Source organism: Pipistrellus kuhlii, unplaced genomic scaffold (genome assembly GCF_014108245.1).
Source record: "Pipistrellus kuhlii isolate mPipKuh1 unplaced genomic scaffold, mPipKuh1.p scaffold_m20_p_8, whole genome shotgun sequence".
Lineage (NCBI taxonomy): Eukaryota > Metazoa > Chordata > Mammalia > Chiroptera > Vespertilionidae > Pipistrellus > Pipistrellus kuhlii.
The window spans coordinates 3,885,843-4,008,147 of record NW_023425584.1 but is presented as its reverse complement, the minus strand read 5'-3'; the positions used below and the strand labels follow the sequence as shown (position 1 = coordinate 4,008,147).

At 56.8% G+C, this 122,305-nt stretch overlaps 1 protein-coding gene across 2 annotated transcripts; it reads right to left on the bottom strand.

The window, feature by feature from the left end:
• Positions 1-18,106: 18,106 nt before the first annotated feature.
• Positions 18,107-89,934, bottom strand: SH3PXD2B (SH3 and PX domains 2B). 2 transcript variants are annotated; one of them, XM_036424728.2, is made up of 14 exons: positions 89,743-89,934; positions 69,516-69,596; positions 59,114-59,189; positions 53,758-53,834; positions 47,725-47,816; positions 47,275-47,300; positions 40,849-40,983; positions 37,618-37,722; positions 36,091-36,174; positions 33,523-33,640; positions 29,939-30,165; positions 27,348-27,397; positions 26,318-26,443; positions 18,107-23,906 (listed from the first exon to the last, which is right to left on the bottom strand). In XM_036424728.2, the coding sequence occupies exons 1-14, from the start codon at positions 89,815-89,817 to the stop codon at positions 22,347-22,349; spliced, it is 2,832 nt and encodes a 943-aa protein (XP_036280621.1). In that variant the 5' UTR covers positions 89,818-89,934; the 3' UTR covers positions 18,107-22,346. The 2 variants fall into 2 exon arrangements, with proteins under 2 accessions (XP_036280621.1, XP_036280622.1); XM_036424729.2 differs by lacking the exon at positions 36,091-36,174 and having other exon boundaries at positions 89,743-89,932.
• Positions 89,935-122,305: the final 32,371 nt, after the last annotated feature.

The window sequence follows — 122,305 nt, the reverse complement described above, 5'->3', positions numbered from 1 at the left end:
GGAGGGAGAGGGGCTCCGAGCGAGGGGAAGGCGGAGGGGAGGGGAGGGGAGGGGAGGGGAGGGTCGGCCTGGGCGCAGGGGCAGGGGAGGAGGAAGGAGGGAGGAGAGGAGGGGGTAGGGGAGACGCCAAGAAGAAAAGGAAGGAGGGAGAGGGAGCAGGAACGGGGGAAGAGTGAGAAAGTGAGGTCCGGCTCCCCCTCGGGAGCCAGCTCTCCCCGGCGGGGGCCCCACAAGTCCTGGAAGACTCGCGGGCCGGCCGGGCGGCTGCTGTAACGGGCAGAGGGGGATCCCGGCCGAAGGTGGAGGCGCCAGCACCACATGAGTTTGTGCAGAACTCGGTGGGCTGGCACCCCGAGTCCGGGCTTTCCCCGCCTGCCCCGCCCTCGTGCCCCCTAAACCGCCGCGCCCAGGATTAGCAGAGGCGGTCACTGCGGCTGCAAACCGAACTGGGGATTTACCCGCCGGGCGGGGCCGCAGGGAGAGATAAGACTTGACAGTAGTTCCAGGGCCGTGGGTTCCTCTCACTTGCACGAGATTGATTATTCATACACAATGCCCCTTTCTCCTGCCTTTCGGAATCTTAAAAATTGTGTGTGGAACAGCGTAAAGTGTAAATACATAAAATACACTCCTTTTTCTCAACTAGAATTTGGTACATGGACCACGCCCCACATTCTTGGCAGCTGCCAATCCAATCCAAGCCAAATGGTTAATGGTCCCTGTGATGCTGCCTTACAATTGTTATCCTGCTCCGGCCTTTCTAAAGCTCATTTCGGCTTGAGAGCCGTTTTCACTACCTGCTCCACTTCCATGTCAGACTTTCTTCTTTCAACACCCTAGGTCACTGTTTGCTTAGCAGTAAACAAAATTTTAAGTGAAATGCCCAAGGAGGAGCCTCTCCGCAGTTTGGAATTTGCATTTAAATATATTTTCATACACTGCTGGTAAGAGTGTAAATTGGTTCCATCTTTTTGCAAAGCAATGTGGCAATGAGGTTCAAGAACCTTTATAAATGCTCACACCCTTTGACTTGGGATTATTTCATACATGGGAATCTATCTCACAGAAATAATCCAAAGGCAGACAGAGATTTTGGTCCTTCTATTCATTTGATGATCAGATAAAAATGAAGGCTCAGCAAACAAACCCATATACTTAAAGCACAGAAATATCTTGTGAGATAAAGCTCTGCTAGCCCTGGCTGGTTTGACTCGATGGATAGAACGTCGGCCTGCGACTGAAGGATCACAGGTTTGATTCCGGCCAAGGGCACATACCTGGGTTGCTGGCTTGATCCCTAGCGGGAGGGGGGGGGGGGGCGGACATGCAGGAGGCAGCCAATCAATGATTCTCTCTCATCGTTGATGCTTCTCTCTCTCCTTCTCCCTTCCTCTCTAAAATCAATAAAATATATATTTTAAAAAGTCTGCTATCTGAAATCCATCCCGATGAATTAGTGTTGCCCTGGATAGTCATGAACAGTCAGCAGAGCTTACATGCGGCTGTTTCTCTGAGTGTGCACAGGTTGCTCTGACATGCGGGCACTATGTCACACAGCCTTCTATCTTATTCTCAGCTGAGTGTTCCTGTGGGCAGACATCACTTCCCCGAGGAGAGAAGCTGCATGCTGAATATCTTCAAAGGGATTGCTTTGTCCTGATTTTTGCTCTAGAAATTGCTGAATCCAAGACTTCTGGGATCCTATTGAACAGATGGTGGCACCCAAGTGATGAGTGCTTTCTGATGAGCACCGTGGAGTTGGCGGTAGGGAAAGGGAGCTATCTCACTGAGATTCGCAGTCATGGATGTTCTCAGCTGTTAGCCAAGAGCAAGGACACAAACTCTGGCATCTACAATAGTTCCTAGCTCGGACTGTCTTCCATCCTGGACTAGCTATATGACCTTAAATTCCCACGCTGCTATTTCTCCTAAGAAATCCAGCCATAACTGATCCAAACTCTGTGGGGGCTCTTTAAGTCGAACTTCACTTATCTAAACTTCTGGTGAGGCCGAATCCGCTTAGAACCTTCCAAGAAAGTGCCTTCTTGGTGTGTGTGCACTTTTCTGTTACTATTTATGACATCTTTATTGAGACACTAGGGGCCCAGTGCACAAATTGGTGCACCTTAAAAGCCACTGTGGGCTGCGAGGCTGTGGTGGGCACAGGGGCTGGTCTGGGCCCATCCTCCATGCCCCTGCCTGGCTCCTCCTATCACAGATGCAGTCCTGTCTGCCAGCAGCCCTACTCCCTCTGCCACCACTTCCATGCACTGACTGCTCAGGCCCCACTCACACTGCTGACGGCACCAGCCCCAATTGCTCCATGCTGTCAGCGGGGGCAAGCAGCAGCTGCCAGCCCTGATGTCCCAGAGGGCTTCTCTACCTCCCCCTCCCCCTGAGGGGCCATCGGGGCTGGCAGCAGGTGGAAGCGCCGGGCGGACCATGGCACGTGGGAGCAAAGAATTTTCAGTAACAACCCGATGACAGTGACCAACGCCCTGCCTTGGTCTGGTGCCCCTGCTCACCTGCTCCACCATCCCACCACGGCCAACATCCGCCATGTTCCATGCTCTGCCACCTGCTGCTGACACCCACCATGTACGCGCTCCCTGGTGGTCAACGCACATCATAGCAACCAGATGTTGGGTTGTTCTGCTGTTTGGTCTATTTGCATATTAGCCTTTTATTATATAGGATCAGTTATGTGCCATATATCTCACACCAATCGAAACCGGTTTGGCTCAATGGATAGAGCACAGCCTGCAGACTGAAGGGTCCCGGGTTTGATTCCGGTCAAGGGCATGTACATTCTCTCTCATCGATGTTTCTAACTCTCTATCCCTCTCCCTTCCTCTCTGTAAAAAAAAATCATTGAAATATATTTTAAAAAAAATAAAGTGTATACGTTGATGGTTTTTAGTATATGCACAATCTGTCATTTTCAGAACATTTCATCACCCCAAAAAGAAATCCCACACCTTTTAGCAGTCACTCCCCACTTCCTACCAACACCCAGCCCAGCCCTAATCTATTTTTTGTCTCTACAGATTTGCCTATTCTGGACATTTTGTCTAAGCAGAATCCTTTGTGACTGGTTATAATGTTTACAGCATAATGTTTTAAAGGTTCAAACATTTGCAGCATCTATCAGTCCTTCATCCTTTTCATAGCTGAATAACATTCCACTGTGTAACTAGACTATATTTTTTTTTATCCATTCATCAGTTGATGGGCATTTGGGTGGTTTCTACCTTTTCACTATTGTGTATAGTGCTGTTTTGTTTGAACACCTGCTTCCAATGCTTTTGGTAGTAGGAATGATGGGTCATACGGTAATTCAATGTTTAATTTATGGAAAAACCACCAAACTGTTTTCCACAGGAGCTATATCACTTTACCTTTCCATTAGCAATGTCTGAGGGTTCCAATTTCTCCATATTTTCTTTTTTTTTTCTCTCTCCCTCTGTATTTTTTTAAAACACTTGGTATTTTCTGAATTGTTAGTTATTGTTACTATGGCCACCTTATTGAATATGCAGGGGTACTTCACTGTGGTGCTGATTTGCATTTCCTAGTGACTAATGTGGTTGAGCCTCTTTACATGTGCTTGTTGGTCTTTTGCATATCTTCTTTGGGGAAATGTCTATTTAAGTCCCTTTGCTCATTTTTAATTGGCTTTTTTTTTGTTTGTTTTATTGTAAGAGTTAGATGTAAGTCTCTTTATTGTCTAATATATCTAATAAAGGACATTATAGATGTTCTTTATTAGACTGAGGAATTTCTCTCTTTCCTAGTTTATTGAGTTGTTTAAAAAAAAAAAAAATCAAGGATGGGCCGAAACCGGTTTGGCTCAGTGGACAGAGCGTCGGTCTGCAGACTGAAGGGTCCCAGGTTCAATTCCAGTCAAAGGCATGTACCTTGGTTGTGGACATATCCTTAGGAGGGGGTGCGCAGGAGGCAGCTCATTGATGTTTCTCTCTCATTGATGTTTCTAGCTATCTCTCTCCCTTCTTCTCTGTAAAAAATCAATTAAAAAATATTTTTAAAAAAATCAAGAATGGATTTGGATTTTGCCAATGCTTTTTTGCATCAGTAAGATGAAGTGTTCTGAAAAATGACTGATTGTGCATATACTAAGGTGATATGGCCTTTTCATTTTAGTTTGTTATTATGATGAATTACACTGATGGATTTTCAAATATTAAACTAATCTTGAATTCCTTGGATAAATCTGACTTGACCATGTTTGTCCTTTTTAAAACACTGTTGCATTCAATTTGCCAAAAATTTGTTCAGAATTTTTGCATCTAAATTTATGACGAATGTTTGTCTATAGTTGTTTTTCTTTAAAGTTCTTTCTTTAGTTTTGATATTTCAATTTCATGGAAGGGAAAGGAACTCTGAAGTATAGACGGTGGCTGACTAAGAAGCAGCATCCCAGGGCTGAGAAGGTACACTAAGGGAGAGGTCCGTCTAGCAGGGGTCCTCAAACTTTTTAAAGTGGGGGCCAGATCACGGTCCCTCAGAGAGCTAGAGGGCCAGACTATATGAACTACTAATTCCTACTGTAACACCTCGGCTGCGCTCACTGCCCAAAAAACCTGGCGGGCCGGATCAGACTCCTCTGCGGGCCGCATGTGGCCCGCGGGCCGTAGTTTGAAGACGCCTGGGACTCTAGAGCAAGCACGTCAAACTTGGGGCCCTCAGACCACATTCGGCCCACAACGAATATTTTTGTGGCCCAGCCAATATAATGGTGTGTAAGAAACATTTTTATAAAAATTTCGTAACTTAATTTTTACAATATCCTGTTATACATAATTATTAATAAAAAACTACAGCGTTCGCAAATGACTGACTACTATAATTGCATTGCATTCATTTCCCTTACGCACAGGTGCACCATTTCTCTCCACTAATACCAGCAGCGAATATCTTAGCAGCCAGTTGCCACGTCATTAGTCTTGTACTGACTTGGTGTGTGCAACAAGAAATATTTTGCTTTCAGAGAATAAGGATAATAGGTTTATTTGCATTACGGTTATTATTTTGTGCAGTTATTCAGTGTCTGGTAAGTGAATGTTCAAGTAAAAATATTGTTATTAAAATGTTCTATTATTTTATGCTAATGATGACTCATTTATGTCAGCCCTTTATCAGCACGTCTCTATTGTACAAACCTACGTTTCTATAAAAATAGAGGTTTTGGGGTTTTTTTGCGACCCACATACACCTAAACCTTTTTATTCGGCTCGTGTTAGCCTCTGAGTTTGACATGCCTGCTCTAGGGTGAAGAGCCAGACCTCCTCAAAGAGGACATGGCCCTGCTTTGGTGAACAGTAGCAAGAGACATCAATGAAATTACTGGAAATCCATCCTGTAGGGTGCTGGGAAGATATCATAGGCGGTATTGCACCAGAGCTTTATGCTATAAAACTACCTGAGGGGCTTTTGTGTCTTGCAGGAGCCTGCTGCTGGAGCAGCCCTGCATCCTGAAGCTGCTACAGAAGAGATGCTGTCTGCACTGCAGAAGCTGGGCAATGGACAGGCTGCACACGCCCCAGGAGCCTGGCCCTGGAGAAGCTACCCATGCTGTGGGAGCCTACTGAGCCAGTAAATGGGAATTCCTAGGGCAGCGTCTCTCCAGTGCCCTCTACTGTCAAAGCTAAACATTGTGCCAACTGGCAAAGGCACAATATTTAAAGGGCCCATGTCCATTTTCACAGAGCAGGCAATGAAGAGTGGGTTTGGATCTGAAGGAAGTGCCAGAGTGGGAAACTCATCATTTGTCAACCATAGTAGTTGCTACGGACTGAATGTTTAAGCCCCTCCCCCCATTCATATATTGAAACCCTGATGTGATAGTGCTTGGAGGCGGTGCGGTTGGGAGGTAATTGGGTCATGGAAGTGGAGCTACCATGACGTTATTAGTGCCCTTTTAAAAGGAAGAGAGCCTGTCTTTTCTCCCTCCCTCTCTCTCTCTCTCTCTCTCTCTCTCTCTCTTCTGTAAGAATACAAAGAGAGAAGGTTTTTGTTGTTGTTGTTGTTGTTTTTTTTTTTTACCAGAACATGACCATGCTGGCACCCTGATCTCAGATTTCCAGCCTCCTGAAATATGAGAAATAAATGTTTGCTGTTTAAACCACGCAGTCTATGACATTCTGTTATAGCAGCCTAATCTAATACATTAGCAAAGGTTGGTTCAGGCAAAAATCCCCAACGAATGTGAAATATATGAAGGAATTCTGATGAAGCACGAATGGATATTTGCATTATCTTAAACTATCACCCCACAGACATCACAAGCAGAAAACAGTGATAACACAAGAAAAAGTGCACAATACCTTGATCAAACGACCAAGCGGACATTGTTTGACTCCAAATGGGATTCCTTGAGAATGACAACGCTTCTTCTGTAGAACTCTGACTAGAGAGGAATGGAAGCATGAGTAAATGTCAGTCAAATACAAATGGAGGACATACAATCATAAAGAGAGAGGCTACATTAAAAAAACAAAAAAAAAAACACGGAGCGGCCAGGCCCGGAGCAGCAGCAGCCAGGTCCAGAGCAACTAGGTCGGGAGCGGCAGTGACCAGACCCGGAGCAGCTGGTTGTGGAACGAACCAGAGCAACAGAGGCCAGGCCTGGAGCAGCCAGGCCCGAAACAGCTCGCTTCTCGCCTGCCCCTGCCCCACGGCGGCCTCTCAGACATGGCTGGAAACTTCTGTGGGAACTTGAGGGTCTGCTGAATCAAGTGATGAAGGCTTAGATCTAGATGTGTTGAGTTAGTATAGGGCTGGGGTGTTGATCTGTGAGTGCCTTGGGTGGGGCCTGGATGAGGCTGGTTGACCTATTTGGAAATGTCTTTTGTGTGAAATGTATCATTGGGCATGTGGTGGTATTATTGATATGAGAAAATGCTAAGTAACTGATTTACTATCTGAAAAGGGATTTACTATCGGGGAAAGGGAGGGAGGAAGAGACTGAACATAAACTGCACCTATAAATGAGGACAATGGGGGATGGGGAGGGGGCGGAGGGTGGGGTGGGAACCTGGTGGAGGGGGGAAGAAATGAGGAACCTTTGTAACAATATGAGCAATAAAGATTGATTTAAACACACACACACACACACACACATAAATGTCATTAAAGCCAAAGAACAGCTGAGAAACTGCTCCAGATTACAGGAGACCAAAGAGACATGATTCTATAAAGGACATTATTGGACCAATTGATAAAATTGGAATGTGAGTGGTAGAGTAGATAAAATTATCAATGTCCAATTTCCTGCAGTGAAAAATTGCTCTGTGATTATGAAAGAGAACATTTTTATGCTCAGGTAAAACACAGTGGTGGAATTAGGGGCAAAAAGATACAATACAGCCCGGGCCTGGTGCTCAGTTGCCAGAGTGTTGTCCCATGCACCAAAAGTTTTTGAGGTCAATTCTTGATCAGGTGGTGGGTTCCATCCTCAGATGGAGGCAACCGATTGATGGTTCTCTTCCACATCAATGTTTCTCTCTTCTTTCTTTCCTCTCTCTAAAAATCAAAGGAACATATTCTCAGGTGAGGATTAAAAAAAAAAAAGATACAGTACGGTACACATAACTTACTTTCAAATGTTTCAGGAAAAATTACACATAAAGAGGGCTAATGATAAAGTGGGGAAAAATGTTAACAATAGGTACATCCACATAAAGGTACTCTTTGGCCTGCTCTTGCAACTTTCTGCAGGTTTGAAAATCAACCTATCTAATAAAGAGAGAATATGCTAATTGACCCTCATACTGTTACAAAGATGGCAGCACCCACAGCTACCCTGTTTTCCGAAAATAAGACAGTGTCTTATATTAATTTTTGCTCCCAAAGATGCGCTAGGTCTTATTTTCAGGGGATGTCTTATTTTTTCCATGAAAAGAATACAGTACACATTTATTGTTAAATGAAAATAAAGGAAATTTATTATCTGTATACGGTACGGTAGTACTGTAGTTGTCAACACAAACCAGACAAACTGTGAATCCTACAGTATCAAGAATTTACTCATTTATTCAATGACAATCATGTCATCATCTTCTGGAACATCATCCTAACAATCCAATTCCTGATTTCCTGGTGAATTTCTTGTGACTCCATTTCTTTCAGAATCAGTGGACCAAATCTCTCATGTTTAGCCTAGTGGGGCCTTATTTTCAGGGGATGCCTTATATTTCACTCAGAAGGAAACCTGTAAGTAGGTCTTATTTTCGGAGGATGTCTTATTTTCAGGGAAAGACGGTAATAAGGAGGGAATATGCCAATTGACTGCCCCACCCTCAGAGATGGTGGCGCCCACAGCCACAAAATGGCAGTGCCCACAGCCAATAAGAAGGGAATATGCTAATTAACTGCCATGCCCTCTAAGATGGCGGCACCCGCAGCCACAGATGGCGGCACTCAGTCCCCTTAGCCCTGTCAGGTGCCTGCCTCTGGAGTCCTCCAGTCCTCTCAGCCCCCCCAGCTTCCCAGGGCCGGCCCAAGGTGCAGGCAAGCCTCAAATGTCTGCTGCCCAGCCACCCAGGGCTGCCCAAGGCTCAGGTAACAGGGCCGGCCGAGGCTTGCGCTGCCGGCAGTGGCAGCAGCAGAGTTGTGATGGGACCTTGCCTTCCCCGGATCACTGGGTCACCTCCCATCCCTGAGGGCTCCCGGACTGTGAGAGGGGGCAGGGCAAGCTGAGGGACCCCCCTTTCCAAGTGCATGAATTTTTATGCACTGGGCCTCTAGTTTCCAAATAATTGGTGGTTCCCCCTGTGTCTTTGGGTCAGCTGGCATACTGATACAGTTGGGATCAACTCAACTTCACTCCTGGCTGAGGGCTGAGTCAAGGGTTGCTTCAGATGTTTCTCATTCTCCTCCGAGCAATATGCTAAACAGGGTACATTCTTTTCATGCCTAAGGCGGTGGTGCAAGAAGACAGCCAACTGCACCAACACAGGTTGAGCCCTCTGCGTGCATCATGATTCAGTCCCTATGGTTCCGATGGAGCCTGCTCCAACCCCTCCCTATTCCAGGTGCTCCTGATAGCCAGACTTGAGCCAATCAGTGTAATTCCAAACACATGAAGGGTTTAGGATGTGTATGTGACCAATCACTGTCAGATTCAGGCCCCCTCTTTTTTTCCTCTTTTTATTATTATTTAAATATATATACATATATATACATATATATACATATATATACATATATATATATAATTATTTATTTTTTTTTTACAGAGAGGAAGCGAGAGGGATATAGAGTTAGAAACATTGATGAGAGAGAATCATTGATCAGCTGCCTCTTGCACATCCCCTACTGGGGATGTGCCTGCAACCAAAGTACATGCCCTTGACCGGAATCGAACCTGGGACCTTTCAGTCCTCAGGCCGAAGCTCTATCCACTGAGCCAAACCGATTTCGGCTTTCCTTTTTTAGAAGAAAGTATCTTGTTTTATTTTTTTTCTGAACATGAATTGGAGGGGGGTGTTGTAAATTTGGAGTTTTGAGAGCCCTCCAGGAAGGGGAAAAATGGGGGCCACTTTGCAAAAGGAGAGAGCCTGCCCAAAGGGGAAGTCAACACGGAGGGAGATAGAGCTGAGAAAGAGGAAACAACCAAGTCCTGAGCATCATCTGAGCTGGATCCAGCGACGCCTGAATCTGCCCCTGGAAATTTTTAGTTCCCTAAATCAGTGCATTTCCGTTTGAATCCCTGTACGCCTGTCCGAGTTGAGTTCCTCTTGCTTGCGGGGGTAGGAAGCAGGTGTTACTTCATGTTGTCTCCCAAGAGCCGGTAGAACCATGCGTGGCGCATGCGCTGGGGACCCGTGGGCCGGGCGAGAGGGCGCAGGCTCACGCCCCGCAGGGTAGGCCTGCCCGCAGGGCCGGGAGCAGCGGGGACCCGCCGGGCACCGAGTCCAGAGCTCCAAGGGTGCAGGCAGTGCGGACCGCCGGCCCCTCACTCCTCGCCCACCCAGCTGAAATGAACAGTCCTCCAGCGGGAGAGGGGGAGTGATGTAATACTTTCAACAATAAAGATTTCAAAAAACCAAACATACCTTCCTTCGCCAGGAAGACGGAGCCAGAACAGCTCCCTCTGCAGGTACGTGAGCCAGAGGGCCGCGGCTTGGTGAGTCCCGGAAACGCCTCCCCACCCCAAACTGCACCCCGAGAGGACTGCGCCCACAGGGGTGACCGCCCGCAACACCTCGGGGCAGAGAAGAGCTCCTCTCCCCCAAAATGTCCGGCGAGGCTCCCGAGGCGGCGCCTCATTGGCTGGCTCTGAGCCAATGGGAGCCAGTGGCCTGGGCTGTGCTGATTGGCCAGGCCTGGATCATGTGCCTATCGCCCGCAGCCAATGAGCGAAGCCCATGCCTTTCAAATCACCAGGACGGAGACGAAGGGAGGATGGGTGCCCGGAGGAAAAGGAAGAAAGGGAGGTGGGTTACCGGCCGCTGCAACTCACAATGTCCACTCCCCTCAAGCGTGATGACTGGGCCCGGCTGGCGTGGCCCAGAGGTTGAACTTCCACCTAAGAACCGGGAGGTTCCGGGTCAGAGCACATGCTCAGGTTGCGGGCTTGATCCCCACGAGGAGGCGTGCAGGATGCTGCAGATCCCTGTTGTCATCATTGATGTTTCTCTCTCCCTCTCCCTTCTTCTCTGAAATCAATTATATATGTATAATATATATTTTATTGATTTTTTTTTTTCCTCACAGAGAGGGATAGAGAGCCAGAAACATTGATCAGCTGCCTCCTGCACACCCCCTACTGGGGATGTGCCCGCAACCAAGGTATATGCCCCTGACCAGAATCGAACCTGGGACCCTTCAGTCCGCAGGCCGACATTCCATCCACTGAGCCAAACCTATCAGGGCAATAAAAACATATTAAAAAAACAAACAAACAACCATGATAATCTGTGTGTGTGATTATATCAATAACAACAACAAAATAATGATAGTTACCAACAATGGAGTGTTTACTAGGTGCCAGCACTGTGCTAATGACTCTACACCTATCAGCTCATGTAATCCTTACACCAGCCCTGCGCGGCAGGTGCTATTCTTCTCACTTTATTGGTGGGAATTTCGTTCTGTCTAAACTCAAATTAATTACCATACTACATTGTCTCACATTACACTGGAATATTTGTTTGATTTTTTTTTTTCTGCCTCCCGCTACCCTAACTGGGTGGGCGCATTCAGGCAGCTGACACTGAGCACTATAATAATGCACCCCACCCCCATCTTTACCACATACTCAACGAGACAGAAAAGGAACAGATCCCATCCCTTGCTCACAGGGGTGCCAGCCTGATGGGAAGACAGACACATAAACACAGGATTACTGTGCGATGTGGTGTTAAGAATTCTTGCTTTTGTTTCCTTCCACACAAAGGCTGTAAGCAGTCTTACTGTAATTCAGTAGTGTCATGAAAAGAGGCTCAAAGAGTGGTAGGCAGTTAGACAGCGTGAGCGTAGCAAGGACGACAGGCCAGGTATGGAAGGTCACCAGCGTGGAAAGCCCTGGTTACCTAGCAATGGGCAAAACTGGGCTGGAACATTGCCTCCAGGGTGACCTTCCCTCCCCTAGCATATCCCTGGTCATGCGACCTTTCCCCTGAATGGTCATGTGGTTCAGACCCTCCCTGACCTGTCCTCCCCTGTCATGTTGCTAGTCATGCAGGTTATACGCCCTTAAAGGGGAAGTGAACATGGGGACCCAGTAGAACATAGCCCTTAAGCATTAAGCCCCCAGGACATGAGGTTCTGACCAGAATCAAATACATCTAGGCCCTAATTGTTTCAGCTGTAAGTCCAGAAAAACTCTAACTCTCTCTCTCTCTCTCTCTCTCTCTCTCTCTCTCTCTCTCTCTCTCTTTTTTCTTTCTCTGCTCTCCTCTCTTCTCCTTTCCTCCTCTCACCCCCCTCTTTCTCTCTGCCTGCCTCTTGCCTTTCTAAATAAACTGCTCTTATAGTTTGAGTCTGGGCTCTGAATTCTTTCTTAGCCAGAACTCAAGTACTGAGGTTGCTGAACAGAGGTCCAGGCTGACTCCACCCGTCTAATGCCTGATGCTGTTATCACTGCCAACAAAAGAATTTTAATTAAAATCAAAATTATTTCTAGCATTATTACAGCATTATTAGATCCTGAAAAGGGTAATCAAACGGGGTGGTTCTGTTCAGATTTCATTTGCAGTTATGAAAATGCGCTGCTTCCCAGTGCCCAGAGTGCCGTCATTACCCTTTCACATTCTCCCACCACGGCTAGTCTGTGCTTGGCTTCAATTGTCTCGTGCCCCTTGACCTAACAAAAGCATTCAAATTAATCCAGCGTGGGAAAGGCGATTTGGGTGGTATTTCCACATTCATGAAATGACATCAAATTACAGCGTACAGTTAGAACCATTTTTTCGTACTGCAATTCTTTTCCTTTTAGAACTATAAAATCCCAGTTTGGTGTTAGCTTGTCTTTGACACGTCCTTAACACATGATAATCTTCTATTAACAGAGAGAGAGAGAGAGAGAGAGAGAGAGAGAGAGAGAGAGAAATCAAAGTCATAACTTTCTATAGGTAACTATCCAATAACTGGACCTTGCTGACCACCATTTCACTTCCACTCATTACTTTCAGAGCTGCCCACTAATAATGGAAAACTACACAGCTTTTCAATGTATTGTCATGATAGAATGCCTCCCTTCAAAGAACTATATTTAACTTGTGAGTTAGTCAATTTATTTATTTATTTTTAAATATGTTTATTGATTTCAGAGAGGAAGGGAGAGGGAGAGAGAGATAGAAACATCCATGATAAGAGAGAATCATTAATCAGCTGCCTCCTGCATGTCCCACTCTGGGGATCAAGCCTGCAACCCGGACATGTGTGACCTCCTGGCTCTTAAGTGGACGCTCAACCACTGAGCCACCCTGGCTGGGCCGAGTTAATCAACTTAAAGTAAAATAGGAGGTAAATGCTGAAGCAGGTGGGATGTGGACATGGCAACATTTGTGAGGTGCTACTCAAACAGCTTGGGCTTAGGAAACACTGCCCTCACCGTGAGAGTTCCCGATTTCGGGCCTTTCAGAAAGCTTTTCCTGATCCTCACCCCGAGGCGAGTTTCCCTCCCAACATCTTGTGTAGCTGCTCTTTTAGGATTCTCCCGTTTCCTGCGGTTGTTTGTAGGTCAGCCTTTGTGGCTAGACCCGTGGTCGGCAAACTGCGGCTCTCGAGCCACATGCAGCTCTTTGGCCCCTTGAGTGTGGTTCTTCCACAAAACACCACGACCTGAGAGAGATAGAAACATCAAGTCTATTTTGAAGAAGTGGCATTAGAAGAAGTTTAAGTTTAAAAAATGTGGCTCTCCAAAGAAATGTCAATCGTTGTCCTGTTGATATTTGGCTCTGTGGACTAATGAGTTTGCCGACCACTGGGCTAGATGATACTTCTCTTAGTCATATCTCCCTCCATCTTCCGCTCCCAGCACCACGCCTGGCCGGAGCAGCCCCAGGATTCCACTGGCCGTTCCTTGCTCTCACGCAGGAAGATGGTGTCAGGATGTCCATACGGGCTCTAGACTCAGTCATCTTGTGCCAAGGCAGTTCTGTCCCTTGGAAGTGCGTCTGTCATGGGTCTGCTGGGGGCCACAGGGATGCCTGTGCAGGCACCTCAGCCAGGGCATGTTGCGCTCATAACTGACGTGAGCGGCTAGTGTGTGTTCTTTGCCGATGTTACGGACCCGCTGTTGGAGGTGATGGTCGGACTTTGGCTCTGCAGGGAGCATACTGCCCCTCCAGGCTGGAGGAGGGCAAGTAGTCTGAAGGGATGCCAGCTCTCCCTTCTCCCTGCCACCAAAGCCACTTGCCAGCCTACCATAGGGCAGCTGTCTTTCAACCCACACAGAAGGGCCGTGGAATATCCAGCTTTCGATGATGGACTATCCAGTTATTGCTGGACTATCCAGCTTTCGATGATGAGTGATAAGCACAGAGGTGGGAACCCTTATCCTTTTCCCTGAACTTGGGCCTGTGAGTGGGTGAGGAGAGGCAGGGCATGGCAACAGCACCTGCACGTCACTTGGTCTTACAGGAGTCCCAGGTCCTGAGGCCACATGTTGGAGGTGCACCTGTGGGCATTCAGGTGTTCCCTTTCTACCCCCACCCCTCACCCCCAAACTGGTACTCCTTAGCTGAAAAATTAACAAGTTGTTTTCTTTTTTAAAATATTTTTTATTGATTTCAGAGAGGAAGGGCGAGGGAGAGAGAGATAGAAACATCAATTAGGAGAGAGAATCATTGATCGGCTGCCTCCTGCATGCACATGCCCCACCCTGGGAATGGAGCCCACAACCCGGGGAAAAGGCCGGGACTGGAGAATCGAACCGTGACCTCCTGGTTCACAGGTCAACACTCCAGCACTGAACCAAGCCAGCTAGGCCCACATTGTTTTCTTAAGGTAATTAAATAGAGGTAACTAGCTCAAACCGGTTTGGCTCAGTGGATAGAGCGTCGGCGTGCGGACTGAGAGGTGCCAGGTTCGATTTTGGTCAAGGGCATGTTATGTTGGTTGTGGGCACATCCCTGGTAGGAGGTGTGCAGGACTCTCATCGATGTTTCTAGCTTTCTATCCCTCTCCCTTCCTCTCGGTAAAAAAAAAAAAATCAATAAAATATATTAAAAAAATAATAAAAAAAAAAAAAGCATTTGCTTTGAGAAGCAGTAAGCACTGGCATGGAGTGTCCTGACTCCTAGGGTCACTCTAAGCTCCTCCCCCCTCCATGGGGCATCTGGTTTGGACCGAAATTAAGACCTTCACGGAAGGTCTAAAGGTCTAAAGCTCCTTGCTGATGAGTCACATAGCTTCTCAAACTTGACCTTCTTAAGTTCCCTCAGAAGCCTGGGCCTGGGGCCTGGGGCTGACCCCGAGCTGCCCAGTGAAACCATTTCTTCAAAGTCTGCAGTTTTCTCTTAAAAGTGCAGGCAAGCTTTATATTCTATTGCACAACGCATCCCTGTTTAGTATAAACATGTGTCAAATAATTTGTTGGTCAACTTGCTTCAATCTTGACTCCCAATTGCCTCCCTCCCCCACTGACGAATGTTGGGGTAGACAAGCAGTTCCAGAAGCGGCTCTGGGTATCTCTCAGCGCACAGCTGCTGTGTGCTGCCCCCAGGAGCCAGCCCCGGCGTGGACCTGAGTCACCAGGTGATCCCGGCACTGCTGAGTGCCTTCCAGAACAAACCCAGAGCTTCTGTGCACCCTCTTCCACACGCCCAGGCTGCTGACGGGAAGCGGAGAGGCTGGTGGCAAAGAGACTTTCCAAGTGAGAATGTCTGTCTGCTCAGCCCCAGGGCCTGGCCCCGTGCAGAGTTGGGTTATGATGAAACAGAGAAACAGTGTTTCTTAACTCGGGTATAAAACGTCTCTGTGGGAACATTTACACTCTGCATTTCCATTTTGGTGATATTTTTAAAAAAGAGGAATAGGCATATGAATGCCAACCTCCACCAACCACTGCGTTCTATAAACACCGGAGCCCCGGGCTGGTACTCCCAGTATCACGGGCTGATGAGAAGAGAACCAAGTTTGACTTACCACATGTTATGGGCTGAATGTCTGTGTCCCTTCAACATTCATATGTTGAAATCGAATCCCCGATGTGATATGTGAAGGCAAGGCTCTCAGGAGGTGAGTAGGCCGTGCGGGTGGGGCCCTGATAGGTGAGAATGGTGCTCTTCTGAGAAGAGGCCAGAGAGCCAATTTGGTCTCTTCCCACCACGTGAAGATACAACAAGAAGTGAGCAGTTGCCGAAACTGGTGTGGCTCAGTGGATAGAGCGTCAGCCTGTGGACAGAAAGGTCCCAGGTTCGATTCCGGTCAAGGGCATGTACCTTGGTTGAGAGCACATCCCCAGTTTGGGGTGTGCAGGAGGCAGCCGCTTGATGATTCTCTCTCATCGATGTTTCTAACTCTCTATCCCTCTCCTTCTCTGTAAAAAATCAATAAAATATATTTTTTAAAAAAGAAGAGAGCAGTTTGCAACCCACAAGAGTGCCCTCCCCAAAACCCGTGAGTTCTCTGAAGCAGTGTATTTGACCACAGTAAAAAACAAAAACAAAAACAAAAACAAAAAACATGAAAGCAGCTTAGCAAGTCCATGTTCACATCAGCAAAGACAGGACCTGGCTCTCCAGTCTCCTCCAAGGACACCCAGTGGCTGCTGCCTACTTCCCACCGTGCCCACGTGCCCTCTCAGGCACCTGACCCTCCGCAGAGGGACCTCCCGATGCCCTCCACGCGATCCCGAGACCCACCCAGGGAGAAGAGCACAGCTCCTGCCAAAGGAAGACCGAGCGTTGGCCGGGCTACTCGGCGGAAGATCCTAAGACACACCGGCCAAGTCACAGTCCTCAGATGCTCGCTCGATGGGGCCTGGACTCAGCTGACCTCCGTGACGCTCTGAGTAATGATGAAATTCTGGGATCTACGACGGCATTTCCCGAAGCACGCTCTGTGGGATGCGCCTCGGCGTTGGGTGGAGAAAAAGAACTTCGTGGTCAGATGCCATCAGGAAACACGGGATCAGCGCAGGGTAACCGGGTTCGCGATGGCAGCTTCTCAGGGCCTTTCACAGGCGGCGTGTGACTCGGGTCCCCGAGGAGGAGGCTTGGAAGATGCTCGCACGGTGGTTGCCAAGTGGATCTGGCCACACGATGCTGTGCCATGATCATGTGAGGGGCCGATGTTCCATAAACGCGCGGTGGAAAAACTTGCATTTAGAGGAAAGTAATAAAATAGGCGATGAAGCTGCCCTGGGCCGGGGTGGGGGGGTGGGGGTGGGAAACTGCTGCCCCAGGGCCTCACCCCGCCAGCCGCCTGTTTTCGTACAGAGCTAAGAATGGTTTTTACAGGCTAAATGGCTGCCTTTTGAGCAGTTATGTAAGTCCTTGCATAACATTCTGGTTTTGCCTCGTGGCTCCCAAAGCCCAAAATATTTACTATTTGACTCTTTAAGCAGTTTGCCAACGCCTGCACTGGGCAGCGAGAGCGTTTGGAGAATATTAATTCCGCGTGTGAGGCACACATGACTTCCAGGCCTCCTCCCAGCTCCGTGGGAAAGGCTTTCTGGCCCCCGTCTTACAGATGGGGATGCGAAGCCTCACACCGAGCTCTGTCTGACCCAGCACCCATCACCGTTCCTTGGTCAGCGGTTTACAAAGCGGGGTCCGTGGGCCCAAGGCAGACGCATTTAAGACTGGCCACTGAAGCACAGTGGAAAATTAGATCTTTTCATTATAAGTTTTTTAGCTTATCCTTTAGACACTCTTAGTTTTGTTTAATTATTTTATTATAATGAATCAGCTGAAATGAGCCTAGTCAGCAGCCAACAGACAATGGGGAAATCCATTCGGATTTCTCCGGGTCAGGCCAATAGCAAGTAGACTTCCAAGTTCATGTGCAGCTGTCCATTCGAAGTATAGGGTCCTGTGATGCTGTGAACACTAGTATTAAAGCTGGATTGCCCTGAGTGGGGAGAGTTACAGCTGGAATTAGGGGGAGGGACTGGCTAAGGGTTGTAGCTCAGAGAGAATTCAAGGTAGAGCTGATGTGAACATGGACTTGCTAAGCTGCTTTCTTGTTTTTTTGTGTGTTTTTTTTACTGTGGTCAAATAATCAATATAATATATTAAATAATAATAATAATAATAATAATAATAATAATAAAAAAGCTCAGGCAATACCCTCCACCTCCCAGGAGCAGATGGCCTGGGCAGTCCCTGCAGATCCCCCAGTCTGCCCCACACGCACCTGCCTGGCAGGCAACAGGAGGAGCTTGACTCCCTGGCCATGCCACGTGCTCCAGTGTGGGCGGAGCTACCATGTGGGAGACACAGTTCCTCTTTGGTTCTCTGACAACGTTGTTGGCAGAATCAAGGTGCACAGGGCCCAGAGAGAGAGGTCAGCCCTGTTCCCGGGCAATGCCCACACAGCAACGCTCACATCCGCTGCCGTTCTCGGACCTCAAACCCGCAGGCCAGAAACTGTGCACCCGCTCCGCAGCCCAATAAGTCACAGACACGGCATCTTCACAAGGACGCTTGAAACCAGTCAAGCACTATTTATTTTATTTAAAAAAATGGGAAAGAAAAAAGTCTAATGGTAAGTATACAGTCTATACATGCTACAGCTAATGGTTCACCACCACCCCCCTCACATTATATATCCTCACGTATTTTTTCTGTGTTAAAAAGGAAACAAAAAGCGCCACCAGAATGTGTCCATCTGCCGAAGGGGACAGGAGAGGGGAGTGTCCAGGGACCGCCAGCATCGTCCTGGGAGTGGACACGCCGAAGCCCGCCGCTCCTGGAGGGACGCAGGGATGGCCCGCCGACGTGACGGCTTCCCGATGTGGGACACGTGTCTGTGGCTGAGGTGACCACTGCTCCTCACCACCCCCGGACGTGGAGGGGGCGCCATGAGCAGTGAGATGGGCACAGAGGCATGGGCGGGCATATAGAGGGGGACTGTAGGGACACCCCCTGTGGCCTCAGAATTGCTTATTGCTCTCACAAGCCTGGCGGGGCACCTCGAGTCTACAGAAGACCCCAAAAGTGCTGGCTGTGGCCCTGGGTCTGGCTTCCTCCAGGAAAGAGATCGAGCCCCCTGGTCCCTGGCGGGAACTAGGGGGCCTCCTCCGGAGGTCAGGGCAGAAATGGAGAGGAGGATAGAATGTGGAAGCGCAGGGCAGCGCCAGAAACAGGCCTCGCCCCACAGAGCCGGATGGTCGGATGGTCAGGGCGGTGGGAAGGGTCCTCGGCAGGTGGTCTGCATGGGCGGTGGCGCCTCCTGAGCAATTCCTCCAGGCCAGTGGAGGGCGCCCTGCACCCTCAGGCCTCCTCCGCATGAGCCAATGGCCACTCGTTCGGGCCAGCACTTGACACTAGGTCATCTTTGGTCTATGGTAGCGGCCGGCATACTGTGGCTCGCGAGTTGCGGTTTGCCACTCTGTTGACGAATGAGTTTGCCGACCACTGGCCTATGGCATGGCATGGCTGCTTGCAGCAGAAGCCCTGAAGGATGGCCCGTGGATGGCTAAGGCTGTGATGCGCCCACTGTCACAGTCCCGAGACAAGGGCAGGACCTCCCAGGAGCAGGGGGACCCGATGGGTGGAGACCTGGCACAGCGGAAGGATGAAGGCCGAGCCCCGGACCTGCTCTTTCTTGATGTCCAGTTCCGCTCTGTGAGGGCGGGAGCTCCCCGTGCCGGTCGGTACCTGGTACGGGCCAAGGCCTTCCAGACCCGGGGAGAGCCGCACCTGCCCTTTAATGTGGCCTTTGCTCTCTTCTTCCTCCCGGGAATGAATCCCTTGTGGGCTCAGGGATATTTAAGGCCGAGAACGCAGCCTGAGAAACCACGGGGGTTGGGGTCACAAAGGCTGAAGCTGGAGGGGGCCTCGGATTCTGTAGAAGCGGTTCTGGCCCTCCCCATGCCTCTACCGGGGACAAGGACATACCCCCACCAAACGGCAAAGAGGCTCCGAGCGGAAAAATGTCAGCAAAGGCCCGTTTCATCTTGTGGTAACCCTAAAACTTGGATTTTCCAAAGATGGTGGTGGCACCCCGAGCTGCAGTTTTACCCAAAGATGCGAGATGAAATGCAGGAAGCAAGCAGGGGAGCAGAGGAGCACTGGCCTGTAATCATGGGGCAGGTGGAGGAGAGACTCAAAGCCACAGGGAGGGTCCCCGCCTCCCGGGGGCGGAGGTCCCGGGCGTGGGAGACAAACCCCGGATCCCAGGCTCAGCGCGGTCACTGCTGCTATTTGCATGGAGACAGGAATGTGGCCTCACCCCCTGAACCTGGATTTTCTCACTGCAGACCGGGGCTGACCTCACGCACCTCCCAGGGCTGTCTCGAGGACCATGCTAAGGGGTGTGTGTGTGTGTGTGTGCGTGAGTGAGCCCCGGTGGCCTGCCGGAGCTTGGGTGGGGGCTGTTGCTACAGCCCGAGGCCGATCCCCGATCCCCATGGCGGGAACTCCAGGCGAGTTCTGCATTGGCTCTGCCAATTGCTCACAGAAGAGAGGCCACAGTCCTGGAGGGTGTGAACATAAGTCCACAGTCAAGGTCAGCGAGGGAGAGCCACTGCCACCAAGGCCCCCCTTCCAGATGCAGAGGGAGGGGTCTCAGGACTCAAGTGCATCTTGAGGAAAGAGCAGTGAACAAGAGGAATGTGGCTTTAGGGCCTTCAGTTCCCATCGGAACAACAACAACAACAACAATAAAGGCAGGTTCTTTCACTTGCAGAAAATCATTCTGCCCAGAGAAAGAACACGTCCCTGCCCGCCCGGCTGATCCCCGGAGGAGGGTATGAGGTCAAAGACAAGCACCTTCAGTGGAGTCAGCAAACGGAGGGCGAAGCTCCTCCAGCCGGGCAGGGGCCGCGCCGGCCTGGCGGCCCCGCGCCTGGCGCGGTAGGAACTCAGGCAGAGCCTGGAAAGTTCCATGAAAGTGAACCAGGACAAAAAACACAAAAATTTAAGAGTTCTGTCTTGAAATGTAGTCAAACCCTGCGTAACAGCCTCATCACAGGGGAGTGAACCGAAGTGGATCAAACACGCAGGACAACATGCTATGGGGCCTCCTCCCACGGTGGGGACCAGGAAGAGGGGGTGGCCCTCTTCCAGCCTTCTCCCTTCTCCCCCCTCCCCTAGGGGCCAGGGGGCGAGCAGGGGCAGCGGGGAGCACCTCCGGGCCCCGCCCCCTGGTTTGCGGGGATGGGACTTACAGGCGGGCTGAAGGGAAGAGAGGGTCTGGGGTCTGAGGAGGCTCCTCCTGCAGACACAGCCAGAGCCGGGGGGGGGGGGGGGGGCTTTGGCACTGCAGGTGGGCAGCGAGCACCCCCAGGGAAGCCGGCTTTGTGGTCCCAGAGGCCTGGCAGCCAATGAACACCGACTCGGAGCCTCTGGGGCAGGACAGGGCCAGTCCTCTCCTGCAGGGGGGTGGGGAGGAGGCTGCCCCCTCACCCTCAGGCGGCCCGGCCCACAGGCAGCTCTGGGCCAGGAGCCCGAAACCCCGGGTCCTGGTTCTAGTCCCGTATGTGGCCGTGACTCCACGTGAGCCACACCATCAACGTGGGTGGGAGGGCTGCCTGGGTTCCTCCCGGTGAGACAGTCAGGGGGCGTCGGCGGGGGAGGGAGGGGAGGGAACCAGGAGAGCCAGAGAGGAGCGGGCAGCAGCAGCAGGAGGACAGGAGGCGCTGCCTGGCCCTCGGGCCCCTGACCCCTGCGGGGGCCCCTGCTTGCTATGCTCAGCCTGACGGAGAACCAGCGGCTGGTCTCGGAGCCACCAGGGGCCCTCCGGGCTGGCATGTGAGGCCACCCCAGCCAGCTCCATCTGCTCCCTACGCTCTCTCCCTCCGGGGCCCCAGCACCCAAGGCTCTCCCTCCCCTTCCTAGCCCCCGAGTTCCCTCCTCTGTAAAATGGTCATCATATCACCAGAGAGGGTTGCTGTGCGGGTTAAACACGAACGCGGAGTGCCAAGTACCGTTTGGCACCGACTCGCTACTCGGCAGAGGGGCGCTCGGCACGGAGCACGGCTGTCCACGGTCCTCCTCGTTCAGACACACACGGAGATCCTCGCTCTGAGTGGACAGGCGCGGGGTGCCCCGGGCGGGGACTGTCCGGAGGCTGGCACCTGCTCCAGGCTGGACCCGCCCCTGCAGGACGGACCAGGCTCCCGGGACAGAAGCTGGGAGGCGGCGGCCCGCGCGGACCCCCAGGCCCACGCACTCGGGGGGCAGCTGAGAGGCCCGGGGGCCGGAGGCCTCGGACAGAAGGACACCCCCCGGGATCGGGCACTGTGCCCCCCTCTACGGAGCAAAGTCCTTCCTGGTACCGGGCGTTTGGGAAACGGGGTGAGAAAGTCACCGGCCTTTTGGACGTGGAGCGAGCTGCCACGGGCTGGACGGCTGCCCGGGTCTGCCCTTCGCTGCGCGGGATCCACACACCGGGAGTCCTTCCGCGGGTTCTCCACGTGGCGGGTTCGGGTCCCGGAGGCCTGGGGGGTCACGGTCCCGCTGCCGGGCGGGCAGGGAAGCGGGGTGGCGACGCCACCGGCCTTAAGGCAGGGGTGCGAGTGGAGAGAAAGCCAGGGCGGGGCCGAGGCGCCTCCGGGGCCGTCTCCACCCACGGGAGGGAAGGCACCACAGCCCCCCGGAGCCTGCCTGCCTGCCTCGAAGCCGCGGAGGACGATAAATTAAGAGGCGTATTAAATACGTGGGTGGGCCCGGCGGGGGCTCGGGGCCTCCGCCCCGGGAGGCGGGGGGCTAGGGCTTCTTGCGGAGATAGTTGGAGGGGATCCAGCCTTCCCAGGCGGGCGCCCCGCCGAGGACCTGGCAGAACCACCAGCCGCTGCTGCTCCTCTCCCGCACCTCGAACACCGTCCCCTCCTGGAAGCTGCTGGCGTCCTCGTCCCCTTCGAAGCTGGCCACGGCCACGTACAGGTCCCTCGGGCTGTCGGCGCCGGGGAGGGGGGCGGCCGCCGCCTTCTCCCTGCTCTCCCCCATCAGCCTGCCCGCCCCCCGCGGGCCCGGCCCGCCTCTCCCCCGGGGGTCTTCGGGGCCCCCCGAGGAGTTGGCCAGGAAAGGCTTGGCTTTGGGAGGGACCAGCAGGGCCCGGCCCGGGGCAGGGGGCGCCCTGCCTTCGCCGGCCTCGCGCTGCTGCGGCCCCGCGGGCTCCGGGAGGGGCCGGGGGGAGGCGGAGGCTTTCTTGGGGGGCGGCGGTCTGCGGGGCGGGATCACGGGTCTCTGCTGGGGAGCCTCCTGGGGGGCCTCTCGGAGAGGCACGGGCACACTCTTGGGCGCGGCGTCCGCGGCCTTGGCCGGCTTCGGAGGGGGCCTGCAGGGGACCTCCCTGGGGCCGAGCCCGTCCTGTTTGCCCGTCCCGTCCGGAGCGCGACCGGGCCCCTCCCCGGGGAGGAAGCCGCGGCTGGGGCCGGCGTCCTGGCCGCCAGCAGCCTGGGGGCCGCTCTCCCCGTCCGGCGGGGGCTTCTCGGGGGGCTTGGCGGGCCGCAGCTTGCTCCTGAGGTTGCAGATGTCCAGCTGCTCTTCGCCCGGAGGCGCCTCGACCCGGGGGGAGGAGGCTGGCTTGGGCCTCACCTGAGGCTTGGCCTTCAGGAAGGGGTTCTGGGGGGCGGCCTCCGGCTTCTCCTCCGGGGGCTCGGCCTTGGGTTTGGAGATGGGCCGGAGGTTGGGCTTCTTCACCTCCTTGGCCAGCACTTTGTGGCCGCACTCCAGCCCCATCTCGTTTCTCAGCTGGAACACCTTGCTCTTGTCAGGCTTGGGCTCCGGCTTCTTGCCGTCCCGGGCCGGGGGGCTGTGTTTGGCCGGAACCATGGGCAGAAGCACGCCGGGGGGCTTGGGCGAGGAGCCCCGCAGCTGCTCCAGCCGCTGCCGCTCGCGCTCCTGCAGCTCCCCTTCCGACTTGATGATGGACTCCTTCCGGGGAGGGAGGCTGGGCTTCTCCTCCGGGGCGAGGTCGGCGATCTCCTCGTAGCCCGTGCCGGGCACGTCGGGGGGCGCCCTCCTCAGGCCCTCCTTCCCGCCCTTCCAGTCTTTGGGCCTCGGCACCCCGGGGTCCGCGGCCCCGAGCGGGAGCGGGGCGTCGGGCAGGGGCCGAGAGGGGCCCCCGGCCTCCCCGCCCGCGCCGCCCTCCATCGCCGCCTCCCCCAGCCGCAGCTGCGCCATCTCGTTGGGCAAGGGCGCCAGGAAGTTGGGCCTCGAGGCGCTGCTGGTCTTCTTGTACTTGTCGATGAAGGTCGCCGGGGCCCATCCTTCCTTGTCTTCGATCTGGATGTACCACCAGCCACTCAGGTTCTTCTCGATCACCTGGGCGGGGGGTGGGGGGGGGAGAGGAAAGCACTTAGTAGGTGTGATTCCAGAGCCGGGGGAACAGAGGGTGTCGGAGACCCACGTGCACCCGAGTCCCGGAAGCCGGGATGGGCACCCAGCAGGTCCCCGGACAACGTCTACGTGGACAGCAGCCTCTGAGACTATCCTGTGTCAGCAACGTCGGCCGTGCAGGCGGGCTCCGGTCTAACTCTGGATTCCCCCGGAAGCAGGCCCTGACACACGGACACGGGCACAGGCAGGTGGTTTGGGCGATGGCTTCAGGAGGTCACGGGTGAGGGGACAGGGAGCGTGAGGGCCTGTTATGAGCAGGTTTTGCTCTGGGCAACTGGGCTTCATCCACCAGGGACCCTCCGAGAGACCATGCAGAATCAGACCTCCCCACAGGGGGTGTGGGGGTGGGGGGGGCAGTCACCCCGGGACGCACAGTCCTGTCCCCCAGAGGCTTGCTCCCCTCTCTCCGGGGGGTGCCCTCAGGTAACCTGGGGGGTAGGAAGCCGTCAGCTGCGGGGACCTGGATGCAGCTACAAGTCAACTCGGGTGGCTGGGATGCAGGACGGGCCCTCCCGTGGTGTCTGCAACAATTCTGAAGTTCAAGGGGAAAGGCATAGGCCGCCCAAAGCAGCCCTGGCCGCTGCTCCTTTGGCTGAGCACAGACGGAGTGGCTGACGGGTGCTCACGGCCATGCTGCATGAGACATGTGTATCCTTAAAGGTGGGCACCTCACCCTGCTCAAGTGTACACACAGGGGAGCTGATGATGATGGAGGCGAAACTCACTGTCATCTCACCGCCTTCCCCCTCTGGGACACACACGCACTGAGGGGAAGGCTGGGTGGGTTCCCCCTCCGTATGTAAGATCTTATGTTACCTGTTGTTTAAACTAGCAGTCGCCAACTTCCGGACCTCACGGACCACCAGGGGTCCGCGGACCGGCGGTTTAAACCACCCATACTGGTCTTCTGTGAGGGCAGCCCACGCCAATGAATACCCGGTTCTCTGGCAGGCTCTGTGCCTGCCATCTGACTCGTGCTCACAACTGCCCCATGACATGGGGGTTATGATCCCATTTCACAGATGCAGCACTGAGCCTCAGGAGAGCTGAGGACTCTTGAGGCGGGAGTGCAGGTGGGCTCAGAGCCTGAGGCTTTCCCGCTCTCTGGCCCTGTCCCGGAAAGGGGAGGAGCCGTGCCAGGGTAATAAAATGCGGGCACAGTTCAGCTGCTGCACGCTGCGCCCAGCTCGGAGAGGGGGCAGAGGCTGGGCTCCGGGGCCTGCAGTCCCAGGTTCTGGTTCTGGCTTCACCACTTACTGCCCAGATGGCCCTGCACAAACCACATTGCCGAGGTTCCACACCAAAGGGACAGTGGTAAGAACAGTGACACCCGCTGTGGGTTTTCACGTTGGCCACAGGAGCTCACGCACACAGCAGGTGGCTGGTGCGGGAAGGCAGACGTTGCCTCTTATTAAGCTACAGCAGGGATTACCGAGAGAGCAGGGCACGTGGCAGGCATCTGCCTAAGTCCCATTGGACGCTCTCCAGAAAGGGCGCCGATACACGGGAGCCCTTCACCTGAGGGCGACTGGCATCCCTCCAACACTTGGCAGCTATGGTAACAATTAAAGACGACTCTGGGCATGCAAGCCATGGTGGGTGCACCCGTGAATTCAACCATCGTGCGTACTAAGAGTAATCAAAATGAAATACATCGGGGAGGACTTGCCAAGCTTACACTCTGTACAAAGTACTGTTGTGAAAGCGCTAAACATTTGTGTTCTTAATGATGACTTGTGGGAGTTTTCACTTACTAGAGAGAAGCTCAGAGCTGTTACGAGTAAAAGCAAATTCAAAATCAAAAGAGCAAGGAGGAAAGAAAAGGAGCCTGATCTTCAAAACCAGAGACACCTAGGTTCAAATCCCAGCTTCACTACTTACTCGCTATGGAACATGAGCAATGTACCTAGCCTCTCTTTGTCTCAGGTACATCTGTGAAATGGGCTGAAGATACTGACTCCTCTCGGAACTCCTGTGAAGACTTGTATGCAACAGACCTGGCACAGAGAGGTGCCTACATCATCATCATTACACACGTTAGGAAGACACGTAGACCAGGCAAGGAGGCAGGAGCGCCTGGTCGCGCCACTGCTAACACAATGTGGTTCTACCCATGAGTTCTGAAGGCTAATGCGATACTGAAACGAACTGGGAAGCAAAATGAAAGAAGAGGAAAACAGAAGATGCAGAATTTACCATAAGGAAAAAAAAAAAAAAAAGACTTGGTTAAGCCAAAAACTTTATATAATGTTTATACAATGTTATTAACCGATGTTACTACAATAACTTAGGAAAAAAAAAAAAAGAATCAAGGGTAGGACACCAGGTTCGCTCACCTCGACCTTGAGGCCCGCCTGGAAGCTGATGCCATCGGGGATGGTTGTCTGGAACTCGGCGATGGTGTAATACTCCTCCTCCACCTGGGGTGGGATGGGGGGCTTGGGCAGGTTGAGACCCCGAGGCTGGAATGATGAAACACAGGGCTAAGTCCCATGAAGCTCATTACCACGGCGCCGGGGGAGGGGAGATGCTGTGTGTGTGTGTGTGTGTGTGTGTGTGTGTGTGTACTCGCACTAAGGGACTCGGGCACACGATCATCCTCAAGGGGCGCTGGTGGACCCATGGACCAAACAAAGAAGATCACTCTGATCATCGTCTCCTAGATGGGTCACTGGCCCTTCGGCCTGAGAACGCAGAGATGAAACATTGGCCAACAGTCATGAAAATGTGAGGCAAGACAATATTCCCTGAACTGCAGAGGCAGCGAAGGCGGTGGAAAGAACATCTTGGGTGAGAATCTATTCCCGATTCTGTGTGTGACGGGGGACAAACCACACCCCTTCTGGAGCCTCAGTCTCCTCTCCTGTGGAATGGGCTTAATACCAGGGTCAGCCTGGTGGGGCCACTGCAACCACTCCACACGGGAATGGAGTGGAGCACCCAGTGCACTGCATGGCATGCAGCAGGTGCTCACTAAGTGGCAGGCGTGAAAAAAAGGGGGCTCATTTTTCAACGTATTGGTAAGAAAGATACACAAAGAATTTAAAAAAATGTATGCAAGTCAAATATCAGAATGGCACCACAAACGATATTTGTATCTCATCGCAGTTCCGGTCTTGAGTGACCCTGTTTGAGGAGACAGATAAGACAAAGGGAGGTGGGCCCAGAAAGCAGAGGGCACAGCCTGAGGCCTGCCACAAAGCCACGGGCAACCTGTCTTTCCACCCGTCAGTGGCACGTGCCACCTGCCAGCCTGCTTCTCCAGGCCGCGGTGTGCCCGGGAAGAAGGCATCTTGGGAGAGGGCGAGGTACGTTTGAGGGGCTGGTGTCACACACACTCACTCCCCAGAAGCAGGGGCTACTTACTATGGTCATATCCCGGCGAGGAGGGGGTCTCTGCCTCATCTTGGGTGATCCTATAGAAAGAGGAGAGCGTGTGTCACACACGTGCGGAATTCTGCAGATAAAACTCCTGAAGGGGACACCGGGGAGGCCTGTTCCGACCTACACAAGGTGGGGCAGAACGGCCTGCACAGGCGTTAGGAGCCGTGTGACCCTTCCCATGGGAAGAGCTGGATTCGGAAGGGGCTCAGGACACAGCCTGTGCTGGAACGCTGGAAAGCTTTAGAGGAAGGGCAAACGTGGAGGCTTTATATGTTACTGATTTTTTACAGAGAGGAAGGGAGAGGGATAGAGAGTTAGAAACATCAATGAGAGAGAAACATCGATCAGCTGCCTCCCTCACACTCCCTAGTAGGTATGTGTCCGCAAACCAAGGTACATGCCCTTGACTGGAATTGAACCTGGGACCCTTGAGTCCACAGGCCGACGCTCTAACCACTGGGCCAAACCGGTTAGGGCTAGAGCAAACCTACTTCAAACATGTAAACAGAACCAAACCAACGTGGGCTGACGACTTGAGGAATTTTTACTCTGGAGGTGGGGTTGCCCTCCCTCAGGGCCTCAGGGTCAGGAAGAGGGTGACTGGCTAAAGGCAGGCTATGAGAAAGGCACCTCGTGCGTTGCCAGAGCTGGGTTAGCACGGGTCTGCGCAGAGGCGTAGTTTGGTGGTTGGGTTGTGGAGATGACTGCTCATCTCTTAAATAACTATCTCCCCTCTGCCTTCTATTATAATACATAGCAAGCAGGTTAGCCAGACACTTAGGTGACTGTATAAAGACTACATTTCCCAGACTCCCTTGCAGCTAGGTATTGCCATGGGACTAAGTTCTGGTCAATAGAATGTGAGAGAACGGGAATGGGGCAGCTTCTGAGTCAAGCCTGCCGCTTCTCTCTGCCTCCTTTTCACTGGTTGGACTAGTGGTGAACCATCCTAGGCTAGAGGGATGAGGGCACCACACGATAGGTGCAGTGTGATAAGATTCTTGGCTGCACGCAGTTGTTATAGCAGCCCGTGACATGTATCTGAACTTTTTAAGAAATAAACACCCGCTAAAAAAAAAAATAGAATAAAAAATATTAAAAAAAAAAGAAACGTCTAAATTATTCAAGCCACCGTTGTTACAGGGTGTATGCTGGTGATGGTGGTGGGGGGCGTCTTTGTTTAAGCACCTGAACCAATCGCAACACGAGGTTTCCGGTTTCCATTTGCTCCCCTAGGCTCATGGGGACCCTCCTGTGCTCTTGGCCACGGAAGAACAGAATCACAGATACCAGGTGCTGGGCAGACCCCTGCCACGGCTCGCCAGTGCTTTCTCCGAGCGGGGGGGGCAGAGAAGGTGGAACTCAGGAAGCTCTTGGACTAAAGGAGCCTCTATACACAGCTGGAGCAGCCCAGCCAGGGACAAGTGACTTCACTCCTCCAACTAGCTTCTGCTCTGGACACCCGGACAGAGCTCCGGGCGTGCAGATGGGGGCCTTGGGATGTGGCCGTCAGGAATGAGGCCTGCCCTCGGGCGTGCTGGGGATATTAAGCCGTAAACTATACAAGGGGGGGCCTCGGAGAGCAAGATGGATAAAGAAATGTTGGCGTGAACCTAACTTAAAAGGGTCAGCTGTTTCTTCCTCTAGCTCAGAAATGGGCCAGTGGAGGGAGCACGGGTGCAGAGCCAGGTGGGCCTGGGTTCAAGGCCCAGCCCCACCGTTGACTAGCTGGGGGAGCCTTGGACAAACCACTTCATTTCTCTGTTTTCAAATCTGAAAAATAAAAGTTAGTGCCCGGCTGGCGTGGCTCAGTGGTTGAGCATCCGTTGACCCATGAACCAGGAGGTCACGGTTCAATTCCCGGTCAGGGCGTAGACCCAGGTTGCAGGCTCGATTCTCAGTGGGTCGGGGCGGGGGGGGACATGCAAGATGAAATCAATCAGTAATTCTCTCATGCTTCTCTTTCTCTCCCCTCTCCCTTCTTCTCTCTGCAATCAATAAGAATATATTTAAAGAATTACTTAAAAATTAAAGTAGGAAGTCCCTCAGAGGTGGTTATGTGGAGTCCATGAGAATGATGGTAAGATCCCGGCACAGCCGAAACCAGTTTGGCTCAGTGGATAGAGCATCGGCCTGCGGACTGAAAGGTCCCGGGTTCGATTCCGGTCAAGGGCATGTACCTTGGTTGCGGGCATATCCCCAGTGGGGGGTGTGCAGGAGGCAGCTGGTTGATGTTCCTCTCTCATTGTTTCTAGCTCTCTATCCCTCTCCCTTCCTCTCTGTAAAAAATATATATTAAAAAAGAAAAGAAAAAGATCCCGGGCGCACAGTAGGGGCTGGAGAAACAAGGTCTCGATCGCGGTGAGACCGTGAGAAAACAGGATCTGGAGTAGGGAAGCGGTGTTTCTCCACTCGGGCTCTGCGCCTTGCTGGCGGAATGACCTGGAACAAGCTACCTGGGGTTTCTGAGCCCCCACTTTCTTATCTGCAGGAGGAGGGGAGTGCCCGAGGAGCAGAGCCCAGAACCTCGCCCCCCAGCCCCTCAGCCTCCGGACCCGGCGGCTGTCACTCACTCTGCTTGGCGTCGCCGTCAGGCAGCGGGCGGCCTTCGAAGCGGCCGTCCCTCTGGCTGCTGAGCGGCTCCCTCTCCCTGCCCGCCGCGTTCGGCGGCCGGGAAACCCCATCCAGGTCCAGGAGGCCTGTGTGGGCGGGAGAGCCGGGGCCCGGCTTCAGGGAGAAGGGCTCCCCGCTGCTCTTCTTCAGGTACGAGGCTGGGGCCCAGCCCTCTTTGCCCTGGTACCTGGGAGGAGGAGGAGGAGGAGGATGCTGGTCAGGTCGTTCTGCCAGGCCCACAGGGAGAAGCCACACGCCTGCTGTGAACCACATTTCCGGGCCCAGATGGCGGGAGCAAGGGTTACAAGGGCCCAGGGCCGGAGGCTGGCACGCTGCCTGCCGCCTCCTGGCAAAGCCACAGCCCTCAGAGCTCGGCAGGCAAGGCCGTTCCGACGTGGTCTCTGCGTGCCTCCCAGCCTCGGCTCTCACACAGCCCCCATGTCCCACCCACCCTGCTCAGCCTGCAGCCTCCCAAACGCGCTTTCAACCCCTGTGCCCCCCGTTCTTGGAGACCCTCTGCCCGCAAAGCCCCTTCCCCCGCCCCTCCCTGCTTCTCCTTCCCAGCTCTGCTTACACCACGTCCTCTCCGAGCCTTCCCCGGGCCTCACGGAGAGCAAAGCCCTCCCTCCACAGCGCCCAGTGGCCTGCACAGGCCACGACTCCACTGCCTGTGACACGGCTGCCCTCGCTCTGCCTCCCAGGTGGAACGCGAGCTCTGGGCAGGCCAGGCTGGCTGCATCTCTGTGTGCGCAGGGCCTCAGTGCCAGTGAGGCGAATCCGTAAAAGGGAAAACTGCCAATGGGCTTGGCACGGGGACGTGGCCTCCGCTAACATGCCTGTCCCCTCACAGCCATCGCCGCAGGGACAGCAATAACGGTAACGGTAACGGTAACGGGCACCGGGAGGGCCCCTGCTGCCCCGGGCTCTGTGCTTTGGAGCGGCCGATGGATCTCATCCATCCGAGGCCGGGAGGTGGCCGACGGGCTCTCAGCCCTAGGCGGCTGGCACCGTGCTGGGCCCCTAACCTCCATGCTCTGCTGCCTCTTCCCTGGCAGCTCCTCCAGCCCCGGGCACAGGGTGGGCGAGCTCTGTTCCCGCTGGTTACACACGCATTCCTGCATTCCGACGGGGATGGGGGATGAGGCAGGTGGGGGCTGGTTCCTGGTCAGCTGGTTCCTGGTCACCAGGCTGACACCGGACCGTGGAGTGATGGAGACCCTGACGGCCCAGCTCACTGAGTTCTCTTTAGAACAGCGGTCGGCAAACTCATGAGTCAGCAGAGCCAAATATCAACAGCACGGTTGACATTTCTCTGGAGAGCCAAAAACCGACTTTTGCGCCTGATTTCAGTCGCACCGTACGTGTGGTATTTTGTGGAAGAGCCACACTCAAGGGGCCAAAGAGCCGCACGTGGTTCGCGAGCCGCGGTTTGCTGACCACGGCTTTAGAATCCCGTAATTCTCCGCGTGGAACTCAGTTTAATGGCAGACCAGTGGGGTTGGTCTGCATCACGGGCGTCCTAGAGCCGCACACACGGCTGGTGACGGTCACCTGTGCCCGGCTCTTCTGAACAACCATGTTCAGTGACATCGCGCGGGGCGCGTGAGATTGACCGTGGTGGGAGTGTTTATACCACGGACGTTAGCACGCAACTCAAGAGCATTTTCTCCTTGGAGAGCCGATGGTTAAACGCCTACCTGCGTGCGCTGGTCTGGTCAGCGGAAATTAGGGGCCCGCCCCTTTGGGGGAATGGACACACCTAACTGACCAGCAATGATAGGGGATAGGGCCACGTATCTTATTAAGAATTACTGGAATCTTCCCTCTCTCTCCCAATTTTATTTTTTGGGGAGACAACCAAATTTTTGGTGGCCTAAAAAGAAAAAAAGAATTACTGTAAAAAAAATTACAAGTAAGGCCCTAGCCAGTTTGTCTCAGTGGACAAAGTGTCAGTGCACAGACTGAAGGGTCCCAGGTTCGATTCCGGTCAAGGGCAAGTATCACTGACATCTAACAAGGACCCTGGAAGGCAGGTTCCGTGGCCCTGCCCGAGTGCATGCAGGAGGCAACCAACTGACGCGTCTCTCTCACATGGATGTTTCTCTCGGTCTCTCCCTCCCCCTTCCAATCTCTCTAAAACATGGAGGAAAAAATATACTCGGGTGAGGATTAACAACAACAACAACAACATTACTGAGCAAACTAAGTAGAACCGTGTTACAGTGAAAAAAGGTCCTTTATAACTGAAAGCACGTTTATTTATAAGGAGATAGAAATCTGAAGAGTCTGGTGTCCGCCAATTCTAAAATACCTGCCCTTTGCGCAGGAATCAGCCTTGTCTGGGCTGGGAAATGTCAGCTGCATACCACCCGCAGCCCCAGCGGGAGGCAGCGTGTGCAGAGGCGCGTGGGCTCTGGGTGAGGGAGGCACGGGATCAAATCCTGACTGTCCCTGTCAAGCTTTGGTGGAACCTTCAGATGGCCGCAGCCCTGGCTGGCATGACGCTGCAGCCTCAGGAGGGACCCGGAGCCATCTACATGTCATCCTGAATTCCAGAGCCACCAGGTTCCAGGATGATGTGTCGTGCGATAAGATGGCATATACGCTCAAGATGTTATGCACCGCCGTCATGCTCCTCCACAGACCCCAATTCTGGGGTTCCCCTCCCTCAGGAAGCCCTGTTTGGTGCTCCCCGCTCTCCGTGTGTCTCTCCAGCACCCTGCGGGCCACCCTGGCCGGGGTCTATGGATGCCCCTGCTCCTGAGCCTGCCGGTGAGAAGCAGTGTGGTTATCCCAGCCAAGTCCCCAACGCCCAGTTCGGCGCTCGGCGTGTGTCTGTGGAATGAACGGAGTGCCACACACTCAGCTCCCCGTGAGTAGCCCTAATGTCCAGCCTCACAGCACAGCAGATGCTGGGTCCCGGGGACCCCAGGCTTCCTCTCTCGCCCACATTTCCTGTGGCCACAGCCTGGTTACTAGGGTGAGCTAGGAGGGGGTTCCCAGGACTCATTGCTAAACCTGGGGAAGGAACCAGGCAGACCAGCACGAGCTGGCCCGCTCTCCCTGCTCATGGGTTCTGACGTGACCACACCGACGAAGGCGCTGGGACGAAGCGTTTAAAATGCTTCTCCCCTCTCCCTGGACCCCTGCCCCCAGACTCAGAGACGAGGGCAAACGATGGGCTCTGTCCGTGTGGGGTTATGCGCCATACTGGCCGCAGGGCGGGGCTGCGGTGGGAAAGCCCACACACGGCGGCCCAGCCCCCAGTTCCTTGTGGAGAGGAACATCTGGAGGTGGGGGCCAGTCTTGCTCAACAGGGTGATAGCCACCTGCGGTTCGTTGTGTTTGGAGACGGTTTTTGCTTAGGATGGGTTTTTAGAGAAGTATCTGAGGCGGGAGGGAAGCCAGACAGCGCGGAGGAGAAACACCCTCTCAGGGCTCGGGCCCAAACCTCGCCCCCTCCGCCCAGGCTTCCGGACCTCGGTGCGGCCGGAGCCCACCCGACGGAAGCCCACCCAGCCAGCCGGCTGGCAGCTGCGGGTACCTGATCTTCCACCAGCCTTCCAGGTTTTTCTGAATGACCTCCACCACGGCCCCTCGCTCCAGGTTCATCTCATCCTGGTCGCGCGCCGTGTACGGGTAGATGACCGAGTACTTCTCTTCTGCAGAGACAAAGGGGCGATGGGGTAAAGTCAAGGACCGTGAGCGGTCCTTGCCCATCAGAGGGACAGATCTCCCCCAGAGGCGACTGTGCGCACCCGCAGGCCCTCACGTAGCCCCCCACGACCCTGTACATGCAGCAACAGGACGCAGGGCCCAGGCCCCCATCCCTCAGCGTCACACGTTCCTCTCGCCGTCTTCAGGTCTGTGCTTCAAGGTCACCTTCCGTGACCTCGCCTCATGCAATGCTCAGTCCCACCGCATTCTCTTCCTTCTTACCCAGGTTCGTTTCTCTCCCCCCTCCCCACCCCAATACAAGGAATTCCATCCTAACACACCATAAACTTATGCTTCCTCGTGTTTTGGGTCTGTCTGCCCTGCTGGTATAGGAATGCCCTTGGAGGCAGTGATCCGTGTGTCTGTCTCGCTCATTCCTCTGTCTGCAACGCCGAGTCTGACACGAGGAATACCGAGTAACTGGTGAGTGAGCGGACGGTCCCGGGGGCCCGGCGGGCGCCACCTGCTCACGTCACAGGGGGACAAACGGCCTGCGCCCCTCCGCAGCCCTCACCGCGGAGGGTCAGGGGTCAAGCTGCTCTGGCAGCTCCTGATCTCAGGCCGAGGTCGCTACCAGGCAGACGGCTGGTCATTTTCATGACGAGCCTGGGAACGGATCTTCATTTTCCAGGATGTTCAGCCTGTGGAACCGACCATGCCTGAAGTTCCATTTCACTTTTTAAATGAATATCTTTATTAAGATAGAATTGGCAGCGAACACTATCAACTTCAGGTGTGCATCATGATGATCAGATCTGTACCCATGGACGTACGCATCTCGCAAAATGACTGCCTGCTTCAATTTTCATTACTATGACGGGGGCGCCTTCCGCCCCACTCTCTGGTCTCCCTTCCCGCTCCCTCCTGGGGCACCACCTGCCTCCGGCCTCCTCCGAGAGCTGCCTCCAGCCCGCCCCTCCCACCTCTGCTGCAAAGGTGGCTGTTGTCACACTCCAGGCCAGGGGTCCTCAAACTTTTTAAAGTGGGGGCCAGATCACGGTCCCTCAGAGAGCTGGAGGGCCAGACTATATGAACTACTAATTCCTACTGTAACACCTCGGCTGCGCTCACTGCCCAAAAAACCTGGCGGGCCGGATCAGACTCCTCTGTGGGCCGCATGTGGCCCGCGGGCCGTAGTTTGAAGACGCCTGCTCCAGGCCCTCTAGAGAGAACAGCTTCCTCCCCAGCCTGCGGGCTGCGGCTGCTGAGCCAGGCGACAGCTGAGCGCCAGGGGAACCGGGGGAGAGGGCTTTCCGGTCTTGGTTACATCCCGGCCCCTGGGGAGCGGCGAGCCAGCTGTGGGCTGGTGGGCTGGTTAGCATGTGGGCGCTGACTCTGCCTGTGGGAAAACACTGGGGCCTGCCCAGCTGGTGCAGAGGGAGGCGGGAGACACCCAGGGCGTTTATTTATTTATTGATCTGGCCCACTGACCTGCTCCGCGGGGCTGAGCTGACTCGGGTTGCACATATCCTGTGCACAGCAGCGTCAGCTGCTCCCCTCCTCCAGGCAGCTGCGGGCGGGGGGTGGGGTAACTCAACCCTGTCTGTGCACAGACATCCTGCTTGGTGGGGCCCCAGACTCAGTGCAGTTAGTCCTACGGGCCCTGGACTCCAGGGGCCAGTACCCCAAGTGAGCTGGATCACACAGGGTTTCTCCAGCACCCAGAGCCTCGGGGCCCTAACAAAGCTTAAGGCAGACCTTCCAGACTGAACGGTGGCGCCTAATGGCACCGCGTCTTGCCCACCTACCCATCCAACTCCACCCACAGGGTGTGGGCAAGGCTAACCTCACCACCTCCTGGAGGGAGAGGGGTGAGTGTGACCCTGGCCTGGCATCCCTCCGACCACCGCCCCCCAACCACCGTGATGGATACAGGATGGTGTGGGACCCCCATGGGCAGCTGGAACTTCCTGGGATTTGTGTTGAAGGAGAAGCACCGTCTGCAGTGGGTGTCCCTGGAGGGGCTTGGAACTAAGCTCGCCGTGAGACAACGGTTCCAGCAAGGCAGAGAGTAGAGCAGAGGCGGCGAGAGTGAGGCTCAGCCCCTGGATCCAGCCATGCCTGAAGCTAGCCCTACCCTGGGCGTTTCTGCGATGAGTGGATACACTTTCCTTTTTGTTCACGCCAGTGTGACGTGCGTTTCTTTTCCTTGCCCTCAACTGTGCCCGAGGAAAGGAACAGGCCACCGGCTCAGCCCCCAGACATCGTTTCTTAACCCCAGGCTCCCTCCTCCCAAACCTACATGCCAACACACACACACACACACACACACACGGCACAGACACGACCCCGTTCTCACATGCAGCAGGCACAGGCTGCCCAGAGCAGGAGGCGCATGCAGACGCGAGGGCCCGGCTCCCAGCCCCGACCGGGAAGAAGACTCCGCGGTGACCACCTTGCCGCCAGCTGATGGCATACAAGTCCCCCAGGGTCCGGCGGCGGCCCAGGGGCCGGGGCAGAGACCAGTACCTCCAGGAGCCTGGCCGGGCAGCATGTGGGGGTGAAGGGCAGAAGGCAGAGGTGAGAAGAAGGCACTCCCAGCAGAAAGGGCACCAAGGGCACCAGCGCACCTTCCTGGCGAAGAGCACTTATTTCTGAGTCGACGCCAAGCCCATGGGTCGCCCGAGGCCCAAGGTCCTGAGCATTACCCCTAACGCTGAGTGAAGAGGCACCTGCCAGACATAATCCTATCCTGGCATGACGACGAGGCCCTCTGAGAGGCCCTATGGCAGAGGGGAGAAAAGGTACAAACCCCGGGAAGCAGTGGTCTCCCCCCCCCCCCACTTTCCAGCTGGGTGGCCCCAGGCGGGCTTTCCACCCCTCCGAGCCTGTTTTCTCACCTGTGACATGGGGGTGACGCCCAGCCCCTTGCAGAGGCGTGCGGCGTGGCGGTCACGAACTGTTTGGGGGAGCTGAGTTTCCAGGCGGGGGTCCCCCTGCCCGCTGGTTCCGCAGTGTTCCCAGGCTAGCCTGGTCCCTACTGCCTCTCGGGTCCACAAACAGGGCAAGCCGACAGACGTCTGAATTTTCCTCTGAGGCCGTGGGCGTTATGAAACCAATCGCAAAGCCCTGTGTGACTCTTGCTGCTGACCTCTGAGCACAGAGAGATGCGGCTCCCTCTCACCCTGGGTTCTGACACGTATCTATTTACCAGGCTTTGCGCTTTCTCAAAAGCCGTCACCCAAAGCCCCACGCGCTGGGCGCTCAGGCCAGGCGCGGCTGTGTGATCCCTGGCCCTCGCGTTGAATTACGGGTGGAGGTTCTGTGTCAAGGGCTCTGCAGGTGGATCTCATTGAATAACAAAAAGGAGAACCTCATGGCGCAGACGTCACGCCCACTTTCGGAAAAGGCGGCAGAGGTCACGTCGCTGGCTCAGGTCCACTCGGTCAGCAAGCGGGCAGTGGAGGTTTGAGCTCCCGCCTGCCTGGCCCTCCCACCCTCTGTTTACCGGCTAAGACACCGCATCCTCTTGTTTTTTGGGGGGAAGGGAGTCAGGAGGCCTCAGTGCTTCTGACACGGCAGGAGCCACGCTTTGGGACACCCGTGGGGAAGTTCTCGGGGAAATGGAGGCGTGTGTGGGGGTGAGTGAAGGGGGTGAGCCCCAGTCCTGACGCTCAGGATTTTATACTGACGCTCAGTCAGGGCTGTTCTGCCAGCAGAGAAAGCAGAGCCCTCGGCTGATGGCTTCAGACGGCCTGCGAACGAGTAGAAGCAGCCCCAGGACCTTGGCCACCAGATTCATTCCAGGGAGGAAACCAGGGCGCAGATCCCAAAGGCCCCCCATCAACCCCGACCCCATGCCCGGCTTCACGCCTCCTCTGAGGCAGACGTGAAGAAGGTTCTGGGGGCGACGCCCCCTCCCCCCATGGTGACGACCAGCACGGGGCTCCCCGGCTGGGGCGAGGCTGGGGCTCCCGCTTACCGTCCTCCGGCTCCAGGGAGAACTCGTCCTGCCCGCCGTCCTGCCCTTCGAGGCAGGTGGCGGGCACCCAGCCCTGCTCTTCGGCGGTGCTGACGAACCACCAACCTGGGGAGACAGCGCAGGCGGTGTTAGCGGGTCAGCGTGAGGTCTGGGTGTCGGAGAAGGATGGCACATTCAGGCACTGAGAGCGTCACACTCAGGCTAGGCTCACGGGCCCCTCCTATTGGTGGGACACAGCCAGCCGTCCCACTGACGGCTGCGGAGGGGACAGGGAGGGCAAGGGCGTCCCGAAGGGCGAGAGCCATTCACTAAGGTGCACCCGGTACGAATCACTGTACTTGCACCGTCCTTTAGCATCTCCACGTGATCGACCTCACGCACAGAGGAGGAAACCGAGGCCCGGAGGGGCAGACAGGCTTGTCCCAGTTCTCCCGGCGACGGCAGGGCTGCGATGGGCTGCGGGCTGTGTGATGCCCAAGCCTCTGCCCTCGTCATGCACCGGCTGAGCATCCGTCCGGGTCAAGGTCAAGCCGGCTGCAGGGTACCTGTTTGAGAGGCCTCACCCAGACCCAGGCCCCCCCCCCTCTTCAGAGAAAAGTCTCAGGAAGCTTGTGCAAGGCAGAATAATGACCCACCAGAGATAACCCAGAGTCCCCGGAACCTGTGACCACATGAAAGGTGGCAGACGGGATTGAGGTTGCTAATCAGACGACGTTCCAACAGGGAGATGACCCTGGATTAGCTGGCAGCCCACGTCATCGCCAGGGTTGGGAACGATGGAAGAGGGAGGCAGAGAGGCAGGGGGCGCTGTGGCTACGGAAGACGCACCACACTGCTGGCTTGGCGGATGGAGGAAGGGCTGCCATTCTGTCTCTCTCTCTCTCTCTCTCTCTCTCTCTTTCTCACACACACACACACACACACACTCACACACACTCACACACACTCTCACACACACACACTCACATTCACACACTCACACAGACACACACACACACTCACACACACACTCTCACACACACACACACACACACACTCTCTCACACACACTCACACACACAAACACTCTCACACACACACACACACTCACACACATTCACACACTCAGACACACACACACTCACACACACACACACACACTCTCACACATTCACACTCTCACACACACTCTCACACACACTCACATTCACACACACACACACTCACATTCACACACTCACATTCACACACACACACACATGCACACCTTTCTTTGCGCTTCACTTTACTGCACTTTGCAGACAGCACATTTTTTTTTTTTTACAAATTGAAGGTGAAGACCCTCCACCAGCAAAAATGTCGCTTGCTGGCTGAAGGCTCGGGATGGTTAGCATTTTTTTTTTAGCAACAGACTATTTCTGACTTGAGGCATGTGCGGTTTTAAGCCCTAGTGTTATCTATTGGCTATAGTATAGTGTAAACATGACTTTCCTGGGGCGTGGGAAACCAATTTGTGTGATCGCTTTACTGTAACATTTGAGGTATTTACTGCGGCGGTGTAGAAGCAGACACGCAGTACCGCGAAGGCGTGACCTTAGGCACACACACATACATGTGTGCTGTGTGCATACAACGATCAAGAAGAATTCATACCAACATGATAGAAGGGCGATCTGGGGTGGGGAAAAGGACTGGGGCTGAAGCTGGTGGGAAAAACAGACTTCCCCTTCATCAGGAATGCTTCCAGGGGAATGTATCTGTGTGTATGTGGATAAGTAATAACTCTTAAAAAAAAAATATATATATATATATTTTAATATATATATATATATACATTTTTTATTGATTTTTTACAGAGAGGAGGAGAGAGGGATAGAGAGCTAGAAACGTCGAGAGAGAAACATCGACCAGCTGCCTCTTGCACACCCCTTACCGGGGATGTGCCCGCAACCAATGTACATGCCCTTGACCGGAATCGAACCTGGGACCTTTCAGTCCGCAGACCGATGCTCTACCACTGAGCCAAACCGGTTTCGGCAATAAGTAATAACTCTTACTTGAAGATTTCACTATCTGCCTCCCCCCGCCCCCCGCTGCCCTGTGGACACACCAGGCTGGTCTCCCACCCCGTCCTGGCTCCCACGCTCCTCCTGCCACGCATTTGCTCTGACTTCACTCGGCAGGCAGCCCGGGGGAGCGGGTGCGCCCTCCTCCGTCCCCAGGAGCACCCGCCACACCAACGATCGGCATGAACTCATTCCCGGGGATCGGAAAGCCACGTGGCCTGTGGCCAGCTGGCACAGGACAGGAATCCCAGCCCCGGGTCCTGCTGGGAGACTGAGGGAGAGAGACCGAGTCACCGGGAGTCTTGCCCCTTCGGCTGTGAGGCAGGGGCAGCCATCGCCGGACTGAGTTACTGAGACCTTTCAGTCGGCTATCCCGATCTCACGCGAATGGGAATGGAATCCACGTGCTGCTGGAAACAGAACCTTTCCCTCATTTTTTGGACTTTTAACGGGCCATCGGGGTATCGCAGAGGCCGGCCTGCTATGGGTATTATGGCCAATGTCACATTTTAGTCACAACAGAGCCAGCAGACTTGGCTCACTGTTTCCTAGAGGGGATCCACTGGGCCTCTGCTCTCCGCTCTTTGCCGTTAGCTGTGCCAATGGCTGCTTTGTGGCTACGGAAGGCAAAAGGGAAGGAAGCTCACTCTTTTAAGTACCTACTGTGTGCCCAGCATATATGATCTCAACTCCCCATATGCTATCTCATTCCCCCTTTGCTTTACAGATGAGAGAAGCAGCCACTGGACTGCTGTGAAGTCCAGACTTCAGACAAAGGCCCAGGCCAAGGGTCTTGATCGTACCCCGTCTGTCCCGGTCCTGGCCAGGGAACATGACCCGTGGTCGCCGCGGAGGGCAGGTGCGCTGGGGAGACAGCGGTATGCCCGGTCCATACCAGAGCCCCCAGCTGATGGGACTCCCTAGTCATGAAATCACCAGGGCAAATTCTCAGTGGAACGCTAGATTCTGTGTCTCCAGGTGCTCTGAAGCCAGGAGGAATGTTCGTGAAAGTGAACCTCAAAACGCATGGGTAACACCTGACCCAAGCAGGAGATCTGAGCGCTGGGACCCAACAGGGGTCAAACGGGCCGGCCTGACTGGCGACAGCCTCTGCGCGTCCCCGTGTTCCTGACCGAGGGGCCTGGGGAGGGGGGTGGGCGGGGAAAGGGGTGGTCAGGGTGCCCACCTGACTCGTTCTTCTCGATGATGTCCACCACCTGCCCCACGCTGAGGCTGATCTCCGAGCTCTCCTGCTTCTGGTAGTCCGCCACCACCACGTACTGCTCCAGGACCATGGGGTCCGCCGAGGTCTGGTCGCTCCCTGTGGATGTAAAACCCCATCAGATGCCACAGCTGGCCCCCGCCCGGTGTACAGGAGCAGGAGCTGGGAGGAGGGGAGGCCAGGAGAGCGTTCTACACAGAGGGAGGAGCTGTTAGAGGACTCGCCTCAGCCATTCATTCTCCCATTCATTTGCTCACTCGACCACCACAATTTACCATGTGCCCGTCCTGTGCAGGCCCTGTGCCGGGCATGGGAGGATCAGAGCAAGATCTGGTACTTTCCCTGAAGAAGCAGACAGCCTACGGGGAACGTTCATTCACTCATCTCTACCCATTCAGCATCAGCCACGATTCACCCATCCGTCATCCATCCAACCAAACGTGTATCCATCTATCATCCGTCACTCATTTTCCCAATCATTCACCAACCATGAAGTTGTGAATTAAGCCACCCAAACTTACTCATCTATTAATTCATGGGGTCACCAATGAGATTCGAGACACTCTTATTAGGTGCTGATTGGGGGTGCTAGAGTGGACGAAACAGACAGGACTCCGAGAATTCTTGAACCTAGTCTAGTTGGGGTGAGAGACACATTTTCAGTGCGTGGGATCCATAAGCATGTAGGAAAATAGTATTCATTTTGGATACATGCTTTTGTGGAAACACAGGATAAACAAGATAGGGAGTGCTACGTTAATGGGATGGATGGTCAGCAGACCTCCCCGGGAAGTGACATAAAGCAGAGACCCGAGGCCAGGAGCCAGGAGGACAATGGGGAGGGAACGGGGCAGGCCGGCTGTGTCTGTGACGGGGGGAGGCCTGGAGCCTTCCAGGGCCGGGAGGGAGGCCAGGGTGCCTGAGGCCCAGAAGGGAGGACTTCAAACACTTTTTTTTTTTTTTAACCCCTAAAGAACCAAGAAAGGGACTTAAGAAGAGAGTAACACTCTGATCTTTAAAAAGATCACTCTGGCTGCCTCATGGAGAATGGGCTAGAGGCTGGCAAGGAAGAAAGCAGACCAGCTCTTGCCAGTTTTGCTCAGTGGTTAGAGCACCAGCCTATGGACTGAAGGGTCCCAGGTTCAATTCCGGTCAAGGGTACCTATCTTGGTTGTAGGTTTGATCCCCGGCCCTAACCAGGGCTATGTGTGGGAGGCAACCAATCGACGTGTCTCTCTCTCTCTCTCTCACCTTCCCTTCTACTCTCTCTAAAAACCAATGGAAAAATATCCTTGAGTGAGGCTTAACAAAACAAAACAAAAAAACAGGAAAAGCAAAAGAAGCAGGAGAACCAGATGGAGGTCACGAAGCTGTTAGGCCAGAGCTTTGTTCCAGGGCAGAGTGAGGGGTGGAGGGGGGAGGGGAGGAGGGGCCCTAGGAGAGGCCACTTCCCAGGCCGCAGTGTCCAGTGTGGGCGGTGAGCTGGGCGGCCCTGGGTCAGATCTCAGACGATCTGATAGATAAACGGAAAGAGACCACAGACCACGTGTGGTGTGAAAGGTCAGACGAGTCCAGACGGGCCCCAGAGCAGGGGACCGCACGTCTGGAGCAGCAGGCTGGCCGCGGTGGGAGGGCCGTGTGACATCTGTGGCCACCGGGCCCTCGTGCCCTGCACATTCTGATCCAAGACAGTACCTCCTCTTGTCTCCATAAACAACAGGAACATCCCGGAACCCCGCAGTCTGTCCCAACACTCCCGTGGCGGGGGCGGGGGCGGCTCACACCGAGCCCGTTTCCTGCTCCTCTCCCCGACTCTCTCGGGTGGCGTCCAGTGGGTCGCTTGCAATGGGCCGCGGTGGGAGCACTGCTACCGCGGAGCTGGCACATGCTACAAAGCCGGGTGACCACCAGAAGCTGCCTGTGAGGTCGCTCCCAGCACGCCCTGCACTCCGGCCCGGGCGTCCAGAGCAGCACAGAAGCGCTCTGTTAGAGCCGGCCACTGCGGGTTCTTCATGTGGAAAACCGGAGCAGAGCGTGCTAGCCCGGTGAAGGGTCACCGCTATCCTTCCTCCAGGCGCGGGAGAAAACGTCCCACGAGATCTCGCTCACCTTCACATTCCCAGGGGACCTAGAGTACCGTCAGGCACACAGTAGGTGCTTAATAAACGTTCTATATAATAAAAGCCTAATATGCAAATTGTCCCCTCCACCAGGTGTTCGACTGCTCACTGTGACGAGTGCTGACCACCAGGGGGCGGCGCGGAACATGGCGGGCATAGGTGATGAGGCACTGGCAGCAGGCGGCAGTGGAGGTGCTGGCGGCCCCAATGGGCTTCTGGGTGAGCTGGGCCGCAGCCGCCAGGACCGCACAGGAGCCAGTCTGCAAGGCTGTCCAGGAGAGAGCGTGCTGCCTGCCCAGCTTGTGTGTGGCACTGCTGGGCGGCCCATGGCATCTGGCCGCACTCACTGCATCTCCGTGTGGGGACTCGGGCACCATGACTCAGGCGGAGGGGGGCGGCCCAGAGGTCAGCTGGGACCTGCCCTCCCATGCCATTCGCTCACGCTTTAATCACCGGCCAGGCCTAGGGACCGCACTGTGCACGAATTTCATGCACTGGGCCTCTAGTGGAATGCATAACCATGGTCGTCTTGTTCTCTCAGCACTTAGCACAGATACATTCAATGGACATTTGTGAAGTGAATGAACAAAGGGCAAATGGAAACTTCTAGAAACTCTCCATTCTGCACCAACTCTCCTAACCAGGCTGCCAACGGGATCTGGGATAACTACAAGCAGTGACAAAATCAGGGAATTATGGGACTCGCTGTGAACAAGAGTCGTTCCCTGTTAAGGAGTGGTTCAGAAGAGGGTGCGTGGGGTTGCTTTTTCTACACCAGCTCTTCCAGAGCTGCTGCCTGCATTTCACCCACCGTGCTCAGTGCTCAGCGCTCAGCGTATCAAAGCCAGGCACACCAGGGTTTGACATACCAGCTTCTCAAACTAGGCTCCCGGCCATTTAGGTGTTATGCAGAGACACCTGCTGGTGGACTGTGATACTGCAGCCAAGCTCTATAACGCACAGTAAGGGCAATACCTAGACATTAAAGTGGACATAGAAGGAAAAGGCGAGCAGAAAGGAGGAGATCCCACAGAGGACGGGTGATTTCATCATCCAGGAAATGCTATAAAATATTCTCAAGAAGCAAGTGCCTAACCCCCAGAATTTTCTAGTTGGCCATGTTTTGTTTTGTTTTTAAATACATTTTTATTGATTTCAGAGAGGAGGAGAGAGATAGAAACATCAATAATGATAGAGAATCATCAATTGGCTGCCGCCTGCACGTCCCATACTGGGGATTGAGCCTGCAACCCAGGCATATACCCTGATCGGGAATTGAACCGTGGTCTCCTGGTTCATAGGTTGACACTCAACCACTGAGCCACACTGGCTATGTTTTTTGATTCAAGATGACATGTTTTGAAATTTAAAAATAACTGCTATGGATAAAAGTGGACTCTTCTCCCTGCTCCACCCCCAAAGCCATCTGGTGAAGGTCTAACCACTAAGTGATGGTCCTAATTTCTTGATAACCAAAAAATTAGATTAAATGTGGTCATGAGGATGAAACCCTCAAGCGGGGGTCGGTGCCCTTGTAAGAAGGCCAGGGAGAGTGCTCTCCGTCTCTACATGTGAGGACACGGCGAGAAGGCAGCAGGCTGCACGCCGGGAAGAGGCCTCTCTCCAGACCCCAACCATCCCCTCCACCTCTGAGAGAGAGCAAGCGTCTGCTCTCTAAGCGGCCCCAGCAAACCAATACAATGAGCAATAAATAGCAAAGCAGACTATTCTTTCCAGATCTACCACATAACACTGCCAGTCTTGCTCCGCGTCAGTAAGTGAGAGAATACCTCAATAAGAAGAGGGTAGAGTCCCAGCTGGTCTGGCTCAATGGATAGTGTTGGCCCGGGGACTGAAGGATCCTGGGTTCCATTCTGGTCAAGGCCATGCACCTCAGCTGCAGGCTCGATCCCCAGCCCTGGTCAGGCTCATTGGGACACAACCAATGGATATGTCTCTCTCATATCACTATTTCTCTCTCTCTGTCTTTCCCCCTCCCTACCACTCTCTCTAAAAATCAATGGGTGAGGATTAACCAAAAAAAAAATAAAAATAAAAATAAGATAAATAAGAAGAGGGTAGGAAAATCAGGAAGAAAGATGCTCCTTAGATAATCACACGACCTGTGACATGTTGGGGGAGGGTTTTTTCCGGCAGGATGAGCGGAACTGGAGACCACGTTAGCCAAAGTCTGCAGGAGCCAGCCACGCCAGCCAGGCCTGGGAAATTCTGGAGACAGATAAGCCTTCTCCAGCTCCGTTCTGGCCCAGACATCTCAGGGCTTGGCTGTCAATCTTAAGTCCCTTTCAAATTCCAGCAAGAAGGCTGGGTCTCAGTGGACAGAGCTTTGGCCTGTGGACTGAAGGGTCCTGGGTTTGATTCCAGTCAAGGGCACGTGCCCGGGTTGCGGACTCGATCCCCAGTAGGGGGCGTGCAGGGAGGCAGCCGATCAATGATTCTATCTCATCACTGACGTTTCTGTCTCTCTCCCTCTCCCTTCTTCTCTGAAATTACTATATATGTATACATATATATAAAAGAAGGCTGGGCCTAACATCAAGGGCGAGCTCCAAGGTCAGCTGAAAAGCAAGGCTACGTCCAGCGTGGGCCCTTCGTCTGAAGGAAGGAAGATGCTCTTCCAGCGGCGGGACTATAAATAAACCCGGCCCCATCATTGCAGGGGGATGCCACAGCGGCTGCCGCAAATGAGAGCTGCTCCTCTGACTCCCAGACAGTCCCCTCACCCAGCCCGCCCGACGGGACACTGTTTCCGCAGGCCGGAGCGGTCCTCCTCCGCCTCCCGCCCACCTTCCAGGAAAGGCCTGCACGCCGGACGCCGGGACCTCTGTGACCAGCCGACAGCGGCCGCTCCGCTCTTTTCTGGGAAACGTGTCATTACCCCGGGCTCTGGGGCTATTTGCAGCGGGGCCAGTGCCTGTCAGACCAGACAGGAGCGGTAAACAGGCTGCTGGGGACGGGGCCAGAGTTCATGCCACAGCCAGACCTCTCCACGCTCCCTGGCGAGAATGGCGCTGGGGCCTGCCGGGGGGACCAGAGCTGTGGAAGCTGCTACTGACGCTGCTCTGAAGGCCACCCCCGGACTCTGCATTCTCAGCAGCAGAATAGACAGCAGCAAACACGTATCAACTACAACACGCCGGGCACTGCTCCCACTGAGTGCTTTAGAGGTGTTACTGTCTATAATAACAAAAGTGTGATATGCTAATTAGACCGGATATCCTCCCAGACAAAGCTGGGAGAAGGCCGGCCTACTCTTGCATGAATTTCATGCGATGTGCCTCTAGTAATATAATCATCCTTGTAGGTGGATTTATCCTGTTGTTATCCCCATTTTTCAGATGAGGAAACCGAGGCCCATGGAAGGGGGCATCCTTTTTTACTTCTAGGGCCTCTCCCCCCATTTTTATCAACTTCCTCAAACTTCCTGGAGTCCCAGATAACAAAAGAACTTAGAATTCTGGGAACTCTGAGAACATGTTGGGTTGGGCCTTTGCAAATGTGGAGCAGTTAACACACTACAAATGTGGGGCAGTTAACACACTACAGACCCCTCCAAACTGTTCTCTGGGAAAGATAGGTCTCACCCACTCTGTACTTTTTTTGTATAAGAGGAAACCACCTGGCTGGTGTGGCTCAGTTGACTGAGCATCGTTCCATGCACCAAGAGTTCACTGGTTCGATCCTGGTTTGATGCCTGGGTTATAGGTTCAATCCCCAGTAAGAGGGGATTGAACCTATAACCCAGGAGACAGCCAGTCGACATTTCTCTCTCACATCAATGTTTCTCCCTCTCTTCTTCTCCTAAAATCAGTAAGAATAAATAAATAAAAATTCACCAAAGATGGAACACCCGCTAATCATTTTTTTTTTTTTTTTGGGGAAACAGGATGTGGTATCAACCAATTAATCAACCAATAATCGATATTTCTCTCTCACATCAATGTTTCTCCCTCTCTTCTTCTCCTAAAATCAGTAAGAATAAATAAATAAAAATTCACCAAAGATGGAACACCCGCTAATCATTTTTTTGGGGGGAAACAGGATGTGGTATCAACCAATTAATCAAGTATCCAACCATCCATCTAACATCCATTCATCCATCCATCCATCCATCCATCCATCCGTCATCCATTAATCCATCCAGCCGCATCCCCGGTGTGGAGCCCAGGGCCTGGCACACACATCACAGGTGCTTAGTGGGGGTTTGCTGAACATTGGATGAATAGGAGAAAATGGAAAATACTCTTACCAGATTTCTTTTTCCCAACATGCTCCCTGTAAGGAGAGAATGGTGAGAAAGAGCCAGAGTCAGTACCTGTTGGGTGTTGACATGTTAGTCTGTTAGAAAACTGAGATTCTCCTTCTCACAGTCTCCAGGCAGGGAATAAAATTTAAGCCAGCCCTAGGGACGTGGCCCCCAATAACCCCATGAGGTGGATGGGGCAAGCGACATGATCTCGCTGCACAGATGAAGCAACGGAGGCAGGAAGGGTGGGAGGGGAGGGGCCTCGGGGCCCGTAGTCAGGGTCCTTCCCCTGTGAACGCTGACTGTCTCACCCACCGGGTGTGGGTGAGGCTGCATGAAGCGTGGCCCACTGGGGGCCCAGACCACAGCATCGGTTGGTTTTTCCTTTGCTTCCCTCTGGTTCTGCCTGGGGCTGGCTGGGCACGCTCCGGGGAGGCCCACAAACCAACTTACTCTTTGGGGGGATTCAGGTCCTCAGGTCTCGTCTCAAAGAACTGCAGCACCTCGTCACACTGGGAGATGTAGGGGGGCAGCTGGATCAGGGCCTGGAGAAGAGACGGGGTGAGTGCGAAGGCAGCAGAAGCAGGGAGGGAGGGTGTGCTGGTTAAAGCACAGATGGCGAGGGCTTCACCCCAGATTTCCTGATTCAGGCCTGTTTTTAATACATTTTATTGATTTTTTACAGAGAAGAAGGGAGAGAGATAGAGAGTTAGAAACGTCGATGAGAGAGAAACATCGACCAGTTGCCTCCTGCACACCCCCCACCAGGGATGTGCCCGCAATCAATGTACATGCCCCTGACCGGAATCGAACCTGGGACTTTTCAATACACAGACGGATGCTCTACCACTGAGCCAAACCAGTTCCGGTGAGAACGTGCATTTCTTTTTTTAAACATTTAAAAAAAATTTTTTATTGATTTTTTACAGAGAGGAAGGGAGAGAGATAGAGAGCTAGAAATGTCGATGAGAGAGAAACATCGACCAGCTGCCTCTTGCACAACCCCCACCGGGGATGCGCCCGCAACTAAGGTGCATGCCCTTGACCGGAATCGAACCCGGGACCTTTCAGTCCACAGGCCGATGCTCTATCACTGAGCCAAACCGGTTCTGGTGAGAACATACATTTCTAACAGTCCTTGCTGCTGCTGCTGCTGCTGCTGCTGGTATGGGGATCCCCCAAGCCCCCCACCCCCCACCCCATGGATGTACAGAGTGGGGGCAAAGTAGGTTTACAGTTGTGACCACGCAAAAACAGTTTATTCTTCTATTATTATTATTTTCATTTTTTCTACTACTATTTATTAATTACTAGAGGCCTGGTGCATGAAAATTTACGCACTGGTGGGGGTGGGGTCCTTCAGCCTGGCCTGCCCCCTCCCACAGCCTGGGAGCCCTCAGGGGCAGGGCAGGTGTCTGTCCCCTGGTGACCAGCCTCTTACACAGCGTCCTGTCCTCAGGAATTCCCTGTCTTCTGAAGGCTGAACAATATTCCACTGTATGGGTGCATCATGCACTCTGAGGGGATGCTGACCTCCACCCACATGACCTTTGAGCCAGGCTCTGGATTCACGCCCCTCCTGCCCCTGAGTGATCTGGCCCGGACCTCGAGTGGGAAACCCTGAGAGCCGAGTGCACCTCACCTTTTAGGGAGGCGCCTTCCCTGGTCACTGCCGACTCCCTCCGGGGCTGGAGGCTGCTGACCCCGTAGGGGCGGCTCATTCCCGTTTTGCATTAGCTTCGCGTGATCCCTATTCCAGCAAACCCCCAGGCTCCGAGCTGCCCCAGGCCAGAGGCAGAGAGCCCAAGAGGGAGAGAGCTCTGCCCCTTCCTAACTGCCCCCCTTCCGACCGCCTCCTGCTGCCGCGCCCCCCCCCCCCCTTTCTGGCTCAGAGCAGCCTGGGCTCCCGCTCCGCTCAGGCTGAGCTGCGTCCCGGGCCCCGAGGGGCGGGGGTGTCTGTCCTCTGAGATCCTGCAGCCCCCGCGGTCGGAGCCGCACGGCGAAGACGCTGATGACACGCTGGCCGGGGCGCGTCCCGGCCGCCTCATGGGCAGAACCGCACGGCCGGGCCCGGACGGCAGGAACACGTCCTTCACGTCGGCTCAGCACGTGGAGGCCCCGCACTGCGGTCGCCGGTGCTGCCTCCCGAGCTCCCGGAGGGCTGGCCCCTTTCAGAGATGGGGAGTGGACGCTCGGGGGTCATGCCCAGGACTTCCATCCCAAACCCAAGGGGCGGGGGCATGTGCATGTCCAGACGCCGCTGGGGAGACCCATACCGGGTGGAAAGAACCCACTGGACAAGAGACCGGGGAAGAGGCCCGAGGTGGCCCCACGGCCCTGTGTGGGGCCAGCTGGGTGGGCCCTGAGGTGCCAGGGTCCCCGCCCAGGGGGGCCTCCCGGGTGCTCCCTGCTGAGACAGGCGGAGGCTCTGAACGGGGCGGCGAGCCCCACGGAAACCTCCCACCTGCGCCAAGTTCTCTCTCGGTTCTGAGCAATTCCTAGGAAGTCAAAGCCAAACCAAACCCCCAACCACGCAAGGAGCCCAGTCACTAACGCACGGCAGCACCGGGCGCTGGGATGTGCGCCCTCCGGGGCGGAAGGACGGGCGGCGACAGTGACAGCGTGGCCGGGGCAGGGAAGGAGTCCTGCTTCTGGGAGAGGCCAGGCGCCTCGTGGTTGGTCAGCGAAGTCCAGCCACCAGTTCCCCGAAAACCTTCTGTCCTGGGTGGACGCTGGCCCTGGGCAGAGGTGGCTGGTCGTAGGGCAGAGAGGAGATCAAGTCCTACTGGCCGAGGGGGATAGGAAAGGTCGGACAGACCCAGCGCCTGGTCCTGGCTCTGGCCAGTCCCGCGCCTTGCTGACCCTCCGTGTGCTCCTCCGTAAAACGGAAATAACCAACCCATCTGGGGGACTGAGCTACAGCACAGGCGGGGAAGTGGCTGCGGGGTCCCAGCGTGTGCAGGTGCTCGGTGCCCATGTGTTCACCGCCGGGCTGGCTGGACTGCAGCAAGCACAACGCTGTGGTGGCCTCCAGGGAGGACTCTCGAGTCAGCAAGATGGCTGTGGTAAGTAACGAGGCTTGGGCTCGGCCGTTTCCCCGGGCTCTCCAGTCCTCTTCCACTTCAAAAGGAATGCCCCCGAGAGTCAACACTTCTCTCTCTTTATAGCTGAAAATCTTCTTCTACTGGGGTCAGAGCACTTAGCACGGGATCTTCCCCGTTCACACACTTTAAGCACACGGCGCGGTGCTGTTGGCTGGTGTACTGGGAATCTCTGAGCTTCTGCATCCTGCTGACGGAAACGCTGTGCCTGCTGGTGAGTAACTCCCGCCGTCCCCTCCCTCAGCCCCCGCCCACCATTCCACTTCTTCGTTCTAAGAATCAGACTCTTCCAGAAACCACAGACAAGCAGAACCCCACAGCGTCTGTGTCTCTGTGACGGGCGCATTTCATGCAGCACAATGTCCTCAAGGGCCACCCAGGCTGTCACAGGTGGTGGGGTTTCCTTCTCTTTTTAAAAAAATTATTGTTATTAGTTAATCCTCACCCAAGGATATATTCCCATTGAATTTAGAGAGAGAAGAAGGGAGGAGGGAGAGGGAGAGAGAAACACTGATGTGAGAGATTAACGTGGATTGGATCGGCTGCTTCCCATGGGTGCCTCGACCAGGGATCGTGGGACGGGAAGTCTGGGTGTGTGCACTGACTGGGGATTGAACCCGAGACCTTTCGGTGTACAGGACGATGCTCCCACCAACGGAACCACCGGCCAGTATTTGAGTGCATGTATACACCACGTTTAGGTTGCTCCCACCCGCGTCCTGGCTGCAGGGAACAATGCTCCAGAGAACAGGGCCTCAGGCAGGCAGGGGACATGGCCGAGCCAGAACCAGGCTGGGGGAGAAGCAGGAGCGTGCACGCTGGGCTCAGAGACCAGCTTCGGGGGAAAGTACCGGCTGAAGCGACCCAAGGTCCAAAGCAGAAAAGCTGGGGACGTACGTGGCTCTGAGGCTGGGGGACAGGAGTGGTGTCTGCACCTGGTGCCTGTCCCTGTCTCCCCCCCTCCCCCCCGCCCCTTCCTAAGGAGAGTGGAGCCGGAGCGTAGCTGCCTCTGGGAAATACATGCTTAAATATTCCGGCCTCTTGAATTTTTACTTTCTAGAGAGGCCCAATTCCTCACCCAAACCCGCCAATACTGCTACCGTGAGTTGCTTTGTTGGGCTTCATGTCCTCCTCTACACAACGGAACAGTAAAACCTTCCTGTCAAGGTTCTGGGGAGAGGAAACGAGGTCATGTCTGGCAAAGAGCAGACAAGCCATCGAGGGTGATTGTCTACCCTCCCAGGAGGTCTCTGGCCACGAGAGACTTGATCCTCTCACAGCCCCCCCTTCACATTTTTACATTTATTTAAAAATTCTTTTTGGTAAGGGATTATGAATTTATTAGGTCATCTGGGAGACCAGATGGGCTGAGCCCCTATTTAAGTGTAATTTATGCGCCATAAAAACCAGCCGACGTAAGCACACTAAATCCAGCCCTCTTCAGTAAATTACAGAGTGGAGCAGCCATCACCACAGTCTAGTTTTAGGTCCTTCCATCACCTCAAAAGCTTGTCCCAGCCTAATTCGCATCGGGTCTCCACACCCACCGCCCAGCCCTGGAAACCGCTGGCCTGCTCTCGGCTCTCCCATTCTGCCTCCTCTGCACATTTCACACACTTGAAGTCATGCCCTGTGCACTCTTCTGCATCTGGCTCTTTCCATGTTTTTTGAGACTCACCCACATTGCAACACTTATCAGTACTTCCCTGCGTTTTACCTCATCACCTCATGATGGACATCCGGATTGGATTGTGGGTTGTTAGGAATTAATACTGCTGTGAACATTTGCATCTGTGTGGAGATAAGTTCTTCATTCTCTTGAGTATACACCTAGGAGTGGCCGTGTGATAAATTTTCCTTTTGAAGAAACCGCCAAGCTGTTTTCCAAAACGGCTTCCCGCCGCGGTTCCAGCAGCACGAAGGCTCCGGTTTCTGCGCCTTCTGCGCCTCCGTCCCTCTTGGTCTTGTCTGTCCTGCCGATTACGGCCCATCTAGCAGCCGTGCAGGTATCTCCTTACAGCTTTATGTTGCGCTGTCCCAATGACTAACGATGCTGAACACCTCTTCAAGGGCTTGTTCACCATGGGAGAGCTTCCTTCTATTCAAATCTTTTGTCCGTTTGTAAGCCGGGTGGTCCTTTTATTACGGAGTTGCAAGAGTTCATTATGTAGTCTCAATGTAAGTACCTTATCAGATACAGGATTGATAAACATTTTCTCCTAACCTGTGGCACATCTTTTCACTTGCTTCCTGGCACGGGGGTACAGAAGTGTGTAAGTTTATCCATGCTTGTCTTTTGGAGTGTCCCTTCTAAGACCTCTTTGCCGAAACTAAGGTCACGAAGGTTTTCTCCTTCCAGAAGTTTTATAGTTTTGGCTGTTATGGTTAGTTCTGTGACCCACTTTGAGTTGATGCCGCCTGCATGATGTGAGGATAGGGTCCAAGTACTGCTTTTTTGCATCTGGATATCACAGTAACCCACACTGTTAAAAACGTTCTTTCCCATTGGATTTTGGGGCACCTTTGCTGCAAACCAGTTGCCTATAAGAATTTAGACTCTCAATTCTGTCCCACTGACCTGTATGCCTCTCCTTCTGACAATACCACACTATCTTGATCACTGTAGCTTTAAAAAAAAAACTATATATATATATATATATATCTTTGCTGATTTCAGAGAGGAAGGGAGAGGGAAAGAGAGAGAGAAACATCAATGATGAGGGAGAATCATGGACTGCCTGCCTCCTGCATGCCCACCACTGGGGGTCCAGCCTGTGACCCAGACATGCGCCCTTGACTGGAACTGAACTGGGGACCCTTCAGCTGCCATATGCAACAACAGGGGTGGCTCAATAGCTTTGGGTCATTCATGCACAGAGGGATACTATGCAGCCACTAAATGTAGGCTCAAGAAGATTTTTAATTGCATGGGAAATTCTTATCCTATATAATAAAAGGCTAATATGCAAATTGTCCCCTTGACCGGCAGTTCGACAAGGGGGCGGGGCTAGCTGGCCAATTGCATAGGGCCCCTCCCCTTGGCTGGCCCAGCCCGAATGGCCCCAATGGGGGCGGGCTGGCTGGACCCCACCCATGCATGAATTCATGCACCGGGTCCCTCGAATTAAGTATTAAAGGAAAGAGAAAAAGCAACGAAAACAACACCAATGGGATGGTCTCAACACCATAAAGAAACACGTGCAGGAGAGAAAATAAAGAAAATATGCACAAACCTTCATCCTTGTTGCCTCTGAGTTGAAAGATTATGGAGGATTTTTTTTTTTTAAATTTCTTTCGACTGTACAGAGTTTCATAACAAGCATCTTACAGCAGGAAAGGAAAAGGGCAGACGCAGGCAGGGGCTGCTGGCCGCTCTCAGGCTTACCTTGCAGTATTCATCGATGGGTATCAGGCGTTTGACGGCCACGTCCCGGATGTGGCTTCGCCGGAAGAGGATTTTGCCTGCAGAGGAGAGCACACAGGGCGTTGGCAGGAGCGGCGACCAGCTCGCAGCACCGGGGGGGTGTGATGTGCGTGCCTCCTGTAGGCCTGAGTGGTACCCAAATCCCTGGCTGCCATCTCTACCCCCTGCTGGAGACCCCCGGGGCCTGATGACCCCAGGCAGGTCCCCCGGCTCACAGTTCTAGTGCCAAGGCTGGCGGGTGGGGCCGGGGGAAGGTTCCGAAGAGTGAAAGGAGGCAGGGACACACCGCGGAGGGAAGGCGCTCCTGCCCGGCGGAGGAGGAGGGTAGACCGGAGGTCTGAGGTCCTCGGTCCAACGCCCGGCTCCCCAGGCTGCCCTGGGCGGTGCAGCGAACCGCAGCTGAGCCCTGACCCAACAGCCCCGCTCCCTTCCTCCTCCTGCCGCCTCCACCTTCCCTCTGCTCTCAGCTACGTGCCCAGCACACCACGCTGTCTCACCATTCTGCCCCTTCCCTCTGCGTGGAGTACCCAACCTCGCCCACCGTCCCCGGGGGAAACTAGGGCCTGTTCACTGGGCTGACAGCTCCCGTCATCGCTGACGGCACACACCACGCTATCCATCTGCTCGCCTCCTTCCCTACCAGGCGTGGGCTCTGCCCAGATAGGGACCCACTGGCCTCTGTCCATTCCGTGTCCTCACCGTGTGCTGACAGCTGAGGACGGAGGCGCAGGCTCCGCCAGGGTCCCGGGAGGGGGTGTGACACAATGACAACGGCCTCCCTCCCCTCCCTGTGCAGCGGCCGTGGGACAGGGGGCTCTGGGCGCACGTCAGGTGTGCGGCCAGCGAGGGGGACGGGAGCCGAGTGTCCACGGTGCTGCCGTGGGACACGGGCAGCCGCATCTCTCCACGGAGACAATCTCCATTCAACCCAGCGCGGGGCTCAGCCCTCACGGGAGGGGCGTGATTTTTTCTGTTTATTTATTTTTTAAAATATGTTTTATTGATTTTTTACAGAGAGGAGAGGGATAGAGAGTCAGAAACATCGATGAGAGAGAAACATCGACCAGCTGCCTCCTGCACACCCGCTACTGGGGATGTGCCTGCAACCAAGGTACATGCCCTTGACCGGAATCGAACCCGGGACCCTTTAGTCCAAAGGCCAACGCTCTATCCATTGAGCCAAACCGGTTTTGGCTTCTGTTTTATTTTCAAACCGTTTAGGTGATACTGCATCACACTCTGCTCCCAGCTTTGTTTCTTTTCTCTGTTTTCTTGTGTGTGTGTGTGTTTTTTTTCCGATAGTCCTCACCTGAGGATACTTTCCCATTGATTTTTAAAGAGAACGGCAGGGAGGGGGAGAGTCACACAGAGAGAGAAACGCTGATCTGAGAAGAGGCCCAGATCGCTTGCCCTCCGCAAGAGCCCTGACCGGGGGCCAGGGGCGGAGCCTGCAATCCAGGCACATGCCCTCGACTGGAATCGAACCCGGGACCCTTCAGTCCGCAGGTCAGCGTGCTATCCACGGAGCCACACGGCTAGGGCCCCAGCTCTGCTTCTGAAGTCCTGCCACCCGCTGGCTAGGCGGCCGTGGACGGGCAGCAGAGCTGGCGTCCCGTGAGCAGCCGCACGGGGTGGCCGGTCCCTCCGGGGGAAAGGCTGGCGGGGCCGGACCCCTCGTCTGCATCCAAGGTAAAGCGTTCCTGGGCTGAGTCACGGGGAAGAGAGGGAACGTGCCCCCTCCCTCCGCCCCCCTCCCTCGCCGCGGGCCAGCCCCCCCTCCGCCCCCTCCCTCCGCCCCCCCCTCCCTCGCCGCGGGCCAGCCCCCCCCCCTCCGCCGGGCCCCCTCCGCCCCCCTCCCTCGCCGCGGGCCAGCCCTCCCTCCGCCCCCTCCCTCCGCCCCCCTCCCTCGCCGCGGGCCAGCCCTCCCTCCGCCCCCTCCCTCGCCGCGGGCCAGCCCTCCCTCCGCCCCCTCCCTCGCTGCGGGCCAGCCCTCCTGGGGCGGAGAACGGCCCTTTGTTTTCCGCAGTGGAAGAGGCCAGACTGTAATTTTTAATTTTCAAGCAGCGGCCGCTGCCAAGTTGGCTGGCCGGGCTCTGGCCGGGGAGGAGGCCTGGGCGGGCGGCTCCCCTCCCCCCGCCTCTGTGCTCACGGGACTCGCTTTGTTCTGCTGACGTGGCGGGCAGAAAAGGGACCTTAGGAGGGGGACCCTCTCCCCCAGGCCCCTGCCCTCGGCCTCGGCGGCGAGGGGAAGCTCAGAGGCGGCCCGGGGGCCCGGCGGGGCCTCTCCCAGCTGCAGGGGTGCCCTGAGCAGGGACAAGGGGCTGCGTTTTCATGAATTCGTGGGTGGAAGAGAATTACGTAATCAGAAAAGCTTCCAGGGGCTGGGGGAGGGTGGGCTCAAGTTCTTTCCCTTCCTGGGAAGTTTTTCCAGAGCTGGTTCGCCTTTCTTTTCTTCTTCTTCTTCGTTTTTTAATATATTTTTTTACAGAGAGGAAGGGAGAGAGTTAGAAACATCGATCAGCTGCCTCCTGCATACCCCCCCTCCCGCCCCCCACTGGGGATGTGCCTGCAACCAAGGTACACGCCCTCGATCGGAATCAAACCTGGCACCTTTCAGTCCGCAGGCTGACACTCTATCCACTGAGCCACACTGGTTTTGGCTGGGTTTGCCTTTCGTCAGATAGTAAGCCTGATACCTCACCGCTTTGGAGGAAAACCTAACATTTAATTTTGTTGTTGTTGTTGTTGTCAATCCTCACCCGAGGATATTTTCCCGTTGATTTTTAGAGAGGGTGGAAGGGAGGAGGAGAGACAGAGAGAAAGCAACATCAGTGGGAGAGACACATCGACTGGCTGCCTCCTGCATGTGCCCGGCCGGGGCCGGGAATCGAGCCTGCAACCAAGACACGTGCCCACGGCCGGGATGGACCTGGGATCCTTCAGTCCACGGGCCAACGCTCTCCCCACTGAGCCACACCGGCTAGGGCGAGAAAAAACCCACGTGCAGAGAGAGCCCAGTCCCATGTGAGTGTTCAGGCCGAGCACTTAAGCAATGCCTCCAAGAGATGAAATACCGAGAAGCTCCGAAGGAAAGTCGCGGGACCCTGGCTCTGCCTTGACTGTGTGTCCGGGAGAAGCGTGGGAGGCAGGGCCGTGTCCCGTTTTATGGCCGGGGACGGCGAGGCCCCGCGGGGACGCGGGCTCTTGGCTGCCGCCGCGGGCACTCGGCTTTTCTCCAACGGGAGAGAATCCCAGCGTGATTGCACACTCCCCCCGTGGAAGAACTAAAACACGCGCCGTTTTAGGCAAACGAGCCTCCCAGCGGACGGGGGCCTGGAAAACCCCTCGGCCCAGTCTCCACGCCCGCTCCCCGGGCGGCACCTGGGAGAGCCCCCTCCTGTGCCCCCCGCAGGACCCTGGAGTGTGTGGGGGGGGCTGGAGGGGGGGGAGGGGGGCCCTGGAGAGGGGGAGGGGGGCCCTGGAGTGGGGGGGGCCCTGGAGTGGGGGAGGGGACCCTGGAGTGGGGGAGGGGGACCTTGGAGTGGGGGAGGGGGGCCCTGGAGTGGGGGAGGGGGGTTCCTGGAGTGTGGGAGGGGGCCCTGGAGAGGGGGAGGGGGTCCCTGGAGTGGGGGAGGGGGGACCCTGGAGTGGGGGTGGGGGACCCTGGAGTGGGGGAGGGGGACCCTGGAGTGGGGGGGGGACCCTGGAGTGGGAAAGGGGGGCCCTGGAGTGGGGGGGACCCTGGAGTGGGGGAGGGGGACCCTGGAGTGGGGGAGGGGGGCCCTGGAGTGGGGGAGGGGGACCCTGGAGTGGGGGAGGGGGGCCCTGGAGTGTGTGTGGGGACCCTGGAGTGGGGGAGGGGAGCCCTGGAGAGGGGGAGGGGGGTCCCTGGAGTGAGGGGGGGCCCTGGAGTCGGGGAGGGGGGCCCTGGAGAGGGGGAGGGGGACCCTGGAGAGTGAAAGGGGGCCCTGGAGAGGGGGAGGGGGGCCCTGGAGTGGGGGGAGAGACCCTGGAGTGGGGGAGTGGGGGTCCCTGGAGTGGGGGAGGGGGTCCCTGGAGTGGGGGAGGGGGGCCCTGGACTGGGGGAGGGGGGACCTTAGAGGGGGGGGGGGGGGGCCCTGGAGTAGGGGGGGCCCTGGAGTGGGGGAGGGGGGACCCTAGAGTGGGGGAGGGGAGGCCCTGGAGTGGGGGAGGGAGCCTAGGCGCCTGAGTGACCCGGGAGTCTCCCCCGCTGTGGGGCCTGCTCCCTCTTCTGCAGAATGAGGAAGGTCGGAAGGGTCCTTTCCGCTCAGAGTGCGTGTGACTGGGGCGGTGTCGTCTGCGGGGCTCTGTACATAAAGGCGACCGTCCGCCCTGACGGCTGCCAGCCTGCGCCAGAGCTCACCGACCCTCCGGACACCTCTGCGCCTGAGGGCCACGCTCCATCCACTGGGCCTAACCAGCTAGGAATAGAACCTTCTGAGCTGAGGCCTGATGCCACTCCTTTGGTGAGGAATGTTTTAGGAGGGAAGGGACACGGACGCCTTCATTACGCTAACTCCTCCACAGCGCCTGCAGTGGGGCCCGGCCCTCGGAAAGTCCGTGGCAGGAAGGCAGGTGGAATTTCTATAATGCCCCCCCCCCCAAGATGGCCCACCCGGACCCCTGAGCCGTGACTATGATGGGATTGCTTCAGGACACGGTTTCTTTTCAAGATTATCCTGGCGGGTACGACACAATCACATGAGTCCCTCAAAGCAGGCAGCTCCTTCTGCAGGGGGGTGGGGGGGTAAGCAGCCGGGGCAGCTGGAGACATTTAAAGCCCAAGAGAGACTCGGTGCCTCGCTGCCGGCCTGCGGATGGAGGGGCCACAGAGCGGGGATGCAGGCAGCCTGGCTGACGCGAGCAAGAAAACCGGCGTCTCAAACCGGATTAGAGCGGCAGGAACTGCATTCTGCCCCAGACCCAGCCACGACCTTGATGTTGCCTTAGAAGACGCTAAGTCAGAGTACCCCGTGGAGGCCTCTGGAACTTCCGGCCAGAAGAGCTGGGAGAGAACAAATGGGTGCCATTGTAAGCTGCTAACCGGGTGGCAATTTGTCACGGAGCAACAGAAAAATGACAGAGCAGCCATACGAGATGCCGCTCGTTATAAAACATTACGCGCTTAATCACCCTCATTTTAGAGGCAGGAGAAACTGAGGCTCCCAGAGGGGGAGTGTCTGGTCCCTGGGACAGGGCCCCACGGAGGACCAGCCAGAGATCCAGAGCAACGCTCGACCCCCCCCCCCCCCCCCCCCGCCTCCAGGCCCTCTCTCAGAGTTTACATCTCACCCACCTGGCAGGAAAGGGATGATCCGCTGTTTGGGATCCTTCTGTCCCCCTTCCATGGGAAACTTGTCCAACATCTGCATCTGCCAGGGGAGAAAAATACCGAGAGATGTGACACGTGCACCTCTGACACGGGAAGGAATTATATGACACGTGTGACCGGACACCCTAACGCTCGCTCCGTGCAGCTCTCCAGAGGCCCACACGCACGGTAAGTCCGTGTCAATGGGACCGAGGGTCTCCGTGAAGCTGCCCGGTCGGGGAAGGCCCAGAGCCGGGCGTGGCCACTCCAGGGCCTCCCAGGGGTCACCAGCCACAGGGCCTGCACGGCGGCCACACCCCCGGGGCCACCAGCAGTGCACGGGTGGCAGGCCATTCTGTCTCCTAAGACCTGCTGGGTGGTGATAAGGACCAAACCACTGAGACCCAATTGTGACACCCCCCCCTACCGCCCCACCCCACTCAGCGCTCCCAGGCTGGCTCTGCAGACAGCTCAGGGCCCGGCGACAGCCATTACAGAGGCGGCCGAAGAGGAAGCGGACCATTACGGGGTGGCGTCGGAAGCACAGCGAGAGGAAGGCGTGGGCCGCCCTGGGACCGAGGAGGAGCGGGAACCGAGGTCCAAAAACAGAAACCTCTCCGAGGGCGAGAGACGCCTCTGACGCTGGAAGGAATGAACGGGAGAGATCGGACCCGATCGACAACATCGCAGAGACTGCTGCGCGGGGTCCGGGGAGGTGACACCCTCGTGGGGGGGCGCCTGAGGTTAAAGCGGGCTGCGGGGTCATGGGCGCGGCCCTCAGATACCGGGTCCTTCTCCGAGGCCCTGGCAGGCGTGGAGGCCCCGCCCCCTCGAAGTGGGACGGAAGAGCCTCGAACGATGCGTGACTCACACGGTCCGCCTCCTTCTGCCCCGGACCGCAGCTTCTCCGCCCATGCGGTCCCGGAGTTCGGATCCCAGCCACCCCTGAGGGACAGGCAGCCCAGCCCGCGTGAGAAGTAAACGCTCACCACCCAGCGAGGCTGCTTGTCGTGGCCGCCTATCCTAACCCAGCCTGACCGGCCCGCGCCCAGGACGGCAGCCGGGGGGGAAGCTGCCGCCGGGCGCTCAGGACGTGTGGCTCTGGCGGGCTGAGGAGTAAACACGGCTCCTGTGCAGGCATCCGGGGGAGGGGGAGGGGGAGGGCCTGGAGCAATGAGAAACGTGTGTGTGTGTGTGTGTGTGTGTGTGTGTGTGTGCGCGCCAGGCGTGGGCCAGACTCTGCAGACACGTTCTCGCACTGAATCTTCAGAGCTCTCCTTCACACTGGGCACGGCTACCCAGGCGCCCTCAGCCCAGAGAAGTGGAGAAAGGTTCCTGAGCCTGAGCCAGCGAGAGGCGGGGCCGGGGCTGCACCGTCTGCTTCCAGCCATCACTCCGCCTCGGGGATGCTAAGAAGACAGTCAGGACTACCGTATTTTTTCGGACCATAAGACGCTCCGGACCATAAGACGCACCAGTTTTCAGAGAAGGGAAATGAAGAAAAAAAGATTCGGAAACAAATAGTGTCCTAAAATATTTTATGTGCATTAAAACCCAACATCACAGTCATAAACACATGTAATCAACCCTGTAAAGTAGGGGTGTCGAACTCAATCAGAGAAGGGGCCAAAATCTAAAATCCAGCCTAAATCGCGGGCCGAATGGTTTACTGAACAGTCATAAACTGTCATTGTGATGGAAACGCAGCGGAGTGCAGTGATGACAGCGCGGTGCGGGCCACATTGCAAGGCCTGGCGGGACGGATTTGGCCCGCGGGCCTTGTGTTTGACACATGTGCTGTAAAGTAAACAGCAGCATTTAGAACCATTTCAGAGCTGGGCAAGCACACAGAGACCACACAGAGCCGGGCAAGTAAAAAAACTTTTTTTTAAAAGTATATGTGTAGGCTATATTTGGACCATAAGATGCAGGGACTTCCCCCCCCCCCCCCACTTCTGGGGGGGAAAAAGTGCGTCTTATGGTCCGAAAAATACAGTATTTACCCCGGCTGGCGCTCCTGCCACCCCCGCTCCTGGGATGTGCTGCCCCTGGGTAGGGCTCTGGCTCAGCTTGGCCAGTACCATGGAGTGCTGCCCGCCGCGGCTGTGGTTTCATTTGTGGCTTTCTTTTAAAAAAATAAATTTTATTGATTTTTTACAGAGGGGAGGGGAGAGGGATAGAGAGTTAGAAACATGAATGTGAGAGAAACATCAATCAGCTGCCTCCTGCACAACCCCTTACTGGGGATGTGCCCCCAACCAAGGTGCATGCCCTTGACCGGGAATCGAACCTGGGACCCTTCAGTCCGCAGGCCGACGCTCTACCCGCTGAGCCACACCGGTTTCGGCTCATTCGTGGCTTTCTGTGGGCCCCGCCTGTGCCGCGTGGTGATGGGGAAATGCTCGGTCCACGTCATCCGGCGACCGGTGATGCCACAGCGGGCCTGGCTGGGAAAGGCGGCTGCCGGTGTGAACCAGCAGCGTTTCCACACCAGCCCCTAGCGGGTGCTCACGAAAAGCCGACTAAAGCGATGGATGCCACGGAGCAAGATTGGGGTCGGGGGGCAGCTTTAGGAGATGTTTGCCGAGTGCCCCTGATGAATGACATTCGTATTACTCATCTTGAATAATAACGAGCAATCCCTACTGATGTGTGATGGGCAGCTGACTGTGAACAAGCCTTCTCCTACACGGGGCTCTACCTGGCCTCACAAGAACCCTGTGAAATAAATACATGTATGAGCCCCACGTCACCGAAGGGGAGACTGGGGAGCAGAGAGGGACAGGGAACAGCCTCAGGTCACACAGCCCCGTGGGAATCCAGCCAGTGCGAGTCCCTTCACCTAAATGCCATTCTCTGTCAACCATCACTCCCTGGAACAGTGCTGGAGTCACGTGAAGACGAAAAACTGGCTTGAAACGAGGCAGGCGTCCTGGTCCGCGCACAGGTGAGCAGCAGGGCGAGCACGTGCTCTCTGCCGAGTGTTGGCAGGATTTGTCTAACACCATCCTCTTTCCCTTCTCCATTTTATTGACGACGACGTTTGCCAACATGGAGCATCCCGAGAGCGAGCTTGTGCTCTCACGCCTTGTCCCGACTTGCTTTCCCCACAGGGGCGGGCCCGGAGGGCGGAAGTGGGGCTTGTTAACGGGAGGCAGCAGGCCTGGGTTACGCTGCGGCCTCTGACCACAGATGCCCTACCCCCGGCCAGGCAGCCCCGAGCTTCCCGGCGCCTCCTCGGGCCTGCGTGGCCGTGGCCGGACCCGTCCGCGGAGGGAGGCACACAGCCCGCTGGCAGGGAGCTCTCCGGGACGTCCTAGGTCCGTGGTCGGCAAACTGCGGCTCCCGAGCCACATGCAGCCCTTTGGCCCCTTGAGTGTGGCTCTTCCACAAAATGCCACGGCTTGGGCGAGTCTACTTTGAAGAAGTGGCATTAGAAGAAGTTTTACGTTTAAAAAACTTGGCTCTCAAAAAAGAAATTTCAATCGTTGTACCGTTGCTATTTGGCTCTGTTGGCTAATGAGTTTGCCGACCACTGGCCTAGGTGAAGAAATCCACCTTGCGCTGTGCCCAAACTACATCTACATTTTTTAACTGAATGTATTGGGGTGACTCTGGTCAATAAAATGGTATCGGTTTCAGGTGTGCAATTCTATAATGCATCGCCTGTATATTGCGCAGAATAAATTTCTTCTTCGGAAAGTTATCTGGGAACAAGTTTGAGTGGTTTGTGTTTTTTTATTTTTATTTATTTTATTTTATTTTTTTATTGATACGTATATGAAACCTAAAATTCATGACCCCAACCATCTTAGGCGTTAAGCGATGCTAAGTACATTCAACTATTATGCAGCATGGGGTAGGCTCTGTGAATTGGTGAGTCTAGGACATTCAAGAGGTGTGCCCCAACAATTTTTAAAACATGCAAAACCTTACTATTTAGTCAGAGACACTGACCTCTTTTCCCTTAGACTGTCTAATAATAATAAAAAAATTACAACAGCCCGGCCCATGTGGCTCAGTGGTTGAGCACCGACCTGTGAACCAGGAGGTCACGGTTCCATTCTCAGTCAGAGCGCATGCCCAGATTGCAGGCTTGATTCCCAGTGGGGGTGTGCAGGAGGCAGCCCATCATTAATTCTCTCTCATCGTTGATACTTCTCTCTCTCTCCATCTCCTTTCCTCTCTGAAAACAATACATATATTTTACAAATAAAGAGTGTGTGTATATATATATGTATACATATTTTATATATATAATAGCCAACACAACAATAGCCATTTGATATGAATGTCTCAAAATTACTCTTATTTTTTTGTCAGATCGGCAAAAAATGTATTTTTTGGTGTGCTCAGAATTTTAGTAATTAGCCGGTGTGTGCCAGGAGATGAAGAGGGGGAAGAATCGCTGAGCTCAGAAACGGCTCCTCCCAAAAGAAATGTCCCTCTGGTCCCTGCAGCACGCGGTGTTCCCGCTTACAGGACACGGGGACTGGTGTTCCTCCGGGGCCCCTGCCAGGCGCAGCGACCCGCTGGCTCCGTGCCCGCTGGCTCCGCGCCCGCTGTCGGGATTCTGCAGGTGCCGGGCTGCCGTCCCACTCCCTCACGCCCTGCACCGTCGCACACCTGGTGTCCACCTGGATGCCCTCCCCACCCTGTCTGCGGGCCACCTCCTTGCTCAGGGTCCAAACCCTGCTCAGATGTCACCTCCGCCGGGAAGCAAGCCCGGCCTGAGCCCCTTTCTGAGCCCCTGGAGTCACTCGGGCTCAGCAAACGCTTAGCTGTGCTTCCCCAGGGAGGCCCTGGCTCCAGCGGCGGCCATGACCCTGGGCCTGGGAGCACGCTGAGCCGGCGGGAAAGCTCAGAGGGTAAAGGTCGCCTGGCACAGAGCACAGGAGACCCCCGCACACCTGAGACCCCTTCCTGAAGGGGTGGGGTATGGCCCAGGGCAGCCCTCTCTGCGGGGCAGACCGCCCGCGTCTTACAGCGAGGTGCCAGCTGGGCCTTCAAAGGGCAGCGCCAGGAAGGACTCCAGGAGCAAACCTATCTTTGAAAAGCGATTTGGAGGCAGGACTGGGCCCCAAGAGGGCATCGGGGTGCAGCTTCCGACTTGGCCCCCCGTAGGCTTAGATCCCAGCCGTGATGCCCTCCGGGCGTGGGACTGCCCTCTGAGCGTCCGCTCCCCCGTCTGCGGTGTGGGCCCGATGCCCGCTTCCTGCCCGTGAGGACTGACCGGGAGGACGCAGCGCGGGCACCTGTGCTGTCAGGAACCGGTCCTCCAGATCTTTAACGACATCCCTCAACCAGCCCTCGTTACTGCCAGGCACTGCCCTCAGCGCCATGGCACCTGATCATCCCGGTGCCCGCTGCCCGCTGCCACACGCTGACGGAGCCAGGCGGGGGCAGACAGGGGGGCGGCAGAGAGGCCTGCCCAAGGCCATGGCTGCGAAGACCGCCGGCTGGGCCCTGACACCAGGCTTCCCTTCCAGGCCCGGGCTCTTTGGCTACACCCTCATGTGTATGACACGCATGGCCAATGCCAGCCAGTAGTGACGGCGGCCGACCGGGGTCCAGATTCTCCAAGACAAGCGAGTCAGGAAGTCACATCAGAAAGTGAACTGTTGCCAAAACCTATTTGGCTCAGTAGATAGAAGGATCCCAAGTTCGATTCCGGTCAAGGGCATGTACCTTGGTTGTGGGCACAGCCCCAGTAGGGGGTGTGCAGGAGGCAGCTGATTGATGTTTCTGACTCTCTATCCTTCTCCCTTCCTCTCTATAAAAAAAATCAATAAAATAGATACATGTATGTGTGTGTGTGTGTGTGTGTGTGTGTGTATAGAAAGTGAACCATCTTAAAGGGGACATTTTCGCTGGTGTTTGGTGTTAAGTCTCTGTGCCCACAAAGGAGCCTGAGCCCCACAGCTTCCTTACCCAAGACCGCCTCCCTGTAGACGGTTCCCTCTACCCGAATGCCCTGCCCCCACCAGAGGGCACAGTCACTGTTCTCTGTTCCCCACACGCCACTCGCCCTTCCTGGAAGCAGTTGTCTGCTTTCTTCCGGGGAACTCCTGCTGGTGACACACATGGGCGGGAGGCTCATTTCACTCGTGCCTGGATGGCCCTGACCGGCTGCCCAGGGACCCACAATGGATCCACGAGGCTTTTGCTGAAACTGTGGGGTTCTCTTTTCCCGGAAGGCGGCGAACAGAACTCAAGGACACCATGTGGGCCCGTGGCCACCACGTGCCTGGAGATGAAGACAGTCAAGTGAAGGAAAGCAGATGGCGGCCCCTAGATCCAGCCAGACCTGATGCCAACTCCCCTTGGCCTCTCAGGTAGATGTAGCTCAGCCACGTTCTTTGTGAAGAACCCATCTCCACCGGGATTCTGTCATCTGCGACCAAAATAGTCATGACTACAACAAGACCTCCCAGCCAGAAAGAGGCAGCACTGGGACCCAGGCCCAGCTCTTACCCACTCTATGGACCTGGCACCATCCCCCGCTCGACACCCTGCCAATTCCCGATAATCCCCAGAAACCGCTCTCACACACATCATCCCTTCGGAAAAAAATAAATAAATAAAATAAAAATTCAGACACACTTCACACACCAGAAAGTGCACCCTCGTAAAGTATAAACTCCAGTGGGTTTTGGAACCGTCAGAAGGTTGTGCAACCATCCCGCCTACTAATTCCAGCACATTTTCCTCCAGCCAGAGCGAAGCCCTGTGGCCATCCGCCTCTCCCTTCCCCCCTCCTCCCAGCGCCTGGCAACCACTAATCGGCCCTGTCTCTGTGGGTTCGCCTCTTCCCCACACACATCAGCGCTTTTAACTCCGTAGGAACCCGGCCAAGGAGCCGCCGGGGGCACGGACAGCACAGCGGCTGGGACTGTGGTCTGTGCTGTCGCCGGCCCAGCTTCCGATCCCAGCTCCGATGCCCCTGGCGGTGTGACCCGGGCACACCCAATGCCCCTTCCCAGCCTGGGTTTCTCCTTCGGCACGCGGTGATGAGCTCCATATGAGGATGACGTGAATCCCGGCTCCTGGATGCTGAGCTGGCCGTCCGAGCGCTGGAAAGCCAGCTGTTTCTGCTCTCATCGTTCCACGCCACTGACAGAGCCATCCGGCACAGAGGGGTACGGGGCGTGCCCACGGCCACACAGCACAGGGGGCTGGGCCCCAGGTCTCCGGGCTTTTTCCATGACACCCCACGGGATTAGCTGTTCCTCCCGCAAGCTCGGCCCTCCCGTGCTTTTTATTTTTATTTTTTGAAGTGATGATGTGTGTGAGAGCCAAGTTTCTTCTGAAAACAAAAACAAACCCCCGAGGCCAGCCAGGAGGGAGGGGCGGGGAGGGTGGGATCGTGAAATCATCGAGGGTGTTGCAGCCCCACACGGGCTGGCCTTCGCCGGGGCCTGGGAACAGCTGGCTCCGGCCCTAACGCCTTCCAGCTGCCCGCCCTGGGCGGCGGGGGCGGTGGCGGTGCCAGGAGGGGGACCCTCCGGAATCCCACGCCTTCCCGTCCCGCTGCCCATCGGGACTCCTTAGAGGAGGCCGAAGCGCTGTCTTCTGACGACTTCCTTGCAGGAGGGCGGTCTGAGGCCGTTGCTTAGGCCACAGCAAACCCCCAATCATTACCAACCATACTGAGCGGGCGGAAAAACGTCCCTTTTCAATCCTGGTAGGAATCTGAGCGCTGAGTCACCCCGGGGGAGCCTGCGCTCCGACCCTGGCCCCTGGCCGGCCTTCCCAGGCAGGGTCCCCCCAGGAAGTCCCGACGGAGCGGAGGGACAGCAGAGGACAGCTGTCATACCTGATGCATGCAGAAAGTGCTTTCGTTCTCTGTGTGCAGACGGGGAAACTGAGGCTCGGAAACATATAGCGGCGTCCCCGAGCTGAAACCTAGAGGCACTAAGCTGAGCTCTGGAGCCATCTGTCTAACCCTGGTGTCAGGGTCCGAAGCCGGGGCTGTCCTGGGACAGGGAGCTGACGACAGCCCACCTCCTCAGCCCCTGCCTTTCCCGGTGTTCCGGGGCCGCCTCCCCCCTTTGCTCCCCTCTACTCATCCAGCCCTGAGCACCCACAACCCCACGCTCCCTCTGCAGCCCACAGGTCAGGGGGACGGACCAGGTCTCTGACATCAGATTCTCAACCGGGAGCCGGAATCGGCACCTGGAAACCCCAGAGCATCTGCGACAGGGAAGGACACCTCCCCTCGGGGGCGAAGGTGCCGTCTGGGGGACGTGGGCCAACAGGCAGGGGAGGAAGCTGGGCTGGAGAGGTCGCTGGGGAGAGGAAGCAGGCTCGACGGCAGATCCTGCGGACAGTGACCCGCCGGGCCTGCGCAGGGTCACCCCGCTGATGGTCCTGAGCCCCGGCGGGCGGCTGCGCTTGCTGCTCCGTTTCCCTGGGCACACCTGCCTCTCGCCATCAATAGCCCCCTCTCTTCCCGTCTGAGCTGGCTGAGTGGATGCTTGCGCTGTGGGTGTCAGTGATCCCTGAGCGAGCCGTCATGCCTGCCCCTGTTCTCTGCCCCGTGTCCCTCCTTGGAAGCATCACGCAGGCAAGAGGCCTCTGGAAGCCAAATACAGACCCGCAGCCAGTCAGCAACTTGCAAAATGTGGACTCAGTTCACACTCTCTGAACTGAAGGCCTGCCACAATGGATCTGCACAGACTCCGTGGTCTGGCTGCGAGGGTGTGGGTCTCGGTCATCATCACACAGGACGTGCCTCCTGCTTCTGGCGCTGGCATCGCCGCCATCCTCTCCTTCCCTGCCCCGGCTGCTCCTGCCAAGCCCGTTGTGGACGGAATCCGGCCCTCCGGCACACACGTGTCTGTTTACATTCAGAGCATGCTCGCTGCGGACCGGAAGAAACGTGTAACTTGTGTGTGATCCCGTTCGGCGTTGCTGCACGGTGAACACAGAACCTCATGTTCATTCCACGTTCAGCAGCGAGGCCCCGGGTGACGCAATAGCTCACACGTGAGGCCGGCAGCTACGGAAACAGGCCGGGAGAACTTCCCCTCGGAAAGAATGAGCACCGGCTGTTCCGCTGGCCATTTTCAGGAACAGATCAGGTCCATACGACCACGAATGCCCGTGGTGAGCATCAGCCAACACTCAGAGAACGGGGAGCCCAGGAGACAGGCTGGTGTGTGGAGGACAAGGCTCTCTCCTGCCGGCCCCACAACACCTACTTCACACACATCACAACTGTTCTCTCCAGCTCAGTCCCGCCCCAGACTCTGGGGGCAGGGCAGGAACCCGACCACCCCACTGGTCATCACATTCTTTCACCATCTCGACAGGCTTACAGCTGAGCCTATGAGACACAACCCCGTGCTCCCTGGAACTTTGGGAAGTGACCGTTCCCTCTCTTTCCTGCTGATCGTGTGCCCAGAGCATTTTGCAACCACGTGGGAGCTGAGGATGAAGCCGTCTCGATGGAAGCAGACATGCAGAATGAGAGGAAAGAGCTGGGTGGAAGGGCACAGTGGAGAAGCCTGGATCAAGCAGTGCCTGAAGCCCATCTGGTTTCTTCTCCTGGGACATGCAGTTACACCAGCCCCCAACTCCCCACCGACTGAAGCCCGTGTGAGTGGGGTTTCCTGCAGCGGAAGCATCCTGACAGGCACAGAGGAAAGGGAGACAGCTCAGCACGGGTCCCTCACCACACAGCAGGGAGGACTTGCTGGTTCGGGAAGCCCAGTAGGTTCTTGAGACCTGTGTTTTCTATAAAGAACTGTATTTTGTCATATTGGGCCCCGTGACTTCTCATCAGACACCTTTGAGTTGCTGGCCTTGGTGACATCAAGATAAAGCGACGGTCCCGGAGGCTGCAGTTCTTTTAGTTCTTTGACCCCATGGGGGTGAGCTGACGCCGAGCGGTCCACATTGGCCGGGTGCCCTATGGGACTGTGAGCTCATTCATTCATTCATTCATTCACCAAAGGTGGCCGGACACACCTGAGTCCTTGACGAAAACACAAGCTCAACATCTGCACGCCAAAGCCACGCCAATGTCACGCTCCGCTCCGGAGCCGCCCACACACAGCCTTTCCTTTATCTGGGAAACACGGACGATCGCAGCACAAAGCAGTATGTCCCCAAAGCGACGGGCACCTTTTTTCTCTCCTTAATGCGGAATGCCCACACGTGTGCATGTCACCCCGTGCAGGAGCCACGCTCCCCTTCTCCATACTGTGCTAATTTTAGTGCGTGTGCCGCCGAAGCGGGCACACGGACGGCGCTTTCAATTCTAGGGGTGAAAACGGAGCACCGTCCGCCTGCTGTGCGAGGGTCTGGGCTCTGACACCCATGCGGGAAGGAAGTCCAACGGAAGTCCTTCGTGCCCGCAGCTCCCGGAGCCCCGCGTCCTTACCTGGAGGTCGAAGAACTTGCTGTAGCGCCGGTAGATGGCCTCGGTGGAGCCGCTGGACCAGGTGACCCGGATGATGTAGACCTGCAGGGGAGCAGGGAGACAGGCGTTAGCACCACGGGGCCTCGGGGGCCAAGCACGAGGTTCAGAGTGAGAAAGACCCGGGTTTGAATCTCAGCTCCGCCACCGACCGGCTGTATGACTTGGAACAGGCTACTCGTTCTCTCTGAGCCTCAGCTTCCTCCTCAACGAAATGGGTAGGATGACCTCCACCAGAGCGTTGTGCACAGAGTTCAGGGAAACCGAGCGTGGGAAGGCGTCAGCATCCTGCTCGGAGCAGGAGGTGCTGTTATTGTCGGCAGCGCAAGGGTGTCTTGCTCCCCACTCGATTCAGAGAGCCGCGGGGCAGGCTCTTTTTGTCAGTCATTCTTTTTTCTTTTTTAAAATATATGTTTTATTGATTTTTAGAGAGAGAGGAAGGGAGAGGGAGAGGGAGAGGGAGAGAAACATCAAAGATGAAAGAGAATCCTTGATGGGCTGCCTCCTGCACGCCCCGACTGGGGACCGAGCTTGCAGCCCAGGCATGTGACCTGACTGGGAATTGAACCCAGACCTTCTGGTTCATAGGCTGACATTCAACCACGGAGCCATGCCAGCAGGGTTATCAGAGTCATTAAAAAATATATATATTTTATTGATTTTTTACAGAGTGGAAGGGAGAGCGATAGAGAGCTAGAAATGTTGATGAGAGAGAAACATCGACCAGCTGCCTCTTGCACACCCCCTACCAGGGATGTGCCCGCAACCAATGTACATGCCCCTGACCGGAATCGAACCTGGGACCTTTCAGTCCGTAGACCGACGCTCTACCACTGAGCCAAACCGGCTTTGGCTATCAGAGTCATTTTTAAAACGTTGGTCCTGATTGAAGTCCAAAGCGAAGTGGCGGCAGGAGGCCAGAGGCACCTGGCTGGGGACTCTGGTGGCCCGGACACTCCCGGGCTAAGGAGTCAGCACCCATCACCCCGCTCCGGTTCACACAAGTTATCCGTGGTTATAGGGCTGTTCTGGCCATTACAAAGCATGTATCTCTGTGAAAGCTCTTTGGAGACAGAGAAATGCTGCTTGAAAAGGAGGGGTCCCGTGTTGTCAGAGGTCCGGGGGGTACACAGTGGGCCCTGGCCCTCCATGAGCCGAGGGTCAGCTGGAAAGACGACACACACGAGTGGAGATAAATAACGTGTGTGCAGTGGTATGTCGTTTTTTGCCCGGTACGGATTAATTTCTCTCCCCCGCAGAGCACCGTGTCTCTCCCCCGGGAGCCCCGTCCCCGCCGGGCGGATAGTGTCTCAGATGCGGAGGTGGTGCGAGTCCGAACCCATGGGGAGCCGGGGAAGAGGGAGCAGGTGGCCTGGGCCAGGCCAGGCAGAGCCCGTGGGGTCAGCCCTGGACTTCAGTCCCAGCTCTCCAGAGAGCAGCCCAGAGACCAGCATTTCAAAAGCTGCCGTCTCTAGGGGATGTTTAGGCCAAGTTTGGATGACCTGCTGCCAAGAACAAAGCCCATGTGGATTCGTCCTGTACAGTAAAAAGGTTGTGGGTTCAATCCTAGGTTGGGGCATATATGAGAGGCACCCATGGGGGTGTCTTTCTCTCTCTCTCTCTCTCTCTGTGTCTCTCCCCCCCTCCCCTCCTACCCCCTTTCTTTTTCCTTTAAATCAATGAAAACATATCCTCGGGTAAGGATTTAAAAAACACATATTAAAAAACAAGGGGGAAAAAGAGAGAAAATGTCATCAAAGGTTTTTATGTTTTTCTCAAAACCAATAAAAAGCACACACACTCATAAACAGGGGGAAATCTGCTTACACCGTTCATTCCTGATCCCTGTTTGCAAAGTTCAAGCCCCGCACGCAATGCGCAGCGCAGGGCTCTGCACGGGCCTAACGGGTTTCCCGGAGCCAGCCTCTGAGCAGGCGTGCACGGTCGGCATTCGGAGGCCCAGGCCTAACCGTTTTACCGAGAACTGCCCCCACCAGGCTCTGGCTCTGCCGGGCGTGTGGGGGCCGGGCGAGGAGCACGCTCACCGGTGCCAACGCCCGCTCCACCGCTGGGTGGCTCACAGGGCGCCGAGCGCTCTGGCCGCGCCGCCCCTTTCTCTGAAACGGGGCAGTGACCTCCCTGATTCACCGCCGTGGCTCGCGTCCGTGGGGCCCTGCAGCCGTTGTTCCGGCTCACCCGGTCCCCTCCCCCTTCTGCTGCTAACAGCCCCTGTTTCCTGGGGGCCACCCCTCTCCCTCTTCCCATCTTTGCCAGAGGGGGGTGGGGGCGGGTCCCCGGGCTGGCCCACCAGAGCACTGCCTGCAGCCGGCCACGCGATGGCTCAGGGGGGGCCGAGGGGACTCCACTCTGGGACTTCGGACGGCGCGATCAGGGCAGAGACCCCTTCCCCCAGGCAACGGCTGCCGGGAGGAGAACGCCCCCCAGGGGTTACCGTGTGGGAGGCACCTGCACCCAGAAGCAAGCAGGGTGAGAGGGACAGAGGGGCAGAGAACTGAGGCCTCCTGGGAGCCCCGGCCCAGCATCCTGGACACGTCACAACGCAAGCCGGCACCTCCCCTTTCCTGCAATCGGAGTCCGTGCCTGTCACTTGTAGCCAAAGCCACCGAATAACACCGGGGCCCGGCTTTCAGATAACAGCCCCACCCACGGTGACATTCGGGGGCCCGGCGTTCGGAAATGGGACGCAGGCTTCTTCACGCCAAAGGGTGGGACAGACTGGTGTCCAGGGACGGAGGGATGAGAACGCACAGTGCGGCACATCCATGCAAGGGAACACGACTCCGTCTCAGAAAAAGAAGGAGATGCTGACACATGCTATGCCCCGAGGGCACTGCGCTAAGGGCAACAGGCTCGTCTCCAAGAGACAAAAATACGGTGTGATTCCACTTACAGGAAGTACCCAGGCCGGCCAGGTTCACAGAGACAGAAATACACACAGTCTCCTGGCAAATGTTGTCAACCAAACATTTAACCTGCATCTTGAGCCTCTTGACTTAAAGTTCCAACTGATTGGAAGTAAAGGAGGTAGAGGAATGGACTAAATGGCCCCAGAAAGAAATAATCAGAATGTGGGGCGTCCCACAAGTCTACGAAGAGGGCACCGCTTAGATGCTGCTTCCTCCAGGAAGCCCTCCCGGACTGCTCCCTCCCCTCCAACATTGCTGCGTGTCTCCCGGGCACCCACTTCCCCATCACACGGACAAGCACCCTTTCCTGCAACCGCCTGAGGGTCCGCTTTCCGCGAGGCTCCACGTTTCGTGAGAGCAGAGGCCACGCCTGTCTTGTTCACCGAGCGCGGTGCGCCCGGCGCTGAGCGCGGCGGAAAAATCTGTGCTTTCTGAATGAATCCACGAGGAAGAAGCCCAGACGCCGGGTCCGGCCCTCGCAGAGTGGAGGCAGGCCGGAGGTCTGCGGGGAGGGAGCCGGGCAGCGTCTCTCACGTCGTCCCAGCCCCGGCCTGTCCTCTCTGCCCACTGTCCCGCTTCCTCACCACCCCACCTCCGCCCAGAGCGGCGGGACCTCCCCTGGGAATGAGGAAGCACCGACTACAGGCTGTCTGCGGCCTCCGCTGAAAACCCCTTCTTACACAACCGCGGCCGCGGGCCTGTGTGGTTTCCAAGGCCCTGATGTCTGGGTTTCCTTCTCGTCCGAGTCCTGCAGGAGGGCGACTGGGGGCGAGGGGCTGCGGGGTGGGGCTGAGCCCAGATCCCCGGGCCAGCCGAACCCTCCCCACGTTTTCCTGGCAGCAGATGGAGGCCCAGGAGTGCAGTGACCTGACCGAGGTTCCCTTGAACCTTGGGGGCCTTGCTGCCCAGGCGCCGTGCCCCTGCCCCACAGCCCCTGTGGGCACAGCTGGGCCGGGGCCAGTGGAGGTGGCTGCTCATCCTCCTGCAGTGCAGGCACTGTGGCAGGTAAAAGGGACAGGCGAATCAGTGTGCCCTCAACCTCAAACAAGATACACGTGTGCAGCTATGTTCTACAGACTCTGACAAACACGGACTTAGCGAACACTGGACCTCTGCTTTTAGGCCAAGGGTCGGCAAACTCATTAGCCCACAGAGCCAAACATCAACAGGACGACGACGGACATTTCTTCGGAGAGCTACATTTTTTAAACTTAAACTTCTTCGAATGCCACTTCTTCAACATAGACTCACCCAGGCCGTGGTATTTTGTGGAAGAGCCACATGCAAAGGGGCCAAAGAGCCGCCTGTGGCTCTGGAGCCGCGGTTTGCCGACCACGGTTCCAGGGGAGGCCGAGTGTCAGGCGCCTGTTGGAAGACACCTCCTTTAACGTATGTGGATTTGGGACCAGCGACCTCATGGCCAGCGGTGCCACAGCTCACGCCTGAGTGAAGCTCACCGAACACGCGTGTTTCTCCGTGAGGCCCGGCCCGGCCCTCCTGGGCTTGGGAACGGACCGCACCTCGGGCAATGGCTGACAGAAAGCACACACACGCCAAGACCAACGTGGCGGGGACGAGAGCACGGAAAAGGCGCTTGCTCTGAGCACAAGAGCCGGAACGGGAAGGCAGAGCGTCGCCGCCTCAGCCTCAGCCGGGAGCACGCACAGCGGCCCACACCACTGCTTTGCTGCTGTGCACACGCCATGTCCGAGTGACAGTATGGATGTTGGATTGCAGATAGATTTCAGCAAGCAGGCAAGTTCCCAAACACGCAATCAGTGGACAATGCAGACGGACCATACTGCATATATGTGTGGACGTATATAAAGCACCAAGAGCTATACACCAGAGGCCTGGTGCACAAAATCGGTGCACGGGTATGGTCCCTAGGCCTGGCCTGCGATAGGCCACTTTCCCTGGCTGCCTGCAGCTGGCCCCGCCCCCCACCCCCGGTTCCCTGTTTGCCATTGGGTGATCAGAGCCTGCTGGCCGGGAAAAGGACTAAGAAGTGGTCAGTGTGCCTCATAGTGACTGGTCGAGTGGTCGTTCTGGTCATTCTGCCGTTAGGGTCAATTTGCATATCACCCTTTTATTGTATAGGATAGAGGCCCAGTGCATGGGTGGGGGCCGGCTGGCCTGCCCTGATGGGGGCCCCGGATTGGGGGCAGGGCTGGCCAGGGCGAGGGGCTGTGGCCGTTTTGGTCTCTGGTCATTCTACCGTTTCGGTCTCTGGGCTTTTATTATGTAGGATGGTTTGCTCTGGGTAAGTAAGAATAAGTAGGACTTTTAAAAAATTCTATATTTTCTAGATTTTCTACAATGTATTTCCTTTTATAAGCAGGGTGGGGGGAGGAGTCACTTTCCTAAGAGGACAGGAAGAAACATGTCTGTGGCCTTGAACCCCAGGCCACCTTCTCTGCTGCCCCTGCTCACTCAAGAGACCGTCCCTCTGCACCATCCTCCCAGGTCACGGAGCACCTACTGTGCGCAGTCACAGCTGACGGCTGCACCGCCCTGTCTGCCCGCTGATGACGGGGTGGGAGTGTGGGGGTGGGAGGGAGGGGAGCGGGTGTGGGGCCTTGGCCCCTGACCTCATTCAGAGTTGGCGTAAGTCCTGGGACTCTGAGCTTCTGCCTTCTCAGGAAAACGGGGTGCCTGTCCTTTCTATTGCACTGGGGTAGGAGGGGTTGTAAACACAATGCGATTACTTTTAAAGCTCCAGGAATGGAATGCACATTGGTTAGGATCTTTGCTTGCAGCCGGACTGTAGGGAGGATGTTCGACGAACGCATGCTAAGCCTTCATCCTCAGCTCCCTCGGCAGGTCCAACCCAGCCCATCGGGAGGGGGCCACCAGTGCCCTCAGGTTCGGTTCCCTTTCCGAGTGACAACAGCCACAAGGGGGAAGTTCATCCACAAATAAAGACACGAACCAGCCCTAGCTGGTGTGGCTCAATGGACAGAGTGTCGGCCTGCGGACTGAAGGGTCCCGGGCTCGATTGCAGCCAAGGGTCCATGCCTGGGTTTTGAAAACGCTGCTCTAGACCATGGCTCATTGTATAGATGGGATGACGAGGTCAGGGCGGCCACGTGGCAAGCGGGGAGGAGGCCTGGGACGGACCTGAGAAAGCGCAGAGCCCTTTCGATTCGGAGGGAGGAAAACGGGCTCTCACACAGCCCTGGAGGGGCGGCCGCCGCTCACAGGCCTGGCGGTTCCTGCAGCAAGACCCTCGCCCAGGACAACTCACGCTGTCCTCCGCTACGGCCAAGCCACACACACACCACAGCCCGGGCAGCCCTTAGCCCGCAGCACCCACTCCCTGCAGAGAAGGCTCCAGGAGTACGCCCCAGGGCGCCCAGGAGTTTTAAAAAGAAGGTGCCGTCCAGCCCCATCCCCATCGGGTCCGGGCTGGCTGGGTTTCCGGTGGGCAGATGCCGGGAGCCGCCTGCAAATGACCGGCTGGGCTTCAGATCGCCTCCCTGGCAGCATGCGGGGTGGGGGAGAGCACCCTGAGGGGGTGGGAGGTGGGGAGGAAGGGCAAGAGCGAGGAGGAGGAGGAGGAGGAGGAGGAGGAGGAGGAGGAGGAGGAGAAGAGAGGCAGGTGGGAGCACAGGCAGCTGGATGGCTCTGCCGGCTTCACTGACGGGAAACATAACTGTGCTGGTCCCTGTGGTTCCGTCTGTCGGCCTCCCCCGCGGTCTGCCCACATCTGGCCCTCATGGGCCAGCGCTCCCAGTCGCTGTTCGGAATTGCAACAGCCCTGCTTAGTGAGTTCCCGCCGCCGCCACCGTGAGTGTCGGAGAGCACGTGCTCATCTCTCTCTCTTTTTAAAAACACATTTTACTTATTTTTTTTACAGACAGGAAGGGAGAGGGATAGAGAGCTAGAAACATCAATGAGAGAGAAACATCAACCAGCTGCCTCTTGCACACTCCTAACTGGGGATGTGCCCGCAACCAAGGTATTAGACATGCCCTTGGCCGGAATCGAACCTGGGACCTTTCCGTATGTAGACTGACGCTTTACCCACTGAGCCACACCGGTTAGGGCGCGTGTTTCTCTCTTAAAGAGATTCCCGGAGAAACGCGGCCGAGAGCCACGGCGCCTGGGAGGCCGAGGAGGGGAGCACGGGGTGCGGAGTGAGGTGGGATCCCGGTGACTGAGGACCCGAGACAGTCAGCGGGGACTGTGCGGCCACGCGGGTGCTGTGCTGGGTGCTTTACGGGGTTCGGGTGCCATCCCCGTGGCAGGCCGGCCGGCTGGCGGGCCCCGCCATGGGGTGCAGAGGAGGAGACGCAGGCAGAGAGGGCGGCCAGGCCAGGCCTGAGGCCATGCAACTGGGGGGCGGCTGACTCTAGACTCCATCCCAGCCCCTCGGCTCTGCGATGCCCTCTCCTCCGCCCAGCTCCCCGAGGCCGGGCCCTGCTGCCCCCGTCAGCCTCAGGAGGCACTGAGCTCCTGCGCCACCGCCAGTGCCACCCTGGGGTGGCCAGCTGCCAGCTTTTCTCCTCTCTCTCTGTCTTTTCAATTAAGTGAGTGCTTGGCAGCGGCCCGAGCACGAATGCTTGCGGTGTGAGCGGCTGGAGAGATGCTGTGGTTCGGGCTGTGGGCTCGGCGCCCGCTGTGGGGTGCGCGGTGAACGCGCAGGCGGAAGGTGGAGCTGAGGGCAGACCCTGCCTGGGTGCAGAGGGGAGCCAGGGGGAGGGGGAGGGGAGGCAGGGGGAGGGAGAGCAGGGGAGGCAGGGGGGAGGGGGAGGGGCAGGGGGGAGGGGAAGGGGGGGCAGGGGAGGCAGGGGGAGGGGGAGGGGAGGCAGGGGGAGGGGGAGGGGAGGCAGGGGGGAGGGGAGGGGAGGCAGGGGGAGGGGAGGCAGGGGGAGGGGGAGGGGAGGCAGGGGGGAGGGGAGGGGAGGCAGGGGGAGGGGGAGGGGAGGCAGGGGGAAGGGGAGGGGAGGCAGGGGGAGGGGGAGGGGAGGCAGGGGGAGGGGGAGGGGAGGCAGGGGCGAGGGGGGGGGAGCGCTTTCTCTGAAGTGAAAATCGGACTGTGTCTCGGTGCTCCATGGAGACATTCCATTCATTCACCAATAGACAGAGTGCCCACTGCCTGCCCGTTCCCTGCCGAGGGCTGGGACACGGCTGTGGATGAGGAAGACAGAGCCCTGCCCTCTGGCACTTTCTGCCTGGTCCGGGAAGACGTGACCACGGCTCTTCCTGCCCAGGCCTGGCCAGGACCTCCCATGCCACCGGGCCCCGCACACGCCACCACGCCTCGCCGGGCCCCGCACACGCCACCACGCCTCGCCGGGTCCCGCACACGCCACCACACCACGCCACGCCGGGCCTCGCACACATTGTCACACCACGCCACCACGCCATATCAGGCCCTGCACACGCCACCACGCCACGCTGGGCCCCGCACACATCACCACACCACGCCACACCGGGCCCCGCACACGCCACCACGCCACGCTGGGCCCCGCACACAGCACCACACCGGGCCCCGCACACGCCACCACGCCTCGCCAGGCCCCGCACACATCACCACACCACGCCACACCGGGCCCCGCACACGCCACCACACCGGGCCCCGCACACGCCACCACACCACGCTGGGCCCCGCACACAGCACCACACCGGGCCCCGCACACGCCACCACACCGGGCCCCGCACACGCCACCACACCACGCCGGGCCCCGCACACATCACCACACCACGCCACGCCGGGCCCCGCACACGCCACCACGCCGGGCCCCGCACACGCCACCACACCACGCCGGGCCCCGCACACGCCACGCCTCGGGCGGGAACGCCTCCCTCCTGGCCCGCTCAGCGATTCCTCTCGCAGGTGTCAGTCCTGTTCCCGTTCCTCTGGCGTGCTGCTCTGTGTGGGGGCCCGGCACCCCCTCCCCTGGGAGCCCGCAAGGGGCGGGGGCGAGGTCTGCCCCGCTTGCCACGGCCCTCCCAGGGCCTTCCGGAACTGTCCGGTGGAAGACACACTGGCAGGTGGACAGACAGGCAGACGGACCGAAAGCCCGGACAGGGCCGCGCAGCCAGAGCCTCCTGGCGCCCGGAGTGACCGTGCTCTTGAGACGGCTGAACGAACAGCTCAGCTGCTCCGGGCACTGGACGCACCCGCTTTGTGACGGGAGATGCCGGGGGAGGGGGGCGGGGCCGGCCCCGGAGACAAGGCCCCGTCCGCCCACGGCCGCTCTAAGCCGGCAGAGGAGAAGAGGACAGTGCTGTGTGAGGGCCCGGGGTCTTGGGGGGTTCTTTGGGGGCGACAGGACCGTCCTGCATCCCGGCTGTGCTGGTGGTCCCCAAACCCTCCTGCCACGCTAAACCAAAAAAGGGGATGTTCCTGAACGCGTGTCAATTAACCACTTAAATGCTGCTCATGCTCTCGTGTCGTTCAGGAGAAAGAAGAGGCCGAGCACTCGCTTCTGAGCTGCTGGGCCCCTCGGCTCTTTAGCCCTGTCACGGCCCCGAGCCTCCACTTTCCCATCTGTGCGATGGGCAGGACGAACAGGGCCTGCGCTCCCGGGCCGGCTGAGGATGACGTGAGGGAGCACACACCAGGCGAGGGGCAGCGGGCAGTGGCGTCGCTGGTAACCCCGGTTCCCAGGTGGGGCACCAGAGGCTCGGACGGCGTCTGTCTCCCCTGGGCCCTCGCCAATCTTTCGAGATAAGCCGTGTTAACAGGCAGAGTCAGGACTGCCCCCGCCTGTGCACCCACCCACTCAGGGCTGCCCGCCCCGGCCCCCTCCCTGCCAGGTCTCAGGCAGAGGGCGGGCGGCGGGAGCCACTCCCGTCCGTTCTCCCCCGCACGGGACCAGCGGGAACACCCCGATCCGGGCGCGCAGCCCCGCCGGGCCCCGGCTGCCAGCGCCGGTCCTCGCACACATCTGGCGGGAGCGGCGCGGGAACTTTCCGATGGCAGCCAGAGGCGCTGGCAGCTGGAGCCCAGGCTCGGCCGACACCAACCTGCAGGCTGGCTTTCTAGGAAAGCCTCCAGGGCAGGCGCTCAGGGCTGGGAGACCTCCGAGGCTGCCAGGCCGGCCGGCCTCCCTCCCTCCCTCCCGCCCTCCCTCCCTCCCAGGAGCCCTGGGCGGCACAGGAAACAGCTGGGAGATTTCAAGTCGGGGCCTCGCCTATGTCAGCAGTCCAGATCGTCCCGCTTCTGGCGGGAAAGTCCCGATTTTTAACAATTTTCCCCGCGTCCCGTGGCGTTTTAAAGATGGGCCACATCGATAGGGCTGGTTGGGAAATACACTAAGGACTTCACGGAGGTTATGTCACGGGATCTGGAGGGCAGGAAGGGGGGCTGGCTCACCACGGCCACACAGCCGGCATGGAACAGCCAGAAACCAGCCCGCGCTGGGGCATGGCGGGGACAGCCCAGGACACGGGGTCACAGGGGCCTCCGTTCTCACTAAGGGCCCAGCACGGTGCCTGGCGCATAGCAGGTGCTCGTGAGAAGACATCGGAGTTCTCTCCCAGGTCGCAGGTGCCCCGACAGCACCGAACAGCCACCACGGGAGCGGGGGTGAGGGCGTTATTTCTGAGGGTGGAGCTCCGAGAGGCTCTCTGGGTCCCCAGGGGTGAGCGGGACGGGGACCCCGCTGGGTGACGGGGCCCCCGCTGGGTGACCCCCCGCTGGGTGACCCCCCGCTGGGTGACCCCCCGCTGGGTGACGGTGCCCCCGCTGGGTGACGGTGCCCCCGCTGGGGGACGGGCCCCCCGCTGGGTGACCCCCCGCTGGGTGACGGTGCCCCCGCTGGGTGACAGCCCCCTCCCCCCCGCTGGGTGGCAGGCAGAAAGAGGCCAGCTAAGAGGGTCTCATCAGTGATGTTTCTATTTTTCTCTCCCTCTCCCTTCCTTTCCAAAATCAATTTAAAAAACAATTTTTTTTAATGCACATCGTTAGTTGTGTAAAGCTGCGGATGATGGTAAAGGTGGTACTAATAAGTAACACTCACCCAGCACTTTTATGCAGCAGGCACTGCTCTAAGCCCTAACTGCAAAGTCACTCCTAGCAGGTTCTATGCTTTACCCTCGTTTTACAGACCAGGAAACAGAGGCACCGAGAAAGTGAAGTCCCTTCATCAGGCCCCACACTCAGCCAGTAACGGGCAGAGCCAGGCCACACCCCTGCCGGCCGGCTCCCAGGCCCCAGTTCTGAGCTTCTGCCCAGCCGTCTCCTCTGTCTTCTCTGCCGTACACCCTCAGGCATCCGGCGAGACCCACGGACCCTCCCTCAGAACCATTTAAAACGGGCAAAACGAACCTCATGGGGTTTTAAGAGGAGCTAATGACGCTGGATTATAATAAAAATGTTTCAAAAAATGAAATTATAAATATGTGTACACCACTCTGGTCGGTGTGGCTTCCGTTAGCTGGGCATTGCCCCATACACCAAAACGTTGCTGGTTCAATTCCCGGTCAGACTGTGGGCTCAACCCCAGAGAGGGTGCATATGGGAAAGAGGCAGCCCACGGATATTTCTCTTGCACATCGATATTTCTCTCTCTCTCTCTCTCTCCCTCCCTCTTACTCCTAAGAATCAATAGAAACACATTTTAAAAATATGCACACATTTACTACTGGAATAAGTAACAAGACCTAGCAGTTGGTTGAGGAACATCACCATTCTGAAGTAGTGATGAGTATAAACGATCTACTGGGATTTACGAAAACACCATAAAACGACTTGAAAATGTCGGTGAGTTTCTATCGGTGACAAAGTCACAGGTATCACCGCGGGTGTTGCCTTCATTTATAACGAAGGCAGCGCTACATGAATGATGGAGGTCAGACTACATATATCCTTCCCCCTCCAGTCCTCTGGATTCTACCCGTATCAGGAAGCCCGTTACCAGTCAGCGTGCCTATTCCCAGTCCCGCTGTCTCCTTGGAGCCCAGCTCCGAGCACAGCTGTCCCAGGGCTCAGACCCCTGCCCCGGCCCCACAGCCCGCTAGGCCCCGTCACAGCCTTAGGCTCCAGGTGACACATCCCAGATGGTGACCCCTATGAGGACAAAGGCTTCCCGGTCATCACAGCCTCGCTGGCGGAGGGCCAGGCCTGGCCGAGGACAAAAACCCCACATCTGTGCGACGGACGGCGGCCAAGGGCGGCCCGCAGCCACGGGCTGCTGATTCACACCTTGGCCGGGGAGCAGGAAACGGTGACGCCACCGCTGGGTTCCCGGTTTTCTCTGCCAGAGCAGCCGGCAGGGGGTGCGTGCAAGTCTGCTTAACGAAGCAGAAGAGAAACTATCATCCGTACGTGCTTTAAGGCAATGCTTCCCTTCGAGGTTTGGGGTGGGCTGATTGCACCCTATTTATAGTCAACGACAGAGAGCAAGCAGAGCCAAGGGTGATGCTGGGCAGAGTACTTCCCCTTTCTAAGCCTCTGTCTCCACATCTGTGAAATGGGCTAGTAATGGTACCCATGCTGCAGGCATCTATTTTTTCCCCACCTGCCCAGGCTCCACGCCCTTCCCATCAACAGGGCCCCGGATCTCCCGCGAGGACTATACCTCCCTCCTGCGACGTGGACTATCAATGACTACGTGGTTTTGGCGTACGTCCCCAATACTGCGTGCTCACACGAAATTCAGAGGTGACGTGGCTTCCTGCATTTCCCTTTGGTGAGTCAGGCAGCCCGGAGTCCCGGTGGCCTCGGACCTGTGGCGGAGGCCGGGGCAGCACTGCCCACACGCCCAGCACACGCGCCTCCAGCCCCTCTCCCCTCACTCCCCGAAGAGGGCCCGGGCCTGGGCTCCCCGCCCGCGGGGACGGGGAGAGAACACCCGCGATTGGAGGCCGGGCGAGGATCCATGGCCTGCGGGCTCCGGGCAGGGGCGGCCTCCGGGGGAGAGGGCCACACCCGCCCTGCCCGCTGGCTGGCCACGGAAACACTGCGCCTCCTGAGGCCACCACTGCCGTTCCCATGCCACGACGGGCTCTGGCTGACCCCACTGCAGGGTCCCCGGGGCCTTGCCCGCCCTCCCTCCGGCACGCTGCACAAAAGCTCATTCACTGTCCCCGCCCAGGCCCCCCGCTTCCCGGAGGAACAGGCTCAGCGCCAGCAGCGAGAGGAGAATGAATCCAGAACAGGACCTGGTCTCTGGGGCGGGAGCCGGGCTCGAACCCTCCGACCACACGGCCGTCCTGACGAGCCCGTCTTCTTCCCCTCGGCCAGGCGGGTGCCCGGGGCTCAGCCCGCACCCACCAGGTGGACAGGAAGGTCCCTTCCCGGAGCTGCAGGGACCCTCAGCTGCCCCCCTGCCCCCCGCCCAGGGGAAGGAGAAACTGAGTCACGCAAAGCAACGCCTCAGACCACAGCATCTTCTCCGAGGACAGAGCGGGCACCATGGCACCAGGATTGGCGTGTCCCGGACGCGAAGCGCGGTGACCACTGTGCTCCCCGAACTGTGGGCAGGGCGTGCTGCTGGCCAACCCCCGCACCCCCGGGTGGGGGACAGGAGGATGTATGGAATGCCCGGGGATGTGGGGGGTGGGACACAGCCCTAACCTGGACGGCCTTCCCAGTGCCCTCTGACCTTGGCGTTGAAGGGTATTTAACTCAGACAAGCAATTCTTTCCCACGCTATCTATTGAGCTGCAGGGGCTATGAGACAAGGGCTGGGGCCTGCTGAGCAGGGGGTGTTTGCGCTGGAAAAGCATCTGCTCAGCCCTCTTCCCTCGGGGTATTTTAAACTCATTTCTTTCCGCTCCCGGGGCTCAGAGATGGGGAAGCTGCAGGCAGAGACCTCCCTCGGCGGCGGGCCTGGGGGGACGGGCGCTGGAGGAGCGGGACAAGCCCGGCTTCAGGGAGGCCTGGGGACAGGATGTGGCCCGGGCTGGGCCCCACGGCCTGACACGGCTGCTTTTTTCAGAGGAGCCCGCGGTTTTCTTATTTTTACTTTTACTAAAAACAGGAATGTGTCTTCCCAGAACGTTTGGAAAACAGAAAAGCACAGACAAGCAGAAACAGAAGTGACTTATTTTCTCAGCTATTTCTGTGCTCACGGAGGCAGATTCCCACCCTTAGCGTGCACCAGCGGGACGCGGCCTGTCTGCGCTTTGCAGCCAGCGCTTACTCTGCCTCTTCCTGTGCCGGGAGCCGGGAGCCGGGAGCCGGGAGCCGGGAGCCGGGAGCCGTCCGATGGCACTCTAGCGGCGGCGACAGGACGCAGGAGCATCCTTCAAACCTCCTTCTCCACTGGTGGGCGTGCCCGGTTACCCCGTTAACCAGACGGTACTGTGCTCGCACACTCCATCAGCGTGCAGTCACACTCACTGCCTTACAACAGCGCGCAGTTACCCGGTCCTTCCCACACGCGAGGCCCGCCTCACCCTCACATCGGCCCCGTGGAACTGCAGTCACAGGAAGCCCTGGATGTTGCGGGCCCCGGTGTAACGGACACCGTTCCCGGTCTGGCATGTCATGTGTGAAAATTAACACCCTGTTCACTTCAAAGTGCTTTTAACCAAGATTTGCTCTTAATTAAATTAACAGGTTATTTTTTATTATTAGTTCACTGTTACTTTAAATAAATTTTAGCCAATAGGCCATATGTTGCCCACCTCTCTGAGCCTCCAGTCACAGTGGGCAGTGTGGGAATGCTGATGTAACATGTAAGGCCCTGAAGGATCAGGGCCCCAAATGTATAAATTCACTGCACACATTAAATATCCCCAAACAGGGGGCAAAAGAGAGAACACTCCACTGGCTGGTAAAGGCGTGAAAAGCAAACACCACCCAGAGGTTCTCTTCCGCACCCCCAGACTGGCAAACACTGAAGAGTCCCACAATTCAAGAGAGTTGGCAAGAACACAGCCAAGGCACCCACGGACCCTGTTCCTGGCGATGGGAACGAGGCGAACACGCAGACCCCCAGGGCCAGCAACACCCGTCCTGGAAGACCGGGAGTTCTATCGCTTGCTATGACATGCACTGACCACCAGGGGGTGGTGCGGAATGAAGGAAGGCCCTGGCCAGCAGCCAGCAGCTGGGGAAGGGAGGCCCGGGCTGGCTGTTGAAAGGCCAGGCCTAGGGACCCTATCAGTGCATGAATTTCATGCACCGGGCCTTTAGCGTGTGTGTGTGTGTGTGTGTGTGTGTGTGTGTGTGTGTATTTTTTTTTTAATTTATTAAAAAAAAAAAATAGTGTATCAATATCACTAAAGGGCTGTTGTGATGACTAAATACACAGAGAGCTTGATCCAGGGCCTGGCCACAACCGATTCAATCTCAGCTGTTATAAACATTGCTGCTCTAACTACAATCATCATGCTCTTCTTCTTTTTTTTTTTTTCCAATTAAATATGTTTTTATTGATTTTTTAGAAAGAGAGGAAGGGAGAGAGACAGAAACATCAGGCAGGATCCCCCGCAGGGGATGGAGCCCGCACATGGCCTGACCCGGAAATGAACCGGTGACCTCCTGGTTGCTGGGCCGAAGCTCCACAGAGGAGCCCCACAGGTGGGGCCACCATGCTCCTCTTAGCACCTAGGCCAGTGGTCGGCAGGCTCATCCGTGCACAGAGCCACATATCAACAGGACAATGATTGAAACTTCTCTTGAGAGCCAGATTTTTTAAACTTAAACTTCTTCTAACGCCACTTCTTTTTTTATTTTTTATTTTATTGATTTTTTACAGAGAGGAAGGGAGAGAGAAAGAAAGTTAGAAACATTGATCAGCTGCCTCTTGCACACACCCTACCAGGGATGTGCCTACAACCAAGGGACATGCCCTTGACCGGAATCGAACCTGGAACCTTTCAGTCCACAGACCGACACTCTATACACTGAGCCAAACGGGTTTCGGCAAACGCCGCTTCTTCCAAATAGACTCGCCCGGGCCGTGGCATTTTGTGGAAGAGCCACATTCAAGGGGCCAAAGAGCTGCATGTGGCTCTTGAGCCGCACTTTGCCGACCACCGACCTAAGGAACTCCTGACAGAGCAAGCCAGCACCTGGGGCCCTGATGACTAAGCCTCTTCCAACCACAAGGCTTGGCTAGCCCACTCCAGTGCCGGAAATGGGGCAATCAATACACCCGCACACCCACAGGGGGCGCTCCCCGTTCCCCTCAGGCCAGAAGGCAACCCAGCCGGGAGGTTCTCTATGGCGAGGGGGCGGGGGGCACACTGGCAGAGCCCTGGCTCTGGGCAGGAAAGGTGCCGGCGGAGAAAGGCAGCAGCTCTGGGGAGCCCCCCCCCCCCAATAATATCATTGAATTTATCACCAAGAGTAATGCTACCCAACCTCTGGGATCTCAGAGGCCCCTGCGACCTTCGGGCCTGGCCCGTGGCGCTGCCCACAGGCGAACGAGGCTGGGGCAGGGCACGGGATGGAGGCCACCCCGATCATGGGAGAGAAGCCACTGCAGGAGGAGGAGGCGGCCCAGCCTGGTGGGCGGCCCCACGCTCCAGGCGCAGCTCCCCAGGGATTGTCTCCAGCACCGGTGACCTGACCCGCCCAGGCGACGGAGGGATGAGCAGGAGGTGGCCGGACCAGCAGCAAAGCAGGGGAGGGTGGAGGGGACGGAGGGTCTTGGTGACGGAAGTGCTCCCTGGCTGAGCGGTGTGCTCTCATGCAGCGGCTGGAGGGGAGGGATGAGTGTGGTTTGGACCCCCGGGGAGCATGTCTCCTGGACACACTTCTGGTTGGCCCAGCTGGGGAGGGGGATGCCCTACCATCTAGTGGGTAGAAGCCAGAGATGCTACTGCACGTCCGAGAGGGGCAGAAGCAGGACCCTGGGGACCCGCTGTAGCTGTGAGCAGCGTTAACCAGGCCCTGTTCACCGCGACTGCTCTGTTCCGGCGAAAAAGGCACATTCTGGTCCGGCTGGGACCTGGGGGCTCACCTGGACATGCAGCCCACCCCCCCTCAGGGAGCTGCCTGTTAGGGTGGACGGATGAACAACCCTGGTGCAGACACCAGAGCCGCCAGCCCTGTGCAGACCCCAGCCCTTGCATACCTGCAGGCCACGCAGGTCTCCAACCCCCGTCACCTACACACTGCCCACCTGGCACACCCTTCCCCATAGGACAGAGTTGTTTGTCCTTCTGCCCAGTCTCAGCAGCTGGCTCCTGGTGGGGGCGGACAGGCGTTTGGGGGTGACCCACTGCTCCCCCACGCTGTGGGCGAATCGGAATACACGCTCACAATGATCCCACCCCGTCTCTGCCGAATGGGCTCAGGCAGTGAGGCGGCCCGGTCCCAGTGACGGTCGGTTCTGACCCCACGGCGCGCAGGACGGCCGCACAGCAAACCACCACCTGGTCCGCACGCAGCAGCCTGAGGCTGAGACATTCTGCCCTCGAGGCCAGTGGCCGTGCGTACAACGTACAGATCACAGGCGAGGGGCCGAGGAAGGGCCGTGCACCAGCCCAAGGTCACACGCAGGCGGCGGCCGAGCCCAGGACCGCTCAGCGCCCGCTCACAGGCTCTCCGGGCGGCGGGCCGGGCTCGGACAGGCGCTCCCGAACGGAAGAGAAGTGCGGACCCGGGCCCACCTCTGCCTCCACACCCACTCCTCCCGGGGCGGTGGGGTGGGGATGGCGGGGGCAGGATCTGGTGGGTTCACACCCCTGCCGTCCCGGCACTACATCTGCCCGGTTCCTGAGGGCAACTCAGACTGCGGCTCAGCCATCTTCCGAGGAGCCCGGAGCCTGCACAGAGGGAGGGAGGCCACCTGAATCACAGCGTGACTAACCCCGGTTCACACACAGAGAAACGGGCTCCCCATGTGACTTTAGCGTGTTTCCAATCAGGGTGACACGGACACCACGGGGCCGGGAGGCAGGCATCTGCGTGTTACGGAGCCAGCCGTGCCAGTCACATGGTCCCTCCCGCTAGGAAGTGGGCACCCTCAACCCCCCCCCACACACACACACACCCCCAGCTGACAGGGGAGGAAACTGAGGCTCTGGGAGGCCACACAGCTAGCAAGCTGCGAGGCCAAGACTGAACCCAGACCCACGTGTGAACATTTAGAGGCTTGTCCTGAGAGGCCCTGAACAGTGGTTGAAAGCTTAGAAAGACGCCTCAAAGCTGCAGAACCCTCAAAAAACCAAAAAAAACCTGGCAGGAAGGGCTGACTAAGCAGAGACGGAAAGCCTCAGGGTGGTCACAGACGATGGCAGACTTCCCGGCGTTTTCGGGGACCGGGCTTCGGGGAGCGCGGAGGGGGCGGGGTCTGGGCAGCGGTGCCACCCGGTGGAATACCCCCGTGGGGCCCGGCAGACCTGGATCTGTCTGTGAGCTCAGGCACAGGTCCTCACCGCTCCGAGCCTCAGTTTCCCCACCTGTAAAAGGGCTCCAGGGCCTCTGTCTGACATGACGTGACGGGGAAGGGCGGGAGGGAGCGGTGGCCGCCGGTGCCCGTGTGCGGTGGCCGTTTCTGTCCTGGTTCTGCCGGCTCCCGGGTCCGGTGGGAGGCGGCATGGGGCATCTCCGACCTCCGCCTGCTGCCATGTTGGCGAGTCTGTCGCCCAGCAGAGAGCCAGGCGGGTTATGCACGTAACAGGCTCCAACAAGAAACCCCGGGCTTGGCAGCCCTTGAGACGGGTCACCCACAGAGAGGGGGCGGGGGACGCGGGCCGTGCGGCTCAGTGCTGGGACCCAGAGAAACTTTCCTCTGTTTAGAGATGCCGCAGGTCCAGGAAATAGCTTCCCGCCGCCTGGCGGAGGCTGGACAGCCAGCGGCCGGCCAATAACAATACAGACACAGGGCACAGCCTTCCCGCAGAGGCCCGGCGTCACAGGCCGGCGGAGGCACGCCGATCGCGGCGCAGGCACCGGCCTCGGGAGCACACGATGGCCTGGCTTTCGGGGAGGCCAGGGAGCCGATCTGGCCAGCCAACGCCCTCTGCTACTCATTGTTCTCCTCCTCTTTGTTTGGGTTTTTCCCTCCCTCTCCCTCTCCCTCTTTTTTCCTTCCTGGTGAACTCCGCAGCAGCCGCTGCCACGGCCCCTTCCCACCACCAGCCACGCAGCTCCCTGCTTTCCAGCGGGGCAGCCTCCCACAGCCCCCCACAGCCCCCCACCCCTCCACCCCAACCTCTGGGCGGTCCCAGGGCCCCTCGGGCCCCCGCCGCCCCAGATCCAGCCCCCAGGCGGCTGGGAAAGCCATTCCCCCCTGCGGGCCACCGTCTGCCCAGGCACGTCCCAGCGGCCGGCTGGGAAGACCTGAATCCAGCGCCACCTTCCAGAACCTGCGGCCTCTCAGAGCCTCAGCCTTCCCATCTGCAGAATGGGCCTAATGTCCTCGCCAGCCCTAAACCAGAGTCCCTCTGCACAGAGGGAGACACCGGAGAAAACTTTGTACACTTTAACATAGAAGCTACTGGGGGGGGGGGGGCTGTTTTCTTTTTCAATTTTCTTAGGGTGCAGGCGCTCTGGGGACCCATTCTGAGACACACCCCCTTCCCCTGCATCTCACAGGTTGTCTCCCCCGAAAGGGCGCAGCGGGACCTGGCGATGCAGGGAGGGGTACCTGTGGCTGGTCCCTGCGCCTGGGAGCCTGCGGACCAGGAGGGCCCGAGGCTGGCGCCTCTCCCTGTCCCTCCATCGGCTGGGGCCAGGCAGGACTGAGTGGAGGGGGGCGGGGGGAGGTGCAGGGGGGCAGGAGGGAATGGAGGGGGGCGCGGGGAGGTGGAGGGGGGCCAGGGGGATGGAGGGGGTGGAGGGGGCGGTGGGGGAGGTAGAGGGGGCGGGGGGGAGATAGGGGGCGGGGTGGAGGTGAAGGGGGGCGGGGGGCGGGGGGGTTGGAGGGGGTGGAGGGGGGAGGGGGACGTGGAGGGGGGCAGGGGGAGGTGGAGGGGGTGCGGGGGGGGGGGAGATTGCAGGGGGGCGGGGGGAGGTGGAGGGGGTGCGGGGGGGGAGGTGCAGGGGGGCAGGGGGGTTGGAGGGAATGGAGGGGGGCGGGGGACGTGGAGGGGGGTGGAGGGAGATGAAGGGCCAGGGGGGATGTGAAGGGGGCGGGGGACGTGGAGGGGGGTGGGAGATGCAGTGGGGCCGGGGTGGTGGACAGGGTGAGAGAAGCGGCACCGGGGCCAGGAGGGAGGAGGGGAGGCGGACGCGGACCGGCAGAGGCGGGGGAGGGGAGGGAGGCGCAGGGCCCGGCGGCGGGCGGCGGGGGAGGGGGGGAGGGTCAGGGGGAGGGGGAGGGGGAGGGAAGGAGGAGGGAAGGGGGCGGAGGGGAGGGGGCTCCCGGGGGCCCGGCCCGGGCTCGGAGGGCGGGCAGCGCACTCACATAATGCTTGTTGGGCACCCGCCGCTTCTGCACGTCCAGCACCTTCACCTCCACGATGCTGCGCCGCGGCGGCATGGCTGCTCCGGGCCGGGCGCGGGGGCGCCGCCGCCGCGGATCGGGGGCCGGGAGCCGGGAGCCGGGAGCCGGGAGCCGGGAGCCAGGGGCCGAGCGCCGAGCGGAGCCCGGGCCGAGCACGAGTCCCGCCGCCGCCCTGACTCCGCCCGCCTCCGCCGGCCCGGCCCGCCCCCCGCCCCGGCCCGGCCCGGCCCGCCCCCCGCGCCGCCTCCCGCCCCGGCCCGGCCCGCCCCCCGCGCCGCCCGCCTCCGCCTCCCGCCCGGGCCCGGCCCGGCCCGCCCCGGCCTCCGGGCCTTTGCCCTCGCCCCGCCGCGGCCGGGGAGGGGCCGGAGGGCCCCGCCGTGAGGACGCCCGGTCGCGGGTCGCGGCGCTCGGCCGGCTCCTGGCTCCCGGGGCCAGCGGTGAGGCCCGGCGCCCGGGGGAGCGGCCGGGCTGCCGGGGCAGAGTCCGGCCCTGCGACCGGGGCCGGGCCGCACCGCTGGCCCCGCTCCTCCGTCTATAAAGGGCCCGCGGTGCTGCCCCACCCGGGCTGAGCCGGCGAGAGAGGGCATGGGAGTCAGGGGGATGCCCAGTGTGTGACACGGACAAACCAGCCCAGCCCAGGATCCGAGGGCGGCGGGGTGGGGGGCCTCTTCCGGGCTTACAGTCTGCGAGGGGAGGCGGGAGAGGAAAACCCAGCAAAGCAAACAAAATAACCGCAACAGTGGTGCGAGGCAGGGTAAGGGGTGTGTGTGTGTCTGTGTGTGAAGGTGTGAATGAATGAATGAGGGGCAGTGTGTGTGTGAATGAATAAGGGGCAGTGTGTGTGTGTGTGTGTGTGAATGAATGAATGAGGGGCAGTGTGTGAATGAATGAATGAATGAGGGGCAGTGTGTGTGTGAATGAATGAATGAGGGGCAGTGTGTGTGTGTGAATGAATGAATGAATGCATGAGGGGCAGTGGTGTGTTGATGTGAATTGAATGAATGAATGAGGGGCAGTGTAGTGGAAATGAATGAATGAATGAGGGCAAATGTGTGTGTTGTGAATGAATGAATGAGGGGCAGTAGTGTGAATGAATGAATGAATGAGGTGCAGTGTTGTGTGTGTGAGTTGAATGAATGAGGGGCAGTGTTGTGAATGAATTGAATTGAGGGCAGGTGCTGTGTGTGAATGGAATGAATGAGGGGCCCAGTGTGTGTGTGTGTGAATGAATGAATGAATGAATGAGGGGCAGTGTGTGTGTGTGAATGAATGAATGAATGAATGAGGGGCAGTGTGTGAATGAATGAATGAATGAGGGGCAGTGTGTGTGTGTGAATGAATGAATGAGGGGCAGTGTGTGTGTGTGAATGAATGAATGAATGAATGAGGGGCAGTGTGTGTGTGTGTGTGTGTGAATGAGTGTGTGTGTGTGAATGAATGAATGAGGGGCAGTGTGTGTGTGTGTGTGTGTGAATGAATGAGGGGCAGTGTGTGTGTGTGAATGAATGAATGAATGAATGAGGGGCAATGTGTGTGTGAATGAATGAATGAGGGGCAGTGTGTGTGTGTGAATGAATGAATGAGGGGCAGTGTGTGAATGAATGAATGAATGAGGGGCAGTGTGTGTGTGAATGAATGAATGAATGAATGAGGGGCAGTGTGTGTGTGTGTGTGTGTGTGTGAATGAATGAATGAGGGGCCAGTGGATGCTTGCTAGCAAAGCCGCCAATCCACAGCGTGGGGGAGCACCTCCTTGGCCAGCGGCGGCGCCCCCTCTTTTCAGAAATGTCTGAGTCCTCAGGACAGCTCTGGGAGGGAGAGGTTGCTGGCCGGCCCAGTGTCCGGAGGCCGGACCTCCGGGCTGGGAGAGGGGTCTCCGGAGTCCGGGAGCCTGCAGTTCGGGGCGCTGGGCTGCTCCCCGCTTCATCCAGGGCTCCTTAGTCCAGGAGAGGGGAGCTGAGCCGCGGGTGAGTGGAGGTACAGCCACCGGCGGACAGGAGCCCTGGCCGAGGCCCTCACACCGGTGAGCGGGGCTCTCTCCTCTCGGCTCCCTCTCACCCTGGGCCCAAGGTCAGCCTTTGGGAGGGGGCAGGGCCACCCGGGGGGACGCTGCCCGCAGCCCTGGCCAGGCCCAGGCAGAGTCCGGTTTTTTCTCTCGGGATGAGTTCCTCCGTGGGCCTCCGGCGCCTCCGCGGGGTCTGACTGTTGGCGGCGGCGGCGGGAATGGCACCAGGGTCAGACCGCAGAGGTGAGGCCCGACCTGGTCCAGCAGCCTCGGCACTTGGGTTCTGGCCGGGAAAGAATTCAGAGCCCAGCCTCACACCATCAGAGGGCATCTGTTTGGGAAATCACGGAGGTAGAAGGAGTGTTTTGCAGGAAATAAAAACGGGCTTAGGAAACGCATTGTGGAGGGAAGGGGAGGGCCCTCGGAGCTCAGAGGTGAGGAGGGTCCAGGGAATGGGCCTGGGGGAGGCAGAGCAGGAGGGAAACGGGGAGCCCGGCTCCCGGGAAGGAGAGCTCGCTGGGCCCTGGGTCCCGTGGCTTTACGGGTGGGGGTCCCACGGGGAAGTTTTCATCGCCTTTGTAGCAGTCACAGCCTGTTTAGCAGTTTTCCAGGTGTGCCCTTCAGGGCCTTATTCTCCGCTGCTGGGCTGGTGCCAGGGCAGGGGGCAGGGGCAGCATTCAGGGCAGCTGGTCCCGAGGGCAGCCCTGGCAGTGCTTGTCTGCGTTTGTGGCTTTTCGGGGCCTGGATGTTATGGTGGGAGGAAAGGCCAGGGGCCCACACGCAGGCCCAGCGACCCCTGGGGCGAGGTCCCTCCAGGTGTTTTTCAAGGTGCCCAGGGCTTCTGCCCCAGTGACCTTCTGCACCCGCAGGTGGCCCTCGCTTGGCTCCTATCTGTCTGCGTGCCTACCTTTCCTCCCCCCCGCCCCCTCACCCCGTCCGGATTCGCGTGGTTTCACTGATGGGCCCCTGCTCTCTGGCTGCCCGCCGGGCCTGGCCCACAGCAGGAGAGCGGCCTGGGTATTGGTTTCCCAGCGCCCTTATTGCAGGGACCTCCTTACCAGCGGCTCTTCCCCACGCTGGCGCCCTCGGGGTTCCCTCACCAGCCTTCCCCGCTGAGGGCGGGCACAGTCCTGCTGGGCTGCTCCCCGGTCCCTTTGGGTGCCCAGCTCTGCTGCACCTTTGTGAATAGCCTCTTAAGGATGCCCCCTTGGTGGCCAGGGGGAGCACGGTGGCTGTCCCTCTCCAGGCCCCTCTCGGACAGACTTCCTGTCCCGCACGTTCTCCGGACGCGCAGTGTAAGGCCCAGGATGGGGGATGTCCAGGGTGACAAAGCCTGGCTTCTCGGCGCCTTTTACCTCACCCTCTCTCTGTACCAGCCCAGCCTTCCTAATAAGGCTGGCCGCAGATGGCAGCCGCTGGAAATAATCTGAATCAGGAAATCTGAATCAGCCGGCTTCCTTGGCTTTCCCAGAAAGGCCCTGAGACCTGCCCCCAGCGGAGACCTGCGCCCAGGGGAGACCTGCGCCCAGCAGAGACCTGCCCCCAGAGGCGCACAGGGCAGCACAGCCAATCCGGGCCCTGAGGTGCCCGCCTCCTCCCTGCAGCAGGGAAGTCCAGCTACCCTCCCCACTGGCTGTCGGTGAAGATGCATTTCCAGACCCTTCCTTTGTCTTTCTTTTAATTTAAAAAAATATATATTTTTATTGATTTCAGAGAGAAAGGGAGAGGGAGAGAGAGACAGAAACATCAATGATGAGAGAGAATCATGGATCTGCTGCCTCCTGCACGCCCCCTAGTGGGTATCGAATCCGCAACCAGGGCATGTGCCCTTGGCCGGAATCAAACCTGGGATCCTTCAGTCTGCAGGCCGACACTAGTCTATCCACTGAGCCAAACTGGCTAGGGCTGTCTTTCTTTTTAAAATGCAATGAAATATACATGACTTAAACGTTACTGTTTTAGCACTTTTTCAGTGCACAGTTCAGTGGCATGAAGTCCATCCACATCATTGTGCAACCATCACCACCGTCCATCTCCGGAACCTTCTGGATCTTCTCAAATGAAAACCCTGTACCGGTTAAACATTAACCGCCCTTCCTGCCCCTCCTGCCCCTCCTGCCCCCTTCCACGTGTGTGCCTTGGCCAAGTCACTGACCTCTCTGCCCCTCCCCCTCCCCCGACCTCTTGGGCTTGTTCTGAGGTCTAAGTGAGATAATACAGGGAAACCACATGCATTTTTATGTTTTATTGTTGGTTTAAAAAAAATCCTCACCCAAGGGTATGTCTGTTGATTTTTAAAAAGAGAGAGAGAGAGAGAGAGAGAGAGAGAGAGAGACAGAAATATTGATCATCTGCCTCCAGCATGTGCCCTGATCAGGGATGGAACCCCCCAAACCTACCTCTGTGCTCTGATGGGAATGGAACCTGCAGCCTTCTGGCTTATGGGACGACCTTCCAATTAGCTGAGCCACCCAGCCAGGGCACATGTTTTTTTTATCTGCTGTTGGTCAATCCGATATAGTTAAGTGTTTTCTTTAACGGCATTCAAATCCCAAGCCGAATTCAACCCTAACTCTCTCTCCGAGTGCTGACCACGTGAGCCCTCGCTGGTGTGTGCCGCCTCCTCTCCCATCGCTGCCTCCACGCACCAACGATAGGAACGACTCGCGATCTCCAGAAGGAAACATCTTCTGTGCTTTCCCTACCGACGTGCCTGCCATAGCTGGTCACTTCCCTGCGCTGCCTGCCGGCGACCTCCTATTCAGCCGTCAAAGCCCAGCTTAATGCCACTCCCGCCAGGAAGCCCTCATCCCAGGTGTGCTTCCTCCCTGGCTGGCTGTCACCGGGCCTCATCACAGCCATTGTTGGCTTTTTATTTGAGCTGGCTCCTCTGCCGGGCTCTGAGCTCCCGGGAGCTTGAGTGGGTCTTACTTGTCCCTGGCGTGTGGCACAGACCAGCAGGGAGAGGCCTCAGTGGGATGCTGGGAGCGGAATGAGCCCGTGTGCATCTCCATCACTCGGAACTAAGTCCTCACGGGTGGGCTTGTGCTCGTCCCTCACCCCCCCCCCCCCCACCATCTCGTCACACCAAGCTTCCCTGTGTCCAAATGCTTCTGGGAATAAATGTGTCCTTCTCCGCGATGGGGGTGTGGAGAAGACAGCAGAGGAGGAGGCCAGTCTCTGCCTTAGCTGCTTTATTCTAAAGATTCTTCTAGAAGCACGTTGTGCGAGCCGGAGAGCGGCAGACCCTCGGAAGTCAGTCCCGGAGCGGACACAGCGCCGCAGCCTCCCACACGGCAGGTCTAGAGGGGAGGAGGGCTGCCTGTCCGAGAGGCCCCGCATCCGTCACCCCGAGTCAGTTAGGTCCTGGTCTCTGTGATTCCCGGTGACTGCCCGGCTGGCCGGCTGCACCGCTCCCAAACCCCAAGTCCGCAGGACGATGGCCAAGCCCAGCACGCCAGGCCTGCCCCCTCCCGCCGCTCCCGCCCGCCGCCTCCAGCAGGAAGCAGGCGGCCGGCCAGGACGAAGGAGGCAGGGGACTGGGAAAGAGACGCGTTCCCTCCAAGACGCTGTCTGGTCGGCGGGCTTGGCGAGAGGCTCGTCATTCGCACGGCCAGACCTGGAAGCGCTCCGTGGCCCGGCGCCGGGGCCTGGGAAACAGATCACGGCTGGAAGCAAGCAGGCCCGCAGCGAGGCTCCGGGCCCGGCTGCAGGCGGAGCTCAGGGGCCGGAGGAGGGCGAGAGAAGCCGCATCTCAGAAGCGGGAAGGAGGGGGTCACACTTTTCCTCCTTCTAGTTCCTCCCCTTTCCTGGCTGTCAGCAGTGTCTTCCTCCTAAAAGGGAGCTCTGTTCACGCTAGCCGGTTTGGCTCAGTGGATAGAGCACATGTGTCAAACACAAGGCCCGCGGGCCAAATCCGTCCCGCCAGGCCTTGCAATGTGGCCCGCACCGCGCTGTCATCACTGCACTCCGCTGCGTTTCCATCACAATGACAGTTTATGACTGTTCAGTAAACCATTCGGCCCGCGATTTAGGCTGGATTTTAGATTTTGGCCCCTTCTCTGATTGAGTTCGACACCCATAGGATAGAGGGTCGGCCTGTGGACCAAAGGGTCCCGGGTTCGATTCCTGCCAAGGGCATGCACGTTGGTTACAGGCTCCGCCCCGGCCTGGGTCCTGGTCAGGGCTCATGCAGGAGGCAGCCAATGGATATGTTTCTCTCACATCCATGTTTCTCTCCGTCCTTCCCTCTCTCTCCCACGCTCCCTAAAAGTCAATGGAAAAAATATGCTCAGGTGAGGATTATAACTGAAAAGGAAATTCTGTTCATGAAGCTTCTCTGCTCAGTGGCTCCCACTGCTCACAGAGGCTCCTGTGCTTTAGGTTGGCATTCGAGGCCACCACACCGGTCCCTCCGGTACTGCCTCCATCTCTGCTGGGTGTTTATCACCTGGGGGTACATCTGTCTTCTTCCTGCTTTGTAAAGGTGTGTGTGTGTGTGTGTGTGTGTGTGTGTGTGTGTGTGTTATAATATGACTTCTACTGAGCACATACCATGTACAGCACCAGACATTCCATATTTATTTCTCTGTCTAATTTGCCCAACACATCTGCAATGCATGATTTTCTCCCCTCCCCCCATTTTTTAAGTGAGGAAAGCAAAGCTTGGAGAAGTTGCCCACGGTCATGATACAGGAAAGTGGTGAAGCCAGGATTTGAACTCAGATGGACTGAGCTACCTGACCCATGACCATCCCACTGGAACAAGAACCCCCTTGAGGACTGGACTGTTGTCTTCTAAATGTTTGTCTTCACTCCCCTCCATACATAGGTGCTCCTCTGCTATAGGTGGAATGTTGGTATCGTCCCAAGTTTCCTGTTAAAATCTACACCCCACCCATGTGATGGTGTTAGGAGGTGGGGGCCTCCGGGAGGTGACGAGGTCATGAGGGTGCAGACCTCATGGGTGTGATTAGTGCCCTTATGAGAGAGACTCCACACGGCTCCCTTGCTTCTTCTTGGAATTCCTAGCCTCTAGAACTGTGGGACATAAGTATCTCTTGTTTATAAGCCAGCCTGTCTGGAGCATTCTGTGATGGCAGCCCACACGGGCTAAGCTACCCTCTGAAGCCGTCCCCTACCTCCAGCTGGATGGGTCTTTAGAAAAGGCAGGTTAGGTCATATCTGTGGAGGCCAAGTCCTCTCCACAGCCCTCAGGCCCACCAGGATCCAGCCTCTGCTGACCTCTTGACCTCCCCCTGCCCTCCTCGCCCAGGCATGCATACTGCCCTCCAGCCACGCTGGCCTCTCCAGTCCCAGAACACTCAGCACATCTGCTTCCTCTCCCCGGGGTGCTGTTCTCTCATCCAGCCTGCTGCTCCCTATCCAGACCTCCGTTTAAAGGTCACCTCTTCGGAGGCCTCTCTAACGTGGAAATGTCATCTCTCTCTCCCATGGGCATTTCTCCACACCTGCGCTGCTATCCTCTTATTTACCTGTCAGCTAGAAGGTCAGCTCCATGCGGCAGTCCTGTCTGTCCCTTTAATGATCATCGCCAAGGCCAGCTCAGTGCAGGGGCACTTGGGAGACAGTTATGGAATCAGCGGGTGCTGTTTTTTCCATCCCTCCAAGAGACAGGACCTCTTCCTCCTCAGAATGTCTGGCCCTCTCATCACTGCTGGGCAAACGTTTGTTGGAGGAGTGAGTGGCTGCATGAGTCTATGGGAGATCACGCTGGTCACAAAGATCACGCTGGTCCATGAACAGTTTCCTGGTCAGAGTGAGTGCATTTCCTCATTAAACCACAAGGTGGCAGCCTGTCCTGGCTGCCCTCTATACACGCCAACCACCCCTTGGTCCCCAAAGAGCCACAATTATTGTTTAATTGTCTTCAGCGCCTCCCACTTCCCACGTTCCCAAGTGAGGCTGACTGCTTAGTCATCCCGCCAGTTTGTCCTGTCGGAAATGAAGGCCATGGCTCATTCAGCCTTGCCTGCTCAGATGAAGTCCATCGGAGTGTGATCCCAAAGTGCAGGGAGCCGTTCGATGTTCACTATTATCTAGTTACGTTAAGTATCGATCACTTGTATACATAAGGGTTTATTGAGCAACTAATATGTGCCAGGGACTGTACGAGGTGCTTGGGATATATCAGTGAACTAAACAGCAAAGATCCTTTTCCTTGTGGCTCACATTCCAGTGGGGAAGTAGACAGTGAGCAAAAACATCGGATATAAGGAGACTGCACAGCACGTTAGAAGGCAAAAAGTGCTACGAACAAAATAAAAGTGACACAAGCTAATGGGGACTGGGAGGCGAGGTGGGAGGAGCAGAGGCAATTTTATCTATCTATTTATTATTTTTAATCCTCATCTGAGGACATTTTTCCATTGATTTTTAGAGAGTGGAAGAGGATGGTGTGTTCTGGATATGATGGGGGGTGGAAATGGTCAAGTTCATTAAAATGTTCTTGAGCAGCCTGGCTGACGTGGCTCAGTGGTTGAGCATTGACCTCTGAACCAGGAGGTCACAGTTCGATTCCCGGTCAGGGAATATGCCTGAGTTAGGGTCTTGATCCCCAGTGTGGGGCATGCAGGAGGCAGCTGATCAATGACTCTCTCATCATTGATCTCTCTCTCTCTCTCTCTTCCTTCCTCTCTGAAATCAATAAAAAAAATGATTTAAAAAATAAAATGTTTTTGAGCTTCGTTCTGGGACACAGTTGTTTGGAACAGTTTGATTCAGGGGTCCTCAAACTTTTTAAAGTGGGGGCCAGATCACGGTCCCTCAGAGAGCTGGAGGGCCGGGCTATATGAACTACTAATTCCTACTGTAACACCTCGGCTGCGCTCACTGCCCAAAAAACCTGGCAGGCCGGATCAGACTCCTCTGCGGGCCGCATGTGGCCCACGGGCCGTAGTTTGAAGACGCCTGCGAGTCTTGTCTTTATGTGTCTTAGGCGGTACCCGGCTGCATTTAATGTGGGTTAATTTCCCCCACGACTGAGGCAAGCGCCTTCTTAGGCATTCCCATGATGCTCCGGGAGTTATGAGGGTTTCCGCCCTTGCTGTGGAAATGGGCACCGTTCCCAGGCGTGTGTGAGCTCTGTGCCCACTCCCCCGTCATCTTTCAGGGTGATTCTTCCCCTGCCGTGGGGGTGTTCGTGTGCATGTGCTGATAACATTCAACTGCACAGCCACGGGGCCCCTCTGCAGAGCTTAGAGTTCCCTCTGAGCCTCTCCCTCCTCTCCGAGTCTTCGCCTGCAAGCTACAGCTGTCCTCCCAGAAAGCCGGCCAGGGCCGCTCCTCCCCGAACTGCGGGCAGGGCATTGGAGGGCTCCTCTCATTTGCTTTTTGTCCCTTAAGGGCCACTGTCCTGTGTTGTTTGTGTTCATTGTCTTGACTGCCATCGTTTCCTGTATTTTGGTCTATTTCTTTATTTATTAATATGTTTTATTGATTTTTTTTAGAGAGGAAGGGAGAGAGATAGTTAGAAACATAAATGAGAGAGTCATCGATCGGCTGCCTCCTGCACCCCCCCCCCCACTGGGGATGTGCCCGCAACCAAGGTACATGCCCTTGACCGGAATCGAACCTGGGACCCTTCAGTCCGCAGGCTGACGCTCTATCCACTGAGCCAAACCGGTTTCGGCTGGCCTATTTTTTAATTGCTGCAGAGGGGAGGGTGAATCTGGTCTCCGGGTTGTGTCTTGGCTGGAGGCCCTGCACCACAGTTTGATACTGAGATCATGTGAAGGATTGCCCACCATTCATCAAGCAATGGAATGGAAAGCAGGGAAAAGTGAAATATACGTCAAAGCAGTGAGAGGCTAGTGGGACTATTGGCGGCCTAATTTAGTAGAGCGTCGAATGATGCCTTTTTATTTTTATTTTTTACAATGAATGGCACTTCGGAGTTGATAAAACACAGTATTTCACAGCCTGTGTCTGAGAACTCCAGCATCTGGAAATCATTGGGTCTATTTCTGTGGTCTGTTGTTTCTGCTGTTTGTAGTTCATCCTGTCTTGTCTCCTCCTAAGTTGGATTTACCTCCCTGCTACACCTTATTTGAGGAAGTAATTATAGAAATAGTTTGAGGCCTACCATGTCATTATCCTCCTTCGTGTAGGATTGTGGGTCCGTTAGCCTAAGTTCCAGGCTTGCTGCTACAGAACCGGGCTGCAGTCTACCCCATAGCTGGCTTCCTTCTGGTTCTCCCTGGTTCCGGGGAGGCAGCCTGCCAAAATCTCAGGCCGAGCTCTGATCCTAGCTGTGTAAGCCTAGCCCTCTGGCTGACAAAAGGGCAATTCAGCCGCTCAGATTAGCAAACGCCTCCAGGTAAAGCTGGTCCCCTGGGCCTGGGGATACTTACACTGTTTGATCTTTGGTGCTTTGGCGGAAGATTTAAAATATTTCTCTGGTCCTTGGCTCCAATTCACCACCAATAGGCATTCCCAATTTGGGGTGTGGTGAAGATGGAAACTTTCAGAGCAAACGGTTGGATTGTGATACAGTATGGCTACCAGGCCTTCTGGGAGGCCAGGAGTGAGGCCTCCCCCAGGCAAGGGCCCTCTCCTGAAACATCTCTGCTTTGCTCTCCTCGGCTCTGGTCCTCTCTGGTAGACAACACACTTCAGTGGTCTGTGGAAAGGCAATAAGCAACTCTGGCAGGGAGCTGGCTTATATAGAGAGAAGTCCCCTCCCCTGGTCCCTGATTGGTCTGTACTCACAGTTTGATTGGTCCAAAACCCACTGTCCTGATTGGTTGAAATGAAGCTGCTCTGATTGGTCAGTGAAGATGCTAACGAGGCTATCGCTACCATGTGTCTCAGATTGGAAAGCCTCCCTCCTATTAGTTAAGAGGAGATTCCAGGGACTCCGCTATCAGGGCTGGCTGAGCACGGAGGCAGGCGGTTCAGTACAGGCTTCTCCCCAAAGGGCAGGTTGGGGGAGAAGCCTGTACTGAACCTTCTAGGCTCAGTGTAGACATTTGAGCTCAGTTAGCTGCTGGGAGCAATCTTGTTAGGGCTCTTCTTTCTTGGGGTCAGCAGTGGTGTTCAGCATTTTGGGTTTTATCCAGAGGAACCCGAGAAGCCTTTGGAAAGTCCTTAAGGAGAGGGACATGGTCACATACACATGCCAACGCTTTTGGAGCAGAGCCGCCATGTATGCCTGGGGCCCGGGGAAGAAATAAATGCCCGCGGATAAAAGGGGGTCCGTCAGTCATCACCCCCGGTCACCCCAGAGGGGGAGGGCCTCTGTAAAGGAAGTGGTTTGGGGGTTATGTTCCCCTTTTCTCCTCTGGTTCTCTTTCCACCCCTAAACCAAGAAAGCCTTCAAGACAACGCTTATGGAGAGCGGGGGTGTCACCCAGGGGGAGACTGGTCCCTCTTTCATCGCCTCCCAACAACCTCAGGTGTGCTGGCCCTGGACGGCCCTGGGATGGGGTAGGAGTCCCCTGGAGAACACGGCCTGGGCCTACTGAGACAGGTGGGGCCCAGAGCCACGGAAGCTGGTCTCTGTTCTAGAAAATGCCGCGGGCTGTGGCTGGTTGGAGCAGCTCACAAGGCCGAGCCCAGCGAGGGGGCTCCGGAGGCAGAGCTTCCACTTCCGGAACCAGGCGGAAACGAGGGACCAGGCAGGGCACACCCTGGGAAGGGAGCGGGGCTAGAGCCGCCCTCCAGCCCCCTGCCCAGGGTCCAAGGCCCCTGAGGGCTCTGTGCCCGGTCCCTCCCCCTGGAGAGAGGCTGAAGGGCAGGTAGGCCTTCAGAGCAGGGCTCCCAGGGGAATCCTAAAGAGACCAACGCCAGGGGCGGGCAGATAAGGCCCTCGGTAGGGGAGGGAGCCCTGGAAGACCCTGCCAAGCTCACGCTGAGAGCAATAGCTACAGGTCTTCCAGAGATGCGCCTGGGAGGCGGGTCGGAGGCCAGACGGAGGGGTGGAAGACCTAAGCAGGAGGACATCGGGTTGCATCCTCCTTGTCTCCTACTGAGTCGGGCTCCTTTAATATCCCAGGTGCAGCGGCCAGCTCCAGTCGGAGCCAGAAGGAGGCGGCCACCGCCAGCTGCCTCCCGCCCCCTCGCTGGAGCACATTGCCAGCCTTCCTTTCCTCCTTGCTTCTCTCTGCCCTCGGGAGAGAAGGCCGGGTTTCTAACTACACCTGCAATCTCATTTTCCACTGGAAACGCTCAGTCCGAGGGCATTGAAATGCCTCCCGCGTCTGATAGGCATTGCACCTTCTGCAGGAACTGCAGCTACCTTCCAGAGCGGCGGTCTATCCTCGTGCATTCTCACGGCAATGAGTGAGCGATCCACTTTCCCTGCCTCCCCTCCAGCGTTCTATCGCCACTGTTTTAACTTCCAGCCGTTCTAACAGGCGTCCCCGGCACGCCAGTGGCACGGGCGTATAAGAATGAATGTGTAATCGCTTCATCAGGTGATGGGCACGTGGGCTGTTTCCACCTCTTGGCCATTGTGGGCAGTGCCGCTATGAACGCAGGAGTATGCGTTTTTGTCCGAGTGCCTGTTTTTAATTAATTCTGCTGGTGTATGTACCCAGGAGGGGAGCTGCTGGCCGCTGGACCGTGTTTCCCAGGGGCTGTGGCATTTTGCATTTATTTCCATCACTGTGTATGAGGTCTCCGCTTTCTCCATGTCTTTGCGAACATCTGTTATTTGCCATTGAAGAAAGGTATGATCGCCCGGCCAGTGTGGCTCAGTTGGTTGGGCGCTGTCTCATGCACCAAGAGATCACGGGTTTGATTCCAAGTCGGGGCACATGCCCAGGTTGGGGGCTCAATCACCAGTGGGGGCCATGCAGGAGGCAGCCCATCAGTTCTCATTGATGTTTCTCTCTCTCTCTCTCTCTCTCTGTCTCCCTTGAAAAACAATAAAAATATTTTTTAAAAACATTATGATTAGCCTTAGCTGGTTAGGCTCAGCGGATAGAGCGTCGGCCTACGGACTGAAGGATCCCAGGTTCCATTCTGGTCAAGGGCATGTGCCTTGGTTGCAGGCACATCTCCAGTAGGGGGTGTGCAGGAGGCAGCTGATCGATGTTTCTCTCTCATCGATGTTTCTAGCTCTCTGTCCCTCTCCCTTCCTCTCTGTAAAAAGTCAATAAATATTTTTAAAAAGAATAAAATTTGCTTTGTTGGTCTTTTTTTGTTGAATTGTAGGATTTTGGATCTGTTCTAGATATAAGTCCCTTCTCACCTACATGATTTGCTAATGCCTTCCCACATTCTGGAACAACAACAACCAGAAGACAAAAGCCGTTCTCTTACACAGACTTTGGACCCAGGAGGGAATCCATCCATGGGCTCTCATGGGATTAAGAAGCTGTCGACGTTCCTGCCTCGTGTCCTGCCTCCGTTCCTCAGTGTCCGGCACCCCCAGGGCCATCTCCTCTTCTCAGCAGGCTAAGGACAGGAGTGGAGGGTCCCACTGCCCCGAGAGGCACAGAATGACCCGGGGACAGAGGCCAGGGCAGAAGAGCCACCTGGGAGTGGAGCCAGGAGCAGGATGGCTTGGACCGTGGCAACAGGCCCTTAGGGTACAGCTAGTCAGAAGGGAAGTGGATTCAGGAAGACAGACGCTGTACAATGGATGCATTACGTGGCGCTGGGGACAACTGGGAAGCACTCTGTGGATGGAGATCAATATTGGCTGCTTTCAGTGGAACAGGCCAGGAAGCAAGCGTGGAATTGGGCCCAGATCATCAAGATTCTGCATGAAAAGCAAACAGACATAAGATAGGAAATGGGGTGGTTGCGGGGTGGGGAGGGGAGGTAATTAGAAAGGGAAAAGGAACACTTCAATTAGAGAAAGATGAATAATTGAGCTGTATTTAAAAGCCAGCACAGGAAGGGTCTGGAACAAATGGAAAGGAAGCTGAAATAAGGATGGCTATGGATTGAAAGAGACCGGACTGGAAGAATGAAATGGCATCAAACCAGGGCTATTCTGCCCTCCAGTCACGGACACAGGGCAGTATAATCGTGCCCGAGGCATTCCGAACATCCGTTTGGCACCGCTCACACGAGGGGTTGCCCTTGGCCGCTCCCTGCAAGGCTTGCATCCTGCCTGGGCTGTTCGTGGGGCCGTGGGCCTGCAGCGCCTGAGGTCCTGAGTGTGGTGCCCAGAAAGGGGCTCGGGGAGGGATGTGGCCACACGCTGGGCAGGCCGGGCTCTGCTCTCAGACACAGCCAGTGGGGCCTTTAGTGCACTGGACACCTCATTGTTTGAGAAAATTCTTTTGCATATTTGCTTCTTTTCATAATTTTTTGGAAGGGGGGCACATAACTCTATTTCTATCTCCTGACATTCTATGAAGCAGAGGTACAAAATTTAAGAAGTACAGAAAATGTGTATTGTGAAAGTTAAGTCCCAGTACTCAATTCTCTTCCTGGAGGCAACAACAGTTACCAGTGTTACATACATTCTTGTAGAACTAGTACTTTGTTATTTTATTATATACATTAGTATATATATACTCTATGATGTACCTATACTATATATATATATATATATATATATATATATATATATATATATAAAATATGCTAAGTGTCTGACTGTCTAACAAGTTGCTATGACGTGCAATGAACACCAAGGGGCAGACACTCAACTCAGGAGCTGCCGTGATGCGCACTGACCATTTACAAAGAGGTGGCACTGCAGACCTGGTGCCCACAAAGCAACACTCAGCTTCTCCCGAGCGAGACACAGGCCCCACCACCACCCCGGAGCGACACCCCATCAAATCACAGTAGATGCTGCCAAGACCCCATGGCACAAAATGCGGCCCACAGCCCAGCCAGCCCAATCAGGAAATGGTCGCTGTGGGTACCAGGTAATTATGCCACATAGCATCACCTGGCTTCCTCTCCCTAGTGGCTAGCCTCCTTGGAGTTTCTGCAGCCCAGGAACACGACTTGCTTTATAGCCAGGTGCAAACATTTTACACTTTAACCAAATGTCTGTGAAGCACTTTCACGTGCCTCATCTCATTTGAACCTCACAGAAGTCCTGGAGTAGGTAGATGGAAACTCAGGGGAATCCTATTTTCTTTTCATTAGCCAGAAAACGGAGATTTAGAAAGCTTAGAAACTTGACCCGACTGAAAAGAAGTAAGAAATGGTGGGACTTGAAAATGACTTCTGGTTTTCTCACTGTGCAGAATATAGTTAAACACTGCTGCAGTTAAATATTTCACCCTTTGTTCTCCTTGCATGATCTACAATAATAATCTGCTTTGTGTTGGTATTTACTGCTGTGTTGTTAACAATTACCTGAAAGAGAACTTGGGGTGCTTCACTGGGCTGGGAAGAGTTTAGCTAAATCAGAAAGCAGGTCTAATTAAGCAAGTTTATTCTATACATGTAAAAGGCTAAGTTGATTCGCACATGCATGATACATATAAAGCTCTCACTGGCACCTATCACATGCTGTCATAGTTAATTGTGAATTTGGTTGACACTTTTATTATAGAGAAAGGATGAATAGTGATATTAAAATATTTCTTCTAATTAATTTCCTTTAAATGTGCACAAATTCATGCACCAGGCCACTAGTACCATATAACACACCATATACACTATGTGTCATATATATATATATATATATATATATATATATACAGTATATATATATATGCATTTGTACTTATATACATATGCATATATATAGTCTATATATTTCCACATATATATAGTCTGTATATTAAGGTATTATATACAATATATTATCCTATATATTTATGCAGATATGATGCATATAAATATGTAAATACTAGGGGCTCAGTGCACAAATTCGGGACTGTGGGCTGTGAGGTTGTGGTAGGCACAGAGGTGAGTCTCAGCCAATCTTTTGTGCTCCCGTCTGGCCCCTCCTGCTGCAGCCCCAGTCCTGTCTGCTGGCAGTTCTGCTCTTGCCACTGCTGCTCTCACACACCTCACACACTGACGACAATAGCCCTGCTTGCACCCCCTGACAGCGCAGAGCTATTCGGGCCAGCGCCAGCAGCGGGTATGAGTTGTGGCTGCTGCCCTGATTGTACCTCAGGAGTAGGAGGAGTTGGAGAAGCCCTCAGGGGCAATCAGGGCTGGCAGCCACCGCTCACACCTGCTGATGGTGCCAAATGATTGGGACTGGCACCAGGCACTGGCAGTGGGTGCGAGTAGGGCTGGCAATGGCAGCAGGTGTGAACGCTGGGCAGAACTGTGTCTCGAGGGAGCAAAAAATTTTCAGTAACCACCAGAGGCTCTCCCTGATGACAGGGACCAGAGCTCCACCTTGGTCTGGTGCCCCTGCTCACCTGCTGCACCCGCCATGTTTCATGCACGCCCCCTGGTGGTCAGCGCACCTGATAGTGACCGGTTGTTTAGTGTTTGGTTGTTCCACCATTCGGTCTATGTGCATATTAGCCTTTTATTAGATAGGATAAAATTATATACGTATATGAAACATACATTAAATACTGTATACTTTTTTTTTCCACATAAGAAAGGCATCAAATATGTAAACCAAGTACTAACAGAACTAAAAGGAGAAACAAATAGCAGCGCAGAAATAGTTGGGGATGTCACTCCTCTTGCAGTGTGGATAGGCCACTAGACAGAGAGTTGATAGGGAAGCAGAGGGTTTGGTCAACACGGCCCAAATGGATCTGGCAGAAGACAGAACTTCAGCATCCTTTCTTGATAAAAGAGCTCAACAAATTGGGTGCACAAGGAACGCAGCTCAGTCTCACAAAGGCCATCCATGACGAGCCCAAACTCCTGTTGTGCTCGGGGTAAAAAGCTAGAGGCCTGGCTTCGGGACTCCTAGGTCTGGGTTTGACCCTGGTCCTGCTCCTGAGGGACTGGGTGACCTTGGCCACCACAGCACACCCCTCGGAGCATCACGTTCTTGTCCGGAGAACGGACCCTCACAGGCTCTTCGGAGGATGCAATGCGATGGCCGACGAGGAGAGCCTGGCCGGGGGCAGGCGGCCATTCGAAGGTGGTGCTTCCCTGGCTCTTGTGGCCGCTGCGGGCTGTTCCGTGGGGGCTCTTGGCTCTGTAACCAACCCTGCATTCCCGGCTCCTGCCAGATGGGGGCAGCCTCTGCCTTCTTATTCCCCACTCGCCGGGGAACGCTTCCTCCCCTGGCGGGCGAACGTGCCACCAGAGGGCTGGTCCCCTCTCCTAAAAGCATCCTTGGGTGGACGGACAGACAGACAGACCGAGTCCCAAATACCAGGCGAACCCATCAGATTCTAATTTGCGTCTCAATCAATTGCTACGCGGGTTCAAGGTCCCGCCACTTTCAGGTCCCTGTGGTGGGGACTGGCCCCCCGACTCCAGGCCCCCTGCTCCCCCAGATACCCCATGCCAGAGGGGGGTGAGCTGGCGGCAGTGGGGAGCAGGAAGCTGATAGTTAAAGAGGCTCACTCAGCCCATTCCTCTGCCTCCGGCTCCCTGCGCCCCACGGATGCCGAGGAGGGGGTAAAAGGTGGGGGACACTCAGCTCCAGCCTCAGTGAGTCGTTCACAGTCTAGAAAGGTGCGGGGCAGGGCCAGGGTGCCTGCAGCGTGTGGGCAGGAAAGGCCTGGCTGCAAGGCGGGAAGCACCACGGGCCAAGGCCAGATCCCGGGGGTGGGGTGGGGGGGCTGTGAGGCCAGGGGGGGTTGGGAGTTTACTGTTAGTGCAAGAAGCACTGCATGGTTTAGAGCAAGGGGCATCACGAGGGGATCTGAACTCACCACTCTCCAGAGGGCAGTCCCTCTGAGCTCTCAGGGGTTGGGACCTCGGTGTCCCCGTGGCACTCTGTGAGCCTGACTCCTGGCCTGGGCGGCGTGCCCATCCTGCCTGCTGCCTCCTCTGCACCTGCCACGCTGCCTCGAGGGGTGCCCCTGCCCCCTGCGGCTCCCATCACCCCCTGGATCAAGTCCAGCCATGTTAGCCTGCTCTGGGTCAGGTGGGGCCCCCTGACCCAGGCCCTGCTCACCCCAGCATGGAGCCTTGCCCTGCCATGCACTCTCACGTGCCTGCTGGTCCGGGAACCATTCTGCCAGGCCTCACCGCGGACTGGAATGCCTCCTCCCTCTGGCCGGCCCAGTGAACTCCCAGTCGCTCATTGCGGCCCGGCTCAAAGCGCTTCCTCCCAAAGCCTGCCCTGATTGCCCAGCGTTTGCCAAGGCGCCCGTTTCTGTGAGCGTACGCTGGGCAGAACATAACCGAATGTGCAGCTAACAGCAGGCGGAGCAAGGAGAAATGTATTTCATGGAGCAGGCAGCAGTCTGGAAACGGCAGTCCTGCAGTTGGCCCTTTCTCCAGCCCCTGAGGTGCCCTCGGCCAGGACTGGGTCATCTGCGTGTCCCAAAACAATTCCAGCCCGGCCGGTGCGGCTCAGTGGTTAGGTGTCGACCTATGAACCAGGAGGTCACGGTTTGATTCCCGGTGGGGGCACATGCCTGGGTTGTGGGCTCAGTCCCCAGTGTGGAGGGTGCGGGAAGCAGCCAATCAGTGATTCTCTCTTATCACTGATGTTTCTCTCTCTCTCTCTCTCTCTCTCTCTCTCTCTCTCTCTCTCTCCTCTCTCTCTCTCTCTCTCTCTCTCTCTCTCTCCCTTTCTCTCCTCCTCTCCCTTTCTCTCTGAAATCAGTAAAAAAAAAAAAAAATTAAAAAATAAATATATATATATATATATTAGTAAAACAATTCCAGGTAAGGAATATGGGATTACCTGATGCACTCCACTCGGTCAAACTCTCTTGTGGAGTTCGTGAGGAATCGTCGGGTTGAAATTGGGTTTTTATCAGCGAGGGAGGAGGAGAGGTCAACCCGGAGTGCGGAGTGGCCCTGTGAGATGGCCCCGCGACCCACACCTGCGTCTCCCGCTGTCCTGGCTGGTCCACGTGGCAGTCCCACAGGGCGGAAGTGATGGCCCGTCTGCCTCTCCCCCCACAGGCCCAGTGCCTGGGTTTCCCACGGGCCCGGCTCAGGGTCCAGCCTGTGAGTGGAGCAGCCCGTCTTCCCCTGCGAGGCCCCTGGGGCTCAGGAGCGCCCCCTGTCCTCCGTGTGCCCGGCTGGCACGGCCCCCGCACACAGCGACCTCGGAGAACAGGAGGGAGTCTGTGCAATGCACAGGATGCGGGGTGGGTGGCACCCACGTGGCTGCCATGGCAACCGCAGCGTAGAGAGCGCCAGCAGCCTGGCCCCTCGGAGGCGCCGGGCGGCGTGGAAGCGATTTTTCTGTGAAATGACGCAGGGAGGAAGGGAAGGCAGTTTCTGTTCTCGGCATCTGGGAAAGAGGGCGCCGGAAGCAGGAGGCGGCCGGGGGAGGCAGGCGGTGCCCGTGCCAGCTCAGTGCCCTCCCAGGCAGCTGCCCTCTCCTCGCCAGCGGCTCAGCGGCACCTCCAGATCCGCCTTCTGTTTACTGAACACCTACTATGTGCAGGTCCCTCAGCCGACCGTGTTCTGCCCACCTCTGGTCTACAAGCCTCATGTGGGCAGATGCTGTGTCTGTCTGGTGGATAGCCTCGTGCCTGGCGCAGAGAAGCCATGTGCATTTTGTGAATGAAAGAATACATAAAACGAGAGCGAGTGACTCTGACTCCTTAGATAGAAGATGAAAGGAACCCGACAGTGTGGCTCAGTGGTTGAGCATCACAGTTCCATTCCCGGTCAAGAGCACATGCCTGGGTTGTGGGCTTGATCCCCAGGAGGGGGCGTGCCGGGGGCAGCCGATCAATGATTCTCTCTCATCACTGATGTTTCTATCTCTCCCCGTCCCTTTCTCTCTGAAAACAATAAAAATGTATTTTTTTTTTTTAAGATAAAATGAGGTTAGTCATGGGGAGAAATAGGCACCAGGGAAGAAGGGTGGGGAGGATGGGAGAAATATTCCAGGCACAGCATGTGCAAAGGTCCTGGGGTGAGGAAACGCTTGTGATGGGAGCCCATGCCTCTGAGGCTTCATAAATGGCTCTTCGCGTATGTGCGTGGTCCTGTGGGGTTCAGGCCTCTTGCTGGCACCGCTCCCAATAGGAAAAGTTCCTCCATCCCCTCCAAGGGGCGCTCAGGGGGAGTGGAGACTCGTGGTTTGGAGAACCGCCCGCCTGGTCCTGGTCCTGCCGCCGAGCAGCTGTGCTCACCTGGGGCCTTACTGCAGGCTCCTCCTCTGCCACCTGGGGGCAGTAGCAGAAGCCACCCCACAGGGTCTCTGCGTCATAAACAAACTTGTGGGTGTACCTTGTGGGGGATGGAGCTGTGCTCAGGCACACCACCCTGGGTCCCTGGGAGGGCAGCCCTGTGGGTGGGGGGCAGCCCTGTTGGGGGGCAGCCAGGACAGGGGAGGGGTGACCGCCCTCTGCTGGCGGTGGGAGCATGCAGCCAGGCCTCCCTCTCCGGCCCTCGCTCCTGGGCGCTGGAGGCAGTGTGCGGGGCCATTGTCCCCCTTCCCAGATGGCTCCAGACAGAACCAGGCGTGGCTGCTTCATGCGAGGGACACAGAGCTACTATTTTAAGGCCACCTCGGAGCTCCTGGTGCTGTGTATTCTCTGTCACAAGCTTGTGGGAGGAGCTGGGACCACCAGGGGGCTGGAGGTGGGGACGAAGGGATGGGGGAGGGACCCTCCACTGGGCTGATTCTCACAGAGACCCCAGGAAAGCCCCGTTGGAGAGGAAATGGGGGACCCCCCCCTCGGGCACGCTCAGAGCGCAGAGGAAATGCTTAAAATCACCAAAGCCCACAGGATGCTTAAGCCCAGCAGAGCCATAGGAACCGTTTGGAATTCTAAGTGAATCTTCCCATATGTTCCTTGTGTAATTAAAACACAATAAAAACGTCTTTAAGATAATATATTTCTTTATTGGTTTCAGAGAGGAAGGGAGAGGGAGAGATGGAAACATTCATGATGAGAGAGAATCACGGATCGGCTGCCTCCTGCACGCCCCCCTCCTGGGCATCGGGCACGAAACCCTGGCATGTGCCCTCGTCTGGAATCGAACCCGGGACCCTTCAGTTCGCAGGCCCGATGCCCTACCCACTGAGCCGGGCTGGCGAGGGCCGGAATAAAAAATGTTTTTAAAAACATTACGAAAGGTTTCGTTGACCCCGGGGTTGGGTTTGTCTGAAAAACATTTCTCTTTTGGGTCTGAGACCTCATAAAACCCGACCTCTCCTCCGGGAGCTTCCTCTCCCGCCCCCACCGCGCGTGTTGGATTTGGTGAGGAAAGATGGAAATGAAGACACCCCCACACTCCGCGGCCCCGAGGCCGTGAGAAGATGCTGGTTCCCATGAAGCCTCTTCTCCAGGAAATTCCCGGCCAGAGGGGAGAACCCCTGGGGGTGGCGGGGTGGGCTGGGGGGGATAAATGCTCCTAAGTGGGTGATGGGGGGTGCGGTGGGATCACCCTGGGGTGTCCTTTCACTGTCCTGGGGGGCGGGGAGGGCGTGGGGACCTGGCTGGGGATGTGGCCCCAGGCCCTGGCCACCAGCCCACACCCCGTAAACGGTCTCCGGATCACGGTGTTGTCTATCTGGTGTCAGAAAGAACGAGGAAGCAGAGCCACCCAGATCTGTGCTTGCTGCCTCCGGAGCTGGATAAGGAGACCCCTTCCCCCATCCCTCCAGGGGGCAGAGAGTGAAGGGTCCAGCATGATGCCCGCCCATGGCCAGTGCCCGGTCACTGTGCTGTATGTGTGTGTGTGTGTGTGTGTGTGTGTGTAACAGGGGCCATCCCGGGCACACGTTTGCACTCTGGACCGCTCCAGGCTTCCTCCTAGGGAGGGATGTGGGCCCTGCCTGGCCTCAGCAGGTGGGCTGGAATTGTTTCTAGAATGTTCCAGGCCAGCCTGGGCACACCTCTCCTGAGGCTTGGTCTGCCCACTGGCCACCCACACTCTGGGCAGGCTCTGCCCAGCCCTGCCCCCGGGGCTCCGCGGGGAGGCCCTAGGCTGCCGCCAGATGAGCTGCAGGATAAAGACGAGTGACTCACGGCGGAGAGGGAGGCCAAGGCCGCGGATCGAAACAAGAGGGAGGAAGACTTCTTCCCCCCGGGGATCGATCGTGAGAAGCTCCGAAGGGACCCGCGCTTCATTCATTATTCCCGGCCCGAAGGAACCCGGGGAGAGCCCCACTGGGGAGCGGGGTGGAGTGGCGGGGTGAGACGCGGGCGAGGCCTCAGGCCACGGCAGCCCCTCCCCAGCCTGGGCTAAGCTACGCTGAGGCTCTGAGGGGACTCATGCCACCCTTTCCAGAGGATTGGCATGGGGAGGGGCAAGCAGTAGCAGGTCCACTCACCCCCCCTGAGCAGCACCCTTTGTGCTGTGGTGCCCGCGCCCCCGCACCCCCCGTCCCCGTCCCCATGCGGGTGCGATGGACGGTTAGCCCCATTGTATGGATGAGCAAACTGAGGACCAGAGAGACGTGACTTGCCCAAGGTCACACACTGCTATGAAACGGCCAAACCAGGAAAGAATGAAAGGAAATCAAGTAGGAAAGGGGATCGACATTTGTCGAGCATCTACTGTGCTGGATGCTTTTTATCTGTGTGGTGACATGCAATAAACAATCAATAAAGAAATGTGTGACATAATGTTCAGCAGGGACACGTGCTATGAAGTAAAACAAATGGGGTTGAGGAGACAGGGAATGAGAGACAGCATGGTGTGCAGGGACAGGCGGCCATTTTGGAGGGACAGACCTGGAAGGCCTGAGGAGGTGACGTTTGCGTTGAACCCTGTAAAGGTCCAGAAAAGCATTCCTGCCGGGCAGAACAGCACCTGCAAAGGCCCTGGGGCTGGCGGGTGCTTGGTGTGTTCAAAGCATTGCCAGAAGGGCCAGTGTTGTGCAGGGAGGGCAGGGTGGCGGGAGACAGGGTCAGAGGGGGAGACGGGGTCAGAACGGGGACCTTGAGAGCCATGGCAAGGACAGGCATTTATGGATGAATACCATGGAGTCCTGCTGCCCATAGTGAGCCCGCCTCTCTTCACGAGCACTGCGAAGAAAGCAGGCACGCTCAGCCTGCGGGAGAACGTGAGGTGTTCACAGTCTGCCTGCACCACCATCAGAGCCGCTGCCACCGTCCTCCGCCTCGCCCCTGCCATTTCCTCAGCGCGGCCGCCAGGACCCGGCCTGGGGGGGCAAGCACATTACCTATCTGAGTGTGTCTCTCAGCAGGAGAGACACCCCCATGGGAGAGGCACCCCCATGTTACAAACGGACTTCCCCAAGCCACACAGCTGCAAGTGGAGCCGGTCTGAGCCCAGAGAGGAGAGATGATGCTTTGAGGACCCTGACCCGGCTGCTTCTGGCCCCCCTAACCCCACCCCTACCCGGACCATGGGCTCCACGCCCCCTCCCTGCTCAGGCAGAGCACCGGGGGCTCCCATCTCCAGCTTCCCCTTCTCAGACTTCTGCAGAACCACCCCCCACCACCCCCTTAGCCATTAGCATTATCAGCTCTGATAGGGCCCCGCAGGCCTGCCTCCAGGGAGCATCTGGTGAGTGATTCGGTCCCAGCACCTTCCTGGCCCGCCACCATGGGAGCAGCTGTAAGGATGGAGCCGGGGTCCCTCAGAGAGCGAGAGCGAGAGGCTGCAGCCATTTAGAAGCAGGTGTCCGACGTCTTCGGATGCCCGTTTATCCTTTGGGCCACCCGGGACTCCCGCCTCTGGGAACCTCGCCGGGGGAAACCTCAGGTGTGTGCAAAGACGGGTGGACACGCAGTGGGGACACACGCTGTGGCCGCGTGCCCTCTGGGGCCGCTGCCCGTCCCACGCCCAGACCGTCCAGGTGTCACAGAGGGTGGAAGTCACCGCTGCCTCTGACGGTGCTCACTGCATCCCCTCCGTCCACAGGGAGGAGCAGAAACTGCCTACGTGTCCAGCGCGAGGGGATTGGCTGGAGGAGGGGCATGTGCAAGGTTTTAAATGCACAGCCATGAAAAGTGACGCTCCTGAAGAACGTGTAAGGTCACGGGGAAACCATTACCATCTGTTATGAAATGGAAAAGGGTTACAAAACAGCCCGCCCCAATCTTGAAGAAACCGTGTCCATTTAAAAAAAAAAAAAAAAAAAAATATATATATATATATTTTTTTTTTAATTGATTTTTTTTTTTTACAGAGAAGAAGGGAGAGAGATAGAGAGTTAGAAACACCTCCTACTGGGGATGTGCCCGCAACTATGGTACATGCCCTTGACCGGAATCGAACCTGGGACCTTTCAGTCCACAGGCCAACGCTCTATCCACTGAGCCACACCGGTTTCGGCACCTGTGTCCATTTTTCTGGTTCTGACAACCCGGCACCCTGAGCTGCCACCTCCTTCCTCAAAACAATCACAGAAACATCTAGAAGTGCTGGGCAATGCACACAAAAGTATTAAAAACACGGCGCTCAACTTTAATACAGGGAATCTCCCTTTGGGACGAGAGACATGGCTTGACACGGGTGCAGTGTGTGGGGGTGGGGTAGGGGAGGGGTACTGAGAGGCCGTGACAAAGTGGGGTCCCTCCTATTGCTCAGCAGAACTTTCCAGAGCATCTACACGTCTGTGCAGAGCATGGCGGCTCCATCCGCCGGGGCCCTGGGTGAGACACTGGAGCAGAGTCTCCTCCCTGACAGACGCGGAGGGGAAGTTGGAGATAAAGCTGGGAAGCCAGGGGACTTTGGGCTTGTTTATTGCCCCAGTGTGACCTCCCCTAACCCGAGGCCACAGCCCTCCATGGGGGGAGGAGGCTTGGGGAACCTCACTCCAAATATGGCCGCAGCTCCGGGCTCCGGGTAAAAATAAAAACTCGATACTGAGAAAGCGAACTCGCAGGCCTGTGTTGTGAGAGTGAGTGAAGACGGAACTGAACTGCCCCCCGGGGGCAGGATGCCCGGGCCCAGACAGCACTGAGACAACGGGTCTCCGAAAACCTACAAAGAGCAAACGGGAAGCTGGCTTTCCAAGACATTCCTCCAGCCTGGGCTCACGCGACTCCCCTAGAAATCACAGCCCCGGGAACCGACGAGCTTCCAGCAAAAAACCACACGCTGCACAAGGAAGACGGCCCACCGGAGGGTAGGGGAGAGTCAGCCGAGAGAGCCAGCGAGAAAGACGCATGTGGGAGGACTCCAGGACAATCCGAGAGAGACTCACATACGTGCTGCTGTTGTTTCCCAAAGAAGTTGGGAAAACGTGGCCTTAAATTACTGTCTGTAATAATGCTAAAGGCACGGGAAACTCCTCTGGCCAACTTTGGGCCTAAAATTACCAATGCGCTCATCTTGTGATTTATACATAGGATTTATAGATCTATGACTTCCTATGTAAGGTTTCAGATTTGTCCTGTTCCTCATATGTCCTTTTTGTCATACCCATTAAAGAGATACTCCTATCTCTTGATGCTGAGAACAAATAAAATAACATGCCTGAGTGTTTATAAGTTTGCCTAGCAAATATTTAGATATATGAATACAGGACTATACACTGAGTGGCCAGATTAATAATAATCTGGATGCTAATAATCTGGCAGCTCAGTATATATACTGTATATACACACACACAAATGAATGAATGAATGAGGCTCAGTGCATGAATTCATGCATGGGTGGAGTCTGGCCAGCCGGGCCAGGGGGAGGAGACATGAGAAGTTGGCTGGCCTGCCTGCTGGTCGAACTCCTGGTCCAGGAGACAATTTGCATATTAGCCTTTTATTATATAGGATATACACTGAGTGGCCAGATTATTATGCATTCAGAGTTCATAATAACCTGGGCACTCAGTGTATATCTCAGAATGGTGTGTGTGCATGTGTATAGGCTGGTACATAAGACTTGTACAACAATGTGACATTTTTATCATTGTAAATGTGCAGACCGTACATATTTTTAAAGCTTTCAGAATAAAAGAGGAACTATGAGGGGGGGAAAACAATGAAGAACCCTTGAACCCGGGCTGCGTTGCAAACTTGGGCTCCGAAGACCCAGGTGGCTTCAGGACTGGCCGTTTCTCAGCCGTGGGACTCCGGCAAGTCCCATTCACTCAGGGGGCGGGGGCGGGGGTGGGGAGGATCGGTTTCTGTATCCAAGTCGGCTGTGGAGATCCAAAGAGAAGCCCGGTCAGCGTGGCTCAGGGGTTGAGTATCGACCTATGAGCCAAACCAGGAGGTCACAGTTTGATTCCCTGTTAGGGCACGTGCCTGGGTTGTGGGTTCGATCCCCAATAAGCAAGAGGCAGCTAGTCAGTGATTCTCTCTCATCATTGATGTTTCTCTCATTCCCTCTCCCTTCCTCTCTGAATCCATAAAAACATTAAGAAAACAAAGTCTATATCTATACTATAGCAGATATCTGTAATATAAAAGCATAATATGCTAACTAGACCGGGTGTCCTACCGGACGAAGCTGGGGCTGCGGCCACAGGATCGAGGAAGCCACAGTGGCTGCGAGGGAGGGATCCAGGCGGCCGCCGCGGCTGCCAGGGCCTACTCTCGCGCGAATTCCATGCATCGGGCCTCTGGTTATTACACACTAAAAACAGATCCAAAGGGATGCAAAGCCTTGTGAATGGTACCCAATGGGGTGTGCGTCATGGGGAAGAGGAAAGGGAAGGACATGCACTGCAGGGGCACCGGCAGGAGCCGGGGATGGAGGGGAGGACACCCCAGCTACTCCTCCCAGGCTTGGGGGGCGGGGCAGGTGCTAATCCTTCAGCTCCGGCCCTGGGCTAGGCGGGGTACAGCATTCTGGGGCCACCATGGCAACACAAGGGACGCAGAGCCTGGCCACACAGAGAGAGCCTAGGCGTGGGGCTGGAGCTCAGATCACCTGAGAGGCTCTGAGGAGGCTCCTCTGAAGTCAGGGAGGGCTTCCTGGAGGAGACCATTCTAAGCTGACAGCTGGGCACGATGGTGGTCACTGAGCCTGGAGGTGGAGGAAGAGCACTCTGAGTGGGGCTGGGGCGGGGAGGGAGGGCGGACAGGGGGAGAGGGGGAGTGGGCCCAGGGAGGAGGAGGGCGTGCTGGAAACCAGCGCAGACTGGAAAAGTGCGGGCTGGGGTGGCCGGAGGGGGCGCGGCGGCCGTGAGGCCAGCCAGGAGCACCTTCTGTTGTTAGGATCCGGACAAGCCGATGAAGTAGAGGCTCTGGTCCTCCCAGGGTCCAGAGGCCTTCGGCTGAGGGAGGGTTCCGATGGTGGGGTGTGGGTGGCGGAGACCCGTGGGGGCGGCGAGGACGCGGGAGATGAGGTGGCCGTGCTCGTCTGGGGAACAGGGAGCCTGAGAGGCCGCAGAGCACAGCAGCTGCCTGGTCTCACAGCAGCCACTGCCCGGGGTCAGGAGGCTATGACGGTTGCCAGGGGCAACAGGACGTGGCCTGCCACGCCACATGCCACATGCCACGTTTTGTCACGGGCAGCAATAACCTCAGCCCCCCTCAGCAGCCAGGGTGCTGGGAGGGAGTGGGGTTTAGTTGGAGGTTGTTGCTGCGGCTGCTGGGCCCTGGGGGATGTCTGTTCCAGGCAGGGGGGCTGGTGCGGAGCTCAGGGTTCGAGCACCCACTGTGCACCAGCCAGGATGCCGCTCTGTGCTCCAAAGGAGGCGGCGGGACGCCCAGAGCTCCCCGAACCTGGCCTTAGGTACCCCAACCTGAGGTCAGGACGGGGCGAGTGCGCGGGAGGCCGGCCAGGGGCAGTGGGTCTTGAACTCTCAGTTGCAGGAGTCTCTGCCAATACCTCCCGTGTGTGGCAGGCATGCCCGGCTTTCCGTGGAGGGCAGAGCGAGGAGGTTTGGTTCAGTGTATTTCCAATAAGTATATATGGATGTTAAACCGGATCCCTTAAAGCACATGTGTCAAACACAAGGCCCGCGGGCCAAATCCGTCCCGCCAGGCCTTGCAATGTGGCCCGCACTGCGCTGTCATCACTGCACTCCGCTGCGTTTCCATCACAATGACAGTTTATGACTGTTCAGTAAACCATTCGGCCCGCGATTTAGGCTGGATTTTAGATTTTGGCCCCTTCTCTGATTGAGTTCGACACCCCTACCTTAAAGAAAAACACCACCAGGGAACAACGCAGGGGAGACGTGGGGGTGCTGAATCCTGGCCTGTGAGGGGGGTCCGGGAAGCATACCCCCTGATAGCTCTGCAGTGGGGACTGCCACCCCATTTTATAGCCAGGAAATCTGAGTCCTGAGAAATAGACTCTCCTTTTGCCTAAGGTGACCAGATGTCCCGCTTTTGGCAGGACAGTCCCAATTTTTAACAATTTGTGATTCTTATTAAATATATTTTATTGATTTTTCTTACAGAGAGGAAGGGAGAAGGATAGAGAGCTAGAAATGTCGATGAGAGAGAAACATCGACCAGCTGCCTCTTGTGCACCTCCTACCGGGGATGTGCCCACAACCAATGCACATGCCCTTGACCGGAATCGAACCTGGGACCTTTCAGTCCACAGACCGACGCTCTATCCACTGAGCCAAATCGGTCCCGGCAACAATTTGTGATTCTTAACAATTTGTCCCGCATCCCGCAGCATTTTAAAACAGCATTTTAAAACTTTTAAAATGCCGCGGAAGGCAGGACAAATTGTTAAGAATCGGGACTGTCCGGCCAAAAGCGGGACGTCTGGTCACCTTACCTTTGCCCTGGCCCTGGCAATGGCCAAGACGGTTCTGGGACCTGGGGATCTGCTGACACCTGGCCCTCCCTTCCCCCAACCCTCCGGTTGGGCCTGTCTGGGCTGCAGGAAGCCTTCCCACCTCTCGGCCGCTCTGGGGCTGTTCAGAGCCCCCCTGAGCAGAGATCTCAACCAGGCCCCGGCCCCACCCTTTAACCTTGGCCTTGGACAGCTGTCAAACTCTCTCTGCTCCTGGCTGCGCCTCTGTAAGAAGGGGATCATGCTCGCACCTCGGAAACTGTTAGAAGGATGTCGTGAGATGATGTCCGTTCTTTCCCCCGTGTAACAGTGAGCCGGAGAACGGGTCCGTACGCCGTGGTCCGTCCAGGCAGGAGAAGCCAAGTGCACTCAGCTTCGTGCCCCAAGACCACGCAGGGGGTGGGACACGGGGCAGGAGATGAATTTGGGGCGGTCAGGTTCCCGGCATGCTGGGCTGGGAGCAGCCGGAAGGGCCTGCCGTGGATTCAAAAAGGTACCTGAAGGGCGCGCTCATGGGGACTCTGCCAAGACCCCCAGGAGGGAGGAGGACGCTTTCCTGTGGGAAAATGTCAGGCGTTTCCATTTTTAGCCTGAACACGGGGCCCCGAGGCCCAGAGCGCCGATGATCTCATCCTTCTCCGTGGCCTGTGGGGCTGGGAGCCTCTGGGGACAGCCGTCAGGAGGCAGGCTGGAGGGCGGGGAGTCTGCAGAGACAGAGAGAAGCTCGGTTCAGAGTGCTCAGGGGCGCTGGCCGGTGGCCGAGGGCGCTCAAGAAGGCGGATGCTGAGGTGACAGAATGAAGGGGAGGCCCCTGAGTGCAGGGGTGGCTCTTCTGCAAAGCTGAGGAGTGAAGACAGAGTCCTTTAAAAAACTGTAACGAGGACTAAGTTAGAAAATACAGGGTGTTCCCCAAAATGTATACACACTTTGCACGATTATTAATTCCTGTGGGTTAAAGCTGAAAAGAAATAGCCATTGAGCGATCAGAAGAAAGTGTGTGTGTATTTTGGGGGGACACCCTGCGTATATAAAATGCGAAGCACACAGGAGGTGTGGCTCAGTGGTTAGTGTTGGATCACACACTGAAGGGTCTCAGGTTTGATTTCCTGTCAAGCGCATGTACCTGGGTTGCAGGTTTGATACCCGACACCTGTCGGGGCACGTGCAAGAGATAACCAATTGATGTCTCTCTCTCTCATCAATGTGTCTCTCCCCTTTCCCTCCCACTCTTTCTGAAAGTCAATGGGAAAAATATCCACAGTTGAGGATTAAAAACAATAAATAAAATATTAAAAAAGATTCAAAGGCAGGAAAAGCAGGGCCACTGGGTGGCAGGAGGAGGGCTTTCTGGGGGGGGGGAACAAGGGCTCACTGGACTGCACCAGGCATGCCCACCCGGGCTTCTCCTGCAGCCTCCTCCCAACCCTGCGAGGCATGGTGCCTGCCTCCATGTTACAGGAGAGAACACGGAGGCTCCGAGGCCTCTCCACGGACACACATGTCTGACCCGTGTCTCCCCTCCCCCCCCAGGCCTGGCAGGACCTAGAAGGATCTGTGTGGCTGACTAAGTGAAACGGGGTAAGTGGGGGAGGGTGTGGGCGGGTAGTAGAAGCATGAGAGTGACCCCTTTACACGTGACAACCAGCCCTGGTGGTCATGTGACTAGTTCCCACCAATTGGTGGCCATGTGACTAGTTCTCACCAATGCAATGTGATGCTCGGCACTCCCAAGGTTAGGCGCTAAGTGTTGGTAAACCATCCTCTCCTTCTCCCAGCGTGGTGTGTGGGTGACTCCAGGCCGACCTTGCGACCACACGGTGGCCTAGGAGCCATGGAAGGAAGGAAGGAAGGGAGGGAGGGAGGAAGGGAGGGAGGAAGAGAGGGAGGGAGGAAGGAAGGAAGGAAGGAAGGAAGAAAAGAAGGAAGGAAGGGAGAAAGGAAGGGAGGAAGGAAGGGAGGAAGGGAGGAAGGAAGGAAAGGAGGAAGGAAGGGAGGAAGGGAGGAAGGGAGGGAGGAAGGAGGGGAGGAAGGGAGAAAGGAAAGAAGGAAGGGAGGAAGGGAGGAAGGGAGGAAGGGAGGGACGGAAGGCTGGGGCGGAGGGGGAGGAAGAAAGGAAGAAAGCAGGGAGGACGAAGGAGGAAGGGAGGAAGGAAGGGAGATGAAGGGAGGAGGGAGAAGGAAGGAAGGTAGCAGGGAGGCGGCGGAAGATGTGAGGAACCGGCGGCGGGAGGAAGGAAGGGAGGAAGAAAGGGAGGAAGGAAGGGAGGGAGGAAGGAAGGAAGGAAGGGAGGAAGGAAGGGAGGAAGGAAGGAAGGAAAGGAGGAAGGAAGGGAGGAAGGGAGGAAGGAAGGAAGGAAAGGAGGAAGGGAGGAAGGAAGGAAGGGAGGGAGGGAGGAAGAAAGGGAGGAAGGAAGGGAGGGAGGAAGGAAGGAAGGAAGGGAGGAAGGAAGGGAGGAAGGAGGAAGGAAGGAGGAAGGAAGGGAGGAAGGGGAGGAAGGAAGGGAGGGAAGGAAGAAAGGGAGGAAGGGAGAAGGAAGGGAGGGAGGGAGGAAGGAAGGGAGGGAGGGAGGAAGGAAGGGAGGGAGGGAGGAAGGAAGAAAGGGAGGAAGGAAGGAAGGAAGGAAAGAAGGAAAGAAGGGAAGGAAGGGCCTGTGTCCTGGCACCACCATCGGAGAAAGGCCCCAGGGGTGCAGGGAGCAGGAGCTTGAGCACTGGACGTTGTGAGTGAGAAATAAATGTCCGTCCCTGCTCCAAACACACCAGGGAAGTGGGGGGCGGAGTACAGCAACCCGCTTTCCCACCCGACGCTCAGCTTTGCTCTTGTCCTTCCCCAGTCCTCCTTCATGCCCCCTCTCGCCTTATTCCTAAAATTGTTTGCTGGAGTTTTTCCCCCCAACATTTTTATTGATTTTTAGAGAGAGGAAAGGAGAGGGGTAGAGAGTTAGGAGCGCGGATGAGAGAGGGACAGCATTGATCGGCTGCCTCCTGCACACACCCCCACTGGGGCTGGAGCCCGCCCCCGCCCCCCCCCCACCCCCGGCATGTGCCCTCACCAGGAATCCAGCCCATGGCCTCTTGGTTTCTGGGCCAATGCTCAACTGCCGAGCCACACCAGCCGGACGGCTGCTGGAGTTTTCACAGGAATCCCGAGACTTGCAAAAAGACACAACCAAACAAAATTCCACGCATGCTCTGGCCCTGACTCACGCGGTGGACACGCGGTCCCGCCTGCGGAACCGAGTGTCACGGACCTGCTTCTCCGCCCGCGGCGCAGGCGAATGTGTCTGGGCCTGAGCCGCACGGAGCCACGTCTCTCTCTCTCTCCCCGAGAAGTAGTTCTCTCTGTTCTCTGGCCCAGCTGCACCCCCACCCGCGGCCCCTTCTCCCACTTCTTCCTCTCTCCAGGCCCGGGCTGCCCAGAGGACAGCAGACCGTCGGAGGGATCAGGGTTTGAGGCTTTCCGGCCATTCCCCCCACCTGGGCAAGGCCGGGTGTGGCGGGCGAGGCTGGGAACCCAGAGCTCAGCGGCAGGGGCTGGGCCAGGGGAGCGGGGGCTGGGGCCTTGGGGCCTGGCCTGTGCTCAGGACCCTGAAGCCCAGAGGCAGGGCGGAGGTTTGCGGTCAGACCTGGGGGTGGGGGGCGTCCACTCAGAACGTGTCTGTGGTTGAGCCCTGGGGGGCCAGCCCGGTGCCTGGCTCGGGATGCGTGGCGGGCCGGATCCCGGCTTAGCCCCTGCCGGCTGTAGCCCGGGGCACCGTCCCTCACCCCTCTGAGCCTCAGACTCCCGTATCGACAATGAGGACCGCAGTGCCAGCCTCCCAGGCCCGGACACCGGCCCTGCTGGGAGCCTGGCACCCAGTCCGATGACTCACAGAGGTGCCT

Bases quoted from the DNA above. Each gene is read 5' to 3' on its own strand.
- SH3PXD2B (XM_036424728.2), bottom strand. From the start codon at position 89,817: ATGCCGCCGCGGCGCAGCATCGTGGAGGTGAAGGTGCTGGACGTGCAG. The intron at 47,301-47,724 runs GTAAGTTGGTTT...CTCTCCTTACAG, and splicing joins GACCTGAATCCCCCCAAAGA to GGAGCATGTTGGGAAAAAGA. The intron at 23,907-26,317 runs GTGAGCGAACCT...CCCCCCGCCCAG, and splicing joins AGGCGGGCCTCAAGGTCGAG to GTGATCGAGAAGAACCTGAG.